The sequence below is a fragment of the Paramacrobiotus metropolitanus genome, unplaced genomic scaffold, assembly GCF_019649055.1.
Source record: "Paramacrobiotus metropolitanus isolate TYO unplaced genomic scaffold, Prichtersi_v1.0 Parri_scaffold0000046, whole genome shotgun sequence".
Lineage (NCBI taxonomy): Eukaryota > Metazoa > Tardigrada > Eutardigrada > Parachela > Macrobiotidae > Paramacrobiotus > Paramacrobiotus metropolitanus.
In genome coordinates, this window is record NW_026570266.1 from 193249 (window position 1) to 331303 (window position 138055).

The window sequence follows — 138055 nt, forward strand, 5'->3', positions numbered from 1 at the left end:
AAGGCAGCAATGCTTGTAACCGGATTTCGGGGTGAGACTGCACGCCCTTCTGCCCTGTTCTTTATGGACGTCATCGTCGGCATCGCTACGGGATCCGGACTGCTTGGCTTCGTTCCGGCCCGCTTTGCACTTCTTTGCGCGTTTAACGTTTCTTCGAACGATTGAGGGTCATGCATGGGTCATTAGGTGGGAACGGGTGCTTCCATTCTGGAGATCGTTGATAAAAGCCACGCAGAGGTTCTCATCCAGCACTGTGGATGGGAACTGGCAGTAAGCTGTCGCGTCTTGGCGCTTTCACGAAAAGTTTTCCAGGAATTCACTTCAAGTCTGGGTTACCTTGAAGAATTTTGCAATTTCAACTTTCCGGAAGGTGCAGGAAATGTAGCGGACACGCTTCTCCAGCAGCTGCTGCAATGGAAAATCTTTAGCCCGGAAGGCATACGGCCACCAAACGCCTGAACGGCTTGGGACCGAGCGAGCCCGGAAACAGATTGACTTCTTGTCATCCGGGACTTCGGGCATTTCAATGTAGTTTTCGAACTTCTGGTACCATCGAATCCGAGTGAGTTCGTCCGTGTTCCACCTTTCCAGCCGAAGGATAAGCTGGGACTTTAGCGGGCTCGAAGAAGACACGCGCTGGCCGGTCAAGGAATTACGAGTGGTACTGGGTGCAGTACCTGGGGGAACGAAAACGCCCAGTGGAGTATTGAGGGATGGATCGGAAGTTCTAGTGACTTTACTGGTAGTAGCAGCGGAAACGGACTGGCGATTTAGTTGATTGGACGTTGAGGGAGGAGGTTTGGGCGGCATACGGTCCGAATGAGCTCGAAACATCGTCACGCCAATGTGAAGTAGCTGTTGTAATATGTTTTGTATGATATTACATTTTATACGAGTACTTGATCAACCGTAAGCAGCCATTATGCGTACTGACTGCTACGTACTCTGGCACGTGGTAACAGCACATATCGCTAACCCAGTAAGACAGGAATGAACAAGGTTGTAATGAAGGAATACATGCGACCAGGAAGGTCGTACACAAACCACACTCGCCCACCCTTTTATCTCCAACCTTCGCCTGACATACCCCTGTTCAAGGTTATCAGATAATCTTATCCTTTGTGAACTTGTCCGGAACGCCCGGTAAACACATTAAATACAGAATATTTATTGGCCGAACTCCAAGGGAATCCAGAATGAGTTCTTTCTGCTCTATATCCGGTATTTACTGCAGTTTCACGAGGTCTGGAATCGGAACCGCAATGGCTTCCATAACATGGTATTTTGCTCAAATTTGAGCAACAACATCAATAGACTATCTTTTCCGGCAGGCGTGGACGTCGGCGACGGTAGCATCGTGGCAAACAAGTCCACCCGACTCTACAGATAACGAGGACATACACTCACAGTACACAGTGACAGAAACAGCACAAATCATTGTTCCAATCACTTCCCGCCAGTTTAACGTGTCCTCTAGCTCACATCTTTATCGACTGATGTTGTAACAATATAGATACACGTAGACAGCTGGTCACTGTTGTAATTACTAGTGTAAAGTCATGGATTACTGGGACATCACATTAGAAATGCATGTCTTCTGGAATTTTCCTCAAATGCAAATGGTTAGTCAGCCTGCAGTTCCATAGAGCCGGGTCTACTGGTTGATCGTGAGCAGGAGCAGGATAGCAGGTTAATTGATAGGATACTTGTCACGTCTTTAAGTGCGTGTAATTTAATAAGACTGCACGGTATAAGCCCGAATATAGAATGACCAGAAAATATACAGATAATTCAAATCCCTGTTGCTACGGCATAAATACAGCAACAAATACTGTACAAAGGTCATTCAGTACGACATTACACCTTCACCACCTATGCAAGAGAACAAGACATACGTACAAATAATTATTAGCAGGTAGCAAAGGAAAATATTAAGTGCATATACTTAACCTTGAACCTTAAATTTCCACTTCATATTAGTACGTCATTAGTACATCGAATTCTTCTTCAGTAAATATCGTATTCGTACGCATACTAGTCTCCCAAGCCACCTCTAGGTGACCTTTCCGTCCGCAACGATTGCATCGTTTGTCGCGGTGCGGGCATTCGTCACGCTTGTGTGAACGTGAACCACAAATCCGACATTTGTAATCGGAGGAATTCTTCTGGAATGGGCGGCGCTGGAAAACTCTGTTAACCGTATTGGAGGATTCACTGGACCGTCGCGCTTCTTTCTGGCCGGCCTCATGTCTGGACGCGAGATCCAATGTCTCCTCGAACGTCTGTAGGTCTTTCGACATCAGTTGTGCCCTTGTGGATTCATTTCGTAGTCCATTCATGAATGCAGCACACATGTTGTCGTCGAGTTGCGTACCGCTGAAGCTGCAGTAGGATGTACCTTCGAAGAGGTTTTCTGCAAAATCTTCTAAAGATGCGCCACTCTGCTGCTTTATCTGAAAGAATTTCGCAATCTGGGCTTTTCGGAAAGTGTACGCAGTAAACTGCTTTTGAAGCTTGGAGACCAGCTCCGTAAGGGACAGCTCCGTGGGCTTCCGGGGACGGCACATGGCCACAATCCGTTTGATTGGCTTTGGCCCTAGAGAGTCAGTCAGGAGGTTGACTTTCTTGTTGTCTGGAACCCCGGTCATGCTGACGTAATTATCGTACTTGAAGTACCAGGCATCCCACTTCAGTTCTTCGGGATGCCATTTCTCAAGGCGGGGGACATGTTGAGAAGGGAGATTAGCATTAGAAGCAGAGGCACTTCTTGACTTCTTGTAGTAGACATAATGTAGTAGAAATTGTAAATGCAGGAGAATTTGTACGAAGCAGGAGTGCGTGACCCTCACCGCTTCACGCCAAATTGTCACGTCTTTAAGTACGTGTAATTTAATAAACGTGCACGGTACAAGCCCGAATGTAGAATGACATGAAAATATACAGATAATTCAAATAACACAAATCCCTGTTGCTACGGCAGAAATACAACAACAAATACAAAGGTCATTCAGTACGACATTACGACATTACTTGAAGCTGATAGAGCCATTTTTCTGCGGTGTGATGACATTTTATTGTATGCTGCATTGTTTGTGCTTGCAAATCGAGACCTTGATATTGTAGGAACGTACAACAATGGTACATTGAACATTGTAGGAAATGGTGGAGCGATAGGGATATTCTGTAGAATTAGTGGGCACAGCAAATGGCACCAAACATGGGGATCACTCAGCACTGAGAGCGGTAGACTTCGCTGGAAGGGTCGGGATTCCCTCCCGCGCGAAATTCAATACACGTAAGCAGGAAATGAATTAATAATTATGCCAATTGGCATTACGTACATTCGCAGCAGCAGAAATAGTAAGGAATAGTGCAAGACAAAAAATAGGGATATTTTAATATGACATGGACGCTGGCCAGTCAGCATGAGAACTGAACACAAAGCAGCAGGAAATACAACTACCAAAAGCAGCTGTTGCTAAGTACAACACGACAATACTACACTAATTTTGTAGTTAACATCATTTTTAAAAGCGCTACAAACATTATGCGCTAATTCGGCGTTTTTTGACGTGTTGAAAACGACTGCCGCTTCCAAAAACCCCTGGAGTGGCACCAGTCCGACAAGCGCACAGGTGAAAACGGCACACATCCGTCGCTTCTTGTCAGTCTGAAACTAACTCAGGTGCAAAGCTTTACCGAGGTGGCTAAAGTCTTCCACCTGTTTCTCAGTACTTTACGTATATTAGTTGCCGTTGTTTAACTCTGTGGCTCACCATATCTCCTCCTTGAGCATTCATCCACCTGGTGCGGCAGAGCTATGTGGGATTTTATGGATCGGTCGTATATTTGAACGTTTGCCTGCAGGTATTTCATACAAGTTTAGCCGGCAGTAAATACGTTGGCTCTGGAATTTTCTCAGTGTTTGTGTCTGTTTGCTGCACTTCGACATCCAACGCAAAAGCACATGTGCGTTGAGTTCCTGTTATGATCTTTGCGGTCAGACGTTGTGCAGTTCGTGTGGAACATGAATCTCCAGGAATGTCCTGCATAAAACATGAACCTCCTAAATGTTCTGCATAAGCGAATTTGAAAACTAACAATCGCGGTGCGCTTCCTCCATTCTTGCTCAGTTAGTGAGTTTTATCCAACCACAGGAGTCACAGCGACGGCTCAGTTAGGAACTACAGGAGTCACAGCGACGGCTGGGCGAGGCGGAATCAGAATCATTGAACTGGCTGTCGCGACTCGTAGACGGCTTACCATTTCCAATTGATCGTGGCTTCGGATCGGAATTTTCCTTAGATTTAGGCGTGGATGTGGAATTACCATTGAAACTGGATCTGTACTGTTTCTGGGCAACGTTGGGCTTCGCACTGGAAGTGACTTTAAGGACGCAGGAGTTACATTCGGTACTGGTGGCGTCCTCCAACCCGGTTTCGAACCGACGGGCTGCATTAAGCGTCAGCTCATGCGCAGCGTATTCGTTGATTAACAAATGACGCCGAACCGAATCAGACTACATAAATGCCTTTAATGAAAACAGCATTTAACATGGTATCAATGATACCATTTGGAAACGCACACGACGCACTCTCGTAGCAAAGTCTACTAGAAACAGCTGCCAATGACTTATCGTCATCCTGGCGCATTCTAAAGAACTGCGACCACTCAGCCGCTTTATACCTACAGCGATTATACCATAAAGTAAAGAAATCTGCAGTTTAAATTTAAATAGTAGCCACGAAAAAGCCTGTCTCTCTGCAGATTCCGCTGATAGCCCAATCCCGATAGTAGTTACTCTGCCTCTGTTCATGTTGTACTTTCGAATGTACACCTTAGTTTCGTCAATTTCAACGGTTTTCCCGTGACCTCCAATTTTGTTTTTCCCCGATCAGAAACAATCTTGCATTCCGTTATTTCTCTAATACGGCGCAACCATTTTTCTACAGTTGGCTTTGAAAATGAGACTTCTTCTGATATATCTTTATATGAGAAATTCATTTTCAAAAAAAACTGCTAGAGGATTTCCCGAAAATTAAATGTGCGGCGTTCCAGCTCTCCAGTTTCTGCGCGTTTCTGCGCTGCAGTAAACATATGACCCAAAAATCGGAAGAAAATGAATTGCAATAAAAGCATCCTAATTACAAGAAGATCACTGAAGTGGTGGGCTGTCCTAGCAAGAACATTACCCCCTTCAGCACACGACACACTTCCTCCGCAGATGGATTTGGTCTACTCAATACAGTATCTCCATGTTTGTTTCTCGAGGCAATGGCATGGTAATCTTCATTCGCTGTCGGGTATAAAAAGGTCACTTCTAACCATTTAGAGGCCGTGCAGCACCGTTCGCATGCCGTTGGGACTCGAGTTGTAAACTGAGAGGCAGCGCAGTTGCTGGCCTTAAAGTAGTCGCTCGGGTTTTCCGACAATGTATTCGTGGGTTTCTTTTATAAATATTGTACATGAACTTTTGACTTCTACATCGTTAACGTGACGCATTCACCTTATTAAGTATAGGTACAAGTACACTTTATTAATGATACAACTGAATAAAGGAGGTGCAGGATAGCAAAACAACCAACTAACGTAAGAAGTACGACCAGTAGCTGTCGTGTTTGCAGTATTACACTTTTTATTCTGCTTTCACTCGTAGACGACAAAACATCGAGTCATGATCAAGATCTATCACTTTAAAAAAACATTCTACAAGCTGCCTTTAACGTTTCACAAATACACTGAAATATTATCTTGCTTTTGAACATGGTGGACGCTAGACTGCCCGCGACCCCGTTCCCAAGATGCTTTTTCTTACACGGCGCATATCGTACATTGCAGTTTAATATTCATTTTAGCGCATACAATGTAGCCTAGGGTTTCCGGTTTTGGCAGCATTTCGAATGCCATCATGTGACATTCGTTTGCTTGCTGGGTTCGGAAACTAAGGAGTGCAACACTGTAAGTAATTAACCTGCACAGTATACTTGACCACTAAAATTTTCCTGCGTGACCTGCAAAATTCGAAACATGTTCGGCGTGCGCAAACAATATAAGACAGCTCTCCAGACCGATGCGTCATAAGGCCGCAGACATATTTTGGCAAATGAAAACATTTTTCGTTATTGACAGATGCACTGGTACCACTTTAACCGGGGGACCGGGTTAAACATTAACGCCTCTCTTCAAGCAACGCTCACAAATGTCTGGGGCAAAATGTCAGCCTCAACTCGGCTGCGGAGTCTCGTGGCATCGCTGGAACACACAGGAATTACATGTACTTGTAGAACAAATGCCTGTCAAAGGAAGCTGGTTAAAGCTCTCTTCTGATTAGCGCAGCCGGCGTGGCTACGTCAACCGATATATAAGGGGCAAAACTAAGCGTCTTCCACCATTCCCCTGTAATGCTGCCGTCACCCGCCTGGAGAGTGACGTTACGGCGGTACATACTACATACGGTTAAATCTGGCGCGGTACGTAAGCGCCATGTTCAGCCACAACGTCAAACTCCAGTCGGGTGAAGGCAGCAGTACAGGGGAACGGTGGAAGATGCCTAGTTTTGCCCCCTATATGCCTACGTACGTCTTGGCATGTACTAGCCTAAAAGCTTTCATTAGACAGGAAGGCGGTTACTTAATTTACTGCGCACCACTTTTGTTGGCCACACGGTAATCCAACACTCCAAGTATCCGTACATTGTCCGAGATCCGTTAAGCGCAGTCGCTTCGCCATCAATTTGAGCTCAAGCCCAGGACCAGTACTAACGAATTTGGCTTAGAACCCGAAAATTATTTTTCAATTTCTGAACTGTTATTTTTTCTTACCCATTGAATCGTTGACCTAGAAATATATCTAGAGTTCGTACTTGTCCGTTTCATGGCATACACTCCTCAGTATTTGTCTATCGCCATGAATGCAACACATCGATATTTTCGGGAGCTGAATTCGGGTAAGAGCGAAGTGAACCACGGTAACACAGTACTGGTGCTGCGTGACAACGGCAATTTTTGGCTGGGATACGTTCAGGATATAAGCGGCGATCACTTCTTCGTTGACTTTGACGCCACAACTATCAATGCCGAGTGGATTCATTCCAGCCATCTCTGGCCGCATCATTTCTTGCCACGGCCACCAATGATGAATCTAAATTTACCTGCGTGTGCTGCTTTGCGGGATGAAGTCGGGGGACCGCTGGTTTTCCGACCAGTCACTGTCAACAAATTCCTGTTCTGTATGTTCTACGGTGTTCATTTAAATAACCCGCCCGATAATCGCATTGTCCACGTGCACCACATGACTACACAACTTCCCGCACCTGATGACGGGCAAAGTTTCTTCGGAAGGGTTAACGGGTTTCTCTACCGGAAGTATGTCATTGGATTCGACCGGGCGCAGTTGCTGCACGACGTCAGTTTTATTACCAGATTCCTGGTTGAGACGTGCCAGTTCACTTTAGGCCTCGCAAACGTCTCATGCAATGTCGGGTGTCGGTATTCGAGATCGGTTGAAGTGGACACTTTCTGCTTTCGTTGCGAAAGACATTTGCAGCGTGATCCGTTTTCGGTAAATGTTGGCTGTCGTATGTTTGTTCGAGTGGGAATCGATGCGGTCACATTTGTTTGCGCCGAGATGCACATTGACGCAGCCGGTCGTAGTATATTTTGGAAGGAAGAGTCCTTGAAAGCCGCGTGTCAAAATTACCTCGGCGAGAAACTTCGACTGCAATCGTCCAAACTGGAACTCCCTGTCCCAGTTGCTGCTGAAAACGGCGCCATGGTTCCCATGCAGCACGGTTAGTTAATCACTAGGGTAGGACGTACGGTATTTCCACTACGAGTTAGGACTGAAAATGTACCGCTGCGAGTAGCTGGTATTCGGAATTACTGATATCCGTTCTATCACCAAAGAGGTCTTTTGTGGCAATCAAGATTACATTACACATTTTCAAGAACTGTCATTATGACAGTGTCATAAACTGTTTCCTCAATCAAATGTAATGCGTGGCTACGAATTTGATCCTTTATTTCCTGTGTCAAGCCAGACAGAATTTTACCGGTGGCTGTGGCTAAAGGAGGAAGGGCGGCATTTTTGCCGCATTATGAACGCCGCAGCTGAAACTGCCCCTACAGGAGCTTAATACTCACCAACCCGTACCCGATCATACTCGTATAAATGTAAGGGATATCAATACGTTTTACGTAGCATTTTTTTTCTTGTGAAATTAAATGATAGGCAGGAAAGCAGGATAGACAGTTCGTTCAATTTTTTTATCTGGAAGTTTGCATTAATATTCTGATGTCATGCACATTAGACTCAGTGTAAACACTCGGACGGAAAATGATTATACAGAATGTCTGTAGGGTAAGCGCTACTCTAGCCAAAATAATACGAAAGGCTTGTTAGATGTTCTTCCAACGAGAAGAGCGAATCATGAGCTGTTCATCTCGTTGGAAGGGAAACTGCTCAATTGCCGGTCTCCTGCCCCTACTAGCGGTAGCGGGTGCACCGCTGCCAGTTACTACAGGAGGTTGTTTGTATAAACCAGAAAGTACTGCGCCAATCAATTTGTGTTACAAACTTACAAACCAGAAAATACTGCGCGGGCCAATTCGACATTTCCAAAATAGTTTGACTTTGGTGATAGAACAGTCAGTAAACATACTCACCTGCTGTCTTGCTTCCCGGGTAAAAAGCTGTGTTAAAACAAATTGATTTGCAGGATTCGCAGAGTTACGCATAGGTGACCTCTCACTTGTGGTCCTTGCCGGCGTTTTGCTTAATCTCGACGTGCTAACTCAACTGCGGACAAGCCAGTAAGTGTTTTGTTAAGGACCAAAGAGAGATTTGGGTGCTCTAACCGGGTTGCGTGCAGGGTCTGCGCGTTATGGAGGCGGGTTATAAAGGAATTCGGCAGTTATCGGCATATCATCTTTGTCATACCGCCTAGCCGCGTCCAACCACCCTGGGATTGGACGGTGCCTTCTGAACTTGACCGTTTCACCGAATACAGACTCACTACGATGCTGAAACGAACCATCTCTCATGCCACCCGGGCGGTGGCGTTGGTCGTGGAAGGACCGCAGTACCGCCAATCTCCCATGGATTTTGTAATCAAAGGATCGCTTGTTCGGCGTGTTCTGGAAGAAAAGGGAGTACGGCTTTGGATGTTCATTGGCAAGAACGGATGGGAGGACAGGGATTCAGCGACTGTTGCGCTACTGAGCCTTTCTCCAGGCATTCCGGATCGGTGGCATGAGATGTCCCAGTGGATGCACATCTGTGACAACCTCCTGCTGATCAATTATACGACATTTGACTTCACCCACAGCACACGTCTATGGCGACTGCCACCAGTCACGAAACCGTATCTGGGTGACTTTTGCAGCGGGCAGTTGCATGTCACCATTCCGTTTCTGCGCTTTCGCGCAACGGAGACAGCGGCAGAACATTACCGGCACTTTTTATCGGCGCTAAGCGACAGTTGTCCGTCGGTTAGTCCAGACCTTTCGGCAAAGATCACTGTGTTGCATATGCACTGGGTGCAGACATTGACCTATCCCGACGAATAGACGGGGATTCGCAACTTCTTTAAATGGTGCGTTTAGGACAATTGTACAGATATATAGGCCAGTATTTGTACGACATATGGTAATCTGTTTTCAGGTGCAGCTGCATTAACCCCGCGGGCCCTGTGCAGGAGTGGGATCAGGTCGACTTGCGGCAGCTTGACCTTTCAGTGCTCAATAAGCTGGCCTTCGCCGTGCTCGACGCATGCTATAAAATCTGACGGGTGCCTTTCGATGAAAGCGTAATAAAATGGTTTTCGCGAGCATTATATCAATTATCCCTGCTTGTTCTGCGTAATGGTTTTTAACATAGCGCGCTTTTCGTAGTTTCTCGAGCACTTGCTCTTCTTGCTTTAAACATTTTGTGAGTACTTTGCTCTTTTTTCACGCTGGTTAAGAAGCTTCCATTATCATACTCTTCTCTTTATAACTGTAGCGTATAGTAAAGGACTCTCGTGAACGGTATTATGCGAAGATGTTGTTTTAGCTACTGTTGTACCTGGTAACTGGGCGTAGTCCGTGCACGTACGCATTACGCAGTTGCGTTGCTGTTGTTTGGTCTGCTGAGGCGCAGCTCCTGACCTGCTAATAAAAGTATAATTATTACCGTCTACTAGCGCACATTTATTATGTGCAAAGGTAACACTTACAGCTTATCTGTATCGTACATACTTATCTGTATGCACATGATCGTGCGTACATGAAAGCCGCCTTGAAATTACACTATACCATTCCTATTATGGCGTTACCAGAAAACATGTCTGTTCCATGACGAAAAGTTTAGGTACAGAAAAGGAGTATGTCTTAAGAGCGCTGAATTGAATCGAAGTAAGCATTTATTGGTCAAATTTGTTTATCTCAGGCTTGTACCTGAATAGCTCATGTTTATCTCAGCTTAATAACAACATCCGAAAGTATCCTGTGCAAGCGAAAGCCATCGTTGCAGACCTAACCGGTAAAGTGTGACTGCGACCGATAAGCTTCTACTGTCGCCACCTTTTATTCGTTCTGACGGTCGTAATATGCACCCATTGATTTTTGAAACTTAGCGCACAATGCTTTTATAATGTTGGATGGATGCTGTTATAGAGTTGGCTGGGATATTTCATAAAACCTTGGGTGGCACTCAAGGCAATCAAGATTAAACTGTAGTCTAGCATCAGATTTAACTACAGCTATCTAAAATTAGCTAAAAAATTTATGACCAATTTTGGTCAGTTTAAGTCACCAATGGTTCTGTGGAAAAGTCAGCTGCAGTGGTCTTTCTCCATATCAATAAGAAGCTTGATGGAGCGATGCAAGAAATCAGGCGTGCGATGTAGTCAGGTTAATGTTAGGAACAGCCGTTCATGGCTTCGGGCAGTAAACATCACGCAGCTGTTGATAAGTCTCTTTTACCGTTTCCATAGCATCTTGACCGCATTTGCTGCCCATTTCGATACCATCCGCGCCGCTGATGCGTTCTGCGACCACTTTCAAATGCCTGAAAAAAAACGGTATGGATTGTAAATTGGTAACTGATTTAATAAACAGCCCAGTTGTCATTAACCAGCAGCTGATATCACATCCCAGGTATGGTACGCGACATTTACTATTGCGTCTACAGTCTACTCTAGACCATATTACGGATTATAAGCAGGTTCGTCACACAATAAACTGTGATATTTCCCAATTGGCGATTTGCGATAAACAGCCGACCGGCGCTCATTCGCTAGACCACAGGACTTGGAACAACGCGATCTGCGCTCGTTATGGATCTTTGCCTGTTTCGCTTTGCCAAAAAGTTCATGCGGCAAGGATCATACCGTGGACAGGCATAAGGCAGAATAATTCCCTCTTCTTCTATAGTTCCATTATAGCTTTACTTCTCGCATGAGCATGACCGCTGCCGGACTTCCGAATGTGCTTTTCTGAGTTCGGCCCGTGCCTGTGTGAGCATTTCATCTCCTAGGGAGCAGCGTCTCAATTACGTTTTAAATACTTTTTATGGCCTGTGCGCGCGATTTGTGAGCCTGCGCTCTGGCTTGCTTGTTAACTCGAGCTCTTATCGCAAACTGCGAAATGACTTTAAGTAAGCATGACCCTATAACCGAACTGTGATTTTAAATAATCTTCTTGACAGTTCCTGTATAGCGATGTACTGCTTGTTGAGAACGTACTGGCAAATATTCTGATGCGCAGCGGAAGCATTTTCGTTCTGTTCGTGCGAGGCAGCTGTCCCAAGTGTGCAGCAGTCGGAGAACTTGCGATGATCTCGTCCATCACAGTGCAATGCAGCGCGGAAGTACTTCACCGGTCCGATGGTGGTATTGCACAGCAGGCCCGTAACGATCTGAAATTCCGGTCTGTACCATCCACCATAATCACTTTTCTCGCTGTTGTAGACCTCGGGGCAGTGGGAGTACAGCTTTTTTATGCAGTTTCCCAAGTTGACGCCCCGCCTACAAAAGAGGCAGTTCGCGACTCGGATGTTGGCAGTACCTTGTTTGCTTGATCTGAAATACATACCGACAATAGGCATCGCCAAACGGTCGATATTGCTGCAGATCTGCCTCAGTTACTGGCCACAAGGTGGGGTTGGCAGTAGGGGGAAGCATGCGACCGATGAAGCCGTCGTCATCGCGGCGCAGCTCGGCACATTGTGCCTTAAGTTCCTCGCATGTATCCGCGACAACTGGCGGACCGAGGAACGCACAGAGAGTTAAAGCGACGATAATTTGCATTATCTAAATTGTCAGAACTATTGTGCCAGCGCACGGTAATTTTGCTACTAATGCGCTACGTTTAACAGCCTGGGCAGTCGAGCGTTTTTACTGTAACGGATCATAAAACGTCGCAGTTTGTCAAATGACATCTGGTAATGCACGCCCTATGTATGCATGTGCATCTACGGTACGTATTTTGAGATTTTATCAAATCTTTATCAAATCTTAGAGCAGCCTTTCGGCAAGATTGATTTTCTGATAAGGTCAAGGGTTATTGTGCGTGGACGGGCTGCTTCATATAAAAGTTGTCAGCAGCAGCGGAGCGATAACAAACGTACAGAATGACAGCCCAGACTATAAGCGGTCGAGCCTTATAAAATACTTTCCCCTTTATCAAATTTCTGAATCTTTCGGGAAGGCGCACTTTGTACATTTTATTATGTAGGCCTTTTTGAACTGAATGACGAATAATGGAGACGATACCGGGATAGCAGTTTTTGAAGAACTACAGATAACTGGTGTGAAGTGAGCGCAGTATTTGGGGGAAAAACGGAGCCGGTAAAAGTGAAACCAAATACAGAAAAACCGTGTGACTTTTACTCCAGGAGCACGTCTGTTGCAAAGTTTCCACCCGCTCACGGTTTATCGTAAACGAGAGTAATTCTCTCATTTACGATAAACAAACCGAAAAATTAAAAACGAACTGAAAATTTCATTTTAAAATGCATTTGTACATCTCATTTATCAGCGCACCATCATCCTTTTCGAAAGTAATAACTTTAATTGCAGCCATGAAATGCATACCACCAGGTTTACTGATTCCTAAGTGGAATTAAGGCAACCTAAAGGATTTACATTACGATTCCTTTGCTGTCTATCACTGAATACAAATAGTTAACTGACAGCTTAATATTACTGTTAACTATACAATGCATGACATAACGTTTCGACAGGAGCGCACGGGCCTTCCAGCAGGATGCGACTTTTGCAGTCTGTTTGCGAAAAGCGATTATTGTACTGCTCATAGTTATCGCTCTTGTAATGTAGCGGAAGTTGCTGGGCAACGTAGTACAGTAATACTACTGTAACTAAGCCTTACGCGTGCAGGCGATTTAGTCTTCTTTGACCTTTATTTTGCGTGCGTTTACGATGCTGACTGACCGATCTCCTGCTCTAATATTAAACAATTAGTTTTTACCTGTAATAATTACATTAAATTTTGATATGCCAAAAGCGATCGGCGTTAATTCACGGGAGTTTGTAAGTGCGGGAGTCACGGAGAACGTGAAGTCATCAAGCCAGTAACTGTACATCGAACCACCCAACGAATGGTAAGGAAATTAATTACTGCTGGACGTACGACAACATTTGTTTAAAGATCCTGATATGGAGCGATTCCTTGTATATGTAGACAATAAACAGTTAAAAGTTAAACAAAATTTAAAAAAGCCATATGTATATCCGGTTGAGTGTGCCCAATATGCTGTGTGTTCTTACTTTTTCTTAAAATTAATACACTGTTTTTGTTGGGGTTGTTGTATTCAAAAATCACATTGCTCGAAACAAATTCCGCACTGGCCACATTAAAGCAGCGTCGTTTTTAGCTTGTCAGTCTACCAGGTTTTCACGCGGACAACTTTGTACCATAGTCTGAAAAACCATGCAGTCGTGATAAACTGCTAGTATTCAGTTAGATGAGTAATTACGTTTACGTAATGCAATATCAGAATTAACGCGTGCGTGAGAAAAGATGAACCTGAGTGCAAAATCCCTACAGTCAATTGCGGTACGAGCCAAGAAAATCCCAAACTGGGGTCAGATATACAGATACCAAGACGGTGGTCAATTGAGCGGTACGGTTCACTTTTCTATGAATGCGCAGGTGGGCTTTTGCGCAGTAGTAGCTTGTCACTGGGCAGCTTCACAAAGTTTCGGACAGATGGCAGGGACTCCCCTGTCCAACCAGCCAACTAAAGGAAGGTCTGCACTGTCCGCGTTTTCGAACTTTGCTCGAAAGTAGAAGCGCATGTCTGCAGAAAGCCGGGCTAACTCACCACTATGCATTCTATTCTATGTAACTTGGAGGCGAAATTTCCGGGCGCATAGGAATTAAAATTCTTATCCTACTCAATACTGTAGAAATTCGGACTGCATGTCTTCTGGCACTTTCGTCAACTGCAGATGGTTGTTCAGCATCTTCCGCCAGAACTACCGTTCCATAGAGCCGAGTCTACTGCGTGATAGTGAACTTGAGCAGGAGTCGGTTAACTGATAGGTACTTGAACAAGAAAACGGTGGAAGGCGTTTGGCTTCGCCCTCTGTATACCACTTTGCGACATTCCCTTTAACGAGTATTGAGCTGCTCTACACAGCTTCATGCCATTGTAGCGTACTGCGATAAATATCTTTGGAAAAAAAATGTTAACTGAATAGTTGGGTGTATGAGCTGAGAGTTTATTTAAGTACAAAGTCTTATAAAAAATCAGCGGATTTTATCAGCGGATTTTTATAGGCGCTATTTCGGGGTCTTATTGATTTATTGAAAACGACTGTCGTTTCCCAAAATCCTTGAAGAGACGGCGGTCTGACGAACACATGTGTGAAAACGGAGTTCTCTTCCGTCCGTTTCTTGATAGTCTGAAATTTGCTCCGACGCATGTCGTGTTTACACACTTTAATAGATAATACTACCCGTTCAGCAGCTGCTCACAAACACGACTTGTCTTAAACTCACAACAACAAGCATAAATAATAATCGTTGCTGAGCACATCGGTTAGTACGTCAAAGTGCAAAACTTTTCCGAGGTGGCCAAAGTTTTCCAACTGTTTCTTAGTACTTTATATTATCCGGGGCAGTTGTTCTACTCTCTGGAGTCTGGCTCACCAAATCTTCTCCATGAGCGTTCATCCACCTGGTGCGGCAGAGCCATGGAGGGATTTTGTTAATCGGTCGTACATCTGAACGTTTGCCTTCAGGTATTTCATACAAGTTTAGCCGCCAGTACACACGATGCGCCCCCGAATTTCCTTAATGTTTGTTTCTATGTTACTGCGCTTCGACACCATTGCAAAAGCAGATAGATGAGCGTTCGGTTCCTGTTATAGTCATCGCGGCCAGACGTTGCACAGTTCATGTGCAGTCTGTGCACCCAGCTGGGAAACCGGAACTGGAAGCTGTAAGTCCGGTGCCGGCAGACCCACAGGCTCTCTCGGATCCGCGGTAACGGCTGGAGAATTGTTCTCGTAGCACACTGAATGAACCGTTCGGTAATGGTCCTTGGGTACGTTTCCTGGAGTGATGAATGTAGATTGTCCATTCACTGCCGGTGCCGGCAAATAGTTTATTAATGAGATAGGGACCCGGGTTGGTGGTGGCACTGGGAATCGTTCCGGTGGTGGAGCATATGCAGGATTCAGTGGAATGCGGCCTTAGGAGAATTATTCGACGGCATGTTCTGCGCACCAAGAAAAGGGGGAAAGTGGTATTCGGTCCGATACTGCTCCCTCGCATCCAGCCGGTGCACCAAATGGTTCAAGGTTTGATTTGTTCTCATTATTTTACCACAAACAATCACGGATAATCATTATATGCATGAAAGAACTGAAGTTATCCTAAAAGTCTAAAACGTACATGAAAGTATCTTTTTGGGTCACACACCACACAAAGGTGGCAACACCAAAAGCGGTAGTGCAACTCCGGAGCAACTATTAGTTCATGGGTAAGGTCTAATAGATTTTACTTCCTGAACAGTGCATATCGCATAATGGTACTTTCGACAAAGCAGATCGAAATCGCCGAACTACAAAATATGTTTTCTTGGCTACCGGATACGCATCTTCTACTCCGATTAGAACCAGCCTTCACCCATTAAGGTAAAGGCAAAGCATAAATCCAGGAAAATTTTCGGCGCTGTGCTGCAGTATCACTTGCGATGATTGCTGCAGTATCACTTGCGAGAAAATGAGCTACATTAAAGGCATCCTACTTAAAAGAGGACCACTAATGTTGTGGTAGTCCTACCCAGAACATTACGCCCTTCAGCGTTTGATACACTTTCTCTGTGGATAGATTTGGTCTATTCAGTACAGTAATCTCGACGTCTGTTTCTGCGATCAAAGCTGTCGTCATGGTGGTCTTGATTCGCTATTGGGCGTAAAAAGGTCACTTTATACCATTGAGATGCCTTGCAGCATAGTTCGCGTGCCGTTACGTTCGGACTGGAGTTGTAATTACAACTCAGTTTATAAACTGAGAGGCAGCGCAGTTGCTGGCCTTGAAATAACCGCTCGGATTTTCTAACAATATATTTGTGGGTTTCTGTTATAAATATTATACATGAACTTTTGACTTCCTACATCTTCAGTGCACCTTACTACGTAAATAAGTAACACTTTATTAATGATGCAACCGAATAAAGCAGGTGCAGGATAGCAAAACAACCAACTATTGTAAGAAGTACGGCCAGTAGCAACTTCGTGAAGTAGTTTATCCGCTTTATCGTAGGAACCAGGAATTCCGCGGAAGTTTTCGCAGGATCAAATACATATTTGTATGCTGTTCGGTGAAATTTTTAACGGTTGATCGAATCTTCTATTGGCAGTAAGCACTTCTGCCAAAACTTTCGGAAAAATCAAATGAATATACGGTATTTAGCGTAACAATAAATCAAATGAATTACCAAGTAACACAAGATTTCTTTACTTCATTATCTACAATTCGAGATTACAAGAGAGGCCTTAAAATCGAAAATCAACATCAACCACTTTTTGAAAAAAAATCTTATAAGCTGCCTTTACAAATGGTATCTCGCTTCTGAACATGGCAGACGCTAGACTGCCGCGAGTCGCGACCCCGTTTCTCAGACGGTTTTTCGTACAAAGCGCATATCTGTACATTGAAATTTTAATATTCATTTAACGCATACATTGTACATTGTATGTAGCCTGGGGTTTCCGGTTTTGGCAGCATTTCGGATGTCATCAGATGACATTCGTCTGCTTGCTGGGTTCGGAAACTAAGGAGTGTAACACTGTAAGTAATTAACTTGCACAGCGTACTTGACCACTAAACTTTTCCCGCGTGACCTGCAAATTCAAAACATATTCGGCGTGTCCAAACAATATAAGACCGCTCTCCAGACCGATGCGTCATAAGGCCGCAGAGTCGGCGCAGAAATATTTTGGCTCATGAAAATGTTTTTCGTTATTGACAGTTGCGCTGGTACAACTTTAACTGGGGGTCCATGTTAAACATTAAAGTGACGGAGAGATCAGTACGATAGGATTAATTACCGTAATAATCTATCCTACGGACCTACTCAACGACAGAGTATGAGCTAATAATCTTAATGTGTGAAGCGAGAACTGCATCTCCGACAATAAATTTAATTCTAAGCTCCGATCACTGCCAAACTCACGGAATGCGAGAGCTGATGATGCCCAAAGTACTACACACACGGACTTATACAGACACGGCGCATCCGTGTAGAAACCAAAAGTAAATCCAAAAACAAAAGAGGAAGATCGAGAATGTACCAGCAAACGATGGAAAGTGCAAGTAAAGCCGTCACTTTATGTACAGCATCGCTACGGTAGCTATATCACGTTAAACGCCTCTCTCAAGCAACGCCCACAAATGTCTGGCGCAAAATGTCAGCCTTAACTCGGCTGTGGAGTCAGGTGGCATCGCCGGAACACACAGGAATTACATGTGCTTGTAGAACAAATGCCTGTCAAAGGAAGCTGGTTAAAGCTCTCTTCTGATTAGCGCAAACCGGCGTGGCTACGTGACCCGCTATATGCCTACGTACATCTTGGCATGTACTAGCCTAATAGCTTTCATTAGACAGGACTGCGGTTACTTAATTCACTGTGCATCACTTTTGTTGGCCACACGGTAATCCAAGACTCGATCCAAGTATCTGTACATTGTCCGAGATCCGTTAAGCGCAGTCGCTTCGCCATCAAACTGAGCTTAAGCCCAAGACCAGTGCTAACGAACTGGCTTAGAACCAGAAATTATGTTTTTAATGATACAAAAGTCGGCTAAACGCTGCTCTGATCGATTTCTGTTTTTATTTCTCATTTTATGTTATTCGATTTGCTTCAGCATCATAACCCTTGTCCTTCAGGTGCTGCACCAAGCGCCCAACATAAACAATGGCGGTATCACATGCGACAATTGCAGAACATGCCCTATTAGCAGCACTCGGTTTGCATGTCTGGACTGTTTAAACTATGATTTGTGTAACAGTTGCTTCAAAACTGTAAATCACAGTGAACCTACAGATAGTTTCCTTGCCGTCAGAATTCAGCGCGCAAAGGAGGACCAGTTAATCCATTCACAAAGACAAGGTGAGGTTATATTATATGAAATGGCTACGCTCGAGAGTCGAGAGCCTCCTACGCTATGAGTTTTGGCTGCGCGTGTAAAGTTTTCCCGGGACAGTAAAGCCCCTAACAAAAAGTCTGTCTGGTATTTATCACGTCATGACAGCTGATAATTACGGGAAGGGTCACCTTTCAGTAAAACAAATATAAAATCTGACCGTACCGGTATAATGCAAGATCAGACATTGTCTGATAATTCCAATTTTCGCAACTCTCAGAGGTTATGGCGTCATAACTTAAAGTAGGAAACAGGTACGAGTTGTACTCGGGGGTTTTGAGAGCGGTCGAGCAATGGAGCAAACGGACAAATCAGGTCTTTGTAAATCCTGGCGGTAATGCCGAAAAGTCTGAAACTTATTCGCTACATGATTCATTCCCGTACAGTTCAGTAAACTCGTCTGCAAGAAGGCTGGCGGTTACCGCCCACACTGGCGAAATTCAGTTCCACTTCCCACAAAGAAAAGCATTACAACAACCTCTAAAAAGCGTGTGGTGGTCCGCTTAAAGCTGGTGGATAGCGTGATAGGCGGCTGCCCGAAACGGAGAAGAAAACTGTGGAACAACTGATCATGAGTCGAGTGCCACCTGGGATTATAGTCAGCACAATCAAGTGTATCTGGAGTTTATCTGCTGCGCAACGCATTTCCTCAAAAAGGTGGGCTAGAACTTCCTGCAGAGTAGGCTCTTTGCCACTCCAGCGACCAGTGCTTCCAAAGGCTACGTTTCCACATGCGGATGAATGGAGGTAGCATTGTGCAGCACATGTTTACGATGTAAAACTAATACGGTGTGCTCTGTATAACTGTGATAGCTGTCTTGCCCGGATCTACTGCTCCACGGGGTAAATGCCCAGTGGTCCACAGACTGGCTGAAACTGCAACTAGGGGGGAGGCGGGGACCGAGCCCTGGTTAGACGCGCTGTGACTGTGGGTAAAATATTCAAAAAGCTCTTCTTCCCCCCTAACTGCAGGCAAACTATATTTATGGCCTGTTTTACAAAAACCAAGGAGAAAAATCTGACTTACATTCTTCGTTTTTTGTTCTGTATCTGCTCCAAAATCGATCACGATTTCTGCCTTCGCAACAGACAAAAGTTTTAAGAATGGTTTTCGTGTTTTTAGTTTTCCAAATTACAAAGCCTTCGCAAACCGAATTTCATAGGAAAGTTCAGCAGCAATGGTTAAAAAAACAAAATGGTGAGGGCTCAATAATAAATCTCATCTTACACATCTGTACATGAAACCATTTACTACTTGTGCGCAGGAGTCCATTGTGCATAAGGGTCATTTTGGAAGTCCTTTCTTCATATTATTTTGATCCTTCAATGGCTATATCAAAATCGTTAATCGCGAACAGCTTTTTGACATGATGCCGAGCCATTTGTTGTTTAATTCTATCTCTTTATCTTCGTAGCGAATGTCCGCTCCGGAGCAGTCAACTCCACGTCGGATTTAGTCCGAATGCTTCAAGGAATGCAAGTGAGACGGCAAAACTGAACCATACTGCATCAATAATGAGAACGTTGCAAGCTGAGCGTCGTACGGCACTAATACAACAAAGGTGCCTTCTCTGCTTTGTGTTGTCTGATTTTCTATAATTATTTCTATCTGTGAAGTAGGGTTGTGAAATGAACGGTAGTAAAGCCGTCGTAGTAAAAGGTGCAGTTTGAGATATCGTGGTAGCAAAGTTACAAACATCGTGGGAAAACAAAGGAAATTCTGTGGCGGAAGTTTACCGGAATGTAAAATGAAAAAAGTTGTTGATAATTTTGCATAATACTGTACGTGAGCGCAAAGCCAGTGCACCACAGTATTTTTTATTCCAGCTTTCAAAATTAGCTTTACCGGAAAATATAGTTATTAATAACAATTTAATTATATAAGCAAGCAAAATTCTACACATTAAGTTTAACTAAAATTGCCAGATTGCTTGAATTCATACGAGCTGGCACATCTCACATAGCTTATCATGGCTGCGGTAGTACTTACTGCAATCTTCAACTTTATTCCCTGTTTGGTTTCAGTGTTTTACTTTCTACTATGTATTACAGAATAGTGAAAGTTAATATTAAAATGGTATTATAATAATATTGTACTTCGACTTTTATTTAGCTGAGAGGAAATGATGTTATGACTTTTTTGTTAACTAATACTTTTGCATTTCGCAATCGGATCGCTAACAAAAAATGATTTAAATTCTTTAAATTGTACAATGCATGAGATAATAACGTTTCTGCAGTAACGCACATGGTCTCCAGCAGGGTTCAATATTTGCGGTCTGTGTGCGGAAAACGAGCTTTGTACTGTTCTATGCCGTAGCGGAAGTTGCTGGGCAACGCAGTAATAATGAGACTTCTCGCGAGAAGGCGATCCAGAGTCTAATCGGATTTTATTTTGCGTGTGTCTACGATGCTGGCCGACCGATCATGACGTGCAATTTATTATATTAAAAATTTAATTTTTTATCTTGAATAATTAATTTTGATATTCCAAAAGCGATCGGCTGGTAATTCACAGGAAATGTTTGATTGTGGTGGACACTAGACACGGAGAACGTGAAGTCCCTCTAGCCAGTGTTTATACACCTGAACCGCCAAGCGAGTGGTAAGGTAATTGCTCGTACATACGCTTTGAGTCATGTGATGTGTTGATAGATCTTGACATGGAGTGCTTCCTAATCTGTAGACAGTAATCAACTAACAAGCCACTGCAAACAAATTTTTAAAAAAGCCGTATACCCTATTGAGTTTGCCAGATACTTATGTCCTTTCAACATACATACAGTATTGTGCTATGGTTACGATCAGGGCCGTAGCGAGGGTATAGGCGCACTGGCGCGCGCCTACCCGCGCGCCTACCCCACCTCGGCCAACTTTTGAATAATATTTGCGCCCGAAACTGGCGCACAGGCGCACGGGCGCAAAATTTCTGGATTTTTCAAAAGGCGCAGCGGGCGCCACTGGCCGTGCGCCCGTGGCGCAGATTGGACTTTGGCCGGATGTGCCTTGGTCTGACGTACGGCGATCCAGAACTATAATACTTAAACTATTTATATTAATTAAAGTATTAAAGCCCGGCCTGTTTATACGGGCGTAACGGGCGCAGGCTTCGAATTTATGGGCACAGTGGGCTCAGACTGACCTTCGAAGCGGGCGCAAATGGCGCAGCCAAATTGCGCCTACCCCATCCCACGGACCTCGCTACGGTCCTGGTTACGATTTAAAAACAGAACCATATATTTCAAACCGAATCCGTCCTCCTGGGTCCGTTCAGTGGAGATATCTTCAAATCATAGCATTAACTGAGCTCTGTCGGGCGATCCGTGTGGAATTTGTATGGCTCCCTTTCGTTTTCGTCTCCGTTCATTTGTCGCGCCGACCCTCCATAAGGCAGCAATAGGGTCGCGCGTGTGCATATCGGCTATGTCAGAATCGGACTCGCATTTCGGCTTCCGCCACATTACGACGGTCGGACGGTGGTCCTTTAGTTATACGGACCACTTTTATCTGAATTCGCCGGTGGGCTTTGTGCAGTGGTACTTCTCTCTGGGCAGCCCACAAAGTTTCGGAAGGGTGGCAGGAACTTCCGTGTCGAACCAGCCAACGACAGTCACCTGAACGCATGCACCGTCCGCGTACGTGTTCGTACTTTGCTCGGCAGTAGAAGCGCATGTCTTCGGAAAACCGCGGTAAATCCAGAAAATCCGGATCTTATGGTTAAAAAATTTAAAAGACTATCTACAGCATAATAATTTTATGCACTTTACCTGCTAGGGTGCTTTAGCAAATGTTGCAGTCAGGGTCACTGTGCGTAAAAGCTTGACTGGCGTCTGGTTCGGTCTGGCTTCCTCGGTGGGTGTGAGATTCACCGAAATGAAAACGCTCATACTAACTGGTATTTTCCATGTACTTTAGAGGCGAAATTTCCGGGCGCATAGCATTTCGTATCGTACCACTACCGTAAGAATGCCGACTGCATGTCTTCCGGCCATTTCGTCAAATGCAGATAGTTGTTTAGCCTCTTCTGCCAGAACTGCAGTGCTACTGCGTGATCATAAATTTGAGCAGGAGTTGGTTGACTGATAGGGCCCTGAACACGTGAACGGTCGAAGGCGTTTGGTTTAACCCTCATGTACCACATCTGGACGTTCTCCGTTCCGAATAGTGAGTGCTAAACACAACTTCATGCAGTCGTAGCGAATCCAGCGGTAAATATCTTTATTAAGCAACTCCCAGCTCGTACAGGAAATTATTCATTTAAAATCGCTTTCCAAAGTGCTACAAAAATTAATGGAGTTTTATTTGCGCTATTTTGGCGTTTTTCGGATAATTGAAAACGACTGCCGCTTCCCGAAATCCATGGAGAGGCAACAGTCAGACCAGCGCACGAGTGAAAACGGAGTGAACATCCGTTCGCTTCTTGACAGTCTGATCGGAACTAACTCAGGTGCAAAACTTTAGGGGAAGGCCAACGTTTTCCCTGTTTCTCGGGCATTTTATCTAGATACTAGGTCTTTATTACCACAAAAAATAAAACGGTGCACACGAACCCAGCTTTATAGTATAAGATCAATTAAAATCATTACCATATTCTAAAAGCCCATATTCCAAAACCCGGCAAGCCGGTATTAGTTTTTCTAAAAACTCCTTCAAAAACAGGAAATCTTTAAAAACAGGAAATAATCATTTCGGCGAAAATCAACCACCTAAGTATCTCCATATTTTACTAAGTGTGGTATATGTTGAAGTACGTATGTACCAGTATCGGAAAGTACGCATCTTAATCGTAGCTCGACAAAACAGCAACTAATTTTGCTGACACTGTTTGTCAGCAACAATACGGACAGCGTCGCTAGGGACAAGCGCGCGTCCTTTGTACAAGGTCGAGGCATATCTCACACTAAGGTACATCAGTAATTAACAGAAACATACGATTAACTGTTACTATATTCGGTTGTCCGGTCATAAAGTCCGCAAAATGTCCAGAGCACAGTGCCCGCTAGGTGAACGAGTGACCGAACTTCCGCTACTGCCCAGTTCGCGGTCGTCACCGCGAGAAGCACACAAGCGAGAGCTATGATCTCAATCATCCAACCCGTAGCCAAGTCCCGAGCCATGAACCGCTCCGAAGGGCCGCGATCACCGTGAACACGCGTTCACCTTCATCCATTATACTGCAACGACCATTTTAACAATCTTCACCGACACTGTGTGTGTATCCGAGTTGCTCTTTGCCACTCACCTCGATCTGCGTCGGCTGCTTGGGTTTCGTGCATGGATAACGGTGACCAGGGTACCCTTCCAAAAGTATCCCCTGGCCTTGTGGCAGCGGGCTTTCGCTATGATGTGCCGTCGGAATGCCTCGCCATGGTTTTAGAACCGCATACATGGCAGCTGACCATCTCTTCAGCCGAGGGCCGTGTCTCGCTGAAATGCTGCCTGCGACGTTTGCCTCCAGACTTTTTTCGACGAAGAGACGGTTTGTTCTGAGACGGTTCAGTCTCCGCTTCAGAGACCACATTACCCTCTAAATATACCGATAAAAAAATAATTAAAAGAAATAGTCAAACGTCAAAAATAAATACTGGAGAACCACACCACGTTTTACCGCCAAAGTCTCTCTCTAAGTCGAGCATGAACAAGCAAGCTTCATACTCACCCAGTTCGCGATGGTCAATAACCCGATCCGCTTCACTGCACATCGTGCCTGCTGTTCCCTGTTCGCTAGCAGCACTGGAAAGCAGCATGGATGCGGCGGCCCACTGCACTGTCTGGCCAGGTGACGGCAGACAGTATACCTCCACGGGGGACTGCTTCGCTACAGGCGGCGCTTTGACAGCAGTCGCACGGGGCACGGTGTGTGGTGCATCCTCTCCGCTATATATACCAGTTTCAACGTTATCCTGTAACCAGTAGTGTAAAATATAAATACACCGCAGCAGCACAATACGAGCTGACTAATTCACACCACAATGTCCTCAGTCTCGCTGTGACGCAGTGCCGCACCGGCAAGCGTTTTAACCGTATGATATAGGTCTTTCTCAATCTCCAATAACAGAAAAAGGTAGCATGAAAAAGTTCCGTCTGTTCACATAAGTCCGGAATAAGTACTCGTACTTAACCAATCAAAAGTAGTACGTTATTCTACCTTCGACTACGAGTATGGCTTCTTAGTTCACAAAATCCAGAACCTGTTTAGAACCGAAATGTTTCTTTACATGGCGCTCATTGGTCAGTGATTCAGCGTAAGCTTTTACTTAGTACGACCACGAATGCCAAACGAAAATTTTCCAGTCTTTATTTTAATCATAATCGAATTCGACACTACCGAGTCCAGACTAATGACCTAATAAGTTCTACTAAAAATTTCTTTTATCTTACAACCAAGGGCGTGTTAACTTTCAGCACAACGTTTGATCAGTTCAATCAACGAAGTGGCGAACCAACCTGAAGTATATCGGGCTTGTTTGCGAAAGAGTTGTCTGAACTCCTTTGTCAGACTGATGCAGCGCAATAAATGCTCTGACAAAAACAAAGCCTTCCGCCACTTTAATGCAGCTATGCACATTTAAAATCTGGAAATTCACACCTTAAACAAAACAGTATCAACCGGTTTCATCGACTGGTAACTAACAAAGTTAAAAAGAAACCGGCTAATCGGAATGGCCGACGCTTGGTTCCCACATGTTCCGAAACAAACTAGCTTTAATGGCCTCTGCACAGCTTTTTATCTTTCAAAATTGACTCAAACTTAATCAGCGGAATTTTGAGAAGTAACTGGTTACCGGCGACTCACGCAAGGCCTTCAGTGTGGTTGAACCTTGTATTATATAATTTGTATAATTATTCTTCTTATTATATGATTCACCTTCAACTCTCTGGCTCACCAAATCTTTCCATGAGCGATCATCCGCCTGGTGCGGCAGAGATATGCAGGATCTGTTGATCGGTCGTACATCTGAACATTTGCCTGCAGGTATTTCATACAAGTTTAGCCCCCAGTAAATACGATGCGCGCTCAAATTTTCTTAATGCTTGTATCAATGTTACTGCGCTTCGACATCTAATGCAACAGCAGATGTGCGTTGGGTTCCGGTTATGATCAATGCGGCCAGACGTTGTACTGTTCGTGAAATGTCCTGCACAGGCAAATTTGGAAACAACCGATCGCGCAGCGTTTTCCTCATTCTTGTTCAGTTAGTAAGTTTTATCCAATTCATTATCTTTATAATTCAATCTAGGTTGGTGCATTATCACGATTCTCCCGTTTTTCAGATTCTTACTCGTAAATTAAACTAGAATGATGTTCAACGAGTTTCTTCCTGACGTACGTATCGGTACTCAACTTAAACCTTCCAATATCACCTTTAAAATCGTCGTGAAGCGTCTCCCGTATACGTTTCTGAAAGTCTTCTATTCGTAACGCTTTTCCCTAACCATCTTTAAATGGCGCTTACATAGTTGCCCAAAACAATTGCATTGTTTCCGCTATAACACTTTTGCCACGTCACTGGCCATCTTAACGGTCTTTCCATTGCAATTAAAATATTAGAATAGTACTTGGTGTCGTATAAACGACATCTTACACACGTCCAAAGTAACACTATTTTGGTATCTCGCTTCTGAACATGGCAGACTCTAGACTGGCCGCGACTCAGTTTCTAAAAAGTTTTCGCGTACACAGCGCATATATTGCAGTTTACTATTCATTTAACGCATACATTGAAGCCTGGGGTTTCCGTTTTTGGCAGCATTTCGGATGTCATCAGATGACATTTGTCTGCTTGCTGGGTTCGGAAACTATGGAGCGTAACAACTGTAAATAACTTGTACAGTGTACTCGACCACTAAACTTTTCCCGCGTGATCTACAAAAATTCAAAACGTGTTCGACGTGTGCAAATAATACTTGTATAAGAGGGCTTTCCAGACCCATGCGTCATGAAGCCGCAAACATTTTTAGACATTATTTTGAAAACATTTATCGTTATTGACTGCTACGCTGGTACAACTTTAAACGAGCATCCCGGTATTAATATACATTAACGCCTATGCTCAAGAATCGCCGACAAATGGTTTGGGGCAAAAGGCCAGCCTCAACTTGGCTGCTGAGTATCGTGGTACTATATCGTCAGAACACGCAGGAACCAGTAGCATGTCAGGCCTGGACACATTCCTCCACGTTCTGGAAAGATAAGATGTCGACCAATAACTCTGGACGGAGGTCACAGTAGTCATAACTCGCGCTCGTGCCTACCTGGTCAATCGGTGCAAGCAGCCCGGTATTCTACCGCCGTTAACGCAATTAAATCGTAAATCATATTAAGACGGCAATTAGACGGTTGCACGTTCGACTTTATGTAATACGGTGGACAAAGGGCATCGCCACACAGTTTATAGAACACAATCAGAAACAACTGCACATCTCATTAATTTTTTCACCAGGCATATGTCGCCCAGTTGGTAAAGCTAAGTTTACTGTTAACTTTCATGTATTGGTCGCATTAGTGCGCAGAATGGTGTTCACACGCGTGCTGTTGAGAAAGTGACAAGTGTCACGCTGTCTGCTTGATGTAATGAGCAACCACCCTCGGTGGCTGGCACTGGCAGCCCGTATAGATTTCTTGCATTTCCTATGGATATGGAAATGATCAGTTTTTTGCTACCCTTTTCCCATGTTTCTGTATTTTTCCCTTTTGGGCGATACTCTTCTTTTGTGGGAGACCCTTGCTCTCCCACCTCCAGATTTATCTGTTATGTCGAGGGGGTGTTAGACCTTCCTCGTGACACAAGCATTTCAACGTTTGGTCTACCAATCTGCTCACTGCTGCCCTTATTCGAAGATCGGGCTTTTGAAGTTTGGAACATTATAAGCGGAACGCTGATTCCACGGACGGAATTTGTCCGATTGCCGTGGCATTTAGTATCTGGGAGACTGGAACCCAATGCGAACCTCTGCCTGGAATTCTCCCATACAAAACGAACCTGGTAGATGGAGGAATCGTAGGTCATCATCACCCCAGTACCCACTGAAACCTATTGCACGCGACTGATGTCAACCTGGGCCAAACAAACACGGTAAACTTTGACATTCTGTGTCACCTTTTTTTGGTTTACTGAAGTCGCGAGTTAGGTTGTGAAATATTTTTGTACAGTGAATTATATGTTATCCGAACACGACTCATTGTACGAAAATGTCAACTTTATTTCGCGGAGGTTTGCTGCGTGAAGCAGGCTGTTCGAAGGACTTTCCCTTCCTTGAACGGCTCCATGTCAGATGTCTTAAGTATCTGGCCTAGACGTAAATCATTGGTGTCAAGTTGTCAGCAAAATATTCACAAGGCGCTGACGACTCTAAACAAAAAACAGAACAAAAAATCGGTTGAATTTCTTTGTGACAGAAATGCAACCAATAGTTCTGGTTTGGCTCTTCCCTGCTCTAATAACTGAGTTACTCGGGTCCTACGGTCTGTCAGCGGAAACAGTCTCCTCCTTTGGTCCTTCCGTTGAATCACTCCACTCATATAACATCCTAATTATTACGCAATACCGTAGCAGCTAAGGCAGCACTGAACAAGCCTTTCAAATGACTCTAATGCTAGATCCAACTGTGATCCAGATACGGAGACCTAAACGGAATAGATCCCGTGGAAGTGAGCAATGCGATCTGGATTGCGAACTACGCGAAATCACGAAACGTCGCACCGCTAATTGCTGACTTTTAATAAATTGAAAGTTCCGACAACAGAAAATCAATAATGATCGGCGCAGCTCGATCGTAAAATCGTAGAGCCAATTCTACACTGTGCATCACTGTGCAGCACGTGCTATGCCGCGCCCACTGACACAACTCAAGCCAATCAGAAGCGAGACACAACACAGACACGTAATCCAGTGGCGAGTAGCGCCACGAGCGTGAACGCTAGTGAACCCCCGCTCACATGACAATTTTTGACTGTGCGATATTATACGGATAAGTTATGAGTAACAGAGTGAAGCAATAAAATAATTTACATAATATTACAGTGATAATCTGCGCATCAAAATTAAGCATGCACCCATTCCACTATCGGACGCTGCAAACGGGTGCACGCGAAGTGAACTACGGGAACACAGTGTTAGTGAGACGGGACAGCGGCCAATGGTGGCTGGGATATGTTCAGGATACTGACGGCGACAACTTCTTCGTCGATTTCGACGCCAGCACAGTCAACGGCCAGTGGATCCACTGCAGCCATCTCTGGCCACACCGTTTTTTACCTGATACAGTGACAAATTCCTGCGGCGTCTCTATACACGTAGCACTGCGTGATGAGGACTACGGGCCCATGGTTTCTCGGTCGTGCACCCTCATCGACAAACTGCATGATTTGTTTTACGCTGTGCGCATCAACGATACAAACTACAGCGGTTCGGCAGTCTTGCGCATCGCCCATAAATGGCAGCTTATCGGAAACCTACCAGCAGTCCGCGGCCAACCCAGCTTCCTCGGTCGAGCTAGCGGATTCGTGTACCGGAAACATGTCATCGTTTTCCCCCAAGCGCAGATGCTGGGTAGTATGGCTACCTTGAGAGCTCTGCCCAGCTGTCTGCTGAACACGTGCCAGTTAGGGCTGGGGAGTGGTGATGTGTGGTGTGATGCCAGTTGTCAGTTCACGCTGTCAGTGGACTTCGATAAAGCTACTTTTCGGTGTGCTACCGCCGACCATAACTGGCGGGGCGCGCCGTACCAGTTCAAACTGGACTGCCGGATGTTTGTACGCGTGGAAATGGACACTGTCACATTCGTGTGCGCCGAACTGCACGGTGACGCGGACGGTCGCAGTGTTTTGGAATGAGGGTGCTCTGGAAGAGGCCTGCCACAACTGTCTCCTGCAGCAACCATTACGGAATGCAGGCAGTATTAGCGCTGCTGACAGTGACGCGGTCAACTCAAAGGAAGGTCAGTACAGAAGCGCCGCTGCGCGATGGTGGGCACGTACTTAAGAGAAGCCCAAATATGGAGAGTTATGGTTATCGTTTCGGGTTAAAGCATGTGTTTTCAGTTAACAAGGCGCTGCCCCCGTGGCGACGATTGTGAAGTCCTTAGAAAAATCAGTTTAATTAGGGATTTGCGGGGCGGCAGAACAATTTGACGATTTCAGCGGAATGTATTTTTCTAGATATTACGGAGAGCACGCGGATCACCGATCTTCCCCATCCCATCCTGGCGTTGATTCTGCAAAATATGGACTTCTGCACGCAGTTGCAGTCGAGCCGGTAAGTCGAGTTATATGGTTGAACCTCTCTAATTTATGTTTATCGATTTCTGACTGTTTATCGATTTTGGTTATCGATTATCGTAAAAGCCGATCACATGGGCGTCAGTCAGAAATTGGAAAAACCATTTAATTATTGGCGTCCCGTGTGCTTTAATAAATAGAAGTATACGTAACTGGATACGCCAAGTACCAATGAACTTTATGTTTTTGACTATCAGGGTGTGCGCTCTCTGGGAACTACTGTTGCGCAAAGATGTCTCTAACCGGCGCAACGTTATTGTGGAAATTGGGCAAACTCCCTTAGAACGTTATCCAGAAAAAGAAGATCCCAGTGTCGAATACCATAGCAGCGCTTACGCGTCTGACCCAAGAGTATGTGCACTGGATGCGCATTACACCGGCATAGATCTGTATGTGCATGTCATCATGCACACGCTGCCCGTGTGTTGCGTTCCCGTACACATACCATGTGGTAAAACTTGCGACTGTCGCTACAGTATCAGAGATTCGTATGCCGGCTGATTCCGACGCTAGACCGTGTCCTCACGCAGCACACGGAGACGTTGACGCTGATTGAGGAGGGCCCCGGGTATGAGCGATGTTGGTGGAAATGCGCATGGAGATTGATGACCATGGTACGAGTACTGCAAGCCAAAGGCATTCGCGTGCCGCTGCTGATCGTTAAGAACGCTTGTGATCCCAAGGAAAAAGGAGAACACGGCTTAACGCTTCTGGAACTGAAGCCAATGAGCAGCAATAACGAGCAGGATTACGTGTGCAGCATGCTGTCGCAATTGATGACCGTGTGCCAAGAGCTGCTGTTAATCAACCACACTGTGCGAATTCCTACGGGCCAACATTCACCCATAATGCGGCTGTTTGGGAATGACCCGCTGCAATGGCCGGATGGTATTGATGGTGGACAATGGTTTCACGTTATACGTGACGATAGATACGGCCCGAATGGCCCACCTGCTCTGTTGGACATTATTATTCCGCTGCTGCGCATCCCTTCTACGGATACTGCCGCCGAACAGCGGCAACGCTTCCTCTCTGTCCTGAACGACAACTGCCCGGCCGTTACTCCACGAGTACGCAAAAAGGTCAAAGCTGTGCATGCCCGCTGGGTGCGGAAGTGGACATATCCCGACCGCTGGACGGCCATCCGCGTCTTTCTCAACTTGTGAGTGTAGAAGTGAATTACTACATTGGGGGGTTTGCCTTCTGGTATGATACACAAATGCAATACCGGTGGTGCTTTCTTCAGGTTCAGTGGCTTCCGCTCGGATGACAGCCCGCGATCGTGGGATGCAGTGGATCTGCGGAAAATAGACATTTCCATGCTTAGTAAACTGGCCCTGACGATACTGGATGGATACTACAAATGCTGACGCAGAATACTTGAATGTTTTAGCGGAATGCTGTCGAATATCGGCATGGAAGATGTTTCGTACACGAACTCGCAAGATGTTTATAATGTTAACTGTAAGCGATCGCGGTTATTATTTTTTTGTCGTACGGCATGTGTCTGGCTCAGTATCTTGTATGTACTATAGCGATTCGTATAATGAGAACCTCTAGAGCTCTTCACTGTTTTTTACATTCTGGGCAACAGACAAGTAGAAATCTCCTCATTGTTCCAGACAGAAGGTTTTTCTAAAATTGAATAAGATTACTGTTAACATAATTATGCATTAGAAAGATTAACGAATTGTGCAGATGTTATAGACATGCGATTCTTCCCTGATCACACTAATGATCTCCGTATCATTTATGGATAAAATATAATAAAACTCCGAGAATTATTCATACAATCATGCATAAACAATCTGGTCACGCTGATATAATATAATATTTATTATAATATTACATGTCTGCTTCTCTCCTGTACATACCAGAGTTATACCAGAACTGATAGACGCATCAGTAAGAATGGGTACACGCCATGGATGCTAAACAGTAAACACTATAACAAAAACGCAGTTTTAGGAGGTTATAAAAAGAATATTTCCTCTAAATTGTCATGATGGGGTATTGTGCCCATCACGCTCATGGCATTTCCTCTTTGAATCTGTATGGAAATCCTTTGCCGGAAAAATTCTTTCGCGCGTGGTTGCCCGGTAGCGGCCGCGATGAGGTGTCCGAATTTAAGGACTGGCTTTTTAGCTCTGCCGCCCAAAGGTCCGCACATTTCGAAGGCCGCTGGCATATACCTTGACTGCAGCCACGCATGTTTTGCGAGTTTCTTTGTTTCGGCCATCTAGGATGCGGCACCGCCGTTGACGGATGTTACGGTCAATATATAAATCTGCCAGAGTGTCCACACGCGTCACGTCAATTGCGAATGGCTTTCCACGCTCTCATGGGATAAGCATAACAACGTCTGGCCTTTTACTGCCGGCTATGACCAATCCTCTTGATTCCATTCTGGCAGGGAAACCGGCAGGGTGTAAAAGGTGGCAGTGGCACCTGCCACTGGCAGTTGCCACCGGCAATGGCATGTGCCATTTCGCGAGTGGCAAGCGGTAAAACGTGGCATTTTTCAGAATTACGGAAACAATTCAAAATCATACTGTCATTAAGAAAATTTATTTTGAAACGAATCAGATCTCATGCAGCTGATCTTTGGATACTCTAGCGTAACTGAAACAGCGCTTGTACTGCACAGAATGCTACCTAGCACATTCAGTAGCTCTTCACGTTATCGTCAAGTTTAGTTTTCTTTCGTATTCGGCATGGTTACCTGTAACCTGTGGTTCGTTTTTGGAATTTCTTAGGATTTCTTAGACTCCCTAAGACCCTCCGGTTTTCTTAGACGTTTTCTACTTTTTCTGAGGTTTCTTAACCTTCCTCGGTTTTACGTTTTCTTAACATTTCTGAAATATGATATGTACGAGTACTATGTGATTCAAAACTCAGACGTGTGCGAGCTGTACCATACCATCTGCATCATGGAATTGCTATAAACTGAAATAGGACGCATTTATCGAAATTTCGTGTTAGGGTGTTGCTTTTGCCAGGAGACTAGGTCGTCGCCAAGTGAATAACAATGAAACTTAAGAAATTACCACGCGAAAAACTTTCTGCCTCAAATGGGTGCACAAAGTCCACAAAAAATTGCGGTGCAAGCAATAAATAATCGAAAAGGGTGCCGATTGTAAAACGGGGTGCAAAAGGTGGTGACTGTAGACTGTAGTAAGCGGGGGTGATAAGGGTCCCATAGTATAACTATAACCCAGTTTGTTTTTTTATTAAGTATATAACCCAGTTTGTTACCCCAGGGGTTCTGAATTTAAACGTAAACCGGTCCGGCGGAACCGGTCCGTAGTGTATTTGGATATCACTGGTTAGTGATGATAAGTAGTGTTTTGTAAATTACGATTGGCCATACCAGACTCGACCTGAGTCGACTCCCTTACATTTTGGCCTGCAACGAAAATCTAGCAACCTAAGACGTGTAAATAGCCAGAAGACATAAGAAAACCTAAGAAACCAAGAAGATTCAGAAATTTAAGAAGCCTAATAATATGAATGTGCGGCGACCCAAACACCAGGTAGCGGAAGTGGCAGCCGGCAGGATACCTTAAACGCGGAGAATGCACATGAGTCCGGTCACGAGTTGTGAGATGGTAGCGAAGAAGATGCCGGTTATTACGGTGTTCCGATGATTGCAGTCTTATAGGCTATTTCGTTGTATTAGAAAACAAGATATCTTGGCATTTGCCACTTGCCACGTTTTACCGCTTGCCAGTAAGCTGCCACTGCCAGTGGCAACTGCCAGTGGCAGGTGCCACTGCCACCTTTTACACCCTGCCAGGGAAACCGCTCGTATTTTGCGCGCGAGCGAACTGATGACTCATGTTACATGAGCGTGCCCAAATTGTTTATGTAATATGGTACCGGGACAAACAACTAGTTGCTGATCTAAAGCTTTGCGCACTATTTCACGATGAAGCCGGAATTTCCAGCTATTAACACAGCATGATATTTTTTATTCCCGCCGTTGAGTGGCTAGTGCAGCGACAAACAAAGTACATGAATCAGCGCAAAATAACTTTACTACGTCGCACCTGAAATGAATGGAGAGAATACACGATCGAGGCCAAAGTTGCGAATCAATGGTAGCCAGGTTTTTCCTGCAGCTTCTGATTGCCTTAAATTGTTGCGGTTAAATTTCGGCGTGTCACGGTATAACCAATACCGTCCCAATATGTGCTCTCCTCTAACAAAAACGGCTCCGTTATTCTTTCGACTGCACTGACACGAGCATCGTCTTGAGCGCCAGACAGCGCGCCTTCGTCTGGATAGGTCGCCAGGAGCTCTCGAGCGATATACTGCAGCCAAAGTGGAGAGCGTTCGATCTTCCCGAACGTAATTCCTGCCTCATAAAATCCCTTTCGATCGAATAGCGAGGAGAATAATTCGGAGTTTTTTGAGACACCGAAATAGCTATAAAAACGACAAACCAAAGTGAGTGATATTTATAACCAAACATTTTTCATGCAAAAGTGCTCAAATTGCAGAATAATTATAACAAAAATATCCTTAAATATTCATACGTTAACGTACAGCGTTACATCCGCGCCGGCGTGCTACTATGGCTACTGGCTGCTTCCGAATAAAAATGTGCTTGTGAAAAACCAACATGAATTAAGTGGATGCTTGGGTGTGGTGAACGCCCACAGACACCGTCGACTGAACCGTTCCACACAGCAAACGCTATCAGAATCGATCCAGCTATCGATTTGTTTAACCTTTTGATTCCGGGCCCATTGTCCGAATCTGAGTTACGCACTATTGAGGGAAAGATGCGTTTGGATCAGCCAACGGAATACCATCGCAAATACAGGCACTACTGGATTGGGTAACTTTCTTTAATTAACACCTATCTCACAACTAATCATATTAATTCTTTAATTCAGTACAGGTTGTTTTTGCTGATGGTTTGTTTCGGAACTCTCACACCAAGAACCAACGGCAAAGGCTCCGCGGGCCAAAGTGGAGCGAAATGGCAGTATAATTGTACATGTTCCAAGTGGACTGCGGTTAATCGCGGCATGTCCAACCATAGCATATTGGCGTACAAGGTGATATTTTGCAGGGTCAATTCTTCCAATGCAACTTTTGGTAAAGATGCATCGCTTTCCCTCAAAATATCCGAGACATGACGAATTATACAGTCCAGATGGCATCGCGCCGCATTTACTACTGGATCGTCATAAATGCAGTGCTCGTACACGGTTTCAGTTGTTACAGTAACGGGGAGGACCATTACAGGTTTTGGTTGAATGTGATTCGTTGGCCAACGCAGAATTAACCTCTTAGTCGCGTGCGTCAGTCGCTTCTCCAACAACCCTACAGCACGGGCGCCGTTTTTCGATATTTCAGGGTCCTCGAGATTATAATGTTTTGCCCATTTCTGCAGGTCCACGATGACGGTTCTCTGCACAGCCAGCGAATCACAAGTTTCGTTCCATCTTTTGGACACGCTATCAAGCAGATAATGTTAAAGGAGAATCCATTTTCTGGAGGGTGGAAAACTGAGTAGGTATTTGTTTGTGTTACTTGTTTTTTTTACACTCCCTATACAAGAAGTGCGTAATATTCCGTGCATGGAGTTAAAGTTACTACTACTCCCTGCCGGAAATAAAATCTTCCGTCAAAACGAAGAAGTTCCGCTAGTGAGTTACAAGAACATCGTTATGCACGGTTCGTTAGGGTCACACTAAGGGAATAATTCGTACAGCGCCTGCTCGTACAAGTTCGGGCCACTGCACTCACTCGCACTAAGTGACGTGCAGCGCAGCGCTGAGCTCACACGGAGTAATGAGTATAACACGTAAAGGCACGTCGCAGTTCCAACGTCTGCACCAGTACAGCTGATGTTCAGAGTAGGAGCGATAAAACTTACTCATCTCATGCAAACATTCCACAAGTGAAGAACCTTCGCCTGGAATTCAACGTAGGAGCTCCTTTTATTCATGATGATTTCCATTATTATGAAAGGTAGATTTCAAGCTTTACATAGTAAGAACTGTGCGATAGCGTCTTCTAAATGTCTGAATGGACAGATAACTGGGACCACAACGACTCAACATACAGGAGCTCCTTGTTGCTGCCTTTCTTCAAACAGCGATTCACAAAGGTACGTTTACTGCGTTTATCGCTGCAATTTTGCATTTTTCTTTTAGAGACAACCACAGTGTAGACTGTTTATGAGTCGATGCTGGTTTTAGGTGCTATTCCGTCAGCGGAGCTCCGCACTAACTTGTCCCATCTGCACCGTATTCCTTTACGGATAAAAAAATGAAAAAAACAGTCTAAATAAACCACCAACACCAAATGGACAATTAAGTTATAAAAGAAAACTAGGTCGCAACAAAAACTCCAACAAATTTTAATTGTTTTTACTATTAAACAATTTTGCAAGAACTGTTTGGCATTTGCTGCTTTTAAAATGCTGTGCTGTTTGGCTATTTATTTCCCAATTGGATAATATTGTGCCAGTTAGCGTTAGTGTTTCAATCCCGCCTAGTGGTTTTGCGCAAATACGGTTGGGTGAAACCTGGCCACTCACAGAGCGGATAAATGCTCGACAGGCCAATGCGAGAGCGGACATACTAACGTGCTCCGTTGATATGTGGAGTCATATCAACGCAACACGCTACGATCTCACTTTTTCCGGGAGGGACTTACACCGCACAAGCTGAAATATCAAATATATCCAAATACGAAAAAATTCGAGCCCAAATTGGCTCCGGCAATACTTGACAGGACATGGAATGGCCGGCAAAATGATTCCGGGGTGACTCGGTAGTTTACTTCCCGTATTAAGCCTGTAAATTCATTACACACGATCTTTCTGTAAAAAGTACTGTACTAAATCATATTCTCCGTCAAACTACGAGCGCACTCGCCGTGCAATTGAGTGTTTCAACGAAGCAAAACACAGCTTGCAATATTGATATTGCAGTATGCTGCATTAAGTCAATCGTGCGTTGAAACGCCAGGAGCAGGATAAAGCTGTCAAACTACCTGAAAGCAGCGGGGTATGCGCACATGTACCGAACCATGCCTATTTTTAACATACACTGCATCATGTACAGATACACTGCTGATGAACATTACTTACTCGCGCAACCATAACATCTGTAAATGTACGATGATTACGATCTCTGCATGATCCAGTACTTAATGGCTTAAAAGCCTGACATAAGCCGGAAATAAGAATTCAGTCGAAAACAGTCGAAAATCCATCCATGAAATAATTTTTTAGATATTCTGCGGTAGTATACTATCGCTTTTCAAAAGATGCGATTTTTTGAATTTACACCCGGAAAATGTGTCCTGATCAGTCGCGTCTTGCTCATCACACAAAGCGAAATGGAATTAATTTCATATAGACTAGTAGACAGACTCTGCATAAACTGCGCGGTGTAATTAAAAGATGTAAAAATAACTTTTAAAAAAATTACTTTTTATCTCACTGTTACAAATGTTGTTTTTAACGAGCGAAGCTTAAAAGTTTTGAGTTTCAGTGGCAAATACCTGCTTAAATGGCAATTATTCCACCTTTAATTTCAGAAACTTCAACAAAATTAATTAAAAAATACCCACTTTAATTGAGTTCCTTTCTCTCCCGGTATTTTTGTGCGATCATTTCTTCCCGTCCAGTTGACTGGAGAGACATCATTGAACCTAAAATCTGAAAATTTTATTTTTACAACGTGCCGATTTTTTTAGCAGTCTTCTAACAATTCTTGTTGTTCCTTAACCAGTAAACAGGGAAATCGCGCAGAAGTTCAGCTCCATAATTATTGGAAGTTACTGCATTTCTATATTTATTGACCTTATTGCCTATTGGAACTAGCTTATTGTATTTTAATTCGCTAGCTGTTAACTATTCGACAATCGCTAAAGCCCTTGCCTCCGTTTGCTGGTTACGCTCATGTTAATAATAACAACATTTTCCAGTGTTCAATTTTTGCTTGCTGTTGTTTATACACAACAAAGAAGCTGTTAAAAATCTCATTGCACGTTGTCTTGCACTTTTTACCATTTAACGTCGGAAACCGTAGTTGACTCATAGAGTTTTGACATCGATATCATCATTTAATTAGGTGCAACCATTTGCGCGAACCAACATGTGTGTATGAAATCGCAACCGCACCTCGTATTTTCATGTTATACTCTTATATAAAATGATTCACTAGAATCTCAGCATATCAAGCTTTCATCTGCTTAATCACGAATTACGATCGGTAAAACCTGCTGCAGCTGCTTTCATCAGCAATTTACACTGCTAATATAACCGGCAGAAACTAACCCAATTAACTGCAAACTGGACTTTCTTTCTGGACGTAAGCTATACGAGCTACGCAATAACGCTTTCCAAATAGTTTGCGGCGTTAAGCCATCAACAGCGTATAGACCGCGCTGGTGCACTGCACTGCGAGATTTTGGGAGGCTATATCGGAAGTTTTTAGCCATACGGCAGCCATGCAGACGATTTCAGAGAATTGGAGATCTGTAGTGTTTATAAGTGTTCTTCTTCTCTCAACTGCCGTAAGCGTGATTATCAAATTTCCTTAGAAAATGTTTTGTTTTGATTTCTAAGGATTTTGATACTTTTTCACCTGTAAAATTTCAGTCGGTGCGTGGAAAAAAAACTACCTACGCCTTGTTTTTTAAGCAAACATCACATGTGACCCATACTTCTATAGTTTCTTCGCTTTGAGCGACATAGTGAGGAGGTTATTTTATCGTGAACTGTTTTCAGGGTGTACAAGGCACTGTGGATGAGCTGTACAGTGACACCATGGACGATATTATGATTCAGGCGGGATTCAGCCTGTCTAACAACGTCCACAACTATCCACCCGTTCCAAACTGTACGCTTTTGCCACAGGGCGCGGCTGGGAGCTACCATCACCAGGGTTTGTACTTAAATTTGGAAGGTCAACCGCAACTCCAAGTGGAGAAAGGACACATCCAACCGAGTCCAGTTTTCGCATTGCACTGCAGCGCGCACATACTGTGGCCGACAATAACCATCACCCGTACGTCGACTTCTACGGAAACATACACAACAACATCCACTAGTACTACAACCAGTACGTCTACGACCACCATCACAGACACGTCCACATACACAACCACCGTTACCAGCGGCTAGTCGACAACGGACACACATTATTATAATGGTGACACTATAGCCACCCACCCCGTTATTTTTAGCCACTCCATTTCCGCACCCCGTTAATTATAGGCATCCTTTTTTTAGTTATTTAATTAAATTACTGTTTAGACACCCCATTTTTTATAGGCCCAAGACACCCCTTCATTCTATATTACTTACTTTATAGTCAGTACTCCAGGTGTTTCTGTTTATTTAGCACTAAGCCAGGGTGGCTATAAAGGACGGGTTGCGAAGGGGTGACTATAAAAAACGGGGGTGAAAATGGTTGGCTGTAGTGATTTCCTTATTGTAAATCCTGCGACCATGGGCACACGTTTTTATGGCTGTCTATGTTATGTTTGGAGACGTAAAAAACGCCATACCTCTTCCCGAATAATTTTTTTTTTATCAGTGCTTATTCGTCTTTCGCACTTTTCTTCTTTGTGGAAAGAGTTGTGTTTGCAATTTGTAGTGTGATTGTCAGACGGGGTAACGGTAACAAATAGCCGCTAAGGCAACAAAATAAGAGCATTTCAACAGTACAAAGCCCGATTTGGTAAAATAAATGTTCGATCGGACTGTCGGCATACCATCGACAAAATGTTATCCGACAATTATCTGAAATGAGAACTTGATTACCGACAAGTTGTTGAATGACTGTTTGCTGAGCACCAACATGTTGCTGACAGAATTCTGATGGCACATGAGGACATGAGTAAAAATGAAAAACCAGAAAAAAAACATCAGAAAGCATAAGAGCAAATTACATATAATTAGAATAAAAATTACATGCGGGTACAGATAGAAGATGTAGAGATAAATACTAGTAGATAACTGGCAAAACATGCGAAGCATGTACAATGGACGAAAAAAATTAATTTCCTTATTTCCGGACAATACGTTACAAGCTACATAGTAATGCGCTTATGCAGTTTCTGCATCTTTGCGAACTTCACGGCGCATATCGCTTTATGCCACTTCCAGTTCGTTTTTTGGCATTCTTTGCCGCAGTACACTGCCGTCAAACAGACACAGGTATAAGGGGAATGAGGCTTTCCACATTCTGTGCATACGCCTTCAGCATGGTGATCATGTGCCGGCATATTAATGTTGAAGTTCACCCGTGCGACCTCTGCCGGAAAAACTATTCGAAGCACCATCTCGGCCTGCAGTTTTGGTGGGAAATCGTCAGGTATCCCATCAAAAAACTTTATACGGTTCGTATCCGCCTCGCAAGCCTTTTTGTAGTATGATAGGACCTTTGTCACGTCGGCCTGCGGACCCATAGCGTACAATGATGCCACATAAAACTGTGCAGCAGGAACTTTGCGCTCGTCTTTAGGATTTCCATCGAAATACCGCTGGTATGCAGCAATAACCTCGTTTATCTCTTTCTGCATGGCCTCCTGGTTGGCGTGTTTCGCATAAATGCTACCTAAGTGACCCTCGAAGACTTTGCGTAACCCGGTGGCGACCGTGTATAGCCAGTTGGGGCGGGGTTCTAACTCGTAAGCACGGTGCACGCTGGCCAACAGCTCTTTGTCCATGCACCCGAATCCATAATAACAAGCGAGCAGGTGATGAAAATCGGCTTCCTTCGGGTGCAAACGAATGCAACGATCCATGAATGCAATGTTACCTAAAAAGTCACAAAGCAATTATTGTTGTTAGCAGAAAATTGTCCTCACGCAAGAATAGGTTTTGTTAGTGGCGGACACGATGGAAAAGCAGCGTTGTCGAAGCGTGTTTTCACCGATACCTGCAATGTCGTTGCCAAGATGGCATGCTTTGACGAAGAGAGCATCGGCGGTTTCTAAGTTATTTTCTTGAATGAAGGCTAGCATATCGGAAAAATAGAAATCGTTGACGTCGTAAAATTTAGTGGATTCTCGGATCAGGTGGAAAGCCGTTGTGATGTCCCCATATTGCCATGCTTCGTACCCTTCCTCGACCATTGCAAGCGCTTTAACAACATTTTTGGCTGTTATCGAGCCTTTCGCTGCCGGTTCCACTAAATGTGCTTGATCATGCAAGGCGGAGTTTCTCGGTACCGGATTCCGGTGTTCTGACAACGTATCAAAATGTCTAGCCACATCAATTTCAGCAGCTGAAGCACCCTTCCACTGAAAATACCGATGCACTCTGTGAGACCATTTCATGCTCTTGCTTCCCGTCGGTTCCGATAACTGAGAACGCTCAAACTCGCAAACGGCTTCGGAAATCTGGAGCAACCGTTCGAACCCCGCCCTAGTTTGTTGGTCTTCCGGTTCAGCTGAGTGGTTAATGGCACGCTGGAACCATTCTCTGGCCGCAGTCACATCGCGCTGGCAGCCGGACCCTTGTGCTAGTAGTCTTGCGAGAGACAGCTGAGATGTCAGGTCTCCTCGTTCACTGGCTTGCACGCAGTAAGGAAAAGCTTCTGTATACCTGTGATCTTCTAGTAAGGCTTGGGACAGCGCAATCTGTGAGTCTGCATGACCCAGTTCAGCGGCTCTTGTCCACAACGCAACGGCAATTCCGAAGTGTTGCACATGATAATAGTAGCCAGCCTGAAATAACAACAAATGTGATTCGCACTTGAATTACGCATTTTGTACAATAAAGGGTAGTTTCGGTGGGACTTTGATCGAAGCGGGGGCAACGAAATGAATGGCGCCGACGCCCGAATTGAATGACAGGCAAAAATGTTAGTTCAAAGGTCACAGCCTAAACGTAAACTGCATTCTGGTGCCTTCCTCGCTGCTACTCGTTTGCTCATTGATCCATTTTCTTAAGACTTTTGATTTTGAATGTAAACCGAAAACAATCAATCGAATTCAGTTAAGCACCACATTGAATTGAACGCAGTACACTCAATCAGCATAAAACAGCTTCGGGAGGCCTAAGAACAGAGAAAAAACTGATCTAAGTTTGCTGTTGGTGGAGTTGTCCCTGAACGGAGGCCGCGCTCCTGGATTTCTCTGTTGATCCTTAAGGAGCCTTGACAAAAACAATTCTGCCCGCCGAGAGTGGCCTTATGGAAAAGTTTACCCGGGTTTCTGCTGGATAAAATAGGGTAAGCCTAATTCGGTCATGTAGTCGAAATTCAACGGTTGACTTTTTATTTTTATCCAGTTCTTAGGTTTACGAAACGATTTGTCTTACCAGAAAGTGCAGAATGTGCACATTTTCCTTGGTTGTCAGCTCGCCAAGCAGGACAGCCAGGTCTTCCTGCTGTTCCGCAGTCGCATCTCCGCTGTTTGACAGGCGCCACAGGCGTGCAATTGCATGCTGCGATCCTTGCTCCGCCGCTTTTCTGTAGTATTCAAAGGCGCTGTGTTTGTCAACCGGCCCACCTCGGCCGTCCTCCAGCATTGACGCATAGTTCAACTGGGCTTCGGCGATTCCTTGTTTGGCCGCGCGCTCGAACCAGTACCGCGCTTCCGGAAGATTTTGCGCCACACCCTCTCCGTTAAGCAGGGCAGCTCCGGCATTGTTTTGTCCTTCAGCGTGGCCCCATTTCGCCGCTTTTAAAAAATGCTGGACAGATTTTCTTGGATTTTTGTCAAAACCTATTCCGTCGCGATAGCACACCCCTAACGCGTGCTCCGCGTGTGACACACCTGCGCAAAAACAAATTATTGATCATTGCGGCAATGTAATCCATCACGGCGTGTTTTATTACACTGAATCTCTTTGTACTACTACGGGACTTCCCTACAACTACCTTACAACACGGGAAATATGTCGGTTTGTAGGTACATTCTCTGTATAATTATTTGTAGCAAGGCTTTGAGCACAAAAGCTATCACTGCAGCGTAATCTGCAGGTTAAAGATACTGGTTTATGATTTTTTCACGTTAGAGACACTGGTTTTGGTTATTTCAGTGAACGACCTTGTCATATTTTCTTAGCGGTTTACTAGGAATTCCATTACCTAGTACAGCGGAAATCTGGCCCCCATACTTGATAAATGGTTTCTGGGCGCTCGCGAACCGATAATACTTCAACATCAGGTCATGATTGACGTGTGTGGCCTCACCCTGACCATACATATGTGCCAAATTATACTGCCCTTCGGCGCTCCCCAGATCGGCAGCTTCCTTGAACAGTTTAAATGCACGGTTAAGGTTTCTCTTTTGACCCATCGCTCCGGTCAACGCAATATGTGCCATTCCGACTACAGTGTGTTGTTTTTGGTGCTCTTGGAATCCCGCGTCATCCAGTATACGAACATCAGTGTCCTCCGGTTGAGTAACATCATTCCACCTCTTGCCACCAGTTTCCAGGCTGATTTTTGGGTCTGGTCGAGGATGTGAGGTGTTGAATTTTTGAGCAATCTGACTTTGAAGATCACGCTGTCTTTTAAGCAAAGTGCTTTCGTTGGCATCTATTTTCAAACCTCTCTGACAAACGGACAATGCTTCCTTTAACAGATCCAGTTCAAGCAGAGCTTTCGATAGAATGCAGTAGTATTTTACGTTGTGTTCGGCAAGTGCAATGGCCTGCTCGGCGTCCTTGCGAGCTGACCCGAAATTTCCAAGTTGCAGCTCACACAGCGCACGGTTGGAGTACAAGACAGCTTCTCCTGGATTTGATTCCAGCGCTTTTGTGTATTCGACTTTGGCATCGGTAAAGCGATCGTCTTTGAAATAAGCGTTACCCTTCTCTTTTAACTGCTTCCATCGCGGAATTTCGACGTCCGGTAGGCTCGATCTGGTACTTGATGGGGTAGGAACTGGGTCTTCTTTCCAACTAGAAAAACAAATTTCGCATTAACTCGTATCCGAGCAGCAGCGCTACTACTGTAGAACTACAATTCCCATTGGCAAGAGCTGTTGCAACTGGAGCAGACTAGAAATAGAATTTAATATGCCCCCGTTACCGGTTCTGTTGCTGTTGCCGGTTGTCCCAGCGAAGGAAAGCACAGGGAGCATACATATGCGTAGAACTTAACAGCGGCATAAACAGTGCTCACTCATCGGATGCTTACTGCGGTATCCAATATTCAGTAAGCAGACGGTGATCGGGTGAGAACTAATTTTATCATCCGTTAAATACATTGTGAAAGTTACCTGAGCAAGGGCACTGCACATGACGAGCAGCTAGCAAAGATTCCGCTGGCTTGGACACTGGTTCCGTGCATTTTGACGGTGGCCCACGGTGCCTCGCATTTGATGTCCAGCATCTCTGTCTCTGGAATTACCAGCCGCTCTACTGCCATTCCACCGTGAACGTAAATCTGGTCCTTAACTGCACAAGCGCTATGTCCGAATCTCGGCTGCCGAAACGGATGCATTTCTTCCCAATTGGGCCTCTGCAAGTTCAGGTGTAAACAAGACGCTGTTGCAGCCCACGGAGAAGTTCTGTCTTCTGGGATGAAGCTTTTAGTTATTCCACCCAACAAATAAATATTTTCATTGATCATAACCATGGCAAAATGTTTACGCTGGTCTGGGACATCTGGCAAGGTCTGCCAAATGCCGGTTGCCGTATTAAAGCATTCCACCCACATCGAGCCTGTGGCCTCCTGCGTCCCTATGTAAACTATTTTGTTTCCGCATTTCGTCGAGCTCACTATGCTTCCATGCCTACCAAGCAAACATTTTCAGATCGTCAGCAAGTGCAACAAAGGAGCTCTCGCAAGCGGGCTGATCCCGATTACGGTAAGATATCAAAATCGAAAAACCGAAAGATTTCACCTGTTTTGCCATTGATTGCCACTTTCCAAGATGACTGTAGTGTCTTCATAAATGTTGGTTGCTTTAAAAATCATAGTGCCATCTTGGTAGTCCCAGAAATATATCGTGCCGTTTACCGCTACCGGTTCAACGACCATTGATATGGTGGTTGGAAAGCCGAACGAGCGCATGCTACATTTCCGAACATTCCAAAAGATCGCGCGCCAGTATTCGTCTGGAGTTTTAAAAATGAGGGCAATTTCTATTTCATTAAAGGCCACGATCCGATGCTCGAACTTCCAATCGAAACCCTTTTGCTCAAGAAGCCCAGGAGGAAGCTGAAGACTCTGTATTGTGTTGTTGCTAGGGTCAAATAGCTCAAACAATGGACTGTCGCTGTCTCTGTTATGTGGTTTATGCCAGCATGCAATCTTACGCGCTGGAAGTACGTCCTGCGCTTCGTGCAGTTTATCGAGAACTTTACGCGCAGAAAGGCGGCTGTCCGTATTCCGATTGAGACACTGCTGTATGCAGAGTCCCAAATGGGGTGGAATTGAGCCATTGACAAACGGAGTATAACCACTGATGATTAACTGGATAAATCGCTGCTCCGCGACATCATTTCCTCCGCTAACAAAGGTTTCCTTGTTTTGCAACAGTTTCTCTTCGCATAGCGCATAAACCTGTGCTAACTCCAAGATAATGCAACCTAAGCTCCACACGTCGGTCATTCTGCCTGGCAGTTCTGCTCCGACCATCTCAGCAAACTTTTTCAACATTTCCGGCGACATGTAGCGCAAGGTGCCGCGAGGATGGGTGATGTCGGCGGATACCGTGACGCTTTTTTGCATGTGCACCATATCATCCATATCTCCTATAAGCAGTCTTCGGGGACCGTCTGGCATCTGCTTGACAAGGATATTTCCCGGTTTCATGTCACCGTGTATCATCTTCATGTCATGCAGATGATCCAGTCCCTGGGCAATATCAATGGCGTAACGCATGGTCTGCTGGTAATCGAGGTAGCATTTGTGTTGACGCACCATTCTGAAGAGCGATGTCAGATCACCTTAAAAAGCAACAAACGGTTATGGTATTATTAATACCTTTATTTGGCAATAGCCGGACCACAGAACAAATTAATCGTTAAATTAATCGTTGAGAAGAATATGGGTACAGAGTATATCACCAATGCTTTTTGGCAGGCGCCTACGATGGTCACTGTCTTAAGACTTTCCAATTTGATAAAAATATGTTTCAGTCCTTCAGAGATTCTTCTTTCTGCGCATTAATTTTTTTAACAGTTCCGGGTGGCTGAACAAAATGTCGGTCTTCCGTTTTAGTTTGTATCTCGCGGATCGGTTGCCACACCGCTAACTAATTGGGCTCGTTCGAAAGAGAATTTTATTGACTTCCGAAATCAACAAAATATTTTGATAAAATTGAGCTGCGCCTGTTTGCAACGCTGCCAGTTAAAATCGTGTGAACATGTGTCCCAGGTTGCAAAACATATTATCTCGTCGCATTTCTTTTACGAATGGGCGTTTTGAACATTTTTAACTGTTTTGTACAGAGGAATGCCTCTAATGGTAAAGCAGTTGTGCGCGCGCTGCCTGCGCTGGAGGAGTTATGCAGTATGTGCACTTTGTGAATTTCCCAAAAAATGCCGGTTACTAAATCTTATTTTAATGAGCGATTTTCGTTAAAATTTGCGTGTAAGATCGCAAGTTTGCAACAAGAAATGCCGGTTCTTCCAAATGTAGCTATTAGCTAACGCATTGCCCTTCCAGAAACAAGATTGAAACAGACTCGTTTTGACGCTGTGGTCAGAGATTTGCTTTCAAAAACCCTACTCGCGGATTTCACGAGACTTGCTCGTGCGGAGTTTCGGTTATTCCATGCACTGGTCAAACGACAAACGGTCAAACATGGTTGATTAGAATGTTGCTACTCCTTATAGTAAAAAAACAAGAAATAACCCCGCTGCCAAATACATCAATGTGAGGTAAATTATCTACTTAGTTGAAGAATAGCAATTTTTAATTTTGGAATGGGAAATTTCAAATTTTCGCTTCCAGGACATCTCCAATTCTACCCAATTTTTCAAAATAATTCTTAAAAAAGTTTAATCTTAGGATAATCTTTGTTTGATTTTAAGTTTCTGCACTAACGCACTTGCCGCATTTTAACTTGCACTTACCGGCACAATAATCCATTACCAGTTCCACCTTTGCTCCTGTCTCAGCGCTTTTGATTGTCACTTTATGGTACGATATCAGATTGTCGTGCCTAACTGTTACAAGCGTTTTCAAACGCTGGTAGAACTTATTCCACTTTTCTGCATCATCGACAGCGATGTGCACGACTTTCACAGCCACGTGACCACTCCCGGTAAAATCGCCAGGAAAAGTCACCGTGCCTTTGTATATCATTCCAAAAGCACCGCTTGCGATAAAATCATCATTGTCGTAGCGATACTCGCAGCTGCTGCCCAGTTTTTCAGCTACGCATTCAGAGCGTTTCTCGACCATTTTTACATAAGTACTGTTGTTTACTGGAAACTGGACTGTATTACTGGAGCGAGCGTGTAAAACAGATACATAACATAGCCTATATGTCTTCTGCTGAAATTATTTGTAACTGGTCTGTGGAAGTAAGGCAAAACTTCGAGACTGAGTACAATAAACCCGCCGAGTTCGATAACTTAATAAAGGATACCGGGTTTCCATATCAGCGCTCCGATAAATCGGCGTGATAAACGTATATAAACCGTAGCGTGAAAGAAATGTATCAATTTATCGTTGGCCTCCATTCAATTATCACTGAAACAGTACATGTGGGTCAGGTAACGCATCAATAATATGTAGTTAAAATTAACTGGTAGCACACTGGTGACTGATGCACATCACGAAAATACGTACGGCTTTGTTTCATGCACCATCACAGCAGACTTTACGATAGCTCATAGCTAGTATCAAATTCTTACTTACAATACCATTACAAATCTGCAGTATTTATGAACACCTATGGCTTCTAAAAAAACGAAAGATGACAAGACGATACACACAGTTAAAAACACACTATACAAAGTATACATGTGAAGTTTGCGATATATGCAAAAAGCACTTAATGCCTGCAGCGGACACCAGGCACCAGCACAGTTTTTCTGTTGTATTAATATTTATTATACTATTACATATGTACACAATACACTTGAGCTGTAATCCTGTTAGTAAATTATACATACCATATTTTAGCAAAAATTGTAGGATAAGCTGATATTAATGGCTCTGCAGCTTGCATCTTTTGTTCTTACTGGAGGGCACAGTGCTATATGGGGGACTAGCACAACGTTAAGCTCTTGGTGCTGGGACGTTTGACCTGGCTTGATATTGGTGTCAGCTGAACTAGGTATGTCGGACAATATTACCGTTACGGTTTCACCAATTTTTTTCCAGCAGAAGCTTCACTGATTGGTGTCACCGAACTGTCACGTGCTGTGTCAAATAAGTCACGTTGCGATAACTTTTTTATTGGTACATATTATTATAGCACAGAAAAGCAGTTATTTAGGGGGCACCGTAAACTCTGCATTATCGGGTATGGAAAAGACGGTATTATGATCGAGATGCTTCGCACTATGATTTCTCCTAACATGATACACAGCATGCTGTCCGGCCTCGGCCGGATTATGGCTGCTCAGCAGCGGAAACGACGCATTATCCAGATGCACCCGCACAATGATGTCCGGCGTCATCGGGCGTATGGTCACGCTGGTTGCTATCACATCCGGCCTGTCAATAATCACCTGCGCAAACCCGCTCATATTGATGGCGCCGCCTCCCTCGCGGACACTGGGCGACGGCACCGCCGACGGGATGACCGTCTCCGGCTCCATCATCATCGGCCCCACCGGCGACTGGTGGCCGCCCGGAGCGCTGAGACCCGCGGGGATTCCCTGCCCCCCGGCACCACCGGCGGCTCCTCCGCTGCCTCCCGCGGGCGGAGTCTCATGGGCGCGTCCCGCTTCCACCTCCGCTTCCGGGTCGATGGGCATCCGGGGACGGTTGCGGCCGCCGACGCCCAGTTGGATGTGTCCATGGTGCATACCCCCACCTCCGGGCGGGTAACCGCCACCCTGGCTGGCGACCATGCTGTTGGGATAGCCCGGGACGTTGGGGCTCTGCCCGGACGAGGGATAGTACGACGGGGGCATCTGGGCGGGGTATGAGGGGCTCCCTTCGATCTGAGGTTCCGCCGACATCCAGGATCTCCCGTTTCCTTCACTACTGACGATCGCCGGGTTCTGGCGGCTGTGATGGTAACTGTTGGGATAGACCGCCTGGCTCGGGTACTGATTGGGATCGGTGGCTTGGTAGGGATACGACCCCTGGGTGTTGTAATGCGGGACGCTGTTACCGCTCCCGGAGGTGTGCATACTCCGCTGCGTCACGTGGTGCGGCATCTGGCCGTAGGTCCCGCCTCCCAACTGCGTTACCAAGTACGGATTGTATAGACTCGGGTTGCTCCCGGCGGCCCCGGTCATGACCGGCTGGGTGACCACCGCCTGCCGGGTCATGGCGTAGGGGTTGTAGTTGGTCTGCACTTGGGTGTTGGGGTACCCTTGGAAGAGCGGCGTGAAGTCGGGGAGCCCGGATATGGCCTGGCGTTTGCCGCTGGGGAGGCTGTAGATGGCGTTGGTGGAGACGGAGTTGATCTGGGGATAGCGGAGGGCCACCGGCTCGCCCTGGCTGGAGAGGACCCCGGCGTAGCCGACGTTGTTGCGGGCGGCGTTGGCGGCGGCGAAGCCGTTGAGGACCTGGTTGGTGGTGGAGCCGAAGCTCTGCGTTTCCATGCAGATCACCTGGTCGGGGCTGGTGCAGGAGCGCAGCTGGTCGGAGAAGAGCATGCCGGCCGGACACGGGAACTCGAATTTCATTCCGTCTTGACTGTAACAAAATGAAAAGCAAATGAATTTATTAAGCCATCATATGTAAAAACTTCTCACGATTCCGGCAAATAAGATTTGCATAATAATTTCAGTACATAATTTTCGTATAAATAAGAATTTGTAACTCATACGAAAAAGGGTCTGTATTTAAATATCCATTCCCTTGAACAGCAATTAAGACATAACGGGGTACAGACACATGCCTGCAAAAATACTAAGTTCGAATGTTCGATACAAAGCACAATAAAGAATTTAGTATTACTGTATTTAAATTCTAATACTACTGCACACTACTGCATTACTACGAGTACTGTAATTAAATTCAGGATTAAAATATGACAAATTAATCCACATTTAGGCCCGTAAACAAGTTGTTGATAAGCACCTGTTTACAGTCATAATTACCAAAATAAATAAAAAAGCTTTATGTACATATGTGCCGGTTTTTTGCGATGCAGAAGTTTCCCCAACGATGCCAGTGCAGCAAATATTGCTAGGCTAGACATGGAATTTCATAAATACCTGCAGAAATAATAATTCCGACAATTTCTGGCCACATCCGCCATCAGCACCCCCGTCTTGGCCCCATCACACGCGCCCGTCAGATCCGGTGTCCCGTTGGCCATGCCCATATGCGGATCCGGATTGGCGGCCGATCGTAGAAACGCCTGCTGCGCTTTATTCGCCGAATTGGCCGACAGTATCGCTTGCGCGAACTGGTTGAGATTGATGTTCCCCGACAGCGCATTCCCGGCTTGCAACGACGCCGGTTGCGCGGCATTCCCTGTCAATCCGTTGAGGCCGTTGGAGGCGCCCGGCATCATCGGGCCGCTGTTGCTGGCGGCCCCCACCGGGGGCATGATGGCGGCGGCATTGGTCTGCGGCACGGCGTTTGGCGGGGCCGCGTTGGCCACCTGGATCGGGCCGGCGCTGCCGATGGGTCCGGCCACGCCGTTGGGGACGGGTACGGCGCCCATGCCGCCAGGGGGGCCGTAGGGGGAGGCGTTCATGCCGAAGGACCCGTGCGGGTGACCATGGTAGCCGATGCCCCCGGCTGGCATGTCCAACGCGTCCTGCATAATCAGCGCCGTTTTGTTACGAAAAACTTTGTCTGTTTTGTTCGAACTTTAATTTCGCTTTAAAATTTGAATTTAAATTTCAGTTTTTTTATATTTCCTTATGTTATTCTTATACGTGCTTCAAATATCTCCTAATTCTTTTCGAAATTTATGGATCTCGTTTGGTGAACGAATTATAATTTTTCCTTTAAAGCTGTACGTTAATCAGCATATAATAAGTTGTGGAATTACTTGATTGGTATATACCACTGATTCCACTGATATAATTCCACTGATTTTACTTTTTTGTCTATAACTCTGCTTAATTGTGGTTTTCTTTGCAATGCAACTGTTAGTTAGAAATCAGAAGGGAAAAAATTCGGACAACTTTATTACTATTTAACGGACACGGTGTGCGGCACATAATATTAAGAAATCACTGACCAATCTAAAGTCAGTATTTTCAACATTAAACAATATTTTGGAAGACAAGACATGGGTTTGCAGCTTACCAGCGGCTCTGGAAAATCACGGCACTCCACAGCCACTACAACAAGATAACAGAGGTGAGGAAAAAAGGATAATTTAATACCGATTAAAGAATATGGACAGCTACAATTAAGGCACATGTGCACAAGTTCCTCTTGTTAATACATTCATCCGTTTTTATTAATACATCCGTAAGACTCCATATAAATCAGGAACGGTATGGTGATTAATCACAGCTCACTTACAGGCCGCCGTGCATGTCTGCAACTCTTGGTCGAACAACTGTCCATTGGGACACGTAAAGGGCACTGGCGGCGATCCGTAATTACACCAATAATACCGGCTACACATCCATGGATCCTGGTACAACCGCGGCAGTCGCCCAACACAGGAGAACTCCTGCTGCATTCCCATTCCCGGTGGTCCCATGAAGGGCGGTCCTCCGGGGGGCCCGGGCGCCAGCATGACACCGGCAGGCGGGGCCGGCATCCCGCCCATGGCGGGTCCTTGGATGCCGCCGGCGCTGGGAGGCAGCATGTTGCCGGGAGCCGGTATTTGCCGTTTTACCTGCTAAGCCGACCGGTTAATATGCTGTTGGTTGGCCACTGAGCTGCGGCAGCCGGAAAACCGGATGTTTACTTGTTGGTAAAGCGCCAACGCGATTAAGGATGTAGTACAATAGGGCTTATACAATTGTAAACTTCTCAACGAGATGAGGGCGGGATAAACAGCTCTAACCAGCTTTTTATTAAGCCGCTAAAGTTTCCAAATTATTTCTGTTTAACTGGGAAAGATTTATTATGCGTGACCTTTGCAAAGTTTAAAAAGGATTGCAATCGAAAATTAATAAGTAAAATTTTTCTAATTTTGTTACAGCATTCTTACTCAATTAATCTCTTCGTGCAGTTTCTTGACTTTGTTTCTCGAATATTTCTAAGAGTTTCCTAGTTTTGCTTTTTGAGCATTTCATACAGTTTCTAATAAATTCGTAATAGTAAAATTGTGAAATTGTTTTTGTAAAGAGCTAAAATGTTAAAGAACTGCATATAACCACAAGAATACAGTTTGCTAAATTCGAAAATCTTACTAGAAGAAGTTGGCGATATTGCTAAAGTTTATAATTAAATGGCTGCATTAAAGTTTGGACGGAAAGTTGTGAACTGATAGTCCGCAGTCGCGCGATATCACATTACTTTCAAGGTCGTCTCGTATTGCGCACGCCGATGGACATCAATCCGCTCGCAGTGCGCTGGTCTAAATCGGCGGAAGGACGACTGATATCGATAGCGCGTTCTCGACAATACAATAATTATAATTCATAACGTACCTTTACATGTAATGCATTGGCGTCATGTGTCGAAGGTTTCCTTAAGCGTCTCCACTGTGCGTGCGCATCGGAAGTTGTCTGACTTAGACCTACAAAAAATAAAAAATAATAATATGTAACGGCTATGTATTGTATGTAGTTAAGTGAAGTTGACCTTTATCAGCAAAGAGCTTTACAATTCTAAAAGGCGATTGACTTACCGAATCGTTATTTAATCGAAACTGTAGTTTAGCTTCTTAAATCTTTGAAGGCAAGTTACAAGTTACATTTTTTCAAAAGAAAAAAAGAATTCTTTTCTAAAAAAAAGAATCATCATAAAATAAAGACGATAGTTATAAAGACGATAGTTCTCGGGTACTCACTAAGGACTGTGACAAGGACAACAAGAATGAAGGAGAGATCGATGAGCATCTTGACGATTCGGTCAGTAAGCCGAACCGCCAGCGGTCCAGCCATCCGCAGCATAGAGGAGACGGATGGGAATCACTTTACACCAACGTCTCCATGGATGTCAATAGAAATTCCCCAAGACGTTAACTTCCAACGAAATCCCCGTATATGAATTGTAAAAGCAGACATCCACAATACTTTGTTTATTCTAATCATTAGTTATTCCGAAAGAATTCCAAAAGCGCAACAAGAGCGACATTTTCGGGGCGGGATGCGTTTAGGTGGACAATACTCAGTGAACGGCACACAACAGCCGACTCCGCGAGTGGAACAGTGGGTCAGTGGTAGCACAATGTAGCGCGCTTGTCGAGTGGAGCAACAGCAGAGAGCGGTATGTGACAGAGAGTGGCCATGCCGGGCCAGACAGGCCGGTGTTGTATTGCCGCCGGCGCACTCGAGTTGAAGGGTAATCTGCGGGACAATGCCGATATCCACTGTACGGCTGCGTACTTCACGAAACCCGACCGCGGCTCATCCGCCAGTCAGTGTATGTGTGCGTGATACGGCAGCAACACATGATAATCCGCTGGCCGGCATTGATGGCCGGCGTGTCGGATGGTGTCGCCTTTATCGCTGCGTGTGCACGCGCGGCCAACCGGCCACCTTGACAATGCTAGCAGCAGCAGGCAGTCGCTGCAAGCAGTGTACGGTACGTCATCTACACTTACGTATACTAATGGCGAGCGTTTACACTGGGGATACATTACGCTACGCTGCTTCGGATGCGTAACGGCACAGTTTTGCCGAGTCATCGCCTACAGTACGAGGAGGAATAAAGCATCTTCGGTAGCGCGTTCGAATGTCAAGACTCTTTGAACACTGCGTTGAGTGTGCGACGGCATGATTCTCTTAACAGCCAACCGTGGAAGGTTGCCCATATACGTGCAACGTGACCGTCACCCGTGGATGAGTGCTGTGATTGACAGTGGCCAAGTTAAATGTGGACTACCAGCCTTCCGCAGTTCACTGTTAAGAGAATCATGCTGTTGCGCACTCAACGCAGTGTTCAAAGAGTCTTGGCATTCGAACGCGCTACCGAAGATGCTTGGCTCCTCCTCGTATGCTCGCAGTGCGTACGTCCTAGCTGTCTAATTTTTTACAGGGTATTCAATAGTTTCCTAAACTTCATACTCACCATTGTTAAATTTCAGAATGTGCTACAACTCATCGCCTAATTTGTTTTGTCGGATCAAAATAGTCCTGAAATTTGGCTCATAAAGGTCCTCACTCAAGTTTTTGACTTGACCACCGAAACTCACTCGGAGCACCAAAGCTTTAGGTTTTTTCACCTTAAGCATGAGTTTGATTGGTACTCAAACCTTCTGCCGGTATCATTATATCGGTCCATATCCGTTGGTGGGGGTGTGTAGCCGCAAAGCGTCGATCCGGACCGAAACCACACTGTGAATTTTAAACTGGTTTCGGTCGAATTTTGGGTCGAAAGTACGCTTTGATTTGTATTACAAGCTGCGCTTTCTACTTGTTTATGTTTTTCTAAAGGATCAAATTTAAATGGTTGTTTTCTGTTGCTTCCTCGGCTTTTAGCTTCTTTGATTGGATTGTTATGGTTACCAGACATATCGTTATTCAATTCTTCAAGCTAATATTTTTGCCAGCTAACGATTCCGCTGGACAAGAGCAGTACTATGCTGCTGCTGTTGTGATTGCTCCTGGGCGCTGAACCTTGCGTATTCGTATGAGCCAGGTAACTACTGCACTAGTTTACCGGCACCCTTGGTTGTTCTTTTACCTGACTTTGGAAATCACGCATTTGCCGTCTGCAAACGTACTGTTTATGTGACGCGGTAGTTTCTAGTGGACGGAGCCTAAACCATGTGAAATCTAAAATTCCCTAAAGGCACATTCTTAGGGTAGTAACGGTACCGACTTGCTTACTTTGAGCAGCGAAAAATTTCGTGTATGTCCAAATACGAGAAAATGCGTGCTACCATTTCGATGGGCAAAGTGTGAAACGGGCACAGGGAGTGGCTTTCCTTGATGAGTGCTTGCATTATGCGAACTTGATGGCAAACCCGGTCATACAAATAATCGATTCGATCTTTGGCTAAAATGGGATCGAGATAATCTCAGGCGAACCGCAACAGCCTTAGTGTTGCAAAACCTTGAAAATAATATCTGTTGCCAACAAAATTTTGCTCTTCGTACATGTTAAACTACTGGACGAGTGGCAGAACTACCGGTAATTTAGCAAGGCTGTAGTAAACAGTGCAAGAATGCAAGTGCACAAAACATGTATTAATTTTGTTTGTTGTACGGTCCAATGCAATCGGTGTTGGGTACGTACCGTACAACGAGCAATACTGAGACAACGCAGTGATATTAAACGTCGCCGTTAAGTTTAACATCGTCGTCAAAGCCGACAGCTGCAGGGCAGGCATAACAGCAGAAGTTTAGAGCATGTACGTTAGCTAAATATACGCGCTCCTAACAACATGTTGATCACGCAACGTTCACGATATAAATGCCGTGATCTGCTTGCAAAACTATTAATAGTCAGGAAGCAGCACTTTTAAACAGATACCCTTACCTTAATCTGCCGCAGCCAACTGGAAAAAGCGCAGCACTACGCAGGTATTGTAAGATTGCATGATCTGCATGTACGGTAAATTGTCGTTTGTATGGTTGATAGATGTAATTGTTCTTTCTTTTTGCGTATTTTGCACTGTATAAATGCAATCGGGTAGCAAGTGAGGGTCACACTCGCACTGTTTATAGGTTTCCCTCAACACCCAAACAGGATTTCTTGTCAGCAAGTTCCTGTGAGTCGTGGAGCAACGCTGTGTACGCCTTGGGTCCGATAATGCAGGACTCTTGCGAATCCGCAGACAACCAGCGCCTGTGCCCAGCCCACACTTTACCGATTGAACTCGTAGCCCGCATTTTTTCTTTCCTGGATATATTTGACATCTCACTTTGCTCTGCGTAAGTCAGCCGAGTGTGACCGAGTAAAAATTCCGGCTCAACAATTAATTTCGATTATTTATAATGCAAGCACCATATCCGTTGTTATTGTATCACAGAGTATGCAGGCGATGGGAAGTTATCGCTAAGAATTCTCCATTGGTCGGCAAAATTGTCATCGTCGATCTCAAGAAATGGCGTAATAACCGCTGTGATGAATATACGTGTCCAGAATGGCGGATAACCGGAAACAAAGAACTGAGAGGAGAACGTCTGCTGAAGCATTTCATCACACTAGCCACACGCCACGTGGTTTTACGCTGGCCTCTGGACTCTTCCCTACCAGAACCGAAGTTATGCATAAGTCATCCGGATCAAAACCCTGATATGTTCAGCACACACTATCACTGCAATTACAGCGGTTCGATCGATCTGGACGTCATCACGGAGATTCTTCAGCGGCTACAGCGCAGTCTTGGCAACGTGATCGTATCGCTAACGTTGCAAAATGTAAAGCTCTGCACAAATGATATGGCTCTGGTTCCCCATAGTTTTCCCATGGTGCACTACAGTCATGTCCAGGTTTACTGCCATATCAAACCCAGCGACTATGGACACTATCCCAAGCCGATTGTTCTGCGCGTTGAGATTGATCGGAAAACTCTGAAGGGAGACGACCTTGAGCCCCTCAAGGATGCATGTATGAACTACATATGTTTTCGTTACTTTAATCTTTTTTTGCCTGCGTTGTCACCAGAGGAACAAACTTGCATGGATAGAGTGCTGCGGTCACATCAGAAATTCGATGTTTTAACCAACTGGAACGGGTAAACTACCAAGTGTTTTCCAGACAGAACCCCATAGAAACTTCAAACGGTTCTGCTATTTTAGATATTTCGGTCGGCATATGAGATGGGAAAATACCCTAGCGGATATGCAGTTAACCATGAATGAAATCCGCACCTATCCCTTGTGGCAGCAGTACCTTGCTCGCGACCTCTTGCAGTACCATCCACTTGACAGCAGCGAAACTCCAGCGAACGCACAGTCCGGTCGCAGTGCTGTGCAAAGAGTGCTGGGACCATTTAAGCGGGAGTATACTGAGAGCACGTGGATGTCTTGTAATTTTACGGAAGGAACCACGAGCGTGCCACCGCCGTTTTGGTGAGCATAATTACGGACACTAGAAGAAAGTGGAGACATGTTTCGTTTTGGAGTAGCAAGCGAATAGATGGGTGCACGCGTACCTTTTTACCGTATATCTGGAAGTATCTGTATGTGCAGACAGACACTGGCAGAGTAGCCTGTTCTACAATAATATCGTAGTCTACGGTTAACACCGGTTATAGTCCGGGCGTATTTATTTTCCAGATGTATTTATTTACGAAACACATATAGTGACAGTTTTTACTATAGCAGAACCCAGTATTTGCCTTGTTCAAAGCTGAGGACTTTTCAAAAGACAGACTGGTGAAAGACAACTTGGAGCTCGACAGCTTTGAGTTTTGGAAGCAAAGACGCAATATTTTCCCAGAATTGCACAAGGTGGCAATGTGTATCGCCAGCGCACCGGCAACCAGCACACCAGTGGAAAGGGTATTTTCCACCGCCGGAATAGCAACATCGGGAAAAAGGAACAGGCTAAGCGGACTGCGGCTCGAAATGGAGGTTTTACTGCAGCGAAATTACAAGTTATTGGAGATCGACTGATTTTCCTGCCTGTTTTCTATTTTCCATTTTTATGTTTCATTTTTTCACTTTCTTAAATTTGTTCTCTTTCTGAGTATTTCATTCTTTGCTGTTTCGTTTTTTTCTTAGCACGGGAGTTTCACCCGGGGTCTCCATGTAGCCAACGGTTCTCCTGATCTTGTAATGATAATAAATAACGCTGCTCTGTTCTCTCATGACGTGTTACATGACGTTCCTGTGCTTTCGCAAGGCTTTCTTAAAAAATTTGTGTAATAAAAAAGGTCTACAAGTATATAGCTTAACAGTTTTTTTGTAAAATGGGAAGAGTATTGGACCGTGGGTAGTAGCTGCACCATTTAGCAGCATTTCCTCCTACCAGTCAAATAAATTTTAATTATAAATTTGCTTAAGCAAAATAATATCAAATTTTAATTAAGCTGGAGCATAATTAAAATTGAGCAATTTTAATTATGCTCCAGCTTAATTAAAACTATCCTAATTTTAATTTTGCTGATCATAATTCAAATTGGTTGATTTTGAATTATGATGAGCTTAATTCAAATTATAAGCAAAATAATTATGATCAGTTTAATTATCACTACAAGCGATGATTTGCTGTTAAAATCTTAACCGACCTAACACACTTTTGCAACTACTGTAAGCTTTACATATTTGTTCAAGTGGAAAACGCTTTATGACATGTCATTAACTTGCTTTGTCATGTTTGTTAGACACAGAAACGTTGTGCAGCATCAAATTAAATTTATTTCTGGAATGATTGATTCGTTAAATCAATGAACAGCCAGCGTTCTGACCTGTACCTTCTGTGGCGATTTTTCGCTTTCCATACCGACATTAACATTACAGGTTTAATATAATATCAGAATAGTGCTTCCTTTTTAGCTTTAGCTTCAAGGCGCGACTTCCGTTCATTTCGCTTTAGAAATACAAAGTGTGTACGTGAACCTGGTTTTCCTTCAAAGCAGCTGGAGGTAAAAGCAAGTGCAGTCTTGTAATACGCTACTAGCCACTAGCTGAGGGCATAGCGTAGTGTGCCGTCAACGCTGAGGCCATTCGAGGGGGAATTCCTGTTTAGGTACCGGTGAGTATGTCGCACGAAACTCGATCAGTATGCCGCCACCACCCTGATAACCTGCTATTGACGACTCTCGGTGCCACATCTGGTGTCACTTTCAAGTTTCTCCCGTTGCCGATCAAATGGTTAAGTAGTCTTTGTAGCAATGGATATTCATTAAAAGAACTGCGCAGCTTAGATGGTTTGTTTTCGTTTTATAAGTATTGCTGTGTTTTCGTCCTAGAATTAACGATGCTAGTTTGTTGAAATTGTATAATACCAATTTTAAGTGCATTTGGGAATTTACCGTAAGCCTATTAAAACATATTCTCTTGACCGTGAGCAATCAATACAGTAAGTATTTGCAACTTACTGTTTTACTGCAGAATAGAAAGGATGCGCAGAGTCAAAACGCGGACTTACATCGAGCAACAGCGACTTACATCGAAGCTCGAAATAGGCGTACCAAGTTCCAATTGGCTGGGCTTCGATGTAAGTCGCTTTTTGCTCGATGAACATGGGCGTACCTTGTAACGGGTCTAAGCGACGCCCAGGTACTTACAAACTTCGCTTTTCCGCGATTTTTATTGGTGGGTCAGCATTATGAGTTAGATCGAGGCTGCCCACCGCCAATAGCAAAATTCAAAAGCACGTGATTGTTTCTCCATGCTTTGGGCTGACATCGACGGTTAAACAGTAAAACGACAGGGTTTTCCGTCCTTTTTTAAGTTTTTTTTAAATCATGCCTTTTCGTTTGTTATTGAAATTAGAAGTAGAAAACTGATATACATATATAGTGCAGGGAAGCCTGTGTCTGGGAATCCAGATTAGACTATGCGGTATCAGTGTTTGGCCAGGTGCGCCTCTGTTACAAATTGTTTGTTTTCTGATTATCTTTTAATTTAATTTCAAATCCCATTGCAGCTGACTGGCGTACTACAATTGATTCGGAGCTTGCCAAAAGGTTCGCGAATCCCTGTGGCTGTCTCTAACAATTTGTGGTGTAGCTTGTCGTGTATAGCTGCCGTCGTATCGCAGGGACCCCTGCGCGCTGGCTACCCAGCTGTTGGTGCTATTTACAGTTTACTGTGTACTGTGCTTGAGTTTTTAACCTGGTTCCATACCCGACTACAATTTATGCTGCTAGACAGCCTTCCATGGTAAGCCAGAATTTATTTTTATTATCATGTCAATTCATCATTTTTGATGTTTCGTCCGGATTTATGACAGCACATTGTATACGTACTTTGCTTAACCGCGTGGCTGGTTCTCGCTTTGTTCTGGCTACCCAGAAATATTGTTTTACCGTATTTCTTTTATATATTTTAGCTTAAAATAATAGTGCGTAGATATTCCCAATCCACCTTGTTTTGGTGCTTTCCAACAGATTATATGGCATTATTTAACTTTTAGAAATGTGATGTTACAATTTTACGAATTTAGTAGCATAATGTCAGCACGCATAATGTCAGTCTGTATGTCATGACTGTTGTGCGCATGCGGTCGCGTTTAGCCCGTACACACATACATGCAAGACGTGTAAACGGGCGCGGTTTTGCGTTCGATGTCTGTATGTCAAGGGTGAAAAACGTTGTAAGTAAGTCCGCGTTTGAACTCTGCGCATTTAATATAATATAAATCCGTATGCACATTGTGTGAGCCAACGAAAAATACAAAAATTTTAATTCCTAAGCGGAAAGAGCTAATTCGACTTTTCCGTGTCCTCCATTGTTTCCTAAATCGATGCCGGGTTTTTCCGCTGTTTGTTTACAACAGCAGCCATTGTTGTTTTCGGCCATGGGTGATTCGCACTCTGCTCGAAATACTGTGCATATCGTACAACATAGAGTAATTTTAGTAAGCAGCGCACTGTATCACACATTATTGTAAGCGCTCTACGAGCAATACTAGGGCAACGCAGTGATAAGTCGCTGTAGTTATAACGTAGTCGCCGTAGCAGTAGTTATAACTAAGCGCATCTAACAACATGATGATCACGCAACGTTCACGACATAACTGGCGTGATCTGCTGACAAAACTAATAGCAGGGGGCAAGCAGCACGCCTGCACACAACCGTAAAAACGTGCAGCATAATGCAGGTATTGTAGAGCTCCTTGTGAACTGCCGTTTGTGAAACTTTAATACATTTTCTTATTCTTGATTTGCGCAGTGTCCACTATATAAATGTATTTGGGCAACAAGCCAGGGTCACGCTCGATCAGTTTATAGATTTCCCTTACCTAGCAGGATTTCTTGTCAGCCAGTTCTGTGAGCTGTACAGCACGTTGTGTGCGCACTGTATCCGATACGCAGAATTTTTGCGAAATCGCTGACCACCAGCGCCTGCGCCCAGCCCACACATTACCGATGGAACTCGTAGCCCTCATCTTCCTTTTCCTCGATATATTTGCCATTTCATACAGCTCAGAGTAAGTCAATCGGTCTAATCAAATAAAATTTCCAGTTCAACACTCAGTTTTTACTTTTTGCGAAAATACAAGCACCATAAACCGGTATTATCGTATCGTAGATACTGCAGCCAATGGGAAGTCATGGCTGAAAATTCCCCGTTAGTTCACAAAGTTGTCGTCGTCGATCTCAAGAAATGGTATAATCGACCGAAGCGTAGCGAAGGTCCTCTATGTTCAGCGTTCATGAAAAATGTGGTGTCTGTCGGTCACCGCCATCTGTTGCACGTGTGCGCGGCGTATTTACTGTGAAATGCACGTATGCGCGCTGGCCGTATATACTCAAGGCGAGTGCAAACGGTGGTGTCTGTCGGTCACCGCCATCTAATGCACATATGCGCGGTCTTTGCGCTGTCAAATGCACGTAGGCGCGCTGGCCGTATACACTCATGCAAGGCGAGTGCAAACGGTGGTGTCTGTCGGTCACCGCCATCTGGTGAACATATGCGCGGTATTCCTACTATTAAACTGCATACATACACGGTCACCCACCGCCATCCAATGCATATTTTTTACGGTCACCACATACTGTGAAACGGACACATGCACGGACCCAATACTATCAAAAACCAGAAATGCTGGCTGGTCGTATATGCTAGGGCCGCGTGTAAAATGCGGTGTCTGCTGGTCACCATCTCTCTATATAAGGTGTCCAGAGGCGCGGTAGCCGTATAAAAATTCTGTGCTGCCTACTGGCGTTTAGAAGAATGACATATTTATCTCTTTGATAATTCAAGGTAAGCATTAATTTCTGTATTCCTATCTTAACACAACACATACTTTGCAGTTTGCATTGTGTTTGTCCATCGGTCACCGCCACCCTACTTAAAAGGGCAAAAGGCGCAGTGTCCATTTGTTCTCGAGGCTTGTGGCTACCGTAAAGTGGTTTTTCGGTAACCGATACAACGGTACTCTCTTGCCTTTGCACTATTTGCTGCTTAAAATCATTACCTTCTGAATAATGTAACCGCTCCACGAAACTGGGACACAAAGTCTGGAAGTCCGGAAATAGTCATATACTCATAGCTGCTTGGTTTGACTAGCGCACTGCCGGCATGCCCAAGCTGCATCCTGATCTGACCGTAGGTAGTGCAATTTCATGGAGTGCCGCAGCAGTTTAACGTGCAAATAATCCTAAAATCGCATCTTACAGCTACTTCATCTGGAAAATATTTTGGTATTTCGCCGGAAAAGTAACCGCCATCTATTCGAATGGCGACCGAGCAAAACAAACAAGAAACTGAAAATTGAAGAAAAGAAAGAAATTTGGAATTTCCATTAAATATTGTCCAGAAACACGTCTAGAGCCGGCCGGTTAGACCATGCATCCGCCGCCCCAGAAGGACGTTCATCGTAACTGAGACCGTTAATACGAGTACATGTCCCTCCAAGTAGGCTTTAGTTTTGCACAATGTTTTTCAATATGACCGGCAAAAATATCCAACTCAAAACTTTTGCCATATTCCGAGAACACCGGAATATTGATCTGCCTGGAAGACCTCACCGGTCTCATGGTTGTAATCTACAGACACGGTACATAGTATATACTTTAAAATTGTAACATTCATTTTACAAATTTTTGATACCAAGTAGATAAAAAATATTTATAAATTTACTCCTACGCTTCGGTCATACAGTGCCCGCCGAAAGCGAGTGCACTTTCCTAGTAACAATTGTTCGGCGCCCATTGAACGGCAGACAACCGGAAGTAAGGAGCGGAAAGGCGAACGTCTGCTGAAACGCCTCATCACACTAGCCACACGCCACGTGGTATTGCGCTGGCCACTGGACTCTTGTCCACCGGAAGTGTCATTTGTCATAGACGAGCCCGACCGAAATCCGGATATGTTCGACACCACCTATCACTGCGACTACAGCGGTGATCCGGTGGGTCTGGAAGACATCATAGAGATTCTTCAGCGGCTGCAGAGCAGTTTTGGCAACACCATCTTAGCGCTGACGGTGCAGAATGTAAAGTTCTACACAAATTACATGCGCGTAGTTCCCCATGGTTTTCCTACCGTGCATTACGAGAATGTCCAAATTTACTGCCATATCGAACCCAGCAGCTCTGGACACGATCCCAAGCCGATTGTTTTTCGTATTAAGATCGATCGGAAAACTCTCACGGGGAACGACCTTGAGCCGCTTAAGAATTTACCTCCCTACGACATCAGTTTTCGTTACTTTAATCTTTTCTTGCCCGCGTTGTCGCCAGAGGAAGAAAGGTGCATGGACAGAGTGCTGCAGTCACATCAGAAAATCTATCCGTTTATAAACTATTGGAATGGGTAACCAACTACTTGTTTTCCAGACAGCAAAACCGAAGAAACTTTAGATTAATGGGTTTGTTTTTAGGTATTTCGGTCGGCACTTGGAATGGGAAAGTACTATACCGGAAATGCAACTAACCATGGATGAAATGCACACTCATCCCTTGTGGCAGCAGTATCTTGCTCGCGACCTCTTGCAGTATTATCCCCTTGAAAATATCAGCGAGACTTCGGAAAATGCGCTTTGCGGTCGCAGTGCAATAAAAAGAGTGCTAGGACCATTTAAGCGGAAGTATACAGAGTGCTCTTACACGACTTGTAGTTTTGCGGAAGAAACGACGAGCGTGCCGCCACCGCTCTGGTGATATATTAGGCAAATATTGCCGACGCTATGGAAAGTGGAAACCTGTTTCTGATGGGAGTTTCAGTCTTTTCTCGCTGACCAACGCATTTTTTGCAGCTGAGGATGCAAAACGTTTTAAAAAATTTATTTCGCTTTATTTCAGCTTGTTTATTATACTGTATGATACTAAATTGTTGTTGTATGATACGAAATCAGAGATTTGAATGGATTGAATAGTAAAAACGAAAAATCAATGAACAACATTCGCGCTTTTCCTTTCCATGCCGCCATCAGTTTCCAGTTCGGCATTAATATTATTGGATCTAACAGTTCGGAACAGCGCTCATTAAATAGCTTGAGCTCTTACAAACATGTCCGCGACCCGCGCAGCTTCATATCAGCAGCACTACATGTACGTGAACCTCCGTGTGCATAAAGCACTAAAGCAGATGTGAGGTGACCGCAAAGACGTGGACAATATTTGTTCAAGCCGAGAACAACGTGCAGTGTGTCGCAACGCTGACCCTATTACAAAATTATTGTAAGTTATTGGTTCGTTCGAAACAAATTTATATACTCGTATACGCTGTAGCAAACATAATTATTACTTCGTGAATGAAGTACCACTGGTGTGTTGACCTAATAATTCTTCTTTACTAGATTTCCATGCTGACAAGTCAAATTTTAATTACGTAATGTCTTCCACAATTTGACATGATTCGTTTTCATTAAAAACTCTGCGATACATTGTTGACAAATTAAACCGTATGGTACAGCGGTCATAGGTTGAACAAAATGAATACGAATTTGTACAGCTGTTTTAAAACACGCATCTGATAGAAATCATTTCCTATTTTGAGGAAAACCGCCAGCATGTAAGCCAATAATTATGTAGATGGAAGCTGTACGGTAAAATTTGCCGCACGTACTGCTAATGCAAAGGCAATAATTATGACTCATACACGCCGGCATGCCATCCCAGCTTAATAGCATGTAAGTTATACAGTATGCACCACTTATCCTGGGTGCATCATACCTTGATCACGCAACCTGCACGACATAGCTGCCGTGATATGCCAACCAGTAAGCAAAGATACCGACGATCATTCTTCAAGGACGTTGTACAGGGTAAAAAGCAGTAGGCTCACCAAGGCGGAAACCAGTCAGTGGCTCAGTGGTAATAAACATGCCATATATTCCCTTAAAAATTACACATTTTAATCCTTTCAGTCTCCATTGGTTTTGTTTCCGCAAATCTTCGTGTTGATTGCGTGAAGGCGACACCGTACCTCTTGCATTTACTGTATGAAAATCGAGTAAAGCTGAGTATTGTGATGAGTTAAAGTGCATCTGTTTCGTCCTGAGCATCGACTTCACCGTAAAAAATTCGATAGAGGCGACACCTTTTTATCGCACTGCTGCGAACAAGAGCCAAAACTGCATCGCTTTGGTGTAATCGTAGGAAACGTACGCGTCATCAAGATCTTTTAAAAACTCAGCCGGTACCTTGAATTTTATAAACTGGCTGTAGATGGAGCCATCTTTGAAAAAGGTCAAACTAGAAGATGCCGATCCTATATGTCCGTTCCATACCTTGCCTATCGAAGTCGTGGCGCATGTATTCTCCTGTCTGGATATATTCGACATTTCGCAATGTTCAACGTAAGTTCCCCAGGGTAACGAAATAATAATAACCGTCTTGAATGTTTTCAATCCACTGTAAATAGAAAATTTAGCAAGCGCTATTAGAGGCGTGCCTTCGTCGCGGGAAACCTCGCTGCTCTGCATTGTATATAAAATCATATGGCGAAATGTGTGGTTATGGGCACCAAATCCAGTGTAGTGCAGTAACAGCCAAGCGGTTCCCTGCGTTGCCTAACTGCTCTCTAGGTTTTGTAATAAAGAACTATTAATATTGCACACCGGAAGTGAATTGTTTTCTTATTAACACATTGCAGAGTCTGCAAACGTTGGAAAGTCATCGCTTTTGAATCATATTTGGTTCAGAAAAGTGTCATCGTCGATATTCAAAAGTGGAACAAATACGAGCTCACTAAAACTGATACCGTGTGGCGAAAATCAATGAACACCACTGTAACGGTTTATAAAGGGGAACCTCTGCTGAAGCGTTTCGTAACGTCATACACGCGTCACGTGATACTACGGTGGCCGCTGGGTACTTGTCCCCCGGAAGCGGAACTTGTCTTGAGTTCTCCTAACGACTGTCCGGATATGTACGAAACAAACTATGGCTACGACTACTCGGGTCCGGTTTCGCGCTGCCTCGACAACATTATAAAGATTACCAGCAACATCCAGCGCGACGTTGGCCATACCATTTCAGCGCTGACCCTACAGAATTTAAAGTTGTACACAAATCACTGGAACGAGATACGCGATAATTTCCCGGAAGTACATTACGACCGCGTCCAGATTAACTGCCACTTTGAACCAACCGCAAGGGAAGTAGAACCACAGCCGTTTGTTCTTCGAGTGGAGCTCGATAAGAAGACTCTGAAGAAAGCCGACATTCATCCGGACTGCAACGATTACCGTGAAAATCGGTACTACGAACGCTTTGGTCTCTTTATACCAGCTCCACTTTCCGTAGAAGAAGAAAGTTGTATGAGCACAGTACTGCGGTCGCCGGTGAAAACTGGTTGGAAATATGAGCACTTTTGGAACAGGTACAGATACTCTGCCGGCAATTCAATCCGACGCCGTTAATTCTGAATGTGCGCCGTAGGTTTTGCTGTAAAAAAGTTAAAAAAAAGTTTTTGCCGTTCGCCGTTCCATGAGACCACATAGATTAAACAGCAACCTGTTCTTGAATTACAATATATACATGATTTTCGATGCACTTTTGGTATTTACTTACACAGCTAAATCAATGTGAACGTTTTATCGTTTCTTTCATTGAAAACACGAAATAAATTATTAGAAAATAAAAATTGGTACTAAATCGTGAATGACTGCTCCTTAGGGTTTTCGGCAGGCAAGTTCGTCATAACCAGAGTTTGGCGGAAATGGAGTTAACAATGGATGAGATCCATACGTATCCCTTGTGGAAGCAGTATCTCGTGCGTGATCTATTGCAGTACTATCCACTGAACGCCAGCGAAATCACATCTAATAATTCGCCCGGCGTCCGAAGTGCGGTGCAAAGAGTGCTTGGGCCCTTTAGATGGTACGGGTTTAGTGGCTACGGAACTTATCTGACCACTTTAAGGAGCACAAGCAACGTGCCATTGCCACTATGGTAGCGGTTTCTGATAAAATTCCAACCTTACTGATGCAAACGAGTTGTTCGAATTTTCCATACTTCGTTCGTTTGCCGGGTTCATCCGTCCTGCTGTTGCCACTTAAATGTTACTTGAATTTTAAAGTAGTGTCACTAGTGTGTTTATTGCTAAACTGTCTAGTGTGTACGGCATTCCTGACAATCCGCATTTCGGCGGCCACAGAATTTTAGCTGCTTTATGGTGCTAATTTTTCTGACCGGGGCTCTTGGAATTCTCAGCGCGCTTTTCTTTCAGCTCAGCATTTCCGGCGTAAAGGTGCGCTCATCTGCTGTAGTTGATGGCGGTACGATATCATATAATGATTATAATCCAACGTTTGCACTTCTTGTTACGCTCCGTCAAGGTAATTACGTGACGAACGCGGGTTTGTCGGCCGTTAATGTCAGTCACGCCGCCAGTTTTGCGCGAGCTGATCGATTGCAATCATTGCACCAATATTTTGGGCCAACAAGCCAGTGGGTGCTGACACACTGCTGCTCCGCCTGAAATAGCGCAAGCATAGCACAATCAACAAGCACCATACAGCCTGAAGCAGTCAATAGGCTAATGTAATTATCCAACATGCAACGGTACTGTTGTCGGCCTCCATGAGAAATTATTACAGGTATCTATCTACTCTACTCGTTAGTCATTCAACATTCTATGTTAAGACGCGCGATAATTTTGACTTTTCCAACTCTTGTTTTTCTTCTGGCAGAATGCTGCAGTGACTATGTTAAGCTTTTACAAACAACGACATCAAAAACAAAACCAATCAAAAGGCTATTGGAACAGCATGATAGTTACTGTATTGAACGACGTGCGCCAATTTGGATTTGATGAACAGAAATTCACATTATTATTTTACCGATTGAGAAGCATTACTTTGAAGACAAATTATGGCTGGCAGTAAGTGAAAACATCCTTCGATCGCTCTACAGGTTATGTTTATGTCAGCAAGCTCATTTCTTGACAGATCGGAAATGGGATTTGCCGCCAAAATATTCCACGGCAGACAGTGAAGCTGCCCCGTGCTACTGCCCGTTTCATACGTTGCCCATCGAGCTCGTAGCGCGCGTCTTTTCTTATCTGGATATATTTGAAATTTCCTGGTGTTCCATGTAAGTCACCTAGCGACCGCTCACTGCTCTTGTAATTATTTTTTTGTTAACAAAACAATGAAAGTCTGTTTTAACTGTCAAAATTAGAAGCCACACCGCGGTGGTTTTACCAGCCACAGTTATACTGAACAGTAATAACTTAATTTTGTCAACTGAAAGCTGACGTTAATGGGTCATTTTAACTGTAGGGTCTGCAAGCGATGGGAAGTCATCGCGAATCATTCCCCTTTGGTTCGAAAGAGTGTCATTATCGATATTCACCAATGGTACACAAACCAGCTGGATGGATTCCATTTCGAGGATGAGGATAGCTGTTTTGCGGTAAATCAAGGCGAGTCCCTGCTGAGGCGTTTCATGACCCGCTCCACTGGCCTCGTAATTCTTCGCTGGCCTCTGGATTATTACGCGCCGGAAGCGGAGCTTGTCATCCGAGCGCCTGATGAATGCCGGTTTGTCTCGAAAAACCACTATTCTTCCGACTACTCGGGTCCAGTGACGACCAGCATTGACAACATCCTCATCATTGTGAAGAATATTCAGCGACACCTGGGCAATACATCCTTAGCGTTAACGTTGCAAAATGTAAAGCTCTACACAAATCATTGGCACGCGATTCGCGACCGCTTTTCCACGGTGCACTATGACAATGTCCAGATTAACTGCCATTTCGAACCCATCGGTCGGGGTCGGCATTCACGTCCGAAACCGGTTGTTCTACGCATTGAGCTGGACAGGAAGACTTTCACTCAAGCCGATATTCGTCCGGGTTGCAATGACTATGAGCGGTTTGGTAGTTTCATACCGGCTCCGTTGTCAGATGAGGAAGAACGCTGTATGGGCAAGGTGCTGCGGTCGCCGAGAAAAATTGGTCACAATTATCCTGACTACTGGAAAAGGTAACTGTCCGATGCTAGATAAACAAAAATTCCAATTTCAATGGTAAACTCGAGTGCTGTGGAGTGTGGATCACTGATCCGCCCTTCTTGTTGACAACCAACTCACGTACTCTAGTGCTTGGAGGACAGTTTTCATGATTGTGGTTAAGTTATTGTGCAATTTACTTTACAGGAGCAGACAGATCGCTCCTGTTAATCTTTGTGATTTGTTTGCTTCCGGTTAATATAATGCAGACCGTCACACGGACGCCGTCTGTACGAGTTAGCGGTACAATGCGGAATTCATCTTAACTCTTGTATACCTATTAGCAGACAGAGATAATTTGATATTTAATTATGACTGACTGCTTCCAGGTACTTTGGCAGAGATGTAAATGCTGACCGGAGTCTGTGCGAAATGGAATTGACAGTGGATGAGATCCTTACATACCCTTTGTGGAAACAGTACTTCGCGCGCGACCTGTTGCAGCAGTATCCAGTTGATACCTATGGAATCTGCGCTGATAGTCACAGTGGCGTTAGTGCGGTACAGAGATCTTTGGGACCATTCGAGTGGCTGGGTTCATCTAGCTTTCTCGCCAACGCTATCGCTTACCATCGTTTTCGCACCACTGTGTCGAAGCCACTATGGTGAAAGTTTCTTCGACTCATATGCGACTTTACAATGTCGTAGTCATGCAATACTTTATCAATTTACACTTTCACTGGGAACAGCTACGTTGTTCTTGATAAAACAAACGCCTTTCTTGAGAGTCACTACTGGAATGCGTCGTAGAAAATGGTTTCATAAGTTAAAGATTGGGATTTTATTTAATCGATGTACAGATATGTCTCAGGACAAATTATGTGTGACAAATTGAAGACCTGATTACTTCTATTTTTGCGGCTAAGATAGTATAGATTTTCATCTATAACAAAGAAAAACACCTTGTATAAAATTCGAAAGTAATACAACAAAATACTATAGTATCTTGGAAATTGAACATTTTTCCATTCTCGCGTCTGTTCATTCCGCTTCCATTGTCGCAATGTAGATCGTTTTTTCGCTTCAACAATTAGCTAATGTTAGCTGATTAGTCAACGTTGAGTCATGCAGATACCGGTGAAAACAAAAAAAAACAGAAATTTTGATGGACAATGCATTTGCATCTGAGCAAATAAAAATAATATGGAGCACCTGTTGACTGTTGGAACCGCTTCATATACATATCGTCAAATGCCTGTTACGCTTTACAAGAATACGCTATCGCCCGTTGCCCTGAATTCCTTCAATATGGGTTCCTTGAAGAGACGTTTTCGCAGAAAAATGCCGCTACCACAACACATATTTCGTACTAGAATATACGGGCAACATGAAAACTAGAATATACGGGCAACATGAGGCTGTTGTAACCGCTTCATATAATAATCGTCAAATGCCTGTTACGCTTTACAAGAATACGCTATCGCCCGTTGTCCTGAATTCCTTCAATATGGGTTCCTTGAAGAGACGTTTTCGCAGAAAAATGCCGCTACCACAACACATATTTCGTACTAGAATATACGGGCAACATGAAAAACACTTGTAACAAACTGCGTGTATCAAGATTCTTGTCATGCTAAGTCTGCATCTGGGCATACAGAGCGTACATATTAAGCGTAGACCGCTAACTAAAGTGAAATGATACGAGTGTCTGGTTTCGGAACTGCAGGAAAGCAAGTGCCTCTGTTTTGTACTGCGAATGTTTCTTATGTTTAACTCAATCTCACCTTATATAACTGCATACCAGTCGGATATAAAATGCTTTGGCAAATTTTTGGATGTCTGCCTGTTGAATTTTATAGTATTGCATTCCTCTACAACACACTTTCTTGGAACACTGATGGAGCTCACACTTCGACCATTACTGCTTGCGCAGTAATGCGCAGTTATCTGTGCGTAGCCGTTAAACGCCATCATGAGGGGCAAAGAAAAGAATGTCATACCACCTCTCGCCTTCCACGACTACGCACAAAACCAACGTACTATGTACACACTGTGAATCCATCACCCTGATCACGCAACGATCACGGCATTAATGCCGTGATCTGTCGATAAACCGGCATTCAACCGGTAAGTCAAGCAGTCGGCTTACCCTACCGCTTTAAGCCCGTGGAAGCGATGGAAATAATTATAGTAGAACTACTACTGTGTTTGCCAGAGGCTGCTGCTTTTTTAATATACATGTGTGCAAGCCAGATTTCTCCCCCCAATTACCGATGGAGAGACCATCCAAAATAGCCAAAAAGGAAGATGCTCATGGCCCTTGCCCGTTCCATACTCTGCCTATTGAGCTCGTGGCACATGTCTACTCTTATTTGGATATATTTGAAATTTCCCGCTGCTCAACGTACGCTATTTAGTTTACCGGAATTAAATCTTCAACTTTGTGATTCTTTTGATCAATTTGCCAGCTCCTAGAACACGAAGCTAAAAGTGGGTGCATAGGTTTGGTTGCTTTGTAGGGTATGCAAGCGTTTCGAGCTCGTTGCGAATAATTCCCCGCTCGTCCAGAAAACCGTCATCGTTGATGTCCGCAAATGGGACAAGAATGATTGTAATAAGGACGATGAACGGGTATGGAAAAAGACCGGAATTCGCGACTCCAGAGGAAAAATACTGCTGAAACGTTTCGTGACACGATCCACGCGCCTCCTGATCCTACGTTGGCCACTTGATCGCTGTCCACCCGAGGCGGAACTCTCCATACACATTCCTGACCCCAATCCGGACATGTTTGACAGCAGCTATCGTTGCCATTATTCAGTAGTCAATAGGAGAGGAGCTTGCAGCTTCCCAGTCCATTGGCTCGTACGTTCAATTCGTCATTCAGAACGACTAACTTGTAAATCTGATGAGCAGTTCGTGCAATGTAAAAATATTGTAAAGTGCAATGTAAAAATATTCACTAAAAATGTGCGCTACTGAACGTTAATGTAGAATCAACGATATTTTTAAATACTTATTTGAGCAGAGTCTTCTTTTGTCAGAAAATAAAACAAAGACTCGTTTCTCAATTTTTCAGAGTCGTATGGCAAAGTATGTGTATGAAAGTACAAATCATTTTCCGCTTATATCTGTCACGTTTGTGGATTGTGTCTGTGAAGTTGATATTTCGGCTCCGATGTGGTGAGTGCCACGTGTTATATTCATTAATTGTTTGTTATCACATTGTGATAATTTGTTAACAATGCGGTAGGTATTAAAACTTCACAGATAGTCGTAATCAGGCAACATATTGTACAATACGTTCTGTTAATACTCTCCGCTAATGCTCAATAACCCAACTACGTACATGTACGTAGTTGAGTTAATGAGCAAATGTACATTAGCGAATGTACATTTCACAAATGTGCATTTGCGAATGCTAAGCAATCAGGCTTCAAGCGCCCGGATGTGCAGTGCCGAATTAATGGGCATCGCTCGCTTTGATCCAGGAAGCCGGTACCAGAAGTAATGCGAATCCAGATCTGAAAACTTTAAAGCATTCAAGGGAAGTGGCCCGGTACAATGCATGGTACCCAAATCGTGTATGTCCGCGAAAACTTTCATTTTCGCGCACTATTAAACACTTTTTTGCTTTGTTTTATGACAGTCCGTTGGCAGATGGTTTGTACACACTGAAGTGAAAACCGTTTGAGAGCGCAACATCCGGTTCGGGGAGTATTGGTTGTAAAAATTTCAAAAAGTTCAAATACATTCAGGTGTGCCAAAAGTCTCATTATGGGCAGATCTTTTTTAACTATTGCATATAAATGCACGTAAGTACATATAAAGATATCATGTACTGCGCTATAGCGTTTGGAGAGCTTGTAGCTCGAATAAACATCGCGAGTTTCCCAGGGCGATGTAAGCGACGGCGCTTTGGTGTATCAAATCTTCAGCATTATTCTGGTGATGCCTAACGTGGTCTAGCTGTGAGCTCTTTGCGGTAAAAGATAGTAGACCGGGTTCGATTCCCGACTTTTCGGGATAATGCCACGATTTTTAACCCTACTGCAGCTTTTTATAGGCGTTTCAGGCTCAACTGCCGCTGTGGGGCGTACTTCCCTTACAAAGTTGTCTGCAGATGGACGGTTTAGCCTATTTTAGCTCGATACAGAAGCAGTTGGTACCTTCCACCGTCACTTCAAAGTCTATTTGGTGGTAACAGAAGCACGTATCCTGGTAGACTTTGCGAACTGATGCTTGATTTTAAAATAAACCAGCCCTTCGCACAGCTGCTAAGCCGGTGAGTCCATTTTACCTAGATAAAACCTGTTTCTAAATACTCACAATTCCAATTATTCATTGCTGTGTTTGTTTCTGCGGATGGTAGTTATCAGGTCACCACGTGAAAACAAATATCTGTATGTCGTTTTGATTATCGCAGCGGCACGATTATGTGCAAAAATCAAGCAACTGACTCCACTGCCGCTCTTTGGGCCTATAACCATGGCCGGTGATAGTCTTGCAATCGCGGCTCACTGATTAAATATTTAATGTTTAATTGTTTAACGTCCGCACACAATCTACGAGTAGGTACACACCCGATCGGAGGCAGCATACATAAAAACGGCAATAAAATAACCTCGTTGTTCATTGCAGAAGATCGTTGGCTTTCATGACGGGTGATAATTTCATTAACTAATTATTGCTTGACCGGCGATTAATGTTGATACATATAGTTAAGCATTTTTAAACGCCTGTCCGCTTCGATTGCAGGCCCAATGACGCGGTACATGTCTAATGTCCATCGCTTTTCGCTTCATTACGGCTCTTTTCAAGCGGTGATTATATAGCAGTTGCCAGCTATTCCGTAGATCATGCCAGTCACGCTGACGTGTACTGGCGTCCCTTAGTACACATCGGTACTACTTTACTACTTCTACCCTTACAACTAAGGCTTAGGCTTTACTACATCTTCTACGCGAGTCCTGACCCCGAGTCTCTACTTCGACTTCTCAGAAATCCCCAGCAGAGAACTTTGACCGCGACTTGCCATTTCGACGTGACCGCGCTTCGATGACGTAGCTCAACCTATTGTTCTAGTGTATTAGCTGACCTCTTGTTCTCATTTGTCCACGTGTAGTTGTGCAGCGGTGTGATTAGTCCACGTGTCCTCAGATGTCTCTTATTGGTTAGATCCTAAATCCCTATTGTTCTCAGACCCGTACCTGCGCGTACGAAGAGCCAGCACTTGCGGTGCCCAGGGCTATATAAGGCGCTCGTCGCCCACACAAATGTCAAGAGTTGTAATCCCAACAAAAGTAGAGTCTTGTTACTCGATCTGATTAACTTCAGGCTTTTGCTCTGGTCTTCTCTTTCCAAGTGAGGCTGTTCAAACTGACCTCTGGGTGACCTTTCACCTATTGTCAGGGGTCATTCCTCTACTTCGTCGACGTGCATTATCATCTTCGGATAGTCTCGTGACGTAACAGGCTACCCACTTGATCCCACTTGTTTGCCTTGACCTTTCGGTCCCTTCGATCTTCATGCCCTGTAGCGCCAGGTTGATGGATTTGTCATACTCATACGCTTCGGCTACCATCTAGCGTCGGACAGGAAACGTATAACATCACGCATCCCTTGTGTTTCCTTTCGTGTCTTCTCTTTCAGCAGGCTTTCGAGTTCCGGATCCTCTTCATCCTTGCATATCATCTCATACTTGTACATCAACATCCTTAACCTTTCGCTCCATGAAATACATAAGAAGTTGAGATTAAGAGTAGCTCTATTCCCCCGACTGGTCGTGGTCCGGGAAGTGCATATTTCCATCGCACACAACACGTCTTTCATTCTATTTCTATATTGCACGACATGGCGCCCACCGTGGTTCAAACTTTCCCGATGGAGCAGAAAGTTTAATTTAAATTGATAGTACAATTAAATTGATGGTGCAGGATGGTTGGTGGTCAACTCGAGAGAGCCCACATTTAAGAAAGTCCGTTAGGAGCCACTAGTGTGGTGCAGGAGGTCTGCGTTCCAGTTCTGACCTAGGGTAACCGAGTCCCCCGGTTTGATTCATGTATAGATTGATTCGCACTTAGCGATATATATTTTGGGTGACAATACGGGCTGAGAACAGTATAGGCACTTGAAAACTGTTCGTGTATGCGGCACTTTACGTGTCTATGATTGAAAAAGCACCGTAAGACCATTCGAGGTCAAAATTTCCTTTCATTTTATTTTCTTTTCTGAACCGGGCAAGCCAGAAAGACTACGTGAATTCGAACGGCAGAACCAGCAGGATTAGTTGAGTGAAATTGTAAGTCAAACGCGCGAAAATTCGCAGTGTATTTTTAGCCGTTCTTTAATATTGAATCTTCGTAAAAATGTTGAATTTTTGTAAATATGGCGTATCCGAGTTAGCGGAGTAGCCATCGTACTACGATTTTTGAAAATTTTCGGTAATCAACAGAGCAGATATAGCTGTCTCTTGTTGTGTAACGCAGTGTCACTGTTAACTGGAAATTAGTCACAGTGTTGTAACTAGCGGGTAAAATACGAAATAGCAGTTGAAACCTTAAAGGTCAACTGTAAATACGAGTTGTTTACACATGCTTAAGTGCGTGTTGTAACAACGAGATTCATACGAGTTGGTTACGCATGCTTGAGTGCGTGCTGTAACAACGAGATTTTCGGACGTGTTGTTTCGGTACCGCGGAAGTTGTTATTGAGTCAGCGTCGTCCTAACGAAACGGTGTTGTCAGGAGTCACAGCTTTGAGTAGCGTACGTGTACCTCTGTCAAGAGCCGTGGGTCATACGAGTTGGTTGATTCGTCAATCAACGGGAACAGTGTAACTTTCACTTTCTGAATCCAGTTGTAATTGGTAAGGTCAGTCGCGGTTGCATTGCAAACAAAATGTCAGAATTAGCAGAATTAACTGTGAAGCGAGATGGCTTTTGGCCATTGAGAAAAGTTGAATCAGATAGATTGCAGTCGAAAGCGGTTGAAAGCGGGTTCGATACTCGTTTTCAGTTTCCGAAGAAAGTTCCCCTTGGCTTAATGTATAGGGCAGTAGGGTTAGAACCTCCGGAGAAAAAGAGCGCGTATTGCAGTCAACAATGGGTTGACTGGGAAGACAAAAATTCAACGTTGGTAAGAGCTCCGAGTTACTATAGCACTTGGTTCTCGCACGAACGGTCTATCCCGTCAGCTTATTTGAATATGTCAGAAGCAGAGTTTAAAGCAGCGAAAGAATGGGCGACTTTGAATGTCACTGCGTACGAGGCAGAAGTGCAGCAAAGAAAGGAGTCAGGTACTGGTAAGAAATCTCGGGATACCATAGTTATGTCAGATGGGCAGTTAAACGCCTCGGTAATTATTGAGAATTCTGGGAATGCGGTAAGTGAGTCGTTGTTGGACTTGGAAGATAGTTCGGCTTCGAGTGCACAGAAAAATGGCATGACTCTGTCCAGTATGCAGTTGATGTCAAGTCAGTCAGTTGGTGCGGTTAATCCTGGGAAACAGGTAACTCCGTCAGTGGTAAATCCAGATCAAGTGGTGGATCCGAGGAGATCGGTGATGTCGCAACTGGTATTTCCACACTCAGTAGGACAGTCAGTAAATGTGCAGAATGCAGAAATAGTTGGAAATGCAGTTGAAAATTTGAATTCGGTAGCGGTAGGGAATTTCGTGACTCCGTCCAATATGGCGAGAGAACGTAGTGCAGCGGCTCAAGTGAGCGATGAACGCGGGTTTACTATGAGCAATGATCAGAATAATAATACGGTTGGCGGTAATTTCCTTGGTAATATTACGATGAGAGAAGGAACTCCTTTTTCTGAAAATTCAGATGATGAAAATAATACGGCGTTTAATTGTGAAAAGTCATTATTGGATGAAGACATTCCTTTCGATGAAAATGTGATAATCTGTTGCATCCTCTTCAGTCAGATTTGCGGCATTTCATTTTTGAAAATGATTTTGATCCTTTAAATCAGGAATTTGCGCAAGAAGTAAGTGAGGTTGACGCTAAGTTGAAAGCTTCAAAATCGGAGCAGGAGGCATTAGCAGTCACTCGTGACTCATTGGGTACTATGATCCGGTGTACGAAAAACTATGTTGCATTGTGTCTTAGGCAATTGCAAAATAGCGATGAGATTAATCGGTTGAATGAAATTTTGTCTAAAGACGATAAATTGAAAAATAAATTACACGGTGATATTTCGGCTTTAAGGCAGCAGTTATTGGCAGTGCAGGCAAGTAATGCAGAACATGAGAAAAATGTTCGTGCACTTTCGAGTAAGTGTCAGGTGAATGAAAAACGTATTTGCGATCTTGAGGAGGAAGATTCTCAGTCGTCGAAATTAATTTTGGAGAATCAGGAGCTTAGTGCTCAGTTGCGGTCAGTAAATGAACAGTTGCAGAAAATCAAGGCAGAAGCCTCGAAATCGCTTGGTTCGAGTAATTTGCAGGCCTTAGCTGTTTTCAAAGAAAATGAGAAGAAATTGCTTTTGGAAATTGAGCAGTTAAAAGTTAATTGTAAATTGGAATGTAATGCGAAAATTGTGGCGGAAAAAGATTTGAAATCAGCTTTGAGTAGGGAACGCAAGCTTAATGCAACGCTTGAAGAGAAAGAGAAATTAATTCATTCAGTTGGTGTCAGAATTGACGGTAAAGATTCCGAAATTCTTGATTTAATGCAGCGTATGGAAAAATTGCGAGTTGAAGCAGAAGAATTGAAAGGTAATCAGATTTCGCATGAAAGGGAATGGAATTTTGAACCTGAAGTTCGTGTAGGTACGGGTAATCAGCCACCGGCTCACATTAATATTGCTCAGATGTCAGGTCATTCTCAGGGTTTTGTACTGAGCAGTAACGTGAATAATTATGCTAGCGGAAGTAGTCAGTTTCACGCAGGAAATTTAGGCGGTAGCAGCAGCAATCAAGTTTGCGGGGGTGAAAATTCTCTCCGAGTTCCCTCAGTTTCGCGTAATGTCAGTGGTCAGTTAAACGAACCCAGATCAGATCAGCCTCGTTCGGCAGCGTCTCGTGTTAGGCATCAGTCGCAAGATAGGCGGCATACGCAGGCGGTTAACGTAGGGCATGTTCCCTTGATTAATGTTGAAATACCGGTAAATAACGGTATCGATGATGACGGTAATGTCGACATGGAAGACGTGAATGCAGCGCCGGTCGGTGGTTTTGCTGCACAGCAGAATGCGAATCCAGATTGGCTTGGTGTGATCAAAATTATGGCGGAGGCGATGAAGAATGCAAACTCCAGCAAGCCGAGTAATGTGATGAAATTACAACCGTACGAAGGTAAGCGGAAGTCAGGTTCGATTGAACATTGGCTCACGCAAGTTGATCAGTGTCGATTGTCGAATGGATGGAGTGACAATGATACGTGCAGACAAGTTGTTGGTGCATTGAAAGGTAACGCAGTATTATGGTTCCAAGGTTTACTTCGCGATAAACCAAATCGCGATTTGGAAATTTTTATAAGAAAGAAATTCTTGAACATTTTAATATTGCGACGTCTCCGGCAGATATACGTAGGGAAATGACGGCAAGAATTTTTAGAGACGAAGATACAGTCGATAATTATGCGGATAGTTTTATTAAGTGGATTAACGATTTGGAATTAGGCGATATCGAGAAAACTAGCATTTTGCTTGAAGGATTGAAAAGTAATAAGCCAGATTGGTATAGGCATTTATTTATCATGAATATTACTGATCCGTACGAATTAATTAAGCACATGAGAGAGTTGGAAAAACTTCAGAATATTCTCGGTGGTGAGAAAAAGTCTCCTGAAACTCAGCGTATAAGTTCAGGCGGTAACAATGGTTTCAGCGGATTTAGCGGCACTTTCAGAGGTGGCCGTGGTAATTATGGAAGTCGCGGTAATTATTCAGCGAGAGGTAATTCCTTCCGTGGTCAGTATTCAGGGCGTGGTAATTATACACGTCAGTATAGTAATTTCGGTAATAATAATGGCGGTAACTGGAGTGGTCAGCCTGTTCAGATGGTCCCACCAGTTTATCAGAATCCGGTAGTTTTGCAGCAGCCTGTGTTGTCTTCAGTACAGCAACCAGTATATGCTCCAGTTCAGATGTCGAATCCAGTGCAGATCTCAGATCAGCAGTCTTTCGTTCAGATGACGCAACAGCCAGGTAGTATGGCGATGGCTCCGGTAAACAGCGGTCAGCCAGTCCAAAATTTTCAGCCTTTGCAGAATAATCAGAATATGATGAATTCGCAGAATTTTCAGAATCAGGGTAATTTTAGGCAAATGGCGCCTATGAATAATTTTCGCGGACAGAATAATTTTAGACCGAGATTTCAGAACGGTAATAATTTTAATCGCGGCGGTTTTAATGGAAATAATGGTAATGGAAATTTTCGTCCTCGGTTTAACGGTAATAATAATTTCGGAAATGGTGGTAATAATTTTGGAAATAACGGCGGAAATTTTTCGAATGATATTCGAAATGATCAGCAGCAGAATAATGGTCAGTTTAATGAGAGTCAAATTCAGAGAGACAAGTGGAGATTGTCGAATGGTAGGGAAATCTGCTATAAGTGTCATGATTTACATGCAGCGTCAGCCTGTCAGCGACCCTTAGCGTTTCCTCGTCTGATTGAGCCTACCCTAGAAATGTTGCGACGTTATGGTGCGCAGGTAAATGTGATTGAGTTCGAGTATATATGGCAGAAGAAACCAGCGCAGTGTAACACCACAGAAGTTATTGACATGTCGAAGTATCCAGCGTCAGAATTGGTAATTCATAAGCCGACGTTAGACGCGCAGGCGTGGTACTGTACGATTGACGTGAATTACAAACAGGTTAAGGTCATGATCGATACAGGTTCGAGTATTTCGATAATTCCTTTTCGGTTAGCGAAGAAGTTAGATTTGCATATTTTTCAATGTCCGAGTCATGTTAAGGGTATCTTGGTAAATACGGCGTATAATGGTCAGCATGCAGTTGAACCTTTGTCGACTCTGATTACTATTCATGAATTTGATACGGCATTTGAGCATACGTGTTTAGTAAGCACAAATTGCGATCGTGATCATATTATTTTGGGAATGGACTTTTTCGTTACGAAACCTTTCATTTTGGATTTCAGTTCGATGACTTGGCGAATGATTCGTCAGAATTCGTTAGCCAAATTACATGAGAATGCGTTGAGGAAAACTTGCGATATGGATAAGATTGTCAGAGAGCATAATTTCGTAGAGTTAGCTCCAGTGCATACGTATTATGGTAAGTCGATTCCGGCTTTAATGCAGGCGAACATGTTGGGTTTCGCGCCGTATGCGGAATTTCTTCCGTATAAGACAGCGCATAATGTGTACATCGGTGCACCAGTCGATATTTGTCAGATGGAGATGGATTACGCGGTGAGAAAATGGCAGAGAGTTTCAGATTCGATCTGTTATGCAGACGTAGATAATTCGGAATCTCAGTTGAGTGATAATCAGCAAGCAGGTGGCGGTAAGCAAGTTTGCGGGGGTGTATCTCAATCCACCGCCCAGCAGAGAGAAGTTACGGATAATTCGGCGATAAATCGTAGTGTAAGGGATTCAGAATTAGCGGATGTTCGTAAGCGATATGATAAATTACATGATGAACCGATAATGGTGAATAATCAGAACTTTCGCGGACAAAATAACGGCAGAATTTTTGAGGAAGAAGTTTTCAGTATTACGAATTCAGGTGAACAGCAAGTTTGCGGGGGTGTGTCTCAGCAAGTTTGCGGGGGTAATTCTTTCCCAGCTGATAGCAGTATTAAGCAAGTTTGCGGGGGTGAAAATAAGCGTGAGAACGTACGCGGTAATGTTGAGAATGTGCGTAGTTATGCGGTCCCACCCGCCCAAACCCTTCAGAATAATTCTCAGAATAAGAGTATTGTGCAGCGACGTACTTTTCCTGATTCGGATACAGTTAAGCGTAATCAGCATTTGATGGAGAAAGGTATTAATCAGCCAGCAGTTAATGGCGATAAAGCGGTTAATAACGGTAAGTCCTTGACGATTGCGGGTAAGAAATTGAACGTAGTTCCGGTTGAACAGAATAATGGTAAGAGAGTGCCTGTTAAAAGTGCACAGTATAAAGTTGACTCTGATTGGAAACGTTGGATGATTCCGAGACTTGATCCGGAAACGCGTGAGATGAAACCAAGTCTTGCGGATTTCAATAAGGTCACGTTTTGGCGAGCACAGCAGCGAGCGCAGGGTGACGCTAAGTGTTGGTATCATTTGTACTTAAATCCTCATAAGGCAGATACAAATTTCATTAAGGAAGAAATTAACTGGTTTACGATTTACGATGGAGTTTTGTGTCATAAGAATGAGGCGCGAGGCGCCAAACCACGTATTTTTGTACCGTATCATTGGCGTGTTAAACTAATTTTGGCAGTACATGCGGCAGTTAAACATGAGAAAATTTTGAAAGATACTACGACTTATCGTCTTTTGGTTGAAAAATTCTATTGGCCGAACATGCTAATTGAAATTGATCATGTCGAGTCTAATTGCAAGTTCTGTTATCCTGAGCATCGGGATACACGTCCTCCGAGACATCCAGATCCGGCAAGTAATGAGTACTTGCAGTCAGATATGTCGAAAGATGAAGTGGCAACTTGGGTCGATCCGAAATATACGAATAAGTTCGCGGTATTGCAAGGAGAAACTGGAGATTTTGTCAATGGAAAATTTGTACCGGCTGAAGGCAATTACGATGTTGACCTTGGTAAGGCACCTGTCTCAGCGGAAGACCAGCGTGCTATGGCGAGAGCTATTTCTCGGGTGGATTTTGACGGTCCTATTCAGGTAAACAAACCAGGAGTAATACGTGATCCGTTACCGAGTAGTTTTACGGATACGATCCAGCGGAATAGAGTAGATGCGGCGTATAAGAAGAGCGATAAGCCGTCGAAGACTAAGAAAAAGGGTAAGAAAGTGACATTTTCAGGAATAGCACCGGCAGATGATGATGAGTGGTCAGTTCCACCTGTTCAGTCGAATGTTAAGCAAAACGTTAGACAGTCGAATGTTGAGAAGAGAAATCTTCGGAATGGGTCTGTTCCTCGGAATGAGTCTGCTTTTCGGAATGAGCCTATCTTTGAGTTGAACAAAACGGTACCGGCGGTGAGCGGTGAAACGGCACGTCTTGTGAATGAAGCAGCAACGAAGCAGAATAAACCGGCAGTTGATTTTTGCACTATGGAAGTTTTTCCTCAATTTGCAGTTGATATTAAACCTCGGTCCAAAGGTGTGATTCGCGCTCGTATAAATAAGTCTGAATCTGAAATTGCCGAATTGGTGAGAAATGGTCTGGTTGAGCAAAATTTTGAGTATGAAGGTAAACGGTTTGGCAATTTGCTTCTGTTTGACGGTGTGATTGATGTTAATGAAAATGGGTGTTTGCGTATTCCTGTGATGAATCTGTCGGATAAAACTGTGCAAATTGGCTGTAATCTATTTCTGGGTGAATTAGATCCTATTGACGAAATTTATGCAGTTGGTTCGGATAAATTCAACAATAATTTTCATGATGCAGTTTGTACTATTACCAAAAATTGCGAGTGTTGGGCGAGAAAACTCGTTAATAGGAAAATAGGTGTCGATAATATTGACCGAGATACGGAGGAAATGGTCAGTAAACTCGAGTCTAAACACTTAGTCTCCGATTCCACTTTTGGAACTCCAGCGGTGATTGTGCAGAGGAGTAACGGGTCAGTAAGTCTAACTGACGATTGGCGGAAATTATCGCATAGGATAAAAGACTTACCGAAGCGAGAGTGTCAGGTAGCCACTATGGAAACAAGGAAGGTCGTTAGTTCTGAAGCAGTGAAGGTTAGTAGTGGACCGCAGATGCAGAGCAGTATGCAGGAAATCGATATTAGTATTGAAGGCATGTTCGAGAGTGTGCCCGAGTCAGAACTAAATATAGTAGTTTTAGGAAAGCAAAAGGTCGTGGAAACTGTGCCGATCCCGGCAGTTCAGGCAGCTAAGGAAGTTGTTTCAGTACCGGCAATACAAAGTCAGAAATCAGTAGAAATTAATACGGCAACTATGAAGCGTTTAGCAGATTTTAGTAAATTAGGGTTAGTACCTCAATATCCGATCGAAATTCAGCCGAGAAATAGGGGAGTTATACGTGCTCGTATTAATAAATTCGGAAGTGAATTAGCAGAATTAATTAAGGGCGGATTACTAGAGCAGAATTTCGAGTATGAAGGTAAAAATTGCGGTCTATTATTGTTTTGTGACGGTATTGTTAAGTTTGATGAAAATGGTTTTTGTGGTATAATTGTTGTGAATAATTCGGACGAATCAGTAGATTTATCTGAAAATTTTTATTTGGGAAATGTTGTTCCGGTTGAAGAAATTTATTCAGAAGGTGAAAACTATTATGAAGATGATTTTCACGATGTTGTTTGTAAAAAGTTACAGGCATGTGAGTGTAACGCAGTTAATATTTTTAATGAAAGAAATGGTGCTAATAGTATCTGCATTAAAACGTCAAATGCTTTTTGTAATAATGGGAAGTCAGTTTGTATTGTTAGAGATAGTAAGGGAATACATAAAGTAGCGGATGACATTAGGAAATTAACTTATGAGGATTTTTATTGTTATTTGCCGAAGCAAGCAGTTGCAGTTAATGCGAGTCCAGAAATTATTTGTCACGGTGTAGTTAGTAGCGGTAGCCAAGTACAGCATGGGGATGCTTGTACAGTTGAGAAGCCGGCGGTAGTACATAAGCAGGTTGAATCGGAAGTCAATCTCATGGCAGTGCAACACAACGTTGTTGAAGAGTCTGTAGTACCAGTAAATATAACGGGTTATGCGGAAGTACCAGTAGAGTTGCGTGGTAAATACGTAACACCGCAAGAAGTACCTAAGAAAGCGGAAGCACAGTGTACAGAAGTTGTTAAAAATGACGAATCTAAAGTGAAAAGTAAGCGGTCAGGAAAATCTGATAGTTTGCCTAAATGGACTAGACCGAAGACGAATGATGGTGACGAATTTTACTTTCCGTCTAATGCGGAATGGGACAGTAAAGCTTTTTGGTTGGAACAACAACAGAGGTGTGTAGATATTCAGTCATGGCGTAATTTTTATAAGAATCCGAAGAAGGTAGATTCTGAGGCAGTACGTGCGGAAATTAATTTGCTGTTAGTGGAAAACAATGAACTTGTACGTCATAAAACGCCAGGTAGTGAGCGGCATAATTCGCATATTTTTATTCCTTTTCAGTGGCGCGAGAAGCTTATGTTAGCTACGAATAAACGGGTTAATTATGAGAAAGAATTTGGTCCAGATATGACGATATTTAAATGTTTATATGAAGTTAAGAGATATTATTGGCCTAATATGAGAGAGGAAATTGAAAAGTTTGAAAGCAAACTCCCTGGACATATTTTTAAGCAAAAATGGGGTACGAGTTGAGGAAACTGTACATTGCAGTATAAGTGTTGTTAATTTTAGTAGACATGAAATGATGTAATGAAGCGGCGTGTACGTAGGAGCTGCAATAAGCGTCTATAGTTGCATAATCAGTAGGCAGTGCTTAATAATGAGAATTCGTGTTGAAATTAGCGATGTGAAAATTTTTATTGTGGAAATCAGTAATCGCATGTAGTGTATTGGCTTAAGTGCACTCCCATAAATGCCGTCAGCATCATGTTTAATTAAAGATTAATAGAGCTGTATGAAGTCAGAGCAATGGTGAATTTTGCAATAAATTTTTGTTGAATATTGTAGTGCATAGGCAAATACATAGGGACAGTTGGCTTGAGCTCACTGACAAAGTCCAGTCAATTTAAGAGACACAGTGGTTAATTGAAGTCTTACGCCCCATTTAAATGGAAACTTTAAACTTTCCCTTTTTACTTAGAAACATATGGTACAATATACTTGTAAGCAGAGGAAATTAGGTCGTACGAGTTATTATTGTTTTGCGGTATGTAGAAATCAGAGTTTGGTGTTGTGAAAAAATTGTAGCGTAAAGGCTAACGAAGTACTGCATGTCGTTCAGAATGCTCATTATAGGCAATATAAGAACGGTAGTGGTCAGCAGCGGGCTGGCTAAGATAATCTTCTTTTACTGAAATTTCGTAGTATATTGGTCCAGTGTGGACGGTGATAGATGCAAAGTACGGACAAAGAATATCCCGGTTGTTCGCGTATGAATTTGCAAATTTAAACAATTTTTTTTTTTTAAATTATGGCATAGTTTTTATGAAATTGTTACAGCATAACTGGGTTGCAGTATGATTTTAAATAATAGGAGTAAATATGAAAGTTGTAGTGAAATGGTTATAAGCATTTCAAATCCATTCGAGTAATGTTCTCACAGCTCATGTAAACTTGAATGACAGATTGAGTCGGCGTTTCGGCGACTTAAAATTTTATTTTTGCGTATAAACGTAGTGAAATGAGTGTTTGGCAGATTCCCGTTGAACATAGCGTTAGCTTAACAAAGAAAGCAGCGATTAATGAAAATTCAGGATTTATCCTTTCCTTTTGTGAAATATCGAAATCAGGAATAATGTAGGATAGTTTTTCCATAAAACAGCGGACATGCTATTTTGCAGTATGATTCCGATTTTGAGTGCAGATGTGGTGAGTCGTAGTGTTATGGCTAAAACGCAGGAAATTCCATATATTGTTTGAATCAGACATTTTGGTACAAATATGGATTTAACCGGTGCAAGCGGTTAAGAAATTTAAGTTTTTATGCACAAAATAGTTTTTGCACAAAAGATGTCGGTAAATTTTTGAATTAGTAAGAGAATCGGAGATTATGAATCGGTATCTGCTAGAAGTATAGCAAGTATTTGAATATTGCAACATCATGATTTCGAGTAAAGTTAGAAACAGTAGCGAATCGTAGTTCAGGGGTTGAAACCCAGACCGATATCCGTTTAAAGAACCAGATCAGTTAGTATAGTAGCGGATTTAGACAGCGCTAAGGTGGCTTGAAATTTAAGTTTTTGCGGATTTACGTAGTATTAAGGCTTGGAGAGCAGCAAGCCATCCACGGCACTAAGTCTTTAAAAGTACGCGTCAATGTGTAAACCTCACTAATAAAAATCAAATTTTAGAATTCAAACTTTTTGCCTCAGAAATCATGTTTTTGCAGAGGAAGAGTGTTATGAATTCGAAAAGCAATGAATGAGACTGTGTAGGAATAATTTTTGATCCGGTTATGAGAACTGTATATTGCGGCATGTGTAGTTTATTTGTTGTAAATATGAAATTTCGTAGAATACTGGCGTTAAGGTTCAGTATCTGCTGGTCTCGAAACGGTACGCATTCTTCACTTTGAAATTCGAGCAAACGATTATTGAAATTTATTTTTATCGCGAGTTTGTAGAATTGCGGCAGAGCGCGGAGTGGCCGTCTCAAGCCAATGCAGTTTGTGAAAATTTGTGTTAGCAAATGTGGGAAAGTGTAGTGTAATGACAGCTGCAGTTCTTCTATGCTATTGTTGTCAATAAGCAGCTAGTAAAATAAAGGGAAAAGTTCGTATTTATTTTTCGAGATAATAATAAGAGAAGATTAAGTTTTTCGTAAAAAATGCAGATAATGTAAGAAAATCGAAATACTTATGGAGTATGTGTATTTTTGAAAGAAACGGGTTGCGAGTCACGCGAAAACAGTTTTGATGACGTAATGCTCAGCACGTGCCAGATGAGCGGTCAGCAGTGGCGTGCTTTGTGGGTCGCGGAATTTTGTGTTCAAACAGTGTAGTTTTGCGCGGTGTAGAACTTGTCCATTAATTTTGATGATGGATTATGAATCCCTCTCGTGTTGGAAGACTGGATATTTTAGCTCAGCACTTTGATAAGTTTAGTTCAGAGAAATCTGTCGAAATGCCAGCGTTGATTAAACCTGATGCGGAAGGTTTGATTCGCAGCGGTACGAAGACGATCTTCGTCCGCCAGTATAATCGTGAAAATGGCGAGAAAAGTGTGTTTGTGACCACGGTCGAGGACGGACCGGAGGCGGAGAACTCGGAGTTTTGGGTGAAAGTTCACAGTCTGGTGGACGAGCAGTTGCAGAAAACTGCGCAGCAAGAGAATGAGGGTCAGAACTGACCAGTGAAATGTATGGAGGAAGTGTGTGGAATTGTCTTTTCGGTATTCTGTTATTTGAGCTTTCAGTGAAAGCCTGCCTATTTTGAAATCTTTATTTTTGTGAGATTTACGGATTTAAAGCTTTAATTTTGTGATGTTACACGGTTGGGAGAACTCAATGGTGTAAGCGCAGTAAAATAGCGGATTGATTGCGATTTTGCGGTATTTGTTTGCAGAAATTACCTATTGCGTTGATGGATTGCGAATTTATGAATTTTATCAGAGAATTTGTCCTTCTTCTGTTTTGAACACTTCCGAATTGAAAGTGTTCGGTATTTGCAATAAACGTGACGTCGACGGTGTATTTCCGGTTGTTGTACAGTATAACGTACTGAATGTATCCCAGCTAGGATATTAGCGGCAAAACTTATAGAAGAGTTTAAATGTATGGAAATGCATTGTAAAAACGCAAATCTGGGTGTTAAATAAACGTGTATACTTCCGAATCGTAAATTCTAAGTATTTGGGAAGAAAAAGGACTTCCGAGCACTATTGTGTAGTATGACACAGCAAAATACAGAATCCTGTATTGTAGCGTAACGAAGAGTATTGTAGGGTGTAAATGTACTGTGAAGAACCCAGCAGTTGGGGATACATTTTGGAAATTCCAGACGGGTGTTTTCATCTGTCAGTTATAAATGTAAGGTAGAGAACTTAATTCTCTATCATTCTAAATAAAAAGGAAGGAAAGATTGGAGGTTTTTAAGGGAAAAGGAGTTGTTTTGCAGAAGTCAGTGGGGTAGCGAGCTGAGGCCCTGGAAATCAGCTGTGTGGCGATGGCACAATCGCAATGTTGTGGTTTTCGGACTTCGAAATTTTTGAATTCGAACACTTTTATTCCTTAAGATGTTCGTCGTGTTTTGAGCAGTCCGCTCGTCTGATCTTTGAAATTTCGCACCTTAGGAGTGCATTGGTAGTGATTTTCAATGATGGCAGCAGCTTTTCGTGCGGATAAGAGTGGACAGGAGTTGATTGCTCCTATTCCTCGTCGTGTCGCACGTGTTGAGCCAGTAGAGAGTTCCGATGCGGAGAACATTGTGGTTTTGCGAGCGGATGGCGAACCTGTTGATTCGCAGCGACCTGTGGCATGTCGCCCGTGTGATTTGAAACGACGACCTGATATTAGTGGTCTGGAAAGAGCGTTGGAAAAGCTCGATCTCAACGAGGAAAAGAAAGCAGCGAAGAAGCGCGAAGCAGTCACTGGAATTTCAGTTAAGTTTGGTGTGAAACGTTCGGGATTTACGGTATTCCGTCGAACCGAAGTCGCGATCGAGAATACGACCATGCATTTGAAAGGAGAAACAGCCCTGGTGAACGAGCTGGTGCGGAAACTAAACGAGCACAGATTGAAGATTCGTCGCGTTTGGCAGAATGGTCGGATTGTGCGGATTTTGGGTCCCTCTTACACGGTTCCGTGGCGATGGTCGGCAAAAGTGAGAAATCGTCCGATGCAGCACTTTCGGTGGTATACGTTTCCTAAAAATCGTCAATAAAACAGTTTTGTAACTGTGGTGGATTATGGTGTTTGTTTTTGGAAGAAGCCGTCTGAGAAATGAGCATTTCGACGTGTACGGTAATGATCCCGGTATGATTGTCGTATTTTGTTGGATTTGTATAGTGATCTCTTTTGTTATGTGTGTCGACGCGGCATTACTTTGAATAAATAGTTGGTGGAAATTGTACAGCGTGTTAATAAATTGTGGTCTAATTATCGATGCGGTAGTTGGTAGAGCCAGTGTATAAACACAGTTTCCGTAAATTATCAGGGTAATGCGGTAAAATAAATAAAATTTATAGGAAATTCGTAGTGGCCGAGTGGTTAGCGAATGCCTCTGGGTGAATCACCTGTTAAAATTAACAATTGAGCGTTACGAGTTCGAGGCCAGTGTAGGGTAATATTTTTGGGACTTATTTTTGTCAGAAGCGATGAATGAAGTAGCAGTTATGAGTAAAATTTATTAGCGGTGTAGGAAAATAAGAAATTATAGGAATTGGTAGATAGCGTGGTGGTTACGATCTTCAGTGAAGTCGAGTGTTTAAAACCACAGTCACGGGTATCAATCCCAAACGATTATTTTTTTTTGCAGTTTATTTTGTGAATTATCGGTAGTTTAGTGCAAAGATCTATGGTGACGCCGTAATCAGTAAAACTCTGTGTAACGGGGATCGAGTCCCTGGTAAAAATTTTATTTTTAGTATTTATTCGGAAGTAGCAGTATGATGCAGCACGTGAATGGAAATTACAAATTACATCAGAAATCGTAGTGTAAGGGCTTCAGCAGACAATTCTACAAGGACCCGAAGTGAAAACAACAAAAAACGATAACAGATGTTAAGAGCGGTAAATGATAGGAAAAAACTTCACTTTTTGTAAATTCTTGCTGGTATATGTATTTTTCACTTCTAGCAGTATGAATTTCTGTAATTTTTAGTAAAGCCTCATTAGCGTAGTGGTTGAAGCCACGGACAACACTAAGTTTAGTCCTTTTGAGAAGTTGATATCCTGTCGGCATACAAAGGTTGATCCTTCAGAAATCAGGATAGCGCTTGTAGGCAACTTTTTATCCTTATTGAAATCGCAGTGTTTTATGGGTAGTAACCTTATAGACGCAGAACATGAGAAGCCTTCAAAAGCAGCATTTGTTCATGTGTTCCGGAGTTCGGTACTCAGCACAATCATAATTTTTGGTAATTTTCACCTGAATTTTAGTAGGATTTATATTTGTAAATATACGGCAGTATTTATCGTTAAGTATCAGCGGTATTTGGAATTGTTCTTTTAGTAACTGTGTAGTTGGCGCAGTGAGTGCGACCTTCGTGATATTTTCGCATTGCATACCAAGAGAAACCGGTATCAACTCTTCAAAATAATTATAGGCGTGTATTATTTTTCGGTGGATGAACCTTGCAATTTCTAAGTCGCTGAAAAGTCAGAATGTTATTATTTAGCAGAAATTATAGTAATTTATAGGAAATCAGTTTTTGTATTGGCGGTGTATGTAAACTTCGATTTTAGCGGTATGTAAAAGTTGTAGAGCAGTGGCTCTATTGAACGAACGCATCAGGAGTGCGCTGAGAAATCCTATGTATAGCAGAGCGGAAATTGCAGTAAAAATTCCTTTTTCCCTCGTAAAGCAATTTTTGAGTGTTTTATGATATTTTTGCGAATAACAGTTTGTGTATAATTAATTATGAGTATAAGAAATTTATCTTACTGATGGCGGAATATGTAAATTCTAGTAATTATTTTAGGCGAAAGCAGTAGTTTAGTGGCTATTCAATAAATCTGTACAGCAGCGTTATAATGTATGTTCAAGTGTAAAAATCTATGCAGTATGATTTGGAAATTCCTTTTTATTGGAAAATTAGTAGGAATTATTTTTGGGATGAAAATGCGGATTTCAGAATTTATCAAAATTGTGTTGTAATTGAGTAGCGGTAGTTATGACGTTTATGTGCTTCAGTATGGTCAGCAGTTTGAGTCAGTATTGCGCGTTTTGAGCGGCAGAATTTTTCAGTGTTTCCGTTCGAGAGTGTGCGAGAATTTCAGTGGCAGAAATTTGATTTGAATTATTCTTAATTGTTGAGAATTTCGCATTATCATGTCAAAGCGTGGTGAGATTATTAAGCAGCACAGCGGTGCTCGAGCTCTTTTGTTTCCTGAGAATGCATTTGATGATCGCGTGAAAATGGCAGACAGTGTGAGAGAGCGTGTGATGGAAGATCTCTCTTCCAAGGTTCTCGATTGGCATGTGAAAGACGACCTGAAGAACGAACCTAATGCGGCGAAAGTGGTGGAGAAAGCGAATGTTGAGACTCCAGTGCAGTCTCGTGAAGTTCCGAAAGAAGCAGAGAAGACGATGACCAGCGGGTCCCAGCAGTCAGCTAAGAGTAAGGAAGAAGCGGACAAAGAGTTCTTTCGCAAGTATTATCGTCCCTATAATCTTCCTCAGCCGAGAATTGATCCTCATTTTCCTCATGGTTGGTAATGGACATGTTTTCGATTCTATGGAATTGTTCTCACTTAGTACCTTGATTTATCGGTGATTATAGCTTTTATTCAGAGATTTTAGAGAGATTTCCTTGTGTTTGTGGAGCAGTATTTCAGCAGCATTTTAGATATTTTATTTGCGGATGTATCGGTGTTTTTGTTCAGTATTTAGTTGTAGATTTATTCAGAGGATTTAGTAAAGCTTTATTTCGGGTCTCTTATTGTTGGTTGGCAGATTAAAGCGGTGATTTTGCAGTGATGTTGTTTGCTTGTCAGTTTATAGCAGTGTGTCATCATAATAACAGCGGCAGTAGTGGTGTTGGCGCCCCCCGGTACCATCACTCCTCACCATTCACTTGTCGTCTGTAAACTCACATTTAGGAAATAAGGTGTAAATAGGTAGTAGAAAATGACACGACAGGTACATTGCACGACAATGGCGCGTAACCATTTGTTCCTAGTAAATTCGGATGTAGGAAATGTGTATTGCGGTATGAAGAAGCAGTAATTTTGTAGTAGTGAAATTTGTAGTGTAGTGGCGTGAGATACTATCTCCATGCCTCGGTTTAGCCCTACCTTTAATAACGAGTAGTAGTGGAAACTTTGACTTTTGCAGTGAGTGTTGGTATTTTTACCCTTGTGAATTTCGTAGTAGTCGAGTGGTTATGAAGTGGCGCTACAGATCTGGATATTGTCATCGGTAGCAGTATAGCCATAGTTCGAAACCCGAGCAAGTTGTAATTTTTGTATTTCGGAGTATGCATTTTTGCGGAATTATCTTTTTGGAAATTCAAGAAGTATTGCAGTAAAATTTAGAATGGTGTTAGTAACAGTAATTTTTCGGTATTAGCGGTGTGGTAGTGTTGTAATTTTAGTAATTTGCGTAGTGGCGCAGGGTACATGCTTTACAGATCATAGTAGTAATTCTGTCAAATAGTAGGACAAGCAGGTTTCGAGTTCAACCCGTGCTAGCAGTAGAATTTTCTTTTCCATTCAGTTTTGAGCAAACGAATGACTTTTTATTTTTAGTAAATCGTAGGAATAGTATTATGAATCATGACATAAGCGGAGATTAGATTTGTAAAAATTAAGAACTGTTGTGGTAATACTTACCGGAATTGTTATAGGCAGTTATACAGCAGCAGTTTAGGGCATAATAATTTACGGCATTTGTTGTGAAAATTCGTAGTAGTGCAGCGGGTCTATTGATTAGCATATGTTAAGCTAAGTCAGATTTTAAACGGCTTTACTTCCGTAGCACTTGTTCGATTCCCCTTAAGGGCGAACTTTTTGTAAAACTTTGGTTTTGTTTTTGTGTTGTCAGTATTCAGTAATTATTTTGCATTAGTATTTACGGTGAAATCACTTGAGAAATTATGAATCTTATATTTATGATGATTAAGCGGATAACCTTATTACTCAGTGAATTATTAGCGGCTTTAGCAGTAGCAACATTGTCAGTAGTTTTACTTCGTATTTTTATTGGATTTCGTAAAACACAGAAATTGTACTTCGTATTGAACATTGCGGCAGTATCAGAGTACGCCAGAAAAATAAAATCAAAATAGAACTTTATCACCAGTGTTCATCGTAGTTGAACAGTATTCACTCGGTAATTTGTGCAGAATATACAGAATAAAATCGCAAAAGGCGATCGGAATAAAATTGAACGCAAATATACAAGAGGTAAGAGAAAAGATAAAAGAAATAAAATCAATACAGCAGACACAGTAAAAGACTTCGTAATTCAGTTCTTCTTGAAACGCTTGGCAGCAGGAGTTTTCAAATGCAGAGATCCATCAGGTTTGCGTGAGAAAACCATAGCAACCGATTTAGGCATGTCTCCACGTGTGTCAGTTCCTGGTGCGTTAGGACGCTCAGCAATCACAGTAGTTGGATCGCGTAGCAGAGATAGTGTGTCCTCAGCAGTCTCAGTTTTCGGCAGTAGCGGAATAGGATTTGCGGCCAAGAGTCCACACAGAGGCATCGGTCCGTGCATCGCAGCAGCATCGATTTTCATGGCAGTTTGACGCAGAATACTTTGTGCCTCAGTTCCGAGATAGGGAATTCGTACTTCGATAGTAGTTCCTTCACGAGCACAGCGATCACAGCCACGATTATGCTCTTGAACCAGCATTCCTGTAATGATAGTAAATCAGTAGGGAAATTTATACAGAAGTTGTAGTCGTAAAAATTCAGTATTTATAGTCACTAACTGCAGATAATTAGCGGAAATATATAGGAATTAATTTTGTTAATATTTAGGCGGAAACGAAGAGTATGCAGATTTGTTGTGGTAATTAGTAGGGAAATACTCGCAGTAAAATATAGGGTAATTATGCAGTAATTATTGATGCGGAAATAAGAGATTTAGTAAGCGGTGAACCTAGCGGTGTTTGATCTTACCGACTCCTCGTGCTAATTCGTCCGACAGTCCTTGAGTTCGTCGATCAGTCATTTCGCGGTATACGATCGCACTCACGAACTTGTCTCCTCCGACAGACGTTAGGCATCCGATCTCCAGTAAGAAGTTTCTTTCCTTGTGGTAGTACTTGATCCAGTTGTGTAAGCAGACAGTGTATGTTGTTCGGATGACGCGTTGAATTTCAAATTTCGTCATTGCGTACCCTCCTTCCTCCAGCACAGTCAGAATAGCGTTTCGCAGTTGCAGTCGCGTGGTGATTTCCTCGTTACGATCTCGCTGAATTCGTGACGATACTTCCAGGAAACAACGTCCTTCTTTCACTCTTTTGCGTAGGAACCCAGAAGTTACAGCAGTCTCGATGTACTTGTCGATGTTCAGCACGGTGAATTCATGGTGTGCGTTGTTCAATGTAGCCTTTAGATAATCAACATCCACGTAAAATCCAGAATCGGTGTGATATCCTATGATAGTTCGGACAGCGAACCGGAAAGCCTCATACAGTCGCATTTTTCGCGTGTAAAAACTCGTAGTGTCACGATCGAAAATCTGCTCGATACCAACATGCAGTCCAGGAGGCGCAGTAGATAAGGAAGTAATAGGGTTTAGCATAGCGGACATTTCGGTAATTATAGGTCACGCTTTAAGGAAATATAACGTCTCAGTAATAATCTCGGTGAGAAAAACATATGAGGAAACAGAACTGAAAATTTTTCGGAAGCGGTGATGACTTTTATAGGCTTATAGCAAGAAATTGTGCAGTTGTATGTGTCTATGTGTGTATCGCCCTTGTACGGCAGTGTGTCAGTGCAACCCGTAGTACGTATGTTCTTCTCATGTATTGTACGCCTCAGTACTTTAGCGCGTATTTCAGTGCAGATGTACAGTCTTACTTCTTAGAATTATGGAATTGTTAGTTTTTGCGGTCAGATTTTCAGATTATCAGATTTTAAATAGTAGGATATCTTTTTCCTTATTGCATGACTTGCGCCCAAACGTGGTTCAAATATGCGGAAATAACCTTCAGTTGGGGAAAAGTCAACTTTACAGTAAATTGTCGGTGTAATTAGTAGTGTACGATTAACCCTCGTGGTATGGCAGTTTGGTGTATAGTATGTTGAGAGCGATGACAGTGCAGATTTGTTGTGGTTTTTAATTCAAAGAGATACCGACAGTGTTGTGATTTCGTCAGAGCAGTGAACTCTTTTGTTGTGGTTTTTCGATTTTGATATTTTTCGGTAATCATGCCTCCTAAAGCGATTAAACGCAAGCGGGAAGAGAGTTCTTCATCTTCTTCTCCCAGTAATAGCAGTTCGAGTAGTAGTGTTAACTTTGCTGATGAATCGGAAGTGTCTTTCATTTCGATCTCCAGTATTCCTTCGAATGAGTCAGATGTGACGGAAACTCAGAGATTTTTGGCAGATGTCGATCCTTACGCAGTTGATTATATTGTGAGAGAACCTGATCCTGAAATTGGTAATCGCAGTGACGTAGCAGATGTTGAGAGTGTGCACAGCGGCAACTCCAGTGCAGGTCTTGATAAATCAGCGGAAATGTTCGATTGTTTTCAAGAAGACGGGAAACGTTATAAGGTGATCTCTACGACCGATACTGAAAGTTTTACGACATTGATATCTACTCCCAGCGAAACGTATGATGACGAAGATGAATTTGCGTCGTGTTCAACTGGTCCTTTACCTAACACTGCGGAGAGATTAGCTAATTTGGCGGATGTGAATGTTGAAGTAGAGTCAGATCGCAGTTCGGAGTTTGAGGAACAACCTATGGTGTATCACGAGAAAACCCCTCCGAAACGTGATGATAAAGGTAACATAGTCCTTCATCCTGGAACTCGTTTGTTTTTGAATGGCAAGTTGTACCATGCCGGAAAACTTATCAGTGTGAAGAAGTTTAACCATTTTGTGCGTAATATGTCCAAAGAACGGAATCTATATCTTAAAACCCAGTATTTATTTGCTCATCCTGATTCGATTGAGAGTCTAAACTTGATTGCGCAGTTGCATCGGAGAAATGACAGCGTCGTCGACTTTCCCACGCGGATGATGTTCAATGGCGGGTTATTGCATTCGCAGCATGTTGATAAACCTTCCCCAGCAGCAGTGCGGAAGAGACAGCGGGAAATGAGTCCTGAAATCGTTGAAATCCCTTCAGTTGTGTTGTCGCGTGAATCTTCTCCTGAAATCCCTGTTCAGTCGCGTAAGAAGCAACGAACTTTTTGATCTTTTGTTGTCAGTCAGTGTTGTTGTGTTTTTACTTGGAATGGTGTGTAGTATTACGGTAACTACGCGGAAATTGTCTTTTGTTACTTGCAGTCGTTGTACAGGAACGGTAGTATTTTTGTGTCAGTGCTTATCGCGGTATTTTCTAGTTTTTACTCTGGTCGTACGGATCGGTGTACTATGACGTATTTCACTTTTTTATTCGTTGATCAGTATAATCGGTGTGGTGCAAGTACGAATTGCGGATGTATGGTCGTTCAGTCATTAAAATTCGTGAGCGTGTTAGCGCTAATGCGGTTGAAGTTTTGCAGTCAGATTTCAGTGTGTGGTTTGAGAACTTTGAATTCACTTTTCATTTTTATTTGGAGATTTTATTGCGACCTTTTTCATTTATTTCCTGGTCATTTTTGCTTGGTAGTTATGGATCTTAACGCAGCTTTTAATTACATGGTAGATGCTTTGTGTAGTAACGGTCATCAGTATGGTAATCGCGGAAATTATTGTGGTCGTGGCAATAATCGGCGTATGAATTACTATCGTCCTTATTCTCGTGGTGGTTATCGTGGAAGAGGTTATAACGGATATCAGAATAATGCGCAGCAGTGGCAGCGCAATCCTCAGTATCCTTTGGCAAATAATGGCGGAAACGGTGTTAACGGTGTTCAGTTGGTCGTATCGGAGAATGTACCTATTGTTGGAGCGGTTATGCCTGTTGTGAATAATCCTGGTTGGCAAGCTCAGAACGCGGAAGTTGTCCAGCAGAACATGGCGGCTTTGCAGTTGAATCAGCCTATGGCGAATGAGGAAATGGATATTAACGAAGAGAACATTGTTCCTCAGCAGCAAGGTCAGAATGTCGGTAATGCTAACGGTGTTGTTGTTGCGAACGATCAGAATCCTCTGGCGGTTGGCAATGTGGTGAATCCTGAAGTTGTAGTTCAAGTTGCGAACAACGTCCAGAATGCGATGAATGGCGGAAATGTTGCGGCAGAACCTTCTCAGAATGTTGTGGTGAATGAACCTTCAGTTGTGGTTCCTGGTATTGCGTATGTTCCTATGAATGGTGACGGAAGACCTCAATATCCTTCAATCAATCCCTCGGATATTTTTCAGCGTAACGCAGATGAAGAGCGTCGAAAACAGTCAGCAGAGCGAGCTCGTATGGCGGCGGATGCTAAACGAAATGATTTGTCCGGTTTGCAGTCGCGTTCCTCATATCCTGATGTGCAGCGCAGTCGTCTTCGCGTTCAGTCTTCAGATAACCTCGTCGCTCCTGATCCTAGAGCCCATCGCCGTAATAATTCTGTTGATAATTCTTTGCAGTCAGCCTGTAAACCTCAGTGATGTCATGGTCTATAACTTTGTGCATTGGCATTTTTGTCATGATTTTGCGGTGCATTGTGAATTTCTTTTCGCGTTTCTATGTTCTCAATTTTTGCTGTATATACGTTCGCGAAAGTCAGTCAAGTTCTCAGTTCAGTCGTGTGTTGAATAAACGTTCGGTGTATGGATGATGTATGAAGTATGGAAGTGCGAAGATGGAAGTAGCGGAAGTAATTGGAGCAGTAATTTTGGAGTTATAGGACATTTTCCATCGTATTTTAGCTGTGCAGTATGATGCGGTAAGATTTTAGGTAATATAGAATTTCGTAGTGCATTGGCTCAGTGATCACAGTTTATGGGCAATGTTAGCGGTATTAACGGGTGCTATTACTCAGTATTGCTATAGCTTGTGAAATATGATTTTGCAGTATGTAGTTCGAAATTTTATTTTTCGTATCACTTCGTAGTGAATGGGCTGTTGAGTAATAGTATGAGTTCGTGTAGCCTAGCAGTGCAAATACGTCAGCGTGTTGAAGTATTACAGTACTATTTCAGAAATTTGATTTTGCGGTATGTCCTTTGAACTTCAATTTTTTGTGGATTTTCGTAGAATTACGGCTAGTAAGACTAAGAATGTTTCGGTAGCAATCGGCATTTACTCTCTTCTGTCAATTTTGGGTGTGCTATAGATTTATTAACATCGCGGTATGAGAATTTGAGTTTTATTTTTTGCGGAATTTCGTAGTGTGAAGGCCTTGTAGTATTTTCGGCAGATGCAGTAGCGGCATTCTAGCTCTGTAGTTCATCAATTGACTCATTCTAGCTAAGAGATTACTTAACAATAATATGCGATATGCGGTTTCGAAATTAAATTTTTGTTACATCATGTAGTATCATAGCTGTAGGGATTTTAACTGTAATTTGGCAGATGAAAACCAGTTAGCAATAACGGATTACAGATTAGTCTTTCGGGAATAGCTTTTTGCATTATGAATTTATCTAGTATTTGTTTGCGGTTTGAGATTTGGAATTTGTATTTTAGTGGCGATTTGTAGTGTTGCGGCTTATAAAAATACTGGTTTAATAACACCTCAGTATATTGCCGAATAGTGGACAGATACGGCGTAAATAACCTTGTATTCAGATTTATGCAATATTCCTAGAACTTAACTTTTTCAGTTTTTGCGTACTTACCTCATCATACTGGGTTATTTGTAATCAATTGACTCGTAAAATTTGACGCTAGTATTATCGGACTTATCTTTCAGCAGTACAGTATTAGTGTATTTGTTCAACAGCGGCATGTTTACGTTGCAGTGTGAATACCGAATATCGTAGTGTTATGGCGTGTACTTCGTACGAAATGTTCATCCTGTGTTTGTAGCACGCTTTGATAAATTAAGGCTTATGCCAGTGAAACTTTCCTTTTTGTTGAATTATGTATGGGTTAGTAATTTTTGCATAGATATTAGCTTTTGTAATGGGTGTTGGCATATTTGTCAGAAGCAGCTTATAGTCGTGGTACAGTAGTATGTGGATTTTCGTAGTGTGACCGATAGCTTATAACACACAAGTGGTCATTTTGAGTAAATCAAGCAGTAGTAATACTAGTTGCAGCATTTTCGGTAAAACTTCGGTTTTTAGTGATTTCGGTAGTAAAACGTATTTTGAGCTGTTAAGCACTTCTCAGTAGTCAGATTTGCAGTTTTCGTGCAAATAAAACGAAGCATAAGATCATAAGCAGTAATATTTTTGTTGTTGTAAGAATGGTGTATTACTTTTCAGTAGGTGCAGTATTATTATGTGTCTGTGTAGAAATTCGTAGTGTGGTGTCCAGCTCGAATGCTGTATGGAAGTTGATCTTGAACGTAGGTGATTTTGACCAATGAATTTGTTCCAGCTTTGTGAATAATATCAGTAAGCAGTTGAATTTTCCTTTTTTCTCGGAAATTGATAGCGGTGTAGTATTTTTGTGCGTTCCCACCCTCCCAATCCCGTTTCAGAAATAATTATGGATGCAGCCTGAAATTGGTAGTAGTAATTTTCGTGATTGTTTGTAGTAGAATGGCTCTATGAGAACGGTGCTCCTCCGGTTGCAGCGGTTTAAATCAACAGTTGTTTCCAGTATTACGCGCTTGTTGCTAATAAGCTCAAAAATAGAGTTTTGTCAGTAGAATTTTGAAATAACTTTTTGCGGTAATAGTGTTAACGCTTATCGGTGTCACCATTCCACACTATTTGGTTGCATCCCAATAACCCAATTATTAATCAGTGTAACTTAGCAGTAATTCGCAGAATATGCAGTAATTTTTATCTCAGTATAGGTAACTCGTAGTCCAGTGTTTCAAATGGAATATCAACCAGTTTGGTCAAGGAAGCGTTATTAGCAGTGCAGCATATGATTTTCTGTATTAATTTTTGTTGAACTTCGTAGTGTAATGGTTTTATATCACTGTATCGGCGGTCATTAAAAGCTTACTCCAACATATGTGATATTCGCTTTAATATTTATAAATGCAGAATTTTCAGTACCTTTTTACCTTTTGCGGCATGTTAGCAGTAACTTTTAGCAGTATCGGAGTATCGTAGAGTAGTGTTCGTGTATGCAAGGATATCGTACCAGAACCTTTCCTAATAACTTTGTGCGGTGTGTGAACTTCGATTTAACTTTTTGCAGTCGTTAGTAGTAGTTCGGCTTGTGGGTGTAGATAAAATTGAGCATTGAACAAGATTCCTTAAATGTTAATATGCAGTAGTGCAAATTTCCTTTTTGTAACATCATAATAACAACTTTTAACATCTTATCATCATCTTGATAACATCTTGGCGCCCCCGTTGGCCCTTAAAACTTTTAACACCTTCAGATAATTATAGATGCGGTATGTGTATGGTTAATATTTTCGGTATCGGTAGTTTGTAGTTGATCGGCTTTGTGTTGTCTATACAGATGGATGTGTGGAAAGTCTTATATAAATCCTTACTTGCGGTATTTAGAGTCTCGGTAGTAGTTTTAGTAATTCTCGTAGTTTATCGGCATGTTGAGTCAGCGCGACGTGTAACGGTTTTCTTTAACCAACAGTGCGTTAGAGCTAATGCAGATGGCCAGTTTCGTAGGAATTATTTTTTTGTCGAGAATTCGTAGTGTAGAGCTTTATGACGGCAATGTAGCTGGATTAATTAATGATTCTCTCAAATTCAGTCGGTGCGGTATGTAGTCAAATTTCTGTCTTTTTGTCGAATGTCGTAGGCTAGCGGTCTTTATATCCATATCGATGTCTTCTTAATCTTCTGTAGCAGTTAAAACCAGTGCACTTGTAGTATGTTGCGGTAGAACTTTATTTTTGTGAATCAGCGTAGGATATCGGCTTTAGTGTGTGTTTCTCATCATCCAGTTATAAGCTTACAGGATTTCGATTATTGGTGTTTGTAGCGGTAAAACTTCTTTTTCGTTCAATGTTCGTAGTTAGACGGCTTAAGATCCAGCAAATCCTTTATATCGTCTATATCTCAGTAATAATATTGTTGTGTTTAAATTCTGAACTTTTTGCCTTGTTAAGTTGATATTGCCTTTGCAGTATGATTTTTAATAGCGCTAACTTTGTGGCTTATCGTAGTGTCTCGGCTTTAATCGCTTGTAGATCTTTTATCATTGCATCTTAAGTGCAGATTTACTCTTCATTTTCAGTAGCAGTATAGCAGTTGGCTTCAGTTTTTGTTAATTTTCGTAGTATTATGACTTTCAGTCCATCAATCAGCTCTGCTTTCACGTACAGACAGCATTGAATTAGCAGATAAGCTTTCGCAGCATGTGCAGTAGAACTTGTATTTTTATTAACATACGTAGTGTAGTGTCTTTTAGTCCATTTATGCAGTATTGCAGTTGAGCGCTTTGTAGAATAGAATGATGCACAGATCCTACATTTTATCACAGTCAGCAACTTTAGAATTCTCAGTTTTTGTTAATTTTCGTAGTATGTTGTCAGTTTAAGCGTTTTGCATTGCGTATCGTCTGAACTTAGTCTAAACTAGTATTTCTTATCAGTGCAGTATGATTTATAGAATTTCTTCTTAACTAGCTTTCGTAGTATAATGTCTGATGGTTCGCTTCCTACCACGTTTCGTGACTTAGTGCAGATATAACCTTCCTTGTTGCAGTTAGGCTTTTAATCCTTTAATTTTTATTAGTTGTTCGTAGTGCAGTGGTTTTAGTAGACGAATACTTTCGTGCTGTTGCCAGTCGGATAATACGGAATAACATCTAAATGATCAGTCTTAAAGCACTTAATGCTAAAACAACATCTTTTTCAACATCTTTTTAAATACGATAACACCTTGGATCTCATGGACGTTCCTGCCTTCCGCCTTTCCACCTCCTTGGACTTCCGGATTGCCAGTTACGCTCCAGGATCCGATGACCTATAACTCAAACTCACTTACAACTTACCGGATCAAGCGATGTTACTTACTTTTGATGGCACCGGATAGTCGGGATGGAATTTGGCGATAGTGCTAGATGTTGCACGCACTATGCGGATGGAGCAGATGTTATTTTTTCCTATGTCCCTATGTTCCTTCCTCTTCGTTCCACGTCGTTCCGCAGAGCTTCACTTTTGTTCCACTACGATCCAGAGAAATCTCGTTTGCGGGGGTGACGTGTACTGGCGTCCCTTAGTACACATCGGTACTACTTTACTACTTCTACCCTTACAACTAAGGCTTAGGCTTTACTACATCTTCTACGCGAGTCCTGACCCCGAGTCTCTACTTCGACTTCTCAGAAATCCCCAGCAGAGAACTTTGACCGCGACTTGCCATTTCGACGTGACCGCGCTTCGATGACGTAGCTCAACCTATTGTTCTAGTGTATTAGCTGACCTCTTGTTCTCATTTGTCCACGTGTAGTTGTGCAGCGGTGTGATTAGTCCACGTGTCCTCAGATGTCTCTTATTGGTTAGATCCTAAATCCCTATTGTTCTCAGACCCGTACCTGCGCGTACGAAGAGCCAGCACTTGCGGTGCCCAGGGCTATATAAGGCGCTCGTCGCCCACACAAATGTCAAGAGTTGTAATCCCAACAAAAGTAGAGTCTTGTTACTCGATCTGATTAACTTCAGGCTTTTGCTCTGGTCTTCTCTTTCCAAGTGAGGCTGTTCAAACTGACCTCTGGGTGACCTTTCACCTATTGTCAGGGGTCATTCCTCTACTTCGTCGACGTGCATTATCATCTTCGGATAGTCTCGTGACGTAACAGGCTACCCACTTGATCCCACTTGTTTGCCTTGACCTTTCGGTCCCTTCGATCTTCATGCCCTGTAGCGCCAGGTTGATGGATTTGTCATACTCATACGCTTCGGCTACCATCTAGCGTCGGACAGGAAACGTATAACATCACGCATCCCTTGTGTTTCCTTTCGTGTCTTCTCTTTCAGCAGGCTTTCGAGTTCCGGATCCTCTTCTTCATCCTTGCATATCATCTCATACTTGTACATCAACATCCTTAACCTTTCGCTCCATGAAATACATAAGAAGTTGAGATTAAGAGTAGCTCTATTCCCCCGACTGGTCGTGGTCCGGGAAGTGCATATTTCCATCGCACACAACACGTCTTTCATTCTATTTCTATATTGCACGACAACGCCATGAACATTGGACGATTAAACGGTGCTGATCTGCTACGCCAATAGTTGAACGACATTACGATGGACCGATATGCCGGCGTGCTGACACACGACTGCTTCGCGTAAAATAGCGCATATGCAGCAGCAAGCTGCAAATATCAAACAGTTTCAAGCAATCAGTACGCTACCGCATTTACTAGTACCTCCATTATGCGCGCGACCATAATGTTATCGGCCTTCCTGACAAATTATTACAGGTGCTCACCGTGAACGTTAGTCATCCCGCACTCCTTGTTGAAATACATAATACTATAACTTTCGACTTTTTCAGGTGCTGTTCTCCTTCTGGCAGTTCGAAGCAGTGAGTGCGCTAAGTTACCAAACACTACTAGTGTTAACCTGTGAACGAACGAGTAGACCACTATGCTAACTTTACTGCAAGATGTGCAGCTGCGCCGATATTGTCCTTAAAAAGTCACAAAGTCACTAGCCTGACTCTTGCGCTTACCTTTTGGAGGAACTATGGCTGAACGTAAGTACTGATCAAAATTCAACCGCTGCACGAATTTTTTGTGCTGATCGGTTTTAAATGCACAGATCGCAGATGGAAATTTCTTCCAAAGTACTCCAAGGCCGACATCGAAGCGGCCGAGCGCAACTGCCCGTTCCATACGCTCCCCATCGAGCTCGTTGCGCGCACCTTTTTATTTCTAGATATATTCGACATTTCCCGGTGTTCCATGTAAGCTAAATATTTTGATCGCTAAGCACATCAGCGTTACGTAATTTCACCGCAGTCGCAGAACTGATTTAAGTTGCATTAATTGTGCATTGGTTAGCTTCATAATGCGCACAAATTTAGCTTTAAGTCATAAGCACATTTGAAATGGGTTTCTTAATTTGCTCTCATTTTTGTTATCAACATCTTGCAAGCGTAATCACTGCTGGACAAGAAATCTTAAATCAAAATAACGAAACTTTCGAAATTAAGACTAAGCCCAGCTGCAACATGGGGCGGTTCTGATTTCTAACTACGTCTCGGGCCGGATATCGCTGAAGTTCGCTCGATTATATTGTTACGTTCAATTCCAATGTTTTGCTGTAGTAAAAATTGTGATGTTTCAAGCTTTTGCATAACAAGTTGTACGAGTACCATAGGTAAGTAAATGATAGAGATAAGCTTCGATGTACCTGTACCTTTTCGTCAAAGTTCTTGTGAAAATATTTTCGCAGTATGAGTAATGCGCACACACCTTGAGAAATCTGAGATTAGTCCGTTAATATACTAGCTAATGACTTCCATGCAAGGGAAATTCTGCAAGTGTTCTGGAATTTTCTGTATTTTTCAACACCCCTTGCAACTTTCGATTCGATAACAGTTTAGTTAAGTCATTGTGTTGCAGGGTTTGCAAGCGGTGGAAATCATCGCCAATGAATCCCCGCTGGTGCGAAAGAGTGTCATTGTTGATATCCACAAATGGTATACGAACGGGCTGAATGAACAGCAATTCCTGGATGAAGATTCGGGGGATTTCCACATCGCGGTAAATGCAGGCGAGTCCCTCCTGAGACGTTTCGTAACACGCTTCACCTGCCTAGTAATTCTTCGCTGGCCACTGGATTATCACCCACCGGAAGCGGAACTTGTCATACAAGCACCTGATGAATGCCGGTTCGTGTCGCAAAATGACTATTCTTACGACTACTCGACTACTCGGGTCTAGTTGCGAACAGCATTGACAGCATAATCATCCTGGTGAGGAATATTCAGCAGAACCTGGGCAGTACGGGCGTAGCGTTAACGTTTCAAAATTTGAAGCTCTACACAAACCATTGGCATGAGATTCGCGATCGCTTTCCCGCGGTGCATTATGACAATGTCCAAATTAACTGCCATTTCGAACCTATCGGTCGGGGTCGGCTTGCGCGCCCGAAACCGTTTGTTCTCCGCGTTGAGCTCAACAAGAAGACTATCGCCCATACCGACATTGATCCAAATTGGAGCGACTATGAGCGGTTTGGTAGTTTTATACCGGTTCCGCTGTCGGAAGAGGAAGAAAGCTGTATGGACAAAGTGCTGCTATCGCCGACAAAAATTGGTCATAGTTATCTGGAATACAGGGAAAGGTAACTGCCCGATACCGGAAAGGCGACAATTCTGTATATTGTTAGTGCTACATTTTATGGCCACAGGTCGCTGTCATTCTTGCAGCAAACTGGCCCTTCTGGGTGGCGAGCCACCGATAACGCAACCTTTTGCATGGACTTTGGTTTACTATTTCTGAGAGACTAATGATATACATATTGTGAATAAGTTAGATAAATAAGTTACCTTGGTAATCGTTACCGACATTTACTGATTCACCTTTTGTTAGGTACTTTGGAAGGGAAGTAGACGCTAATCAGAGTCTGTCCGAAATGGAATTAACTATGGAGGAGATCCGTACGTATCCTTTATGGAAACAATATTTCACGCGCGACCTGTTGCAGCAATACCCCGTTGGCACCTATGGAATGTGCGCCGATAGTCACAGTGGCCTCAGTGCGGTACAGAGGTCTTTGGGGCCATTAGAGTGGTTAGGCTCATCTAGCTTTCTGGCCAACGCTACCGCTTACCACCGGTTTCGCACCAGTGTGTCAAAGCCGCTCTGGTGACTTATTTTAACAGTTACAGATTTACCTAATTAAGGGGCATTTCCAGTCGCCAGTTTTGGCTTTGTTGGACTGTGGCCGTACATTAGTTACTAGTAGTAAGATAAATTTGTGCCTTTGTAGGAACAGTTTTACTTCTTGGCTAAGGTCTTGGGAAGAGCCACAGGATTGTCTGACAATATTGCTTCATGTGAAATCATACATTCCCGTTAAATCTTAAACCGAAAGTCTACTGCATTACTGACTGCTGAACAGCAATTTCAGTTTTGTATAAATTTTTTAAAGTGACTTTGAAGTTTGAAATACTGTATGAAAGAAATCATTAAAGTTTAGTGCGACATAAAGCGATCTTGATGTTTTTTACACATTGTGCGTGTAATTCTGAACATATGTACATATTATAATTCCATGATGAGACTGTTGGTGCAGTGACGAATAATGGAATTTCCCAAAAGTATACAGTGGACGTCAAAATTTTGTTACACTTATGAAATCACAAAACGCGCGCAAGCAGGCACTTTTCTCAGTTTTCTCTACTCGAGCAGCCAAATCTGGAACTGGCCATCGGCCTACTGACATTAACACTTGCACCTTGCGCAGTCCCCAACGAAAACCATCGACCGATATTTCAAACGAATGAAATAAAAATTTCAAGAATTTTGATACCAAACAAGTTGTTCTTTATGAGATCTAAGAGAAAATCGACGCATCTAAAGTTTCTGGTAGACATAGCAAAGGAATGTGTTTTATTTAATCGAAGCCAAAAAGGCTGGAAGAGCTAATTCCTCCGCCCGACGTATGCCAATGCCACCCCTGCTGACCGGGAGACTAGCTTGTCGCCAGCATGGGTAATCGTCATGGGTTGTTCGAACATTACACAGGGTCTGGAAACAGGAGCGCACCATCTCGTCCATTTCGTACAGTTTTTCGGGGTACCTCCATGCGTTGCAGCAACGAAGCATATACAGTATATGACTTTCGGCGCGCCAAGGCAGTGTTTCAGGAGGTACAGCGCAATATGACGTGGTAGCAACTGAAGCCGTTCGCAAATTCTGATCAGTGACGCACCTTTCTCAGTGAGCGATGAGTCAATCGCATCGTCCAACACCGGGGCTTCTAACAACATAAGGGTGGAACTCGATATGACGCGGAGCTGAGGATGGCGGGCAACGAAGTCGGCAATCACATCCTGTTGAGCGCTTTGCGACCCACCAAAGACAAATAGTTCGCACTTTGCAACGTTGATGTCTAGCCCAATAAAACGTGCGCCGTCAACAATTCGGGCAAAGTTTTCCAACACGCTTGCAGGGGATCCGCCCAAGGTTCCATCATCAAGAAACCAGGCATTGAGCTCGGTGGTCAAGGTAATGACCAAAAGATGAAGAACAAGACAAAATAGTAATAGGCCCAAAGGATCTCCCTGTTGCACCCCACATTCCGATGTTAAAATGTGCTCGTCCAGGTAAAGCGAAGAATGTTGTGCATAAGCTGACTGCAGGAACGCGCGGTATTCCGGAAAATGTGTGTGCACGGCTTTCAACACAGCTTCTTTCGACACAGTATTAAAGGCGTTCCTGAAATCAATTTCAAGATAGCTTTTACGGTCTCAGGGCTGGATTCAATGTATTTTCTGGTTCCGTGGACTATGGCTTCAGCTCCACCGCGTATCTTAAATCCTAGCTGCAATGGGCACACGGTGGCAGTTACGCGGTCAGCCACTTTGCAGCAAACGATCTTCGCGATTATACGGCAAAATGTCAGTCCAACCACAATCGGGCGCAATCCACCGTCTTTTTTTCCTAATGCCAATAATTTTCCCCCGAAAATATCGGACGGATGTCGGACGGGATTTTTCCGTTCACCACTATGTTTAGGACGGATGCCAGCGCCTCGCAGAACTGGCTGCTGTGCTCATCCATTTTCGGGCCTGTGATGTCCAGAAGATGTTGTGGCCGCAAACCATCTGGTCCGGCAGCAGAGCCCCGTGGAAAACTATGGATCGCTGCAAAAACGTCCGCAGCGGTTATAGGTGGCGCTGCGGATGCGGGGTCGAGCGGAGGTATTACAGGGGGAGGGCTCTTCGGGGGCTTCATCCTGAGCTCCTCCAACACGTCTGCGGTTATAGATGCGACTGAATCTGTCGACGAAATGACACGCATTGCGCCGGAGACGGACCCATCGTCAATTTTGAGGCCGACTTGACGAACGAGATCGTGCTGACTGCTCCGCTTCTTCTTGGGGTTCGTAGGGGGTTATAGTGTAGGTGCAATCCCAATGTCACGGTCGTAGAGACCCAGGTTCTTCTTCACTACGGCTGCCAGGGAGCCAACGCGCTCAGATTTCGTTTTTGCTGGAAGCCGAAGAGCATTAGGAGCGAAGGCAAACAGCTTGAGCCATGATCTGCTGTCATTCTGGCTCGCCACGTGTAGGAGAGTCTTTTGCAGTGAATCTCTGGCGGTCGGTCTTGCGCCGTGCGAGATGCGTCGCATGATCTTCTCTTTGGTAGAACAAAAATCTGGAGCGGGTGTGGGCGTTGTAGGCGCAGCTCCATTAGAGTTATTGCGTAAGGTGGATGGAGCAGTCCCAGCTGGTCGTGATTTGCACGCTCGCATGTGACTCGCCAGGCCAGCCCCCCTACAATACAATTTCTGACAGAAGGTGCATGGTTCCTTATCTCCGGCCATGGGAAATTGAGGTCCTAAAGGAAAGCGACTGACCTAGAGGGTTTGTGTAGGTGCTGGCTGCCTAGGAAGATCAGGCCCGCCGGACCCATAATGTAGCACGGTCTCGTCAGTGAGAATCCGCAGTACCGCACCACGTTTAGATCCTCCTGGCCACCCTTTTAACCAAGAGGGATCAATCCCCGATTTGGTGAACTGGGAAATTTAGTTCATTCGGAATCAGGGCGATACTTTAAAATCGGAACTTTGCTACTACACAAAGGAAAATTGTCAGACGTCGCCCTTAGACTTGACAAAAATCTGTTAACAATTAAACAGGAATTGAATCCACGGTTTGGATTCAGTTTTCACACCAAAATCGTAGCTTTTGTCTACGACAAACTAAAAATGGTTCTGTTTTCTCTTAGATCTCATAAAGGATGACCTGTTTGGTATCGAAATTCTTGAAATTGTTTTCTCTTTCGACTGAGATATCAGTCAGTTAACTGTTTTCGTTGGGAAATGCGCAAGGTGCAAGTACTCAAAGGCTTGCGCGTCTCCTGTTTTGTTGGTCATCCGAATGTGACAAAATTTTGAAGTCCACTACAGTTGCCACATAGAAGTTTCGTCCGCTTATAACAGAAACATCGATAAGTTCAGCTTGTGAATACGGTTACATTGTGGATGTAAGTGATCTTAAAATGAACATAATAAACCTTACACCGATTAATTACAATGCTAGAATGGGCACACTATTTAAAAGTAAATAAAAAAGTAAAAAAAGTAAAAAAGTAAAAAACCGTAATAGGAAGTAAAAAATCGAATAGTAAAAAAGTTAAAAATCGTAATAGGAAGCTATAATGGAAAGTGGGTAAGATGTCCGAGGGCTCAAAAAGCTCAGCCTGAAAGCTTGATTCTTGTGGCAATTTTATTATGTCCTGCTTACACTTCATCAACTTATAATTAATATGATAATATGTTACCATACTTTTCCTTATTTCAACAGATACCTGGTGCATAACTAAAGAATTACTGTGCGCCGAGACGGTTGATTCAAATTCGTACTAAAACTAATTGTTAACTGTTAGAGCACAATTTCAAGAATCCATCTGATTTGCTTTCCGATATGGATGTTAGTAAAAGGGTTGATATGTTATTCCTAATACAAGTACTATTCAATTAGACAGCTATTAGCTACGGTCTTCCGTGTGTAGACCGAAAAGACTTGCTCAACGTAAATTTTGCGAAAACCGGTTCCAGTACACTTGAGAAACATGCAATATTCATGCTAAAATAGTGCTATATCACGCGTGATCTCTGCTAAACGGCAACCTGCACAAGTTGGATGAAAACCCCAACCGAACGAAAACAGTCGATTAAGAGCCAATCTTTACCTTAAACGGCAGACAATTACGGTAGTTATGACTCACGACTTACGAATAACTGCAGTGGTCACGATTAAATTCTCTGTGGCTTACCTCTACTTGGTTATTGGTGACGATAATAAAAGTACTGTAAGTTTTCACTCATTTTACTCATTAATTTATTTGTTACCTTCTGCATCGCTACGGATCTTGAGGCTGATTTCATCCAGATATCTACTCGGTAGCTTGATTCAATGGAATATGGTGCTGATGAGCTTACTGATCCTGCGGTAGAGTATCAGCTGCCACTTTTAGGCTTCAGGCAGTACGTAATCATTCGGTACATTGCTCTTCCGGAAGACTGCGAGGAAATCAAGGCTGCAATAGAGCAGTGCTTAAATGCTCCATCGGAATTCTTACCAACACAGCAAGATACGCAGGAAGTAACACCGGAAGCAGAACAAGGCGCTACACAGGAAGCGACACATCCAGCAGCCTGCTTCGAAAATGTGCAGGCTAATCGCTTTTGCCCGTTTCATACTGTGCCCATCGAACTCGTAGCACATGTTTTCTCGTACCTGGATATATTTGACCTATCCCAGTGTTCGACGTAAGTACCAAGTTAGTGAATTTGATAATTTTTCATTAATTTTTATTCGGCTTACATTCAAGTCCAAACGCGATGCGTGCTTATTTTGTTGCAGAGTTTGCAGGCGCTGGGAAGTTATCGTCAATGATTCCCCGTTGGTCCGAAAGAGTATCATCGTGGACATCCAAAAATGGGGGCAGACCGGTGCTGATAAACCTGCCGGCGAAACGCTGTTGAAACATTTCGTTGTCCAATCCACTCGCTATGTCATTCTGCGTTGGCCATTGGGCAGTTGTCCGCCGGAAGCGGAACTCTTGCTAAAATATCGTAGTGCAGGACTGCAACACTATGTTTTCTTTTACGATCCTGACGATCACGGCTGTACCTATGACTACGAGGGTCCAGTTTCTTCAAACCTCAAGCGCATCGCAAACATGGTTAAAAAACTTTGGAGCCGCTGTGGTAATGCCACTCTCACGCTAACGCTGCAGAATTTAAACCTATACATCGATCACATTGTTGGGATTCACGTACAATTTCTAGTTGTGCACTATGATAACGTTCAGATTTACCGTCATTTTGAGCCATGTAATAAGGACGTATGTGCGATACCGGTGGTTCTTCGCATTGAGCTAAGCAAGAAAACTGTCAGAAGTGACGACATTTCTCCTGCCTATGGACATTTTAATGGAAGCCCGGATGAACTGTTTGATTGCTTCATAACGTCTCCACTGTCTTCCGAAGAGGAACGTTGTATGGACGCGGTACTGCGGTCGCATGCGAAAATTGGCTACCAGTATACCGAGTACTGGAAAAGGTACATAACGTGCAACTACTGAATCGACTAAGGTGAAAGTCGTTTATAAAATTAACACATATATTTCAGTATCTTGTACGATGCAAGAAACATCACAACAGTTTGCCAAAAATCAAAACAAACTCTTATTAAACAGATTATTAACGTTTGCTGATGGCGATTGGTACTGATTACCGGTCACCCACAACCGGTTTCTGCCCAAAGCAGTACTTTTACTAACAATAAAGTCTTGGTTCATAACCATGATTTTTTAAGGTATTTTGGCCGGGAAGTGCACGACAGCCAAAATCTGTCCAGTATGGATTTAAATATGAACCAGATACGCGAATATCCAATGTGGCAGCAGTATCTCGCTCGTGACCTGTTGCAGTATTATCCGCTTGACAACAACGAAATTACCTCAGTTGCGTCGACTGTGCGCAGTAGAGTACATCGAGCGCTGGGGCCATTTAAGTGGGAGAGTTTGTCTGCGGACTGGAACAACAATATTATTTCACGACACTGTGAAAACGTATCTCAGCCGCTCTGGTGACAGCTGCCGGTGTAAGTAATATAGTCACAATTATTAGTTCGTAGTCTTTTAGTGTGCTGCGCTAGTCGTTTAACTTGTCTGCCAGCTTGTCTACCTGAGTATCTGTCCTTACTATCTCTATGCGCTAGTGAACATGTGGCGCTAGTGAACGTTAATGTACTTGTAATGTTGTACATAGATATGTATTTGATCTGAGGTGTCTTTTGTCAGGAAATGAAAGTCAAACTCGTTTCCCAGTTTTACGGACTCATATTGAGAAGCACTATTTACTCTAACTCTCTTTCCGGTTATATCTGCCACATTTGGGGATTCTGCCTATTCAGTTGATACTTCTGCTTATCGCATTGCGATAATTCCGCGTTGTTCGTTAACGATGCGGCAGGGATTGAAATTTCACAGATACCGTAGTCGTAATCACGCAAAATACACTCTGTTAACAGCTCCGCTAACGTTCACGTTATTTGACTTTCATGACCGGTGATAGTTTTGCTACCACGGCGCGCACTTTTGATAGTAAAGCGTTTTGCAAGACCTGTCCTCTATAACTGCAAGCGCAACGACGCAGTACATATCTGTGCTTTTTGCTCCGTTACGGTTCCTTTTAAGCGGTGATTAAATGGCGGTTCCAGTCTCTGCGATGGGTGCACTTGCGCCCACGCTGCCTTTGACGAACCACACAAAAACACCCCGGAAGATGAAGCTTCAGTACTTAAACTGAATGGTCATTAACAAAGAACTAAACGTCTGGCGCATTTCTTAATTTTAAATCCTGTTTCAAAAATCTACCCATTTTCAGGTTTCTCCTGCCGCATTGGTGAATAATGTTTTGAGTAATCTCTGTTGCAAGGTTGTTGCTGCTACGTGGTATGTCCGTTATCACGCTGACACTACATCGCGATAAGAAAGTGTTGTTCAGCTTGTTAACGATGCGGCACCGGTGGAAACTCAGGAGATAGCCGTAATCAGGTAGCGCGTTTCTGTTAGTTAATATATAATTCCGATAATGTTTACCAACCCAGATATGTGCATGTTGCAGTCAGATGTGAAAACGGGCGTTTGTGAGCGTCAGTACAGAGTACAGTGCACAGCAAAATCAGCTTGTTTTTCCTCGATTCCAATTTAAGGAAACCTAAAAGCGGTTGGCGGCACTCTGAAGGCCTCTCGAAAATCAGTTTTCGGCGTCCACTGTAAAAAAAATTTCGTGCTGCATACATCTGCGTCCCTCCTCTAGCATTTTTGCCGGTCACAGACGTTAACATTCACTTCGCAGTACGACAAGATTCAAGCATGATTATGGCATTACTATTCTGTGCATTCTGTTAGGCACCTACTGGACTGCAGCCATGTGCAGTTTTAGGTCTGGTCGAGCTCAAAAGTCAAACTCAGATGAAATTGCCAGTAAACAGTACACCCAGCAATACCGCAAGAGTCAACGGTTATTCCATTACAGTTCTTGTGATAATTTGACTGTTACTTGATTGTGTTCCCTGCTTAAACTTTACGCAGTGAATCTGACTACATATATGACGCCTGGCTGCGGAATACATCTAGCGCTTTGCGGTTTGTGTAATGAATGTTTATGCAAAGCGTAAGCAATTACCAGTTCGGTAATTTGCCAGCAGATCACGGCAATTATGCCGTGAACGCTGCGTGATCAGAACGCTCGATCGTTTCATTATCTAATGTGCGTGCTGACGTGCATACAGCTGTAACTACACAGAGCAGCTGTATGGCGAAGTCAATAGTTGCTGGGCGGGTAAGCCGGAATTAACAGCTGAGATTATAATTGTGGCTTGTGGTGCGGTTTCTGGCATTATGGCTATGCAGGCACTTCAAGCGGAGCCACTTCCGCAGGGAAGCAGTCCCGATCCGCTGTGTTGGTTTCACAGTTTGCCCATAGAGCTGTTAGCACACATCTTCTCGTATTTGGACATCTTCGACATCTCCCATTGCTGCACGTAAGTCGCTTGGATTATTAGAGTAAGATATCTATTCCGTAAATCCCGCACCTATTAAAATAAGAAATCTATCCCGTATTCCATTCTTTTTGGTCCCGCATACCGAAATGCGAACTATGTTAATCGGAAGCAGACTGCGTTGTCCTGTAGGGTCTGCAAGCGTTGGAACCTCGTCGCTACTTATTCTATTTGGCTCCGATTTCCCAGAGGAACGTCATCGTCGATATCCAGAAATGGTTGAGATACGAGCTCATTAAATTCGACTTTGTGTCTCAGGAACCATAAACCAATAATTATCTTATGGTCTATAAAGGCGAGCCGGTGTTAAAACGGTTCATTACACGGTTTACTCGCCATGTTATCCTTCGCTGGCCATTGGACACCTGTCCACCGGAAGCGGAACTTATCATAAGTAGTAACACGTACGGCAGCCACTATCAGTACAACTACTGGGGTCCGATTTCCAGAAGTCTCGACAACATCATAAGAATCGTGGAAATACTGCAGCGCAGCCTTGGCAACACCATTTCAACGCTGACCTTACAGAATTTAAAGCTCTACGTAAATCACTGGGATGAAAATCGGAAAACACCGGTGATTCGCGATGCCTTTCCAGTGATGCATTACGATTGTGTCCAGATCAATTGCCATTTCGAACCCCTAGATTCGGCGATACCTCCGAGGCCGCTTATCCTATGCACTGAGGTCGACAAAATAGATCTTATCAGCGAGAAGGATCCACCGCAGCGTAGTCATCACATTGCAGTTGGGGAACGATTTGGTCGCTTCTTATCAAGACCGCTGTCTCTAAACGATGAAGTGAGGATGGACAGGGCACTGCGGTCGCCAACGACAATTGGGTGGAAACTGGACAACTATTGGAAAATGTAATGGCTCCTCCGCATACTCGGTACATACTGTATCAGTAAAAAAAACAGTTTTAAATATTATTGGTAAAGAAACATGCAGTATACGAAATAGGCAGACGTTTTACCAGTCGCGAAAAAAGTTTATGCCATGTTTTCTAGATACTTTGGCAGTCAAGCCCCTTCTTACCAGAGCCTAGCCGAAATGGAATTAACTCTAGCTCAGATTCGATCGTATCCCTTGTGGAAACAGTATCTCGCGCGCAACCTATTGCAATGCTACATAGATGACGCCAACGAAAAATCTGGAAGTGCCTAGGAGCAGACGATTAGAATCGCCATACAAATTGCGCCAGGCCCTTCGGGTGTGTCCTTGCTGCGAACCGTTATTATTAAACTGTAGACCTTGCTGCGAACCGTTATTATTAAACTGTAGACCTTGCTGCGAACCGTTATTATTAAACTGGCTTAAGTATTTTATATATGTATACTATGAACCATTTTGTTTTATAATATTTAAAAGGGATTGCTTCGATGATTCGGTTGGCGCTTCGTCAAAGACGCATTGCATAGCCTGGATACTGGAAAAGTGCCACATATGTACGGTCGTAGTTCGCATGGATGTGGAAGCTTAGTCCCATTCACCTTTGCTCTGTCAATGTCTGGAAGTTTCAGTTTTATTTATGCCGTATAAGCCGATTTTATGTGGGAAAAAACGTGGGAAGTTTTTTATCAGTCGACATCGATCCCATACTTCGCTCAATCGAAGTATATGACCTGTTATCACAAAATAAACTCTCACCTTTCGCTTTTTTCAAATACATCAATAACACAACGTGAAGTACAATAACGACCCACCATTGCCGGCAAACAATATGGAGCGGAGTGTCCTATCGACGGCAAAGACCATTCAGATTGGTTAACTGGTTATCCGCTTGTGACTACTTGGTTTTATTGTGAAAATAAATATCGATTATAGCTTGCTTTGATTATCGCTACGAAACGATTATGTGCGAAAATCAAACAGCTGAGCTGACCACATAGTCGCCCTTTCGGCTTATCCTGGCCGATCATAGTCATGCAAGCACGGCACACTTATGCATTTCCCAGCGCAAGAACACGCGTCCTTGCTATGATAGTACGATGGTGTTGAACGTTTTGCGCTTCGTATAACGCTCCGTCAGGCCCGCAATTACCGGCGGTTGCCAGTTTGTCGGCCGATCCTGCCAAGTGTGCTGACACACTGCTGCTTCGACGGAAATAGAATATTCACAGTACAATCTGCCAGCTCATAGAGTTTTAAGCAGTCGTGTGATAAACGTTGACTATCCCAGCAGCTGCTCTCTTTCCGGCATATTGCTGTAGTGACAGCGTTAAAGTTTTAAGCATTTAAAGCCAGAAATAACATAGCTAACATAAGGGTTCAACTGTCATGATAGTTTTATTGTACAAAACGCGTGGATTTCATGATTAATAATAATTCAAACAACTTATTCCGACACACGGCGCTTTCTTCGTGATAAACTATGGCTGACCAACTTGACCGTAAGTCGAATCTTAATTTGCTGGACTTGGAGCAAATTAGGATGCGTATTTGCGCTAACAGATTTTATGTTTGTGCGCAGATTACAGACGGAAATTTGTTCCAAACCATTCAAAGGCAGACTTCGAAGCAGCCCAGCGCTACTGCCCGTTTCACAGAGTACCTATCGAGCTCGTGGCACGCGTCTTTTCTTATCTGGATATATTTGACATTTCCCAGTGTTCCATGTAAGTCTTATACCTAGTTTGCTTACCTGACAGTGGACACTCACGTACTTATATGTTTGATTCGCGTTGCATTTTTCTGGACATCGGCTTTGCAGTGTCACATAAAAAATTTCCAGCGGCGCATTATTTTGCTGACTGAAATGATTCTCGTAATTTATTACAATTTTTATCTTCCTATCAAAATTTTGCTTATGACAATACTCTGTGAGACAGAAAATCGGAAATAAAATTAGAACTTTTTAAAGCTTAGCAGTAGTTTAATTAACCTCTTCAATTTATTTCTGTATAACGTTAAGCTCTGAGATTGTCACAAAATTTCAAAGCAATCGTAAGAAAAAAACTTTTCACAGGAATACAGTGCATTTTAGGGGAGATTACTCATGCAGAATTTAAGATACTTGTATCCGTTCGACTGTAGGCCGCATTAAGCCAGAGAAAAAGTTGTAATGCCGGGGAATTTTTAGTAGCGTTTTATCGACATCGCGTCTTGTGTCCAGAGCATAGCACAAAGAAGTACACACTGATCGTTGTATTGTAGGGTGTGCAAGCGGTGGCACCTAATCGCAAGTAATTCCCCTTTGGTCCAGATGAATATCATCGTCGACATCCACACATGGTATATAAACAAACTGAATCAATTCGAATTCGTGGATGGTGACTACAAGGACACCAGTATCGCGGGAAATAAAGGCGAATGCCTACTCAGACGATTCGTAACGGGATCAACTCGCCACCTGATTCTTCGTTGGCCATTGGAATATAATCCTGCAGAAGCAGAACTTGTTATAAAAGCGCCGGATGAGTGTCGTTTCGTGTCGAAAAACGACTATTCCTCCAATTACGCTGGTCCAGTGGCGACCACCATCGACAACATCCTCATCATCGTGAAGAGTATTTGGGAGGCCTTTGCGGATACGGCGGTAACTTTGACGTTGCAAAATTTGAAGCTCTACACAAATTACTGGCACGTGATTCGCGATGGATTTTCCATGGTACACTATGACAATGTCCAGATTAACTGCCATTTCGAACCCATCGGCCGGGGTCGGTTGGCACGTCCAAAACCGTTTGTTCTCCGTATTCAGCTCGACAGGAAGACCTTTACCCAAGCCGATATTCAGCCGGGTTGCAGTGCTTATGAGCGGTTCGGTGGCTTTATACCGGCTCCGCTATCTGAAGAGGATGAAAGCTGCATGGACAAGGTGCTGCGATCGCCGACAAAATTTGGATGGAGCTATCTGGACTACTGGGAATGGTAACCGCTTGATACAGGATAGGCAAAATAATTTTTAGTGGTACATTTCGGTATCATAGGTCCTGCGATACTTGCAGCAGGGTTGCCCATCTTGGTGGCGGGCAACCTCTCATGCATTCTAAAGTTTGGAGGCGAGGAAGTTACATAATTTGCAATATTTGGCCGTGCTTTCTAGCTAATTGTAATTGTAAGGCGCTGCTTTACAGCAGTAATGTGTAAGTTTGTTAATCGGTGCCGACTGATGACTGCTTTGTTAGGTACTTGGGCAGGGAAGTTGATGCTGACGAGAGTCTGTTCGAAATGGAACTGACAATGGATGAGATACGCACATACCCTTTGTGGAAACAGTACTTCGCGCGCGACCTCTTGCAGCAATATCCAGTCGACATCCATGGAGTCTGCGCCGATAGTCACAGTGGTCTTAGTGCGGTGCAGAGAGCTCTGGGGCCATTCGAATGGATGGGTTCATCCAGCCTTCTCGCGAATGCTACCGCTTACCATTGGTTTCACACTAGTGTGTCGAAGCCTCTCTGGTGACACTTTATTTTGCTGATTTATTTAGGGGCACCTTTCGGCCCAAATCCGGCTTCGTTATGCCATGGCTGTATAGATAGATACCTGAAATGCAACGGTCTGTTTAAAAGGATTATCATATGGTTTTAGGAATAACAGTGTTATGGTTTTTGGTCGAAGACACCGTTCATTGCTTTTGCTGTTTCTTATCGAAAATTCTCTGTTAAACTCCCCATTAAGTTGAAAGTTTGTGGTGCCGGAACTGGCTTTGTAATTTTGGTGACCGTTACTTGAGATAACGCAAAACCAGTACATTAGCAAGAAACTACTGTATTTCGATCTTGGATAAAGTTATCTCTTGTGAGGAGCTACAGAAATGTACCATCGGACATTGGTTTATATGAAACCTTGAATTCTTTAAGCCAAGAACTTTCCTCACGACTGATTGCAAAGTTAGGCAGTTATAGTTAGACGCTCTGTTTAAATCTTTATTGCACAAGCAAATAGGAAAAGCATGCATACAATTTATAGTTTATAAGCAAGCAACTGATTTGAGTTACTGGTAGAAGCCGGACAGCAAAGTATTAGTCGCTTATTCGTGAACTCGGAATTAAATACGTTTTAATCGCTGAAGTATTCAGTGTCAAGTTTCGGAATATACAATGCTTCACATATGCACAAACTGTATGTGAAGAATGCATTAACAAGTTTTGCACTAAATTAAAGCAAGTATTAAAATTATTTGTGCCTTTTCAATTTTTAATTTTGCTGTCTTCATAAAGAAGAATTTTCTGACATAAGCCACTGCCGAAATATGTATGTTGTACGTATTTTCACAATAATGCTGTAAAAACCTGCATACTTTGAACTTGACGTCTTGACCAGTTCGAAAAAGGCGGGCCCCGTAGAAATTAAGCCGCTCGTCGCATATACACAAAAATGCCGCTTCTCAGTAAATGGTGCATAACTGCTGCCTTGACAAGATAATTTATCGTGTCATCGTAATGGTACAAAATTTAAACCAGCAATTTGTCCTAAGTTCTTTATTGTTGCTCGTTCGTTGCGCTCGGCGTACTCCCAACGCATCCCATTTATCGTCAAGGCAGTTGTCTCTCTAACGAATTAGCAAGGCATCATCGACCTTGATGCACTGCACACAATTATACGTAAACAAGTTTTTTGCGCTGGTTCATTCAGTTAGACTTTGTAAACTGGAAGTTCAGTAACTTTGTCGTACATGAGAAATTGCTGCTGTACTTTCTTGTCGACAATGCAAGTCCATGAATCGTGTAAGATTATGCCTACGTAAACCGTTAAAATTAATACCTCTACGTAAATAAAATCCATACAGTGACCAGCTCTTGCACGGTTTCTTTTTTCTGTGTTACGTTATAGCAAATAGAGGCTTTTCGCAAAGACACCATAACCATACCTTAACCATACCTTATCGTGTAGCTAGACACCGCCATCGGAGTGACAGTGTACAAGATACCTTAAAACCAGCGCAGTTGCTTTCTAGAGGTCTTCGTATTTATTTTTTTTTCTCGTGCTACACGGTATGGCATCCTTTGAAACATCAAAATTCAAGTTCTCCAATGTTTTCTGTGCTAGAAAAGCTTAGCTCTAACGAAGTTAAAGTGTATGGGAACTAAGAGGAGCCTTTGGAAGTCAGCTACCATACAACGAATTTGTATGGTATCCGCACTTACCATACGCTCGCACTTAACCATAGCGTATGGTTAAGTGTAGTGCTATGGTTAAGCGGAGCAGTTGCGAAAAATGTCTAATGTGTTACGTTTATGTGTTACGTTTATGCGTATCCGAATCAGCGGTGTAGTGCCATGGATTTGGATACCGTATTGGGAAGCATTCTCTTTTTAACGCAAGTACATGTATGTACAAACTTGGTCCTTGCTAACATAATCTTAGTAAACGGTTTGCCCAATATTTATTTTAGCATAATACGTATCTGTATATGTGCAAACACCCTTGTGTTATTGTTAATAAAACAATAAATCAACACAGGTAGGGAATCACAGTAGGGTCATTTACGTTGATAAATGTCTGCATACATACAATATAGTTCCATACAAACAAACTCAATAAAACGTTGCGTGAGTATATACAATGTACGTGAAAGTGTCCTTTCGAAATGCGTTGCATAAGACAGTCGAAAATCATTTGCAGAATCAGACGATCAGCTTGTGCTAATTCAGATTTGTATCGCAACGATATTTCTAAAGGTAATGGGGAAGGTGGGCGGATATCATGACATGAAGGACGTCTATTACGTCCTCCCAAGTATCCAGCTGGGCAACGCCGGCTCCTCTTACCGCTACACTGCGCATTCGCCTCAGATACTGCTGAAAGTTCCACAGTACGTCCCACCCATGCCGCTTTACGACGATAGCCCAGGCGCTGGACTGGGCCCACTGAAGTGGAAGGGACAGCACGAGAGGGTCTCCGCCACGACCAGCAGTCCCATCTGTCCCAGCCCCACCTTCACGCCGCTGGTGTGCTGTGCCATTACCTCCGTCATCACCAAGATCATCGACACATGCTCGGAAATTTCCAGCACCTGCTCGTCGTCCGCGGATACCGGCGTTGAATGGAATTGCCCGTGCCTCACGGCAACCGTGACTTTCACCCTGGACTACGTTGAGTTTTGAGTTTTCGTGCTCTTCGGAAATGGTGACAGTATATACAGCTGTGCCCCCGTCACAAACCTATACAGAATCTACCTGGACTGCTCGTAGCTGCGTGCCTTTTGCCCAACCGAAACCAAAAACTGGAATACTGGATTCCGGCAGTTCCCCATGCTATACCGTGACAGCGGTATCCACTTATCTTGGTTCGCAGCAGTGTGATCAAACGGCGCAAGTAACGATGTACGGATATGATGTAACCAGCGATGGAAATCAGCAGCCCTCGTATGCCGAGGGCGCTACAATGGACCCCGTTTTCGTGCTCGGCCCTGTTCAGTGTCCTGGCTGAGGCTTTTCTGCAGTAGCAAGAACCTGTGGTACGACAGCTGTTCGGCTATTTTTGGATGGTTGCGATGCCATCGTTTTGATACCGCTTGTTTACTACATTTAAGTACTTTTTAGCCCGGAGCGTCTGCTGTTTACTTACTACTTAGTGGCTGCATATTAGGATTTGCCTTTGGAACTCGGTCAAGCGAATATCAGCGGGGAAGTTGACCTCTGTCACATCGTCACCGCCTGCATGCATTGGGGATTGGGTTCTACAAGGTAGTACAATCAACGTACGGTAAACCATGGCGCTTTGGCGTCGCACGTACAATTGCATGTAGATGAAAATCCAAAGTGCGTTATGCTTAGGGTTGTTAACGGTGCGGTGCGGTGTACACCGGTGTGCCTTCGGTGCGGTTTTTTACAAGAAACCGCACCTAGCCTACCGGTGTAAAGGGAAAAATCGCACCGGACGGTGCGGTGAAAAACAGAAATCGCACCGCAATTTTTCACACCGCACCGCACCGGTGTACACCGGTGTAGCGCAAGTAAATAGCCGAAAGAGCAACTAATTACCGATTTTATTTTTATCAGTTTCAACAACTTCTTGGCACTGCTTTGCAGTAGCCAGTGGGATACCCAGGCTTAAGACACATCAACGCCTGCACCGTGCCAGACATTACTAACCTTAACTGTTTAAATATGAAGATGTAGACATTATCTGCTCCAAAACGTAAAATATCGAGAACTGATTATTTTATGAGTTTTATTGACTGAAACAACACTACAGAGCGTGGAAAATCAAGACAAACTCTTGCGCACGGTGCTGCACAATCTCTTTCTTGTGGCAGCTCGGTTGTTGCAGCAGCCATAGTATCAAGCGAGCTTCGAGTAATTAGACATGTGAATTGCGAGTGAAATGGTCTACACGTTACAGAATACAAATTTACGATCGCGTCAGCCTGTGCACCCTGTGGGCGGGAACCCACTTCAACCCAGTTTGCAGCGTCATTTCACAAAAATTATTTATTTTAATTACAAAATTATTATAATTATATCCTTCGGTTAACCGGTGGTTAACCGGTGTACGGCAACGCGGTTACCCAGACGCACCGGTGTGCGCCGGTGTGATTTTTCCCAAAACCGCACCGCCTGTACCAATTTATTTTCAAAACCGCACCGCAATTTTTTCAAATTGCACCGGTGCACTGGTAAAAAACCGCACCGTTAACAACCCTACTTATGCTCTTATTCAAAAATCTCTGCGGAATAATTACAACCCAAAACTAACAATAAAACTGAATTATATCAACAAGGACTCGTAACAAACGCTGTCCAAGTTCCTGGAGAAATAAAAATAGCTTCTCTATGGCTATACCGAATTAGTTTTGCCCCCTGGAGCGTTTTTAAGCAGAAAAAATTCAAATGCCTGGCACTATCACTCAGTAACTGTTATATTTTACTGCTTTTTTAAAAAGTTTCTTGTCACAAGCGGACAGTCATGATCTACTGTGTAACACCTCGGTGTTGACCCAGCTGAAGATGATGCTGAAACCTGGATCGCACTTCGCGGTACCAATTGTCAGAGACTGCACACTCGAGGCGGTAGACAACTCTTGTGGCTTACACTTGGGCTTGCTCTGTCGCCCGCACGCAGGTGGCCACGACACTCGTGCCGCGCAACTACGCTGACAGGCTGACAGCTTAGCGTATACTTGACCACGCTGACCAATCAGCGCACTCGCTATGGCACTCGTGGGGGTGGAGCCCAGCCTTCGCGCAATTCCATGTTATGCAGCTTCAGCTGATACACAGCTGCAGCACGCTGCTCATTACGTTGGATTTTCATGAGCTCGCTGGCAGCAACTTTTCTCCATAAGCTTTTTCCGCATATAGGTTGCGGTTTTCTGTTGGCTTTGTTGCTTTACTGCTGACACAATAAAGGTGCTAGATTTGCTCCCTTTTTGCGTTGCTCTTTGTCTTCTGACATAATGAGTAATGACTATCCAGGGGTCGCAAATATCGTAGTAGTGCTAATGCATTACGCGGATAGTCAGCGTCGGACTGGAGCGGACCGCTGCTACCGATCGTGCCTGGTCGTTGCGAAGCTGCAGTCGTACATGTATATGAACAATTATGTTTGTACGTGTACTTACATGAATAATTGTAACATTGTAACTGTTCTTAGACCTCCCGAGGCTGTTTTCTGCTGATTGAGTGTACTGCGTTGTGATGTTAAGTGTTAACTGTTGTGTATAAGCTAAATGTACAAGGAAAGGTTCAGAATAATACATTATTTTATGTAAAGAAACACTGCACTTCAGTATACGAGTGTATTCATATACATACTGCAAATATACATCACACTTTGGTGCCGCTTTGCGAAGCCGGTCTAAAAAAATTTAATCGTCTCTTAATTTCAGTGTAGAGTACATACAGTACAAGTGTTATCGTCACGCCTGCATTGAAGGTGTGTACTTAAGACGATAACCTGCAAGTGCAAAAGTCATTACACGCACAAAACTTCTATAAGTCGTTTTGCAACTTCTGCGTTAGCGTGTACTGTACTCTGCTGTATGTACTGCGCTTTCAATCCATATACTATACTGTAAACGGCAGATCACGCATTGATCACGACACGATAAGCGTGACTCTATTACGCCATTAGGTCGAATGATTTTTACAGGTGTCTTTGCAACAAAAGCAGATGGGCTTCGTTTAAAGTCGATTTCATCAGTTCTTTTTTTCTTCTTGCTCAGCCCCGATAAATACCATTAAGTTTTCCGCATAACGCGCAGCAATCACGACTTCCAAAATGGACAACAATGACCAGCTGAGCCCGTTCCACACACTGCCAGTGGAAATTGTATCCCGCATCACCGCTTACCTGGATGTGATTGACCTGATCAAATTTTCAACGTAAGCTAACTTAGCTAATAAGTAATAGCTGCCGTACACAACGATGTTTTATACCTTCTCTACCTTGTTCCATATGACACAATAAGTTCGAAGCGGTTGGTTCGAAGTCTCGAGTTGGTCAATGTGCAATGTAAACAGGCTTGTGTGCTTTAGTGTCTGCAAGCGTTGGGAGCGGATCGTTGCGCGGGAGCAGCATCGAGCGACGGTGATAGTCGATTTGCGTAACTGGATTAAATTTGGCTGTAATGGTCCGAACCATAAAAAGGCCCAGTTGGTGCTGAAGCGCTTTGTAACGCGATCCACTCGGCAGTTGATCGTGCGCTGGCCATTCGACAGCAGTCCACCAGAAGCGGATTTTGCCACAGTAATTCCTGACGAGTCAGACCTCTACTTAAACTACGACACGGATGGTATGGCACAGTACACGTACAGCTACCACTACAGAGGCCCTTGTCCAGACAGCATTGATGGAATTACGACGACTCTGTATCAAATCCACCGCGGAGCCGACAACAGCAACAAGTCAGCGGAATTATCTCACCTAACGCTGATACTACAGAACCTCAAGTTGTACGCTAACGGGTTGTGGTGTTCATATTTCATGCAGGCTTTTCGTTTTCAAAATGTACAGTTAAACTGCCATTTGTCGCCATTCTCATACGCCTGCATGGAAAAGCCAATTGTGCTACGAATCCATGTTGTCGATGACGCCATTAGGCCCCATGATATTTGGTCCCATGAACGAGACGAGGTGCCACTCAAACCGGGAGTCGTTTGGCCACAGGACCGGATCCGACAATTCGGGTGCAGCGCGCATTTGGAGCTGTTTGGTAGTTTGATACGCGACCCTCTTTCGTCGCAGGAATGCAGGATTATGGACAGCCTGCTGCGGTCAGATATCCCGTTCCAAAGCGATCACTGCTGGCATAAGTAAGTATGCGTAATAGATATAGACAAACAGTACGGTGTGACCGTCTCGCTGTGAGGTCAATGCTGCCGCGATTCTCCGAAGAACGATTTCAAGAATGCACCAGCATTATAACCATTTTGCTGTTTCTCATTGCTCAAGGCACTGGAATGTGGATTCGCGGACACCCAGTCTTGCTGCAACAGGGATAACTATGGATCAAGTAAACAAATATCCTCGCTGGCAGCAGTATCTTCTCCGAGACCTTTTGCAGAACTATCCGTACAAATCCAGTGAGAACGGTCCTGCCATCACGCGAACGGAAAGCGCTGTGACGCGAGTTTACGAGCCATTCGTATTCGAGTATGAGCAACCACGTGGATCGGTCCCGGCCGTTACTAGGGGCAGGGGCAGTACTGTAGAGCCGCCGTTATGGTGATCTACCAGTTTACAGTGTGTGTTAGCGCAATGCTTCTTTTGCGTGCTCGTAAGCACAACAATTCTTTTTGTGTTTATTTCAATACTGAATCATTGGCTGCGACCGCCAATACGCCAGCGATCGTGCTGGTGGAAAATATGTAGCTACTGAAATGTTTCTTCTTTTCGTCGTACGAGACCGTGTCGAAAACGAGTGACCCATATAACCGCTAAAATCGATAAACAGTGGCTTGAGCCATTCAAGGTGCTTCAGCACGTCACACTACTGCTCGTTACCGCCACCGCGGTGTGAGTTATGTAACCGCAGACAAGTGGGAGATCTGTAGTGTGCGCTATCCGTAACTGCGAATGCCTACATATATCGTGTAGCTTCGCAAACATCATAGAAGATCATAACGGTGGTATATTTTAGGTGTATTTTATTTTCCAATCCCAATGAGTTTATTGAAATTTTAGGTAGTTGGAAACCATTAACCGGCAACAGAGACGATAAAACAATGATGTCTTAACTCTGCACAATAGTATGTGTCTATTATTACGTGCAGCTCTACGATATGAATTTCTTGACTCACTATATTTCTGTTCTCGTTTCGCTTACTTTAAATGCTTTCGCTTACTTTAATGCTTTTGCTTACTTTAAAGCAATAAAATAACAACCGGTCTCTAGTTTTAACTTTATTTGTAACTGATTCTCAGTTCATACACGTACACAGTGTGCACAATCTCACAATAAACTCAATCGACAGAGGCGGCCAATTACAGAGAAAATTTGATCTAAATGCGCTCCCATCGGCGCAGTCCCCAAGAGCGATGCCGCATTTCTTCGTTGGATTTCGATACTGATCCGCTGGCGAAGATATTCCGTGGCTCGTTTTTCGCCGGTTTTCTGTCGTATTTTCTGTCCGCATTCGTTATTTTGCGGGCAGCATCCGATCCGGGCGGTCCAAGCGTCTCAAAGCCCAGAGCATGGAATAGGTAGTCCTGCCCGATACTACGATATTTCTCGATCTTAACCTGCTCGGCCTGTGCTGCTGCAGCCCCTGCGCGTGCGGATGTCTCTACGATGTGCGATATGGCCATTGTGTTGACACAAGTGGCGTCCCATGCCACCATCCGTCCTCTCTCCCATGGTGTCTAGGTAACGCCATCTGGGCGCTTGCTGTCTGTTGGTACCAACAATGAAATACAAATAGAAGGGTACTTCTAAAACCTACCTTACAAAGATAACTTTGGGCTTGCAGTAAATGGACAGAAAAATCGTGTTACTCAGTGTATGAATGTTTTTAATACTCGGTGATAATTACTGTGTTGTTTCAAATAACGCATTCCTGCAACAACGCTTAAGCAGATGAGTGTATAATATTTCCTTAGGTCTAACGATAAAGTTCATGCGATGAGCGCACACCGAAACAGATAGGTGCTGTCTGCTGATACCTTCAGGAAGGACACCATAGTGGCTATCATTGCCATAGCAGCATTCTTACTAGCACACAGCAGTATCTGAATCTCGAATTATTTGTTTAAGGCCATGCAAAAAATTTTCGATTACCCGCATATTGCTAGACCCCCTTTGTTTATCCATTAATCATTAATGTATTCTAAATTTCTAACAAGAATCAATAAAGCACGCTCTAACCACGAAAATGCGGTGAAGCTATCAACTTGCTCAGCTCAGCACTATTTGGACCCCCAAAGTTTTTACCACGAGCCAACAACGTTCCAGAAATCTTTTCCACTGGATTTTGCATACGGAAAACGCAAAAACGTTATCTGCGTCCGTTGATTAAACGTGGATGAGGCGATAATTTTAACAGAGTACGCATCGATCGACTAAAACGCAAAAAATCGATCTAACCGCCGGAAACTACTAGTAAAGTTTGACGGTTTCCAAAAACCGGTGAAGGCTTTGTTGTCAGTGGCTAGAACCAGACGCCGAGGACCTCTACACACTTTGGAGGTTCGCCATTCGCACTGCGCAGTGGTACTTAATTTTTATGCACTATCATTGCTAGCGCCAACCGGCGCTGTCGCGATCGGTGAGATGGTCATTCGCAAATGGTCCACGGCTACACCCAGTCTTTGTATCACTGACCGAAGCGTCTCATATGGCGGCTACGAGTATTTATTTCGGTCATTATTTTGTGCGCGATAATATTGAACTACTGTAGATGCCAATGCTCATCACCTACGCTGTGCAATTGGATATATCAAAGATATCTAAAATCTAAATACGAGAAAATCCGAGCAACCACTTCCACGGGCTAAGTGTGAAGCGCACGTCGGCTTTCTGGATCACCCTGGCGCTGTGTATCCGCCTCGCCAAGTGCTTCTCGCCAAGTGTTTATCTGGACATCATGTGACCCCTGTACAATTCTTACTGGGGTAAACTGCAGCAATTCTGCATCTTTGAAAACGGCTAATTAATGATAGCATCCTATAACATCGAACTTGCTTGGTAGACTCCAACGAGAGATACCGGCATATTAAATTGAGCCTCTATGGTGTGCAGCTTAATTAAGATACAGCAGTGCTGCAGTACTGTACTAGTGTAGTGTAGCTGAAAGGCACTTGTGGCAAACATGCAAAATTCACGGCATGTATGCCGTGATGATTGCGTGATCAATCCATAACAAGTTTACAACGACAGCATGAGCTCTTAAACATTCTCGTAAAAAAGAATGAGAAAATTAAAATGTTTACCTTAGAAAAACTTGGAAAAAGGATTCTAGTTTAATTACGGATAATGGGTCTGGTGGTAGTAGTTAAAGCTCTGCTGGTGGCGGTACAGTGGTACTGGTAATATTAGTGGCACTGAAAATCGTCGTTATAATAGGGCTGGCAGTGACCACGGTGCCGCTGTTACACATTCTTTCCATCCACATGTTGTGTACTATAGGTTCTGCAGCTTTCTTTGGTTCTTCGGTTACGTAAACTTGATTAGTATTGCTTAATTTTCTAGTTTTCGAAGTTTGTGTACGTTTCTTAGAGTCATTTAATTTGAGATGTGACCATGAGTTGCGCCCTTCACGGACAAATGCCCTGTCGGCGCTGTTATGCAGCTGCTTCGAACCCCGTTAATCCGGATTCAGAGGCGTTGCCAAGATGCCAGTCGGACTGCACCGACTGGTTACGAACTGCCTAAAATGTCACCGGAGTCGAGCCGGCACCTTTGGGACTTGTCGAATAATTACATGGTTGGTCGCGCGCGTAAACATGCGACTAAGCAGTTTAATGATTCTCGGATTGGAAACCTTGGGCCACCCCCGGTCATATATTTCGTACGTGTGTCGATGGTAACGCTTCAGTGGCCAATACCGAACGTCCGATACCGTGCCCGCAGACGCAAACTCTGTTCCAAAATCCACGGGACTGCAGATTTATAAATGCAACGCAGCGATAGTGAAAATATAAAAAAGCTCTTCGAGAGCGAAGGTTGTTGTGCTGAAATACTCACACATTGCAGCGTTACAAGAAGCACTTACGCTGTGCACTGGAGATGTCAAATGTATTCAGATAGACAAAATCCTGGAGAAATTTCAAACGACATGGCGTGAAATGGACATGGTTAATTAACGGTGTCACAGTGCCGCTTGCCCATTGCCAAGCATCTGCCCTGAAAATATTAAACTATACGTACGATAGCTTAGGTCTCTTTTCATGGTGGGAAGTATCGCGGATTTACATTCGCGCGGGAGATTCAATCCGTTTTCACTGCTAAAATGGCTGTCATAAGCGCGCTATAGCAACAAGATTGTTGAATCGTTGAAGGTCAACTTGAAAGGTTGTTTCGCAATACTCACGAAACAACCACGACGAGATCCATCAACTGCGCAGGCAGTACGTGGTTATTACTGTATTTGTTATTGACAGCATAGAATCATCATTAAGCAAATCCCCTATAGCTGCGATCAGTAAACACGTCTGTGCGCAGTACTCTGCAGTCGGGACTTTATTAGGGGTTTCCGTTCTCGTGACCATGGATGGAACCGAATAATTAAAGGAAATACATCTGTTGTGATTGAAGCTGTTCTCAGTGATCCTGCAAGCTTTATAACCTTGCAGACAGTATTTTTCGTACCATTCCATGCTGTGCTTGCAGGAAGAATAAGGGTTGCAAAAGAGGTTACTTAAGTTAGGCCAAATAATCTCTGGCGATGATAGCTTGAGCCATTTTCCCAAAAGGCAGAGCATCGTAGTTATGGACATCCAAATTATCCCAGAACTCTTGCGGCTTGTCAATTGTGTCGTAACTACGTAACAAAAAAATTTGCATTACTGTATTTTCACAAATCACTACTATATTTGTGCGTAACAGAAACTGCGTAAGGCACGATCAGCTATCGTTTGTGGGGTGCAGTTCAAACTCATACACGGCTTTCGGTGTTTGGGCCTTCACACCTACTGATTTGCCGTAATGCCGCTTTTTTTGTCTAGTTTATTATTCAAAATTAAGAAGTCATCAAATTTTTTAAAACGATCCTTGAGATAAAATTTTTTAAAAAAGCTTGTAGTACCAAACGGCCGGTAACTCCGGACGATTTCAGGAATGCGTAACAAATTTTTTTATCCTTCGGATCGTTACGATATGGTGAAGCAGAAAAAAGAAAAACTTGCGGTGAGTTATCACCGTATTTGTGATCTTGAAAACCCTTCTACTAGACTGCTACACCTAATTCGTGACAAACATAATGGTCCAGAACTGTGCTATATTCACACCACTCTTTCGTTGTTGTCTACGGATTCAGTAAATGGATGCCTTACCATTTCAGAAACTTTTTGAATTCCGACCATCCATTTTCTGGAAACGTCTCCGCGTGCAGCCATCCCGTGTGCAGCAATTTAAGCTTTTCTGCAGTTTCTTCGTCCACAGCCGGACAGTACCGTTCCAAAGCGACCATGAACGTTCGCAAAATTTCTCCGGTTTCCGGTTTTGAGACATCCAAATTTGAGTTGGGGACGGTTATAATCAAACGTTTACCGACTCCCGGTCGACGATATCCAGGCAGCCTCGGGCTGGCATGATGATGTATCATATGGCTGAAGTCAATAAGAACGATCCGCTTGCTGTATTTGGCCGTTAATGTTAAAGGGAAATTCAATCCAACGCCACTGCGTGCACCCGAATCCTGAATACGTCGGTGATACTTCCGCAAACCGACTGCCAGCAGATGCACTTTTTTCAAGCTAAGTATTGCTGAAATTATATTGTCAACTTCACCAAGGATGTCGGTAACATTAGTCAGTACGAGCATTTTGGTTGCGTCGGTAATGTATAGCCCCAGTATAAGCGCAAGGCGATATCCTCTTGTATCGAGGCGAAGATATTTCCCGTTCGTAATGGTGCGAAAGTTTACTGTCGTTAGACCGCGGTCTGCAGCGGGGTGGGTAACAACTATGTTCCAGGCTCCACACACCCTAAAAATGTAAAAAAACAATGAAAAAATGTAAAATGTAGAAATAAGTAAATGTGCTGAAATAAATGCGCATCCGTCATGTTTTCGCAGTCTACATCGGTCGCTCGTTTTATGCCACCGTTCTGTCAACCTTCCACGGCATGGCTCACCTTCGTTCACAGATTTTAGCAGGGCCAGGAAATAGTTTTTTCGGTTTTGACTCGAATATTCGTAATACTATGTATAATAAATTTTGTGCATAATTCTTTTTTTTTAATTTTAGAAAACAGGGGCGAATGTTTTGGTCACTAACTCCACCTCGTTAAGGCTCAAAAAAACAAACGCCGACTGTCTGGCACACGATCTCACATTACTACAATTTTATTTATTTATACAATTTATTTATTTATTATTTATTTATACTCGTATGTGTATTTATGCATTTTACGTTTAAAAAGGCGCTATATTTTTACTTGGTAGCTGTCGCAGCATAATGGGTCTTACTTATCGACGAAAAAAGGTGGAGTAAATAGGAAAATGCACTACTGCGTGCACTGGTAGATCAGAACGCAGCGCAGAGAACTGGAGGCAGTTTTTTTTAACTCAGAACGTTTTTTTTTAACTACAGAGAATGATCGTGTGCTAGTGGGGACAAAGTGGTACTGCGGGTTAAGGTGGCGAAGGGAGATATCTAAGATAGAAAATATTTCTTAACAAACACCATACCGGCGTGCTTTAGCCAAGGAACTGGCGTCCAAATAGGAAACAATATGTGACAAGATTTCAAAATGCAGCGCGGTGATGAGAAGTTTGTTGGGTTGTGGTTGCTCTGAAAACCAAAAATCATTCAACCTAATAAAGGCAGAATGTTCCCTTAAAAAATTGCGACGACGTGGTTCGTTTTTCAAGCTGTTTTGGCTTTCTTACCTGGCGCTGCATGGATTAACTCAACTGGTCCACTGATTGTTGCGCCACTTGAATCCTCAAATAGGTATTTGATAGCTCTATCAACCTTTTCACCAACTGAATCAGCCCAGAAAGGTATTCCTGGTCTCCTTGTTGCATTGCGATGTCCCCATATCTCAAGGAATACAAATGTGACCCCTCCGGCATTAACGTCCACAAACAAGCGGCTATTGGCTCCAACACTGTGCATTTCTCGGCTTTCAACGGCATCTCCGTAAAACGCCGCATCGCAGAATCGCACAATCCGGTTTGTGTCGGTTATCCGTACGACAGAAGATTCCTCCAGCGGCACTACATGCTTCACGATGGGAATCGTGTCTATGCGCCCCAACAGGCAGCCGTCGTTAGAGGCTGGCAGCTGTTGAACGATCTGGCAGCGATGCACCACGCGAAAGGTTGTTGCCGATGAGTCCGGTAATGAAACGCAGCACATGAAAAAGTTTGTCAAATTACACGACAATAATAATTTGCCGGGTCGGAAAACATACGTGCCCTTCCAGGGTCCGCTGTCTGTGCGCATGGCCACTTGCACTTCGTTCTTTTGCTGACGATTGATCAGTTTGTGCTGCCAGACACGCTCTGTAGGAATCCACTGAGCCGGTATGTCCGGCGCATCAAAGTCAATAAAAACGGCTTCGTATCCAATATCCTGAAGGTATCCCAGACAAAACACATTGTCTTCCATCTTAACGAGGACTGTGTTGGCCATATTGAACTTCCCGCCATTGCACCGTCCTCCGCGAAAATACTGCGAGGTGATCGCCATTAAAGGTTAGCAGAGTTGCCGGTTTCACACTTAATAATTGTAGAGTATCTAGAACATAAATAAAGATTTTTCGAAGCATGAGCGCTAAGTGATACAGGCGCAAACATGGGTAACAGAAACTAAAAAAACTGAAATTGGTACACATCAAGCCAGTTTTCCCAATCGCATTTCCAGGAAGCTGCCCAAGGAGAGGAGCAAAATAGGAACACTCCTAGATAAGTGTTCTGTTAAGCAGCCAGCGGCTGTACTAGAAGCATAGCTGAGATGGTAGTGCTAATGACCGCGCCTCAAACACTACAGTAGTGTAAGCCAGACAAGAACAGCCCCATGATATGTACTGCGCTATTGGCTGTAATCTAGGACAGTCGGTTAATACAATACTCGCTTACTCAAACACCTTACTCGGCGAGTAAGGTGTTTGAACTGTACAACAAGATCGCTTCCCATTTGCTAGTCATGCTGCACAGAAATACAAATCTCAAGTTTGTATGAAAAAGATTTTTAAACATGTAGGTTACGGGTCACAGGCTGATTGTAGGCAATCTCCCGGATATAGGCAAACTCAAACACCACTAAGTCAATTACGAAAAGAGTCAAACTATTTCATCGCGCCAACAGTATGATTACTCCAGCAATATGTTCTTTTCCTGATAATTATGAATAAGTGTAGCTGATTTGTACTATTTAGTATTTTCACGTAAGTTCACCAAACCTGGCTCATGAGTAACTTAATGAATCCGCGCTAATGCATTATGGATCACTTTTCTTGTGGAAAGGGTAACAGTCGTCAAGCCAATTTGGGCAACACCGTGCTCATCAACCGCGGCGATGGAGTGTGGATGTTGGCGTACGTTCAGGATATCGACGGCGATCATGTGTACGTTGATTATGATTGTTCGGCGTTAGCGAACGGTTGGATACATTCGCGGTACGTCTGGCAGCATGAGCATTATGCCGCACAACATGGAATAGCCGCCTCCATTCAGGTTGCTCTACGTAACGGAGATGAGGAACCATATGCTTTCCGCCCTGGGAAATGGCTGAGCATCAAAAACATATCTTCGACAAGCGAATTATGCTACGTTACAACCATATCTGCTGATGGACAGCACGAAACAGATTATGTCGTGCATTTATGGCAAATTGTTGAACGACTGCCGATCGATCAGCCGCCCTTGTGTGAGCGATTGCAAACGCTGATTAAATTGACTATTCAGTCGGATTATATTCATCTTATCCAAAAAATTAAAGAACACGAAATTCTGCGGTTTATAGAGTTAGTTTTCAGCGCCGCTGGATTTTCCCAGTATTCATATGGTACTGGTAGATGTGAACGAGATCGATTCTTCGTGAAACTCGAAGATAACCGAGTGGTATTGCTGTTCCTCGGGATTCATAAATGGCGGCTGCATGGCGCCAACGCTCCTCGTCAACTTGGTTTCACAGCCGAAGTGGAACGAAAAATATCAGTTGCCGCTGAGAATCTCGTTAAATATTACGCTTGCGGTGAAAATGAGATAGCATCGCGCTGGAATGCCTACATGTTGGGTATGACGATCAGTGAATTAGTCGCAATAGATATTCCATTGTGACGGATCTTCTTTATGCCGCAGTAGGCAAAATTAACGATACATAGTAGCTTAATTAACGTACCCTTCATTGTGATCTGGTTATATGGTAAAACTGATATATCGCGATTAAAGCAAAATGTGCGTACACAATTTTGTAACATTCCTCGATGATGCGCTATATACATTATGTAAGTCTGCCTTACTGGTTAGTCTAATGTAAGTGCATGTAGCGTACTTTTGGCAATTCTTATAAAACGTGAGAGGTTGGATTGAAGGTTATTAAAACTTCATATATGCTAACATTACAAATATTTTGCAGTAGCATCTACAAATTTTGCCACAAGGCATGGTCATAAGAAATCTTCTTACCGACAGAAAATATACCTTCAATGAGAATTTTTTGAATGTAATTTTTTCTTTACTCTACAGAAACTTACTGGAAGAGCAAAACAGCTTTTAAACCGCTAGTGGTATTCTAATACTAATCGCGTGATCCATGTGCTAATTATGCTGATCAGGAAGTGGTCCGCTGAAAAGGAAATTAGGAACTGCTGAACAGTAGATTGGATGTGCCTCCCTTTCGGTTATTACCATTTAATCTGAAAAAAGCGAAGGCTATGAATTTTATCTAAGGGAATCAGGCTGGAACAGTTCAACCTTTATCACACCAGAAGGACATAAGTACTAAAAGTACTTCTTATGATCGCATGCTGTTACCATGCTTTGCTGGAACCTTGCCTTTACTATTACTTACTCCGTTAATAATTTTCATGGTAAAGTTATTTCTCACAGTGAATTCGTTTTGTGCAATATGCATACATGGGACCGTTTTCCACCATAAAGAAGCGTTATTTTCATTTTGACCTTTGCAGTATTAGCGTTGACCGGTTACGGATTGCCGAATGCACGCACTGTACAACGCATTACCGACGAGTGGTTTGGACCATGTTCTTGCACAAGTGAATCCACGGAGCCAGAGAGAGCCATCTGTTCGTACAGGCCCACTTGTGAACACATCTCTCTTTTCCCAGAAGTTGACCATAGTTTTATCCCTGCAGGTAATCATACGCTGGTTCCAGATTTTGTACTCTTCTTTTAATCGACCGAAGCGTAGCGAAGGTCCTCTATGTTCAGAATTAATGGTAAGCGTGATGTCCGTTCGTCGGTCACCGCCACCAAATGCACATATGCACAGTAGCCTTGGGAAGAGGTGCACCAATGCGCGGTGGCCGTATATACTCACACCCCATGTAACTGGCGATGTCCGTTCGTCGGTCACCGCCACCAAATGCACATATGCACAGTAGCCTTGGGAAGGGGTGCACCAATGCGCGGTGGCCGTATATACTCACACCCCATGTAACTGGCGATGTCCGTTCGTCGGTCACCGCCACCAAATGCACATATGCACGGTAGCTCTGGGAAGAGTGCTCCAGTGCGCGGTGGCAGTATATACTCAAACTCCATGTAAATGGCGATGTCCGTTCGTCGGTCACCGCCACCAAGTGCACGTTTGATTGGGAAGAGATGCCCAACGCGAGTTGGCCGTATACACATACTCACGCCCCGAGTAACGTGGGTGGCCCGTTCGTCGATCACCACCATCTGATCTAGAAAAGGAGGGTGCACCGTAGCCCCGTACACTCAGGACCTTTGAAAATTGTGGTGAACGTGGTGTTGGAAACATTGTGAATCTGCTCTCCCAACAGCCGACAACGCGCTTGTAAAGCATGTAGTATATATACTTCAACTGGAGGGGCGGAGCTCCAGTCAAACTGATGAAATGACCGGTTCAATTCGTCAGTTCGGGCCTCCAGTAAAGGCGTTCCCATCAGTTTCAGTGGGAGTATACCGCTTGCTTAACCGATAGAACGTCCGTCGGTTCAGAAAAAATCCGTCGTACGTAAATTCTGCTCTTCCAGGATTTTGTTTAATGTCATGTCAACGTTGCCCCTCAAGGCTACTGAAAGAGGTTGACCTATTTAGTCGAGCAAGAAGTCCTATACGGGCAGAGCCACTAAACCTGACCTACCTCTCCCCCCCCCGGCTTTGCCGGCATAAATTATGATTTTGTGATAGTGTTTGATCTGTCCTGCATCATTTTTAAGGGAACCGGACTGGCAAAAACGCCCAGCAGACATTTTTGCTGTCTCCTCCTTTATACGATCAATTAAAATTACTGTGATGCCAGCCCCACACTGGGCCCACAGTAAGGTATAATGGGTGACCTTTTTGACCCTTCCTTCTACTACCTAATAAAAGTGATAAGATCACAGAATTAATCAAGACGGGGTTGTTCTTTCGGTGTAACCGTAAGAAAGCTCTGATCCCGAGTAGAAAAGTTTGTCTAGCAGAAAAGACAATGTTTCTAAGGTAAAACCACATGATATCTGCTTGGTGTAGCAGAAATGAGAAATCACATTTGAACAAAACCGTTCGCTTGCGAAAACACAGTTAGCAGAGCAGTGGACGGATTTTCTGTTAGATGGCTCATGGCTTTCCCGATTTCATTGGTGATTTTGTAATGCTGCTCTGTTGAAAGTTGCTTAAATTGCCTTACCATTAGAGGCATACCACAAACTATTGTATTCTTGCTACGCTTCGGTCATGCAGTGCCCGCAAAAAGCGAGTGCACTTTTCTAGTATTATTACAATGTCCGCTGGTAGATATTGACTTGACGGACTTCTCGTTGTTTTTAGACACCACAACGTTCATGCCAGCAAATTTTGCGATAAACATCCTGACAGAGGTTTTGTTGCAGTTGGATTCCCATTTGGCGCGTCGGAGTAAAGCGGTAAAAAAATTCTAGAAGGAGCGCCGCAGTGCGAAGATGAGATGTTAAAAAATGAATCAATAGTCTGTAAAATAGAAGTTTTATGATATAATTTACAAAATTAATTACGAATTTTTACGCGCTTCATAGTACAGTGTTGGTTCAACCAAAATATCCCGTCGTTCTGTTCTTCTCTTTGTTTGCTTCTAATGTGCTGTTCACAGAATTTATGTTATGTCATTAGCCAATGCGTATACATTTTACCCTCATGGGCGGTTTTCAGAGTGTGCCACCTGTGGAATCAAATTGTGCACAGCCCAGTCGTGTCGGCGCTTGTTATAATTGACTTTCAAATTCAGCAATATCCATCAGGCCTTGAGGAAACGGAGGCGTATTACCTGAGCTCTTTGATCGATCGCAGCGTGGACCAGTCCACAAAGGCTCTTGCGTTGCTCCATGTGGATCGCCGCGGCGGCATTGTTGGCTTCAAGCTGAGGGCGATTGCAAATCTTCTGGGCCTGAAAAATATTAAACTGCCAGTAATTGTCATTAAAAACTGTATCGTACGAGCCGAGCTGTTTCTCGCCGGTTACCCTGCACGGCATGGTTTGCTGAATCTGACTGCTCTGCGATTAGTTTGTCGGCAACTACTTGTCTCCAATTACCGCGTCCTCAAAATCTTTTGCCGCTGCCCAACAGGACGAAATGATTCTTACTATATGCCGCTCAATCAGCTCTGTGTTGCAATTCCGGCAATGCGCTACGACTGCGACGGCATTGTCGATGATGATGCTATGCTCCAGTGCTTTAAGACCTTTGTAGAAAATACTCTGCCCGCGGTAAACGGCATCAAAGAGCGAGTTCGGGCAAAGTACAATGCAAGTCTCGAAAACAAGGAGCAACTAGGCGGATGGATGTAATCCCTGCGAACGTTTTTTAAAAGGTAATGTTTGTTCTAGCTTTTTTCCGGCTGACTTTGCTGCTTCCAACCAAGTTTTTGTCCGTTTAAAATTATATTTTCTAAGCCGATGCCTTTTCAAAGCCCCTATTGGCTCCAATAGAACCCGAATGCGAGTTCGCTAAGCGATTTTCAATTAGATTTGATGGTCAAAACTTGCTCATTTTAGCACGTGCGCCTTAGCTTTGTATTATGTGAAGAATATGGAAGTTATCATGGAACTTCTCACTGCAGGCACACTTTTGGCAATGACGCCTGCCAGAAGGAGTATTGGGACCGCGCAGATCTGCAGGAATTCGATACGTTGCGTCTTAGCCGGTTCCTGTTGTATTTTCTTGATGCCTGCACTGACCTACCATTTGGAATGTACTAAAATGATTCCTGGAGAGTCGTTCGCACCAATACGAAAAAACAAAGTTATTGGCAAATATCTCGATGGTTTACGTTTATCGTTGAATGTATGAGGTGGTCCAAGGTGCCATGTACTTTGTTGCCGAAAGTGTTGTATTTCGAAGTGCACCAGTTGCTGGGTTACTTAGTTATTATCGTACAGTTTTCGTCGCACATATAATGGTTATTACTTACTATTACTGCATCAAAATTGGTAAAAGTTGATTT

The 138055-nt window shown here is 43.5% G+C and overlaps 15 protein-coding genes and 3 long non-coding RNA genes across 36 annotated transcripts; 12 read left to right on the forward strand and 6 right to left on the reverse strand.

The window, feature by feature from the left end:
- Nucleotides 1-1976: 1976 nt before the first annotated feature.
- Nucleotides 1977-2648, reverse strand: LOC129591446 (uncharacterized). The gene has a single exon (XM_055487105.1). The coding sequence runs from the start codon at nucleotides 2646-2648 to the stop codon at nucleotides 1977-1979; it is 672 nt and encodes a 223-aa protein (XP_055343080.1).
- Nucleotides 2649-8663: 6015 nt separating this feature from the next.
- On the reverse strand, nucleotides 8664-12402 carry LOC129591470 (uncharacterized). 2 transcript variants are annotated; one of them, XR_008690846.1, is made up of 5 exons: nucleotides 12072-12402; nucleotides 11723-12004; nucleotides 10792-11046; nucleotides 10063-10145; nucleotides 8664-9274 (listed from the first exon to the last, which is right to left on the reverse strand). XR_008690846.1 is itself a non-coding variant. In XM_055487135.1 (3 exons), exons 1-3 carry the CDS (start codon nucleotides 12284-12286, stop codon nucleotides 10911-10913), a joined length of 633 nt encoding a protein of 210 aa, XP_055343110.1. In that variant the 5' UTR covers nucleotides 12287-12402; the 3' UTR covers nucleotides 10534-10910. The 2 variants fall into 2 exon arrangements, 1 of the variants encoding a protein (XP_055343110.1); XM_055487135.1 differs by lacking the exons at nucleotides 8664-9274; nucleotides 10063-10145 and having other exon boundaries at nucleotides 10534-11046.
- Nucleotides 12403-21203: 8801 nt separating this feature from the next.
- LOC129591458 (uncharacterized) lies at nucleotides 21204-31645 on the forward strand. Its single transcript, XM_055487117.1, has 7 exons — nucleotides 21204-21266; nucleotides 27499-27733; nucleotides 28682-29597; nucleotides 29818-29914; nucleotides 30135-30288; nucleotides 30414-31099; nucleotides 31184-31645. Exons 3-7 carry the CDS (start codon nucleotides 29282-29284, stop codon nucleotides 31305-31307), a joined length of 1377 nt encoding a protein of 458 aa, XP_055343092.1. The 5' UTR covers nucleotides 21204-21266; nucleotides 27499-27733; nucleotides 28682-29281; the 3' UTR covers nucleotides 31308-31645.
- Nucleotides 23468-28396, reverse strand: LOC129591459 (uncharacterized). The gene is made up of 5 exons (XR_008690842.1): nucleotides 27641-28396; nucleotides 25525-25626; nucleotides 24316-24559; nucleotides 23899-24183; nucleotides 23468-23830 (listed from the first exon to the last, which is right to left on the reverse strand). It is a non-coding gene; the product is annotated as an uncharacterized LOC129591459 (long non-coding RNA).
- Nucleotides 31646-31797: 152 nt separating the features above from the next.
- On the reverse strand, nucleotides 31798-36845 carry LOC129591442 (uncharacterized). Of its 3 annotated transcripts, XR_008690840.1 has the most exons (4): nucleotides 36613-36845; nucleotides 34486-35405; nucleotides 33987-34365; nucleotides 31798-32343 (listed from the first exon to the last, which is right to left on the reverse strand). XR_008690840.1 is itself a non-coding variant. In XM_055487100.1 (2 exons), the coding sequence occupies exons 1-2, from the start codon at nucleotides 36693-36695 to the stop codon at nucleotides 34835-34837; spliced, it is 654 nt and encodes a 217-aa protein (XP_055343075.1). In that variant the 5' UTR covers nucleotides 36696-36845; the 3' UTR covers nucleotides 33739-34834. The 3 variants fall into 3 exon arrangements, 1 of the variants encoding a protein (XP_055343075.1); XR_008690839.1 differs by lacking the exon at nucleotides 31798-32343 and having other exon boundaries at nucleotides 33739-34365; XM_055487100.1 differs by lacking the exon at nucleotides 31798-32343 and having other exon boundaries at nucleotides 33739-35405.
- LOC129591443 (uncharacterized) lies at nucleotides 35769-36455 on the forward strand. The gene is made up of 3 exons (XR_008690841.1): nucleotides 35769-35922; nucleotides 35988-36061; nucleotides 36153-36455. It is a non-coding gene; the product is annotated as an uncharacterized LOC129591443 (long non-coding RNA).
- A 1368-nt stretch (nucleotides 36846-38213) lies between the features above and the next one.
- On the forward strand, nucleotides 38214-39672 carry LOC129591481 (uncharacterized). The gene is made up of 2 exons (XR_008690847.1): nucleotides 38214-38481; nucleotides 38696-39672. It is a non-coding gene; the product is annotated as an uncharacterized LOC129591481 (long non-coding RNA).
- A 101-nt stretch (nucleotides 39673-39773) lies between these two features.
- LOC129591416 (uncharacterized) lies at nucleotides 39774-47415 on the reverse strand. Its single transcript, XM_055487052.1, has 7 exons — nucleotides 46955-47415; nucleotides 44776-45823; nucleotides 44149-44664; nucleotides 43011-43828; nucleotides 42239-42696; nucleotides 40854-41643; nucleotides 39774-40733 (listed from the first exon to the last, which is right to left on the reverse strand). Exons 1-7 carry the CDS (start codon nucleotides 47283-47285, stop codon nucleotides 40003-40005), a joined length of 4692 nt encoding a protein of 1563 aa, XP_055343027.1. The 5' UTR covers nucleotides 47286-47415; the 3' UTR covers nucleotides 39774-40002.
- Nucleotides 47416-48311: 896 nt separating this feature from the next.
- LOC129591469 (uncharacterized) lies at nucleotides 48312-55146 on the reverse strand. 3 transcript variants are annotated; one of them, XM_055487132.1, is made up of 7 exons: nucleotides 54926-55146; nucleotides 52942-53440; nucleotides 52580-52668; nucleotides 51498-51822; nucleotides 51276-51310; nucleotides 50228-50778; nucleotides 48312-49703 (listed from the first exon to the last, which is right to left on the reverse strand). In XM_055487132.1, exons 2-7 carry the CDS (start codon nucleotides 53042-53044, stop codon nucleotides 48320-48322), a joined length of 2487 nt encoding a protein of 828 aa, XP_055343107.1. In that variant the 5' UTR covers nucleotides 53045-53440; nucleotides 54926-55146; the 3' UTR covers nucleotides 48312-48319. The 3 variants fall into 3 exon arrangements, with proteins under 3 accessions (XP_055343107.1, XP_055343108.1, XP_055343106.1); XM_055487133.1 differs by having other exon boundaries at nucleotides 51498-51819; nucleotides 52942-53662; XM_055487131.1 differs by having other exon boundaries at nucleotides 52942-53662.
- A 319-nt stretch (nucleotides 55147-55465) lies between these two features.
- On the forward strand, nucleotides 55466-57847 carry LOC129591460 (uncharacterized). Of its 6 annotated transcripts, XM_055487123.1 has the most exons (6): nucleotides 55466-55621; nucleotides 55766-55972; nucleotides 56071-56461; nucleotides 56534-56778; nucleotides 56843-57115; nucleotides 57368-57847. In XM_055487123.1, exons 2-6 carry the CDS (start codon nucleotides 55851-55853, stop codon nucleotides 57423-57425), a joined length of 1089 nt encoding a protein of 362 aa, XP_055343098.1. In that variant the 5' UTR covers nucleotides 55466-55621; nucleotides 55766-55850; the 3' UTR covers nucleotides 57426-57847. The 6 variants fall into 6 exon arrangements, with proteins under 6 accessions (XP_055343098.1, XP_055343093.1, XP_055343095.1 ...); XM_055487118.1 differs by having other exon boundaries at nucleotides 56071-56778; XM_055487120.1 differs by having other exon boundaries at nucleotides 56071-56778; nucleotides 57371-57847.
- Nucleotides 57848-60810: 2963 nt separating this feature from the next.
- On the forward strand, nucleotides 60811-64072 carry LOC129591507 (uncharacterized). Its single transcript, XM_055487178.1, has 4 exons — nucleotides 60811-61145; nucleotides 61247-62717; nucleotides 62822-63475; nucleotides 63543-64072. Exons 2-4 carry the CDS (start codon nucleotides 62596-62598, stop codon nucleotides 63820-63822), a joined length of 1056 nt encoding a protein of 351 aa, XP_055343153.1. The 5' UTR covers nucleotides 60811-61145; nucleotides 61247-62595; the 3' UTR covers nucleotides 63823-64072.
- Nucleotides 64073-64907: 835 nt separating this feature from the next.
- Nucleotides 64908-67410, forward strand: LOC129591429 (uncharacterized). Of its 2 annotated transcripts, XM_055487074.1 has the most exons (4): nucleotides 64908-65103; nucleotides 65263-65462; nucleotides 65759-66487; nucleotides 66784-67410. In XM_055487074.1, the coding sequence occupies exons 2-4, from the start codon at nucleotides 65332-65334 to the stop codon at nucleotides 67061-67063; spliced, it is 1140 nt and encodes a 379-aa protein (XP_055343049.1). In that variant the 5' UTR covers nucleotides 64908-65103; nucleotides 65263-65331; the 3' UTR covers nucleotides 67064-67410. The 2 variants fall into 2 exon arrangements, with proteins under 2 accessions (XP_055343049.1, XP_055343048.1); XM_055487073.1 differs by having other exon boundaries at nucleotides 64908-65462.
- A 95-nt stretch (nucleotides 67411-67505) lies between these two features.
- LOC129591428 (uncharacterized) lies at nucleotides 67506-69975 on the forward strand. 2 transcript variants are annotated; one of them, XM_055487072.1, is made up of 5 exons: nucleotides 67506-67706; nucleotides 67800-67990; nucleotides 68058-68202; nucleotides 68391-69098; nucleotides 69453-69975. In XM_055487072.1, exons 2-5 carry the CDS (start codon nucleotides 67981-67983, stop codon nucleotides 69730-69732), a joined length of 1143 nt encoding a protein of 380 aa, XP_055343047.1. In that variant the 5' UTR covers nucleotides 67506-67706; nucleotides 67800-67980; the 3' UTR covers nucleotides 69733-69975. The 2 variants fall into 2 exon arrangements, with proteins under 2 accessions (XP_055343047.1, XP_055343046.1); XM_055487071.1 differs by lacking the exon at nucleotides 67506-67706 and having other exon boundaries at nucleotides 67718-67990.
- Nucleotides 69976-71179: 1204 nt separating this feature from the next.
- Nucleotides 71180-105652, forward strand: LOC129591430 (uncharacterized). Of its 3 annotated transcripts, none has more exons than XM_055487077.1 (5): nucleotides 71180-71467; nucleotides 71583-71928; nucleotides 104201-104553; nucleotides 104617-104924; nucleotides 105173-105652. In XM_055487077.1, the coding sequence occupies exons 1-3, from the start codon at nucleotides 71337-71339 to the stop codon at nucleotides 104519-104521; spliced, it is 798 nt and encodes a 265-aa protein (XP_055343052.1). In that variant the 5' UTR covers nucleotides 71180-71336; the 3' UTR covers nucleotides 104522-104553; nucleotides 104617-104924; nucleotides 105173-105652. The 3 variants fall into 3 exon arrangements, with proteins under 3 accessions (XP_055343052.1, XP_055343051.1, XP_055343053.1); XM_055487078.1 differs by having other exon boundaries at nucleotides 71182-71467; nucleotides 104201-104341; nucleotides 104397-104924; XM_055487076.1 differs by having other exon boundaries at nucleotides 104201-104924.
- Nucleotides 105653-109486: 3834 nt separating this feature from the next.
- Nucleotides 109487-112368, forward strand: LOC129591508 (uncharacterized). Of its 2 annotated transcripts, XM_055487180.1 has the most exons (4): nucleotides 109487-110083; nucleotides 110178-110879; nucleotides 111135-111422; nucleotides 111622-112368. In XM_055487180.1, the coding sequence occupies exons 1-3, from the start codon at nucleotides 109728-109730 to the stop codon at nucleotides 111409-111411; spliced, it is 1335 nt and encodes a 444-aa protein (XP_055343155.1). In that variant the 5' UTR covers nucleotides 109487-109727; the 3' UTR covers nucleotides 111412-111422; nucleotides 111622-112368. The 2 variants fall into 2 exon arrangements, with proteins under 2 accessions (XP_055343155.1, XP_055343154.1); XM_055487179.1 differs by having other exon boundaries at nucleotides 111135-112368.
- A 719-nt stretch (nucleotides 112369-113087) lies between these two features.
- On the forward strand, nucleotides 113088-115130 carry LOC129591493 (uncharacterized). Of its 4 annotated transcripts, XR_008690850.1 has the most exons (4): nucleotides 113088-113369; nucleotides 113520-114279; nucleotides 114398-114600; nucleotides 114759-115130. XR_008690850.1 is itself a non-coding variant. In XM_055487164.1 (2 exons), the coding sequence occupies exons 1-2, from the start codon at nucleotides 113670-113672 to the stop codon at nucleotides 114552-114554; spliced, it is 744 nt and encodes a 247-aa protein (XP_055343139.1). In that variant the 5' UTR covers nucleotides 113391-113669; the 3' UTR covers nucleotides 114555-115130. The 4 variants fall into 4 exon arrangements, 1 of the variants encoding a protein (XP_055343139.1); XR_008690851.1 differs by having other exon boundaries at nucleotides 113503-114279; nucleotides 114398-115130; XR_008690849.1 differs by having other exon boundaries at nucleotides 114398-115130.
- Nucleotides 115131-115560: 430 nt separating this feature from the next.
- LOC129591497 (uncharacterized) lies at nucleotides 115561-118089 on the forward strand. Its single transcript, XM_055487169.1, has 4 exons — nucleotides 115561-115780; nucleotides 115861-116005; nucleotides 116544-117260; nucleotides 117518-118089. The coding sequence occupies exons 1-4, from the start codon at nucleotides 115762-115764 to the stop codon at nucleotides 117795-117797; spliced, it is 1161 nt and encodes a 386-aa protein (XP_055343144.1). The 5' UTR covers nucleotides 115561-115761; the 3' UTR covers nucleotides 117798-118089.
- A 5258-nt stretch (nucleotides 118090-123347) lies between these two features.
- Nucleotides 123348-125243, forward strand: LOC129591472 (uncharacterized). The gene is made up of 3 exons (XM_055487138.1): nucleotides 123348-123664; nucleotides 123818-124594; nucleotides 124734-125243. Exons 1-3 carry the CDS (start codon nucleotides 123561-123563, stop codon nucleotides 125008-125010), a joined length of 1158 nt encoding a protein of 385 aa, XP_055343113.1. The 5' UTR covers nucleotides 123348-123560; the 3' UTR covers nucleotides 125011-125243.
- Nucleotides 125244-138055: the final 12812 nt, after the last annotated feature.

Bases quoted from the DNA above. Each gene is read 5' to 3' on its own strand.
- LOC129591446 (XM_055487105.1), bottom strand. From the start codon at position 2,648: ATGACCGGGGTTCCAGACAACAAGAAAGTCAACCTCCTGACTGACTCT.
- LOC129591470 (XM_055487135.1), bottom strand. From the start codon at position 12,286: ATGCAAATTATCGTCGCTTTAACTCTCTGTGCGTTCCTCGGTCCGCCA. The intron at 12,005-12,071 runs GTATGTATTTCA...CCTCTTTTGTAG, and splicing joins TTTGGCGATGCCTATTGTCG to GCGGGGCGTCAACTTGGGAA. The intron at 11,047-11,722 runs GTACGTTCTCAA...GTTTTTTTTCAG, and splicing joins GCGCATCAGAATATTTGCCA to GCATTTGAAAGTGGTCGCAG.
- LOC129591458 (XM_055487117.1), top strand. From the start codon at position 29,282: ATGTGTGGTGTGATGCCAGTTGTCAGTTCACGCTGTCAGTGGACTTCG. The intron at 29,598-29,817 runs GTCAGTACAGAA...GTATTTTTCTAG, and splicing joins CGCGGTCAACTCAAAGGAAG to ATATTACGGAGAGCACGCGG. The intron at 29,915-30,134 runs GTAAGTCGAGTT...TTTGACTATCAG, and splicing joins ACGCAGTTGCAGTCGAGCCG to GGTGTGCGCTCTCTGGGAAC.
- LOC129591442 (XM_055487100.1), bottom strand. From the start codon at position 36,695: ATGTCCTGTCAAGTATTGCCGGAGCCAATTTGGGCTCGAATTTTTTCG. The intron at 35,406-36,612 runs GTAAGTCCCTCC...TCTGCTTGATAG, and splicing joins GATATTTCAGCTTGTGCGGT to CGTGTCCAAAAGATGGAACG.
- LOC129591416 (XM_055487052.1), bottom strand. From the start codon at position 47,285: ATGGTCGAGAAACGCTCTGAATGCGTAGCTGAAAAACTGGGCAGCAGC. The intron at 44,665-44,775 runs GTGAAATCTTTC...TTTGCTTGGTAG, and splicing joins GGCAATCAATGGCAAAACAG to GCATGGAAGCATAGTGAGCT. The intron at 41,644-42,238 runs GTAAGACAAATC...TTGTTATTTCAG, and splicing joins TGCACATTCTGCACTTTCTG to GCTGGCTACTATTATCATGT.
- LOC129591469 (XM_055487132.1), bottom strand. From the start codon at position 53,044: ATGCTGCGGATGGCTGGACCGCTGGCGGTTCGGCTTACTGACCGAATC. The intron at 52,669-52,941 runs GTGAGTACCCGA...TATTTTTTGTAG, and splicing joins TGTCCTTGTCACAGTCCTTA to GTCTAAGTCAGACAACTTCC. The intron at 51,823-52,579 runs GTACGTTATGAA...CGGTCGGCTTAG, and splicing joins CCAATGCATTACATGTAAAG to CAGGTAAAACGGCAAATACC.
- LOC129591460 (XM_055487118.1), top strand. From the start codon at position 55,851: ATGCAGGACTCTTGCGAATCCGCAGACAACCAGCGCCTGTGCCCAGCC. The intron at 56,779-56,842 runs GTAAACTACCAA...CTGCTATTTTAG, and splicing joins GTTTTAACCAACTGGAACGG to ATATTTCGGTCGGCATATGA. The intron at 57,116-57,367 runs GTGAGCATAATT...TTTTTACTATAG, and splicing joins AGCGTGCCACCGCCGTTTTG to CAGAACCCAGTATTTGCCTT.
- LOC129591507 (XM_055487178.1), top strand. From the start codon at position 62,596: ATGTTTTTCAATATGACCGGCAAAAATATCCAACTCAAAACTTTTGCC. The intron at 62,718-62,821 runs GTACATAGTATA...TCGGTCATACAG, and splicing joins GGTTGTAATCTACAGACACG to TGCCCGCCGAAAGCGAGTGC. The intron at 63,476-63,542 runs GTAACCAACTAC...GTTTGTTTTTAG, and splicing joins TTTATAAACTATTGGAATGG to GTATTTCGGTCGGCACTTGG.
- LOC129591429 (XM_055487073.1), top strand. From the start codon at position 65,332: ATGGAGCCATCTTTGAAAAAGGTCAAACTAGAAGATGCCGATCCTATA. The intron at 65,463-65,758 runs GTAAGTTCCCCA...AACACATTGCAG, and splicing joins GACATTTCGCAATGTTCAAC to AGTCTGCAAACGTTGGAAAG. The intron at 66,488-66,783 runs GTACAGATACTC...ACTGCTCCTTAG, and splicing joins TATGAGCACTTTTGGAACAG to GGTTTTCGGCAGGCAAGTTC.
- LOC129591428 (XM_055487072.1), top strand. The intron at 68,203-68,390 runs GTAAGTCACCTA...TTTTAACTGTAG, and splicing joins GAAATTTCCTGGTGTTCCAT to GGTCTGCAAGCGATGGGAAG. The intron at 69,099-69,452 runs GTAACTGTCCGA...GACTGCTTCCAG, and splicing joins TATCCTGACTACTGGAAAAG to GTACTTTGGCAGAGATGTAA.
- LOC129591430 (XM_055487076.1), top strand. From the start codon at position 71,337: ATGGAGAGACCATCCAAAATAGCCAAAAAGGAAGATGCTCATGGCCCT. The intron at 71,468-71,582 runs GTACGCTATTTA...GTTGCTTTGTAG, and splicing joins GAAATTTCCCGCTGCTCAAC to GGTATGCAAGCGTTTCGAGC. The intron at 71,929-104,200 runs GTACGTTCAATT...ATTGTGTTGCAG, and splicing joins GCTTCCCAGTCCATTGGCTC to GGTTTGCAAGCGGTGGAAAT.
- LOC129591508 (XM_055487179.1), top strand. From the start codon at position 109,728: ATGGAATATGGTGCTGATGAGCTTACTGATCCTGCGGTAGAGTATCAG. The intron at 110,084-110,177 runs GTAAGTACCAAG...ATTTTGTTGCAG, and splicing joins GACCTATCCCAGTGTTCGAC to AGTTTGCAGGCGCTGGGAAG. The intron at 110,880-111,134 runs GTACATAACGTG...TGATTTTTTAAG, and splicing joins TATACCGAGTACTGGAAAAG to GTATTTTGGCCGGGAAGTGC.
- LOC129591493 (XM_055487164.1), top strand. From the start codon at position 113,670: ATGGTCTATAAAGGCGAGCCGGTGTTAAAACGGTTCATTACACGGTTT. The intron at 114,257-114,397 runs GTAATGGCTCCT...CATGTTTTCTAG, and splicing joins CTGGACAACTATTGGAAAAT to ATACTTTGGCAGTCAAGCCC.
- LOC129591497 (XM_055487169.1), top strand. The intron at 116,006-116,543 runs GTAAGTCTTATA...GTTGTATTGTAG, and splicing joins GACATTTCCCAGTGTTCCAT to GGTGTGCAAGCGGTGGCACC. The intron at 117,261-117,517 runs GTAACCGCTTGA...CTGCTTTGTTAG, and splicing joins TATCTGGACTACTGGGAATG to GTACTTGGGCAGGGAAGTTG.
- LOC129591472 (XM_055487138.1), top strand. From the start codon at position 123,561: ATGGACAACAATGACCAGCTGAGCCCGTTCCACACACTGCCAGTGGAA. The intron at 123,665-123,817 runs GTAAGCTAACTT...TGTGTGCTTTAG, and splicing joins GACCTGATCAAATTTTCAAC to TGTCTGCAAGCGTTGGGAGC. The intron at 124,595-124,733 runs GTAAGTATGCGT...TCATTGCTCAAG, and splicing joins AGCGATCACTGCTGGCATAA to GCACTGGAATGTGGATTCGC.